The sequence below is a fragment of the Lathyrus oleraceus genome, chromosome 2 (assembly GCF_024323335.1).
Source record: "Lathyrus oleraceus cultivar Zhongwan6 chromosome 2, CAAS_Psat_ZW6_1.0, whole genome shotgun sequence".
Taxonomy (NCBI): domain Eukaryota; kingdom Viridiplantae; phylum Streptophyta; class Magnoliopsida; order Fabales; family Fabaceae; genus Lathyrus; species Lathyrus oleraceus.
The window spans coordinates 14,423,825-14,568,003 of record NC_066580.1 but is presented as its reverse complement, the minus strand read 5'-3'; the positions used below and the strand labels follow the sequence as shown (position 1 = coordinate 14,568,003).

At 39.3% G+C, this 144,179-nt stretch overlaps 1 non-coding gene across 1 annotated transcript; it reads right to left on the bottom strand.

The window, feature by feature from the left end:
- Window positions 1-131,965: 131,965 nt before the first annotated feature.
- On the bottom strand, window positions 131,966-132,072 carry LOC127124565 (small nucleolar RNA R71). Its single transcript, XR_007804041.1, has one exon. It is a non-coding gene; the product is annotated as a small nucleolar RNA R71 (small nucleolar RNA).
- Window positions 132,073-144,179: the final 12,107 nt, after the last annotated feature.

Sequence of the window (144,179 nt, the reverse complement as noted above, 5' to 3'; positions counted from 1 at the left end):
TTTAATCCAAAAAATATGAGACTTTCACCAAAAATCTTTAAATATTTTTCCCTTCCATATTTTGAATTAAAATTATTTTTTGGATTAATTTTGATATTTTCATGAATTAAATGTTTTTGTGCATATTTTTAATTGTTTAAAAATAATTATGACTTTCCAAAAATCATGAAATTTTTTGTCTAAGGTCCTTTGACCTTGTTTAACCTAGGATAAATCCCTTGGCCATTTATTTGGTGTTTTGAAGGGATTTGAGGTTTTGACCAAAGAAATATGCATTTTAAATCATTTTTAAATTGGTTTTTAATTGAATAAATGCTTGAAAATTATGTTGAGGCGTTTTTATGGTCTTGTGATGCTTGACTTTCTGTTTGGCCTTGATCGTGGTTAATTTGACTTTTCTTTGACCAATACTATTGAATTTAGGGGATTGGTGAAATATACATTTCATCTCCCAAAATGAATGGATAGTATTTATCAGATTAATTGCCTCATGTGATCAATTTGAATTCTATTTCCCATTCCCTCTTCATCTTCATTCCTATTCTTCCCAAAACCATCTTTGGCCAATGAAATCTCTTCATGTCTAATGCTAGTTGATTCATCAATGACCTTGTGTCAGATGAATCAACATGAGCCAGACTGAGATAGGTCCTTCCCCCATTTCTTTTAGTGTGTCGTATGTTTTAGGAGTTTGGTTCTTTGTACCAAATATCTAACATGCATTAACACTTAAGATTTTATTCCCCGACCTCAGATAATTGTGACTTCTACACAAGTCCAATTACGATTGCTTAATATAGAGCTAAATTTGATCAAGAAGGCATAACATTCTAGTAAGTGAGATTGTAAGTCTCCCATTCTTCATGGAATTGTGTGGAGACTTGGCCTTTTTCCTTTCATGAGAGGTAGTGATATACTTGTTGAATTATCCAAGTTGGAGCCCTTCTCATGGATGATGTCTTGGTTCAAGGATTCATACTTGTGAATGAATGGTTGAGTGTTCTCCAAAGAATGACTTAACAAAATTAAAACTCTTCACTAACATTTGACTAACACTTGACTAACTCTTATTCATTATTCTTTTACTTTCAAGTCATTTACTTAATGCAATTTAAATTTCAGTACATTTACCATTCATCTACCATTTACATTTTCATGCAACTTGTTTATGTTTCAGTACTTTTCAATTTGCTCACTTGAGCCATATCCTGTGATTATATGTTTTGTTTCCTTGTTTTGTTTTTTCATATGGTCTTAGGACCTTAAAATACCTAATAACAACAAAAACCTTAAAAAATATGTTGGTGGACTGTTGGACTTGACCTGAACTTTTAGACTTAGAATAGGCAACTCCCCTATGCTATGAGGACTTGGCCAATGCCAATATTTGAGACTGAGTTATCGTTGTTTGTACCTTTCATGTGATGCAAGACCTTGGATCTCTTTGATTCATCTTCTACTTTTACTTTGTTCTTACTTGTTATACTATTATTATTATTAATGTCTGGTGATTGTCCTGAGTTTGCCACAAGGAATATTTCATCTAATACATTTGAAGACACTGAAGACTGCTTTCTTTTGGAGTGTTTGCTTGGATTCTGGCTATCTTTTTTTGATGCCTTTGGTCCTCATATTAATTTCTTGGATGCTTATGCTTTTTGCTTGCTCAATAGTCCAAAGGAAATGGATTTCTATCTGACATTCTTGTCTTGTGGATTGCATCCCATTGGTCAGATCTTTTCAACTCTAAACTTTTAAATTTTTGTCGAGGATATTCCCTTCATCTCCTCCCATTTATTAAATTTTAAAATATCTCCCTCTTTTATAAAACTTTCTTTGCTTGTGATTTCAAACTTAGACATGTTTTAATGATTAGAAACTTTGGCCTTATGCCATTGAATTTTAAGTTTTTCTTAATCAAACTTGTGAATGAATTTAACAATATTGACTTCAATTTCAAAATGACAAAAAGAACTAACAACCCCATTCAAAACTTTGGCCTTTTGTGCCCTCTTCTTAAATTTTTGTTAAAATCAACTCACTAACTTATTTGAAATTTTTACCACGAACTACGGGGTTTTGATCCCTCATTTTTATGTTGGTATGTAGGCATAAGACCGAAGGTCTTGTCAAACACAAAAATATAATCAATGAATTCTTTTCTCATCCCCACACTATATATTTTATCAAACATCATTTATACCCAAAAAACATATGTACACAAAAAGGGCTCCCTAGGAGTACCTAGGACACTTTAGGTGCTAACATATTCCCTCTATGTAACCAACCCCCTTACCTGTAATCTTTGACATTTTATTAATTTTGATTTGAAAACTTCTTATCTTTGGGTTTTGTTCATACTTTTCCCTTTTCCTTTGGAAACAATAAAAATGCGTTGGCGACTCTGGTTTTACTGACGTCAAGTTTATCCATAGCTTGATGGTCATAAATTTACCGTTATAGTCACAACTATCTAAGGCAGGTCAATAGTAATTTTTGTGTTAGTACATGCTAGATAAATGATATGTAAATCATTCTCCTAAAGTTATGTCACACAAAAAAGAAAAGAGGGAATGATCAAGCACAGAGGCTAGGAGGATGGTCAATTACTTCAATCCACACTTCATGACACTTGGGACAAACTTCTACATCAATCCAAAGTATGTTAAATGATCCATGATCACTTATAAGGTAGATTTGAACAAGATGGACACAAGTCATCCAATTGATCAAAGGGAAAAGAAAGAGATGAAGAAGAAGGAGACAAGAGAAGTCACACCCAAATTGGACCAAAAGTTTGATCAAGTCATCATTAAAATCAATCATCCATTTTTGTGAATTAGGGTTTTCACCCCATCAACACAAAAGATCCATTGAGTTTGATGAGACTCATGATCCAAACCTTCATAATCCAAGGCCAACAGAAGTTCACAAAGGTCACACAAATATAAAATGCAATTAAATAAAATACAAATGCACCAAAAGTATTTTTAAATGAATTTTAAAATAGAAATAAAATGAGAAATCCAGAAAGTCCTTCAAATCACCAAATAAATGGCCAAGAAAATTATGGGGGGTTGGAAATAAAATAAGAAGTATATGATAATTTTCTCATGATTTTAAAATGCAGAAAGGTATTTTTAAACCAATTAAAACAAAAGAGAAAAGAGAAAATTCATGAAAAATAGAAAATTAGTGAAATAAAATGTGAAAAAATAAAAATCAGATGAAGAAAAATAAAAGAGAATTTTAAAATTTATTTTGGGATTTTTTGGATAAAAAAAGAAATTACTATGAATTTTAAAAGAAAAAGAATTAAAATCAGAAAAAACATGGAATGTTGGATCACGCCTCATTATTTGACGTGGCAGATCCAACACTCCACGTGTTAGAGAGCATGATGGAACGCCCTGCAAGTAACACACAAAATCCAATTCAAATCTAACCAACTAGAACATTTCGTTCCTCCAACGTGTCTGGCCAAACTAAACAAACTAGAAAAACTCTGATCGTCTTCTCTAGTGAGCTCTCGTCGGAGCTTCATCGTTTGGTAAATTTAGAACACGAGACCACCACCATTGTGATCCTCTTCTCATCCTGAACTCAACCTCATGCTCCAAGTTCATTTATATAAACTAAGCAAAAGAAATTTCAGAGAAGTTTTTGAAACAAGCAAGCCACGAAAAATTAAATTAAATGATGAACACGATCAATCAACACAAGATAAGTTAGGGGAAAACATCAGAGAGTGAAAGACTACATTGTGGTAACTTGTTTGAGTTCAAATAGTGCATAGAGTTATCTTGTCTAGACGGTGATCAGAAGTTGATGAAGCTCAATCTGGTTAGAGCATTTCAGAAAGTCTTAGAGCTTGGTAATTGTTGCAAAAGTTTCAGAGGATGTATAAGATGATAATGTAATTAAGAAATTGGATTGAAACAAGCTGAAACTCAAAACACGATAGTTGAATTTTCAGGAAAAATTTTAAGTTGCAATAGGGATTTCTCGGCTCTCAAAAGCTTGGAAATGAATGCAATAGCTTCCTCTATTTATAGGAAATGTTTTTGGATCCAAATACATGTGAAATGATGCAGAATTTGTGCAAAACGAATTTGATCCGAGTGCGAGAAAGGTGTGACTTGAAACTCATAAAAACTTAGCCAAATGATGCGTTTTAAGGGTCAATTAACTTCTGGAGACTCGTTTAAACATGTTTAGGTCCAAAACCCATGCTAATTTAGCTTGGAACTGAGATTAGTGAAGCTTAAAATTCGGGTAATAGTAATTTCTTCAGTTACAAGTCACCATGTTCAAACCAATGGGGCATCCTACTCAAGATGCTTTTTGATCCCATTCTTTTTGCAATGTGTTAACATCATGCCCAAGATTACAATGTTCCAATAAAGGTTTTATTTGGATGATTGAGCATAAACTTATGTCATTTTGAAGTTGGCATGAAAAACTTATCATATAACTTAGTAAAATTTGAGTGCTTCATGGCTAAAAATGACCTATAATGTTTCAATGAATTCCATGGTCTTCCAAGCATAATCTAACCTTGATCCTTGAAGCAAACTTGTAGAGGGCATCATAAATGACATTGTGCAAAATGAATTAGCCTCATATGTTGAAACTTGAAGAAGTTATGATCTTTGAAAGTTGGGGAAAAGTCACTTGAAAATAGGTCAAATTTCACTAAATCCACAAATAACCTATAATGTTTCCAAACTTTTGATGAACCTCCAAGGATAATTGGCTCTTGTGATGTAAAGAGAAGTTGTAGAGGCTGTTGAGAAGAGTCATATTCAAAACGAATCATTCAAAAATGTTGATAATTGAAGGAGTTGTGATTCTTGGAACCTTGACTTTAAAATGTTGACTTTTTGTCAAACCCCTTGGAACAAGCTTGTGTACTTGGATTTTCCTTGCATTTCAAAGCACATGGGTGATCATATGAACTCAAAATAAGGTGTCTTTGGTTGCCTCTTGATTAAATTTCTCAAAGGTTGAAGTTGCTTGTTGAAGAAGTCATGGAAATAAACACATGAACCTTTGACTTTCTTTGAGAAGTAAGCCATAAAACTTTGAGATGCTCTTGATTGAAAAGCCCTATATTTTTTTTCTATTTTGATTAGTGGTTATATAAGAAATTAATCATATAAACACAAAGGTAAAATAAGCCAACAAAGAGGTGTTTGGTGATCCTTACAAGAAGCAAACCCAAAGATGGATATGGGGAAGGACCAAGATGTGACCTTGTTTATGTGAAAAGATGCTAATGGTAAGTGGGATATTAGGGTTAAAAATTCGGGTATGACAGATGCCATTATTTAAGTTTCTTCAATTTGGAGATATGAAGGTTGAAATCTTTGTCTCGACAAGATTGAAGAGACTTAAATATCAAAGACCCAATTTTTGGTCCTAAGATACCGTAAAATGCTTATGATATGAATGCAAACAAGGATCTCTATGGGGAATAACAGTTTCCAAAGGGGGACCCAGTTGAGGACAAATAAAGTTCCATAGGGGAAAAGAAAAGACTCGAGAATAACCGTCATTTGGGGAGAAACCAATGTACAATTAGAGAATGACCATAACAAAGATCTAACGGGGAATACCTAAAAAGGAAAGGCTCCATCGTGGAAAGAAGAAATCATCAAAAAGGGGAAAATCCCAACCTCAATAACTGCGGACTATTACCTAACTATCAGCCAAGTGATAGCCTAACAAAGGTAATAAGCTCAAACATAATGATTACCAACTACCAGCCAAGTGGTAACTTAACAAGGGTAACCAATCAAAGGCAAAAGGAAAGATTCCCCACTATCAACCAAGTGAGAGTTTAACAAAGGTCATAAGCTCAAACAGAATAATTACCAACTACTAGCCAAGTTGTAGCTTAACAAAGGTAACCAATCAGAGGTAAAAGGAACTATTACCTACTATCCACCAAGTGATAGCTTAATAAAGGTAATAAGCTCAAACATAATGATTACCAACTACCAACCAAGTGGTAACTTAACAAAGGTAACCAATCAAAGGTAAAAGGACTATTACCTACTATTAGCTGAATGATAGCTTAAAAAAGGTAATAAGCTCAATCAGAATGATTACTAACTACCAGCCAAGTGGTAACTTAACAAACGTAACCAATCAGAGGTAAAAGGAACTATTACCTACTATCAGCTAAGTGATAACTTAACAAAGATAATAATCTCAAACATAATGATTACCAACTACCAGCCAAGTGGTAACTTAACAAAGGTAACCAATCAGAGGTAAAAGGAACTATTAACTACTATCATCCAAGTGATAGCTTAACAAACGTAATAAGATCAAACAGAATGATTACCAACTACCAGCTAACTGGTAACTTAACAAAGGTAACCAATTAGAGGGGACAAAAGTTCAACCCAGGAATGAATTGGAGAGAAGTGGTAAAAGAGGACTTCACCCAATGAGGAAATAAACTCAATTAGGGATTAACTCCGTCCAGATAAAGAGCTAGAAAGGGAAAGTGAAGCAAAATATTCCACATGGATCGGAATCAGTGAGGAATTAGAAAGGATAAACTCTTTTTGCTTAAGGTTGACACTTTATTGGAGAGAGGACACACACACTCTACAGGGAAAAAAGTTCCAGAGAGCCGGGGGGCACCGAGAAATGAAAAGTGCACAAATAAACCTCATGATGTTATCCGCATGCGTATGATTTTGCTGACAAAACAAGCACAAAGGGTGTGAGACTGATAACACAGTACAACCAGATACTCGGCTAATCTCGACAAGGTGGAGATACTGGTAGATATTCATTAGGGATTATACCATTCTTGGAATCTGATTCTAGAGAGACTGGTATAAATGCAATAAAAGAAAATTTGGCCTGGGGAAGTCACTAAATTCCATTCTTCAGGATCTTACCATCCTTGAGATTGCTATTAACATTCCTAGGAAAATACATATCTTTTTTTGTAAATTTTCAAAATTATGATTGTTTAGATATTTTTTTGTTTAAAAAATTATCATATAAAAATAAATGAAATTTCGTAAGGTGAAACAAAATAAGAATAACAAACAAATGGGCAAAAGGCTCAAATTTTATTGATAGAATGATAATATGCAAATGGTATGACTCCATGGATAGTACAAAGTTATAAAATGGTAAATACATGGAAATGACTACATCGAAATACAATGACCACTATTCTCCTTGACAACTTTGAATTCCACTACGCTCTGGACTTCGGTCGAGGATGACTAAATAGGAATCTGTGATAGGCAATGTTGCTTCAAACGATCAAGTCTGGCCTGATGCAGTTACTTGTCATGATCTCTAACTTTTGCCTAGATTTCTCTTTTGGGTTCAATCTACCGGGATGATTACTTTCTGTTTATGTCTCTAACTTTTTCCTAGACCGTCCTTTCGGGTTTTCAATCCACATAAACGCTCATTTTTTCCTAAGCCGCCCTTTCGGGTTTTCAACTTAGCAAGTTGTTCTTTTATTTTTTTCTAGGCGAAGTATTTCTTGAATACATCGGAATTCACAGGATGAGGTAGATCCTCACCATCCATAGTTGTAAGAATTAATTCACCTCCGGAGAAATCTCTCTTAACAATATACGGGCCTTCATAATTAGGAGTCCACTTGCCCCTAGAATCAGTGTTGAAAGACAAGAACTACTTGAGCACAAGGTCACATTCTTTGAATACGCGAGGTCAAACCTTCATGTCAAATGCTTTCTTCATTCTCTTTTGAACTAATTGTAAGAATAAATCTAGTTTCTACAATGTATCTCTAAGATTTTGATGATAACAAAGGATGAAACAAAAATGGTACCCTAAAAAAATTTATCTAAGTGTGCAGGACTCTAATCAAAATAGTCAGATAGGCATTCATCAGATACAGATACAAGTTATGAGATACCACTGAGAAGATACGCAAGCAGAAGCTCTGACTCTGATTAAAGGAAGCATAAACTCAACAAGAGACATCATACACTATGAAGCACGCACTCTAGGATCTGAAGCCTTGCGCTCTGATGAAATCAATCAGAAGAAACTCTGATGACAGTCATCGACAAGCATCTATCTGAAGATACACTTGCTGAATAGAGACTCTGATGTTCAAACCTTACGATTCTGAATACTTAGCTATGAAGAATTTCACTTATGGAAAGAATCTATTTCAGGAAGAAATTTATGGCGCCCCAAAACTACTTTGGAAAGAACACAAAGATTAATGACATTAATCATCCATCATTGCCAAAGACTCTGACATTCAAACACTCAACGGTCTTCTCATCACTCCTATATAAAGGATGGAACGACTTACTGAGAAGATAACTGAAACACATGAGAATTCAACACTACCTTCATATCTATTATTCATTCTCCTTCTCACACGAGTTGCTGCTCTAAAAGTGTGAACAATTCTTTTCCTTTTACCTTGTGTAATTTCTGCTTACCTAGAAGCACTAAGCATTACTATAATTCTATTTATTTGTTGATTACTCCTCAAGTGACTTGTGAAGTCTGTAAACTTGAGAGGGCTAAGAGATCTTTTTTCTCTTAGACGATCTGTTTGTAATCTTTCAAGATTAGTGGATTAAGTCCTTTTTGAAGGCGAAATCACCTTGGCCAGGTTGACTGGAGTAGCGTTGAATTTCAAGCGAACCAGTATAAAATTCAGTGTTGATATTATTTGTTTCTGCGTGTGTCTCATTTCTGAAAAGTTTTTATTATAGTTAAAACAATTCAAACCCCTCTTTCATGTTTTTCTCTACCTTCAATTGGTATCAGAGCTTCGGATCTAGTATTTGATTTTCTAATCAAACACTTAATAGTGTAGAGAGATCCAATGTGAGAAAAACACTATGGCCAACACCAATGAAAGAGACAGTTACAATGATAAACCTCCAATCTTTGATGGAGAAAAATTTGATTACTAGAAAGATAAAACCAAAAGTTTCTTTCTGGGTTATGACGCTGATCTATGGGACATACTTACCATTGGCTACATTCCTCCTGTATCTGATGCTGGTATTGCTATTGCCAGAAACAAGATGACAGATGATCAGAAGCGCGACTTCAAGAAGCATCACAAAGCTAGAACAATACTACTGAATGTTATTTCCTACAATGAACATGAAAAGATCACCAACAGGGAAACTGCCAAAGATATACTTGACTCCCTGAGGATGACTCACGAAGGAAATTCACAATTCAAAGAGACAAAGGCTTTGGCTCTAATTTAGAAGTACGAAGCTTTCAAGGTGGAGGACAATGAAGCTATAAAGGTAATGTTTTCTAGATTTCAAACTTTAATTGCAGGAATCAAGGTTCTGGACAAAGGCTACACAACTGCAGATCATGTCAAAAATATTTTCAAAAGCTTACCAAAGAAATGGAGACCCATGGCCACCACATTAAAATTATCAAAGGATCTTAACAAAATAAGCCTTGAAGAACTCATTAGCTCCCTCAGAAATCACGAGATGGAACTTAAGGAAGATAAGCCTCAAAAGAAGAACAAATATGTAGCCCTGAAATCCAGATCTGAGAGACGTAAACCATAAAGGAACAAAACCCTCCAAGATGAAGAATAAGACAATGAAGACTCTAAAAAGGAAGACTCTGACGATGAAGAAGAGTTATCCCTTTTGACCAGAAGAGTAAAACAACTCTGGAGAAAAAGGAATAACAACTTCAGAAGACCAAGACACAAGGGAGATCGCTCAGGATCAACTTCAAGAAGCAAATCAAACAAAGAGGTAACATGCTATGAATGTAAGGAAATAGGTCATTACATAAATGAATGCCCAAAGCTTAAGAAAGAAAGCTTCATAAGAGAAAGTTTCAAGAAAAACTCCTTTAAAACCAAGAAGGTACTCATGGCCACCTGGGACGACACTGAATATGATTCCTCTGAATGAGACTCTAAAGAATAGGCAAATGTTGCATTCATGGCTACCACTTCTAGAAACTCATTAGATGGAGAGTCAGATCCTGAAGAGGTATTTTCTGATCTTTCTCGCTCTGACCTTGAATCATGCCTTTCTGAATCTTTAAACTCATATCAGAAACTTAAACAAAAATTTAAAGCACTAAAAAAGGTCATTGAAGGAACCATTGAAGAATGTGATAAGCTTGAGATTACAGTTTCGGAATTAAAGGATGACATTCTGACTCTGACAAAAGAAAGAGACTCCACAAATAAACAATGTTTAAAATTTGAAGAAGCTTTATCTCAAGCCCCACAAACTTCCAATACAATGATATATAAATATAAAAAATCTTTTCAAAAGTTTCTGAAAAATGGGATAGAAAGAAGCAGAATGGCTTCCATGATTTATGGAGTCAGTCAAAATAAAAAAAGAGGAATAGGATATGATCCTAGTGAAGATAAATCTTCTACAGATGACAAACCTAAATCCCCATTTTCTTATCATTACACACATGCATAAGCACAACGTTTTACTAATGCTAGAAAACCCAAAGTACTAAGAAACTCTGGGAAAACTAATCATAAAGGACCCAAAAGATTATGGGTACCAAAGGATAAGATTGTTTATGTTGAAGATATCCTATGCAACAGAGTTAAGACACCAATCATGGTACCTGGACTCTGGATGCTCGCGACACATGACGAGAAGAAAGCATATGTTCCAAAGCCTGGAACTTAAAAATGTCGGCTTCGTAGGTTTCAGAGGAATCAGAGGCTCCAGAACTATTGGTAATGGATCTCTTCCCTCTATATCTGATGTTCTTTATGTTGAAGGGTTAATGCATAACTTGTTATCAATAAGCCAATTAAGTGATAACGGTTATGATATAATCTCAATCAAAAAACATGTAAAGCAATTAATTAGAATAATGGAAGAATTCTTATCATTGGCAAGAGGAAAAACAACATTTATAAAATAAATCTTTCAGATCTAAAAGATCAAAATGTAAAATGTTTAATGTTTGTAAATGAAGAGCAATGGGTATGGCATAGACGCTTGGGCCACATTAGCATGAGAAGAATCTCTCGGCTAAATAAACTCGAGTTAGCCAGAGGTCTTCCTAAGCTGATGTTTTCTTCAGATGCTCTATGTGAGTCATGTCAGAAAGGATAATTTTCAAAAACTTCTTTTAAAAATAAAAATGTTGTTTCCACCTCTAAGCCTCTGGAACTTCTTCACATTGACCTTTTTGGACCTGTTAAGACAGCGTCAATCAATGGAAAGAAGTATGGACTAGTCATTATTGATGATTTTATTCGCTGGACATGGGTACAATTTCTAAAGCACAAGAGTAAGTCTCACTCTGTATTCACTAGCTTATGTTCTAAAGTGAAAAACGAAATTGACTCTAAAATCATCAGAGTCAGAAGTGATCATGGTGGCGAATTTGAAAATAAGTTCTTTGAAGAACTGTTTGATTCAAATGGAATATCCCATGATTTCTCCTGCCCTATAACTCCACATCAAAATAGAGTTGTAGAGAGGAAGAATAGGACACTCCAAGAAATGGCCAGAACCATGATCAATGAAACAAATGTGGCTAAGCACTTTCGGGCTGAAGTAGTAAATATAGTGTATTATATTCGGAATAGAATCTCTGTAAGACAGACTCCCTATGAATTGTGCAAGGGAAGACAACCCAACATTTCTGACTTCCATCCTTTTGGATGCTCATGTTTTATTCTTAATACTAAAGAACTTCTGAACATGTTTGATTCAAAAGCACAAAAAAGGTATTATGTTAGGATACTCAGAATGCTCTAAAGGCTATAGAGTATACAACACAAAAACCAAAATCGTGGAAGAATCAATACATGTTAGATTTGATGATAAGCTTGACCCTGAAAAGTCAAAGCTAGTTGGGAAACTTGCAGATTTTCAGATAACTCTTGCATGTTCTGACGAAAAGGCTAAAGCGTCAAAAGAAGTTGAGAGACAAAGTTGTAGCGGGGTATTCGTTACCATTAGAGATATTGACTAAATCCAAGGTAAATCATACAAGTCGAGTCGCCACCGCACTTCTATTTATCCAAAGGAATGGTTAGAAAGCGAACAAAAACCTAAAAGTTTTAACAAAAACTAGTAAAAGAGAAACAGAGATCTGGGTAAGGGGGTTGGTTATGTAATGGGAAGGTGTTAGGCACCCAAAACATTCTAGGTGCTCCTAGGAAGCCCTTTTCACACTTGTTGTAAAGGTTGTTGTCTTGTGAAAAATATGTTTGTGCAAACATGATTGAAGGGATGAGAAGAGAATATACAAGTTATTTACATTTTGTGTTTGGATGGATAAACCCATTGCCTACGTACCATCTTAAAAAAGATTAGGATCAAAACCTCGTAGTTCGGGGTAAAAATCTCAAAATGAGTTGGTGAATTGATTGGTCCAAAAGCCTTAAGGTCTTTTGTTATCCAAGGGAGAAAACTCAACCTAAAACCACAAATCAACCATGTGAGGATAACTTCAACATGCTAGTGAGGGGGTAACCCTATAATGAGCATGGAAGACTCATTGTCCATCACTAAGGATATATGTGAGTATTACATCTACCACCAAGATAACTCAAACCTAATAGCTAAAGGTTATGAAAAGTTTGATTAAGAAAGTGGCCATTGGAACCACAAAAAGACATTTGAATGGGTTATGTTTACCAATTAGAAGTATATACAAAATGGTCAAAGTTGACTTAATGATTCAATTCAAAATAAGTGTTATGAAAAGAAAGTTTGAAAATCAAAAGCATAAGGCTTAGGTTTCTAATGTTTGAAAACAATGGTTAAATGTTTGCACAAAGTTTTGGCTTGGGTTAGAGTGGAGGGAAGAAGAAGAATGGCTAAGTCCTAAGTAAAGCAAAAGGTGAGGGATAAAGAAATAAAACCACAATGGAGTTCCTCTCTCGAGATCATATTGATGATCCAAGTAGCTCTCATCCTTTGGAATAAGCAATCATACCAAGCATAAGCTCAAGCAATCAACAATCAAGGTGAACTATGGAAAAACCTTCTCAATGCATCTTGGATCTCTCTCTCTTGGGAGCTCATGGTAATGGTTCTTCAATTAAGCTCAAGTGGGAACCCCTAGCACAAGAACACACACATCAAAGAGTTTTATGAAACAAATCAAGAATGGGCAAGAGTGAGTTTAGAGGCTTGGCCCATATTCATCATTAAGATCCTTTTGCTCCAATTTTGCATAGGGAATGTCCTAGAAACTAAGTCCATTTCTCCATTTTTTGCATAGGGAAAACTCCTAAGATCTAAGTCCACTTCTTTGCATTTGGTCCACAACAATCAAAACAAAAACACAAGCACAATAGTATATACACAATTATATGCTCAAGTGAGCAAAATGCAAATGGCATTAACATAAACATGTGCTCAAGTGAGCAAAGAGAAAAGCAAATGGATAATCACTACGCCAAATAAGGGAAAAGAGGGCGCTTATTTTGGCCTATAACAGTGCTTTTAAGCGCCCTCTAAAGTGGCGCTGGCATAGGTAAAGACAGCGCTTTGTTTTCCTGGAGAAAGCGCTGTCTAAAGTGGCCCTTTAAGGGCCACATTATAGTGCGCTTTAAGAAAAAAGCGCCCTCTGGAGTGGTCCATAAAGAGACACCTTAGAGGGCGCTTTCAGGAAAAAGCGCCCTCTAAAGTTGTCAATGTAAAGTGTTTAGAGGGCGCTTTCAGGAAAAAGCGCCCTCTAAAGTTGTCAATGTAAAGTGTTTAGAGGGCGCTTTCAGGAAAAAGCGCCCTCTAAAGTTGTCAATGTAAAGTGTTTAGAGGGCGCTTTCAGGAAAAAGCGCCCTCTAAAGTTGACAATGTAAAGTGTTTAGAGGGCGCTTTCAGGAAAAAGCGCCCTCTAAAGTTGACAATGTAAAGTGTTTAGAGGGCGCTTTCAGGACAAAGCGCCCTCTAAAGTGTTAGTTATTTTAAAAAAAAATTGTTTGAAAAACAGTGGATATTTAATTGGTAACCTGTTCGCATGCTGCAAAAGTGTAAAATTCATATTGATTTCATCCTTTAATCCAATGTTATACACCATTAATCCATTGATATATACAACATGAATCCATTTATATACAACATTAATCCCCCATATATACAACATTAATATATGATTCTTTGATCAAAAATATACAACAACATATTCATGATTTAGTAAAATTACAACAATAATATACAACATATATACAACAACAGCATACAACAACAACATTCCATACATATATGTACAACAATATACAACCTAGCTATATGATTCTTTGATCAACAATGAATTGACACAATTCATCCTTGATTTCATCCAAATGAGCTCTTGAGTAAGATTTGTATTCCTCAAAGTACTACAATTAAGAGAATAAAACATATTCATGATTTAGTAACAAATTAGATGAAATATCCGATAATATTAAAATAAACCCTAAGTTATTATTCCATACCATTTTTGGGATGTCTATACGATTCAACGCAATGATGTCTCTCATAAATCTCATTACAAAAAATCCGCAATCGACCGAATTATTTTGCTGAGGACACTACACAGAAAAACAAACAATATATATATAGTTAATTTCTTACAAACACTATTATAAGCAAAAAAACAAACACTATTATAAGCAAAAATAAGATACTTAATATATACCTGAACTCTGATCCAGGTAATGTCCTTCCTATTGCGGTATTTCTTTTTCAATCTAAATTTTATTATTGCCCTAACAAAATAAAAACGTATATTGAGATCAATCTGACAGACATAATTAAATATACAAATACACACGAATATTTAGGGGAATTTCACTTACGCGTCAACCGTCTTCTTCATACTCGGATATTTACTCCAATCACCCGATAACGAATCCAGATAATACACTATGAGTCTCGAAAGATCCATAGCAACCAACACCCAGTGACCACTGTAAAATAAAACAAAATTTAGATGAATGAAAATTTTCGTCGTAAAAGATATACATAGATTAGAATGAAATTATTAGAAAGAAAATCTAACCCGTTGCCAGAATTAAACGGTAAAAAATACAAACTGGGTGTAGTATTATCGCCGGCCGCCATGAATCTATCGACTAGATCATTCTTTACGGATGTTGGATTATTCGTTATTAACGTTGCATTGATACGGGAAGCAGCAATAAAATTGAAACGGTTACACAATTCAGTTCCCCGCATCAATGTTACATACATATACCTTAAATAGAAACATAATAAACATTAGACTACTCATTGAAATGTGTAAATAAATTGTTCAACTAAGTAAATTATAGATTGATCGGAGTACCATATGTATGTATGAATGACAGCGATGCCCAATTCGGTGTGTTCAAAAAGTTGTTGGAAGTCCTCCTTTCCAATTATTTCGAAATGAGCAGCTCCGAAAACACCTTCATCAAAATTTATAGTACGAATGGCCCCCCCATGCATAATATCGGACTCCTCCACCATTTTCTCAAGACGCATCAAAATTTGAGATTTTGTCCCGGACGTCGTTGGAATATCCTTAGCAGCGCTTTTCAACTCTCGACCGGGAACCTAAAAATTCATACAAAATAAATCATGACTTTTTGTGATGCAACAGAATCGTTGCGTATATAATTCAATGGGTATATATATTTGTACCTCTTTTTGAGATGCAACCGACTCGATGCGTCTTGAAATCCCTTTACCAACTTTATGTGTGGGTCTTGTAGGAGTCTAACATTACCATATAATTGATTAAATATCATAATTGTAGCTGAATTGAAATGTGAATACTAAATATTCATAATCATTTAGAACATATATACCTCGGCATCAGGGAAAATTAGCTCTGAAGGCCAACCAACAAAGGATCCGACTGCATCTCGCATCAACGTTGTCTCTGAAACAACGTCAGGTAATGGTAGACGGGCGTCCGTATCGAATACGAGGTCAACCGAAACTTTCATAAATCCCACCGGGAGGGGATTATGGTGAAGTAATTCACCCGAAGTATTGTGCACTTTTCCCTTGCCAACCATGCGATAAGTTGGTGACGATAGATACAGCTGACAAGGTGAAATGCCCTAAACCAATAATAAATGTTATTGTTAACTTGTATATGTGTCAAGTAAAAAAGTGCTATTTTAATTTCATAATAACATATATAATTACCTCGGGAAATTTCGGTTGATGATTGATACTAGCTCGGTCACTAGTATCTTTTGCCTCGGAAGCGCACCTTTCCTCTCTATACCTTGCATTCTCGTTTTGCAGTTGGAGTACTTGTGCCCTTAACTCCGCCAAGGTCTCCATCACCTCTTTGTTGGTAGGATTTTTTGTTTTTGTTTTTTTATAAAATGACGACGGAGTCACACCAAAACCCTTACCCCTCACACGACCGGAATACTCAGGAACATTTAGTACTCGACTAAGTACGCTCCTGCAATCCTGGACCTCGGTTGAAGGTACGGTTTGGGATAAAGTCTCCTGAAATATTATTAGAGGAGATTAAAAATGAATTATATGTCTAACAAAATTTTCGATATAATTAAAGAAATAATGTTACATATACTTACACATTCGTCATAAACATTTTGGACCGCTTCAACGACAGCCCCATCCTTCCCAACCCGAGCAGCCTTCCATAAAACGTGATCCGGAAGAGATGTTGCATCACTTTTCTCCTCGGCTAGCTACACATTGAATTAGATTATAAGATCATCAATTATAACATATTGTGACAATGTATAAGCTCATAGTATTTGAATATACTCACAATTCTTTGTTGTAACCGTGCATAACCCATACGCCCTTTTTTGTACGGATACGCGGGTTTTGATGCCCTTTTCCTATTTATGTCGCTTACTTCCTGGATAAAAAAGTTTAAGGCATATTAGAACTTAGTAACTTAACAATTGTATAATAGCATAATTAATAGACATTACATGGAATTTTTCGTTTCTTCGTTTGGCGACAAAGTTATTCCATTCATCGGCTGAAATAATCTCGGCATACTTCATTGGCCGTTCTCCTTCAACAAATTTTCCTTCCTCATCCTTGAGAAATTTGTTGCACAAAAAGGATCGAAATCCTCGGAGTCTTTTTCCGGCCAATTGAATACAATATTTTTGCCGGCTTTCATCGATGTGAAAGGATCTCTAAAAAACATACAAATGGAGTGTGTTATTATAAAGTAATATTATAACAATATATGGTTAACAAATAGTCAACAAAAAAACATATAACAATATATGGTAAGTACCTTTATCTCCGACCATATTTTTTCCTTGCCAACCTTCAAGTCCGGACTTCTCCAATTATCACATGTAATCGGAATATGTTGGCGAACAAGGAAACCAATGTAACTTGCCAACATTGAACCGTTAGGCTCAATTAGTTGGTCTTCAGCACTCCAATGTACTTCAAATTTTACACCCTTGTCTCTTGCACGAATGATTGATTTCATAACAGTCAATCCTCGTTTGATTTCTTTTTCAACATTATTACGTGATTCATTCGCGGCATTGGTATCGTCTTGGTTAGCCATTTTATCTGTAATATAGAAATGATTCAATAAGACCCAAGTAAGACAATGATTCAATACGTGAACACATTCATATACCTTCCATTTCTCTCATGTTACAACAATCTAAACTCTTTTTTTTTTATCATTATTGAATACAAACTCACACACACCTACTGCATGCAAAAGACCAATGCAAACTTATGGTATTTGGAACATGAACAAACTTGTATCCATAATCATCAAACTTCCAAAAACAAGCTCAAACACACTTCAAATATATCAGTTTTCAATCAGAAATAAAAAACTCAGTTTGCCCTAAACAACATTAATCAACATAATGCACAAAATGAAAAACTAAGTTTAGAAAATGCCATAATCAAACACATGAAGAAAGTGAACGGTAACGATGGAGAAGAGAAATACCTTAAAGGTGACGGTAACGATGGAGAAGAAAGTGAACAGTGACGGTGGAAGAGGATAACGCAGTGAACGTGAACGGTGAGGGAGGGAGAACGAACGGCGACGATGACGGTGAGGGAGGGAGAACGAACGATGAACGGTGAGGGAGTAATCGCAGTAGAGAGTAATCGCAGTTGAGAGAAAACGAAATAGCTTATAGAGAGGGAAAATAAAGAGACATGCAGTATACGTTATATTTTTAATGTTTACTAAAGGGGACCTTAGAGGGCGCTTTTTTAAAAAAAGCGCCCTCTAAAGGGGGCCTAAGAGGGCGCTTCTGAAAGCGCTCTCTAAGGCTTTCCAAAAGCGCCTTCTAAACTGGAAATGTACATGGACTTAGAGGGCGCTTTTTCAAAAGCGCCCTCTAAGGGTAACCTTAGAGGGCGCTTTCACAAAAGCGCCCTCTATTGTTGTCCCTCCATTTTTTTTTGGCTTCACTTTAGAGGGCGCTTTGTTACAAAAGCGCCCTCTAAAGGGGGTCTAAGAGGGCGCTTCTAAAAGCGCTCTCTAAGGCTTTCCAAAAGCGCCTTATAAACTGGAAATGTACATGGACATAGAGAGCGCTTTTTTAGAAGCGCCCTCTAAGGTTACCCTTAGAGGGCGCTTTCAATAAAGCGTCCTCTATTGGTGTCCCTTCATTTCCTCATTATTTTTTCGCTTCACTTTAGAGGGCGCTTTGTTACAAAAGCGCCCTCTAAAGTGCGCTGTCTATTCAAGTTGTTCGCTCCTTATTTTTTCTCTTCACTTTAGAGTGCGCTTTTGTAATAAAGCGCCCTCTAAGGTGCGCTGTCTATTCCAGTTTTTGGCGTAGTGAATATGTGCAAGAATAGTAAATTGCATAAGAGTAAAGAGCAAAAAGTAAATGTTAATGGTTAATGGTTAGTGTTAGTAGTTAGTGTGCCATAAGGCAAATTTAGCGCTATGTTAAGCAATCGTAATTGGACTTATATAGAAGTCATAACTATCTGAGGCCAGTCAATAATAATGTAGGCAACAACACAAGTTAGAAGTCTTGATTAGTGAACCAAGTTCCAACAACTTGCCATGCCAAAAAGGAAAAAGAGAATTGATCTTGTATTGGTTTAAGCCTTTTGCATGATTTAGAAAACAACCTATCCTTAATGCAAAGCCATTCACTTGATCAATTGATCAAGATGAATTAGGTTTGAATCAAGGAAGATTAAGTCTCCCTAATCAATGCTAACTTATCAACCTTCAACTCATTGATCAAAAAGAAAGAAGAAGAAGAAGAAGAAGAAGAAGGAGATGAGGAAATGGAAAGATCAAAATGCATAAGATCAAATAAAAATGTACCAATCCATGTGTATTGACCAAATGACATTGAAAGTCAAAGTCAAACAATGAGAAATCAGAAGTGAGATGAAGATTGGAGATCAAACAATAAGCATAATATTTTTGGTATTTTCAATATTAAAATAAACTTGAATTAAAAATAAAAGAAAGGTCAAACTTCAAAATCACTTCAAATCAACCTTGAAAGGTCCAAGTGATTTATCCCAAGTTCAACAAGGTCAAACAAAGTTTGACAAAAAATTTCAGCATTTTTAAAAGTCAGAAACTATTTTTAATCAATAAAAAATAATAAAAATAACCTAATTGAATTAAAATCTCAAATAAATCTCAAATCAATTATAAAATTGATGAGAATATTTTTCATAGATCCATCATCATCCAAATAGGTTAGGAAAATATTTTTGTATTTTTTGAATATCAAAAACTATTTAAAATGAATTAAAAATAACCAGAAAAGAGACAATTCACAAAAAATATCAAATGCTTAAATAAAAAATATTAAAAATCAAAATTAGAAACTAGAAATTATTTGGAGAAGAATGCAATTGGTCCCATAATTTTTGGACCAATAATGAAGAAGATATTGATTTTTGAAAATAATGGAAATAAAAAAAATTAAATCAGAAAATAAGAAATTCAAAAAAACCAGGAGCGTTAGATCTGAGCTCATTAATTGAGTTGGCAGATCACACGCTCCAGAAGCGCGCTTCCACCATAGACCAAAGTCAATGCGCTACACAATGAATTAAAATGAGTCATAACAAGCGAAGGCCAGGATTAGATCTGGGAAATTCAATCCAACGATCCACATTCAAACTGGCAATGGGACGGCCACCGGAGCCACCTTCTTCTCCGGTGACATCATCCCTGTGCCACTTAATTCCACTCTAGATCTCTATATTGAGAGAAATCAGAGATGGAAGTTTTGTGGTGTTCATCATGAACTTAATGGATTTCAAAAATTAAATGCACAGTCATGATGCCTCCATTGAGAGGACTTCAGCCTACACAAGATCCAAGCAAATAGGTCAATATATGATGAGTTTCGAAGAAAATACAAGTTGAAGAACAAACTTGAATTCTGTAGATTTGAGCTTGATTCCTTGCTTTCTTTGCCAAAACAGAAGATCAATGAGCTGAAGGATGAAGGTTTAGAAGCTTTAGATCCAAGGATTCAACCAGATGTAGTTGAATTTTGGATCTGAAAAATTTGAAGAAAAGTGAAATAGCTTCTTTGGTAATGGTTATGAATTCAGTTGTGCAGCATCTCAGGCGCCATTAGGTTGGTTTCTGATGGAGGTATGCACCTCTATTTATAGCAAAACCTGATGCAAGCAAGGTGAATTTCGTGTGCATGAAAGTTGAAGGCCTCCATGCATGGGCCTGTACAGGCGCATGGAGGGCCCAAAAGCCAATGCAAATGGATGCTGAAATGATTTAGAGAAGGTTTGGACGTGTGGTTTGCACTCCAATTGCTTGCATATGAAGTTTCACCATGTTATGCATAATTGAACCAAAAACTTCCCCTCTTCGAAAATACTAATTTCCAAATCCAAACATGATCATGTGAGTAATGGTTGGAAAGGTTTTGATGTAAGGAACAATTGTTATGTTGAGCAAAAATCCATTTGAGGTGTGGAAATTGGTGAAATTGGAGTTTAAAGTGCAAGGTGCAAAACATGTAAAGGCAAAGTTTCTAAATTTGGCCAATGTTCAAGCCCTTATGTTTTGATGATGCAAGCCATAAATGAAAAAACCTTCAACATAGAAGTTGTATATCGTTTCAAGACAAACAAAATGGACTTAAAATTTGCATAATTTGGATTTATTATGAAAGAGTTATGGGCACTTGAAGTTGGACTTTTTTGCCTTTCAATGCATTTGGCCCAAAATGACCTATAATGTCTTGCATTATCACATGTATTTTCTTTGGGATTTTGAAATTTTGTTAAACATAACATTTGAAGTATACATTTTAAGCTTTCCAATGCATTTGATCCCATCTTAAAATCATAAAAAATGAATTAGTTATGTCCTTGGGAAGTTGACCCAAAATTAGGGTTTCAGTCAAAATGACCTATAATGTATTGGAATGGGAGATGGCCTTCCAAGCTTTAAATAAATTTTTTATGAACATGACAATTGTTCATATTGTCCTTAAGAACATTTTTTATTTTGGAACCATCTCCATTTGACCAACACATAAAAAGTTAGGTCTCAGTGCATTTCAGAATAGTCAGATGAATTGACTGATCAACTTCTCAAGTCCATGACTCATGTCTTATTGAATTGATGATTGAGGACACTCAAATAAGTTTCAAATATGCATGAAATTATGAATTAAAGAACTTCCCTTGATTGTATTTGATCATGGACTGAGGTTGCTTCATGAGCAAGGCATTATGGTGCACAGATGAATTAGGGTTTCTTTGGGGGACAAGCCTCAAACCCTTTGACTAGCTTTTGATAAAAATGATGAATTGAGATGCTAGGGAGGCATATTTGATGGATAAGATCTTTGGTAACCATTACCATGCTTGCTTTCATCTCCTCTTGGTCATATCTTTGTACCAATGATCTCCTTGAAACTTTTGACCTTGTGATTGCTCAAGCTACAAACACAAGATGTTAGTGACATATTTTTGTGCTTTTGGTTACTAAACAAAATAAGAAAAGCAATGATATATAATTCAAGCATGCTTGGTGATCTCAAACCACTCTCAAGAAGTCCCACCCAAAGGCAAAGGGAACCAAGATGCTAATGATCCTTGAGGCAATGCAAGTGCAATGTTATGATGCCATGAGGGATCTTAGTGACAAAATTGGGGTCTTACAGATGCCCCTATTTAAGGTCATTCTAGCCGGAGAAGTGAAGGTTAAAATCTTCGTCTCGACGGGGTATAACGGGCTTAAATAATAACAAAGAGACGAATTTTGGTCCCTGAGAGACCTCATGATGCGAATGCATGTATGCAAAGGGTAATACTCTGTGGGGATATGTGTCCACAAAGGAAAAGATCAGGAGGAATCTGACAATCTCTGTGAGTAAACCACTCCATGGGGCAGAGACTCTACCGGGGAGTAAAAGGATAGAAATGCGTGAGCAGGTCACGACTTAAAACTTGCTGAGAGACACGGAGAGAATCCATGAAATGAATCAATGGAAGGACTCGAACTGACTCGAAGATGCATGTATTGGGGAATATGCCAATACAACCAAAATTATCCGCAACGGATACTCCAGATAAAATCCGGACTTAGGTGGGGATGTCCACTAAGGACTCAATTGAGGGAGATCCCAACAGAACTCTCCTGGGGAAGGAACAAGATGAGGTATTACCGGTTACTAGGTAATAAGCTCAAAGAGACGTGTGATCTGAACACCGGTATAAGGGTAAGATAACAACATGCTCGGGAAGAATGAATATCTAAGACCGGTATAAGGGTGAGAGATATCAATCAACCAAATCATCTAAGGAAGACCTAGAAAGGTATATCTCAACTCAGGAAAATCTAACTCCACAAGGGACAAAAAGTCATAATAGGGAGCAGAAGGAAGGAACACCAGGGATGCCGGTTACTGGGCATATAATAGGTGATCGACCAAAGCGTGAATTTGGGAATATTCCCAAAACACTCATCATCCGAAAAGAGGGAAAAAAGCAAACTCGATTATGGGATGGACATTCGATTCCAAAACAGGGATACGAATCTTACTCAACTGGGGAAGAACAAAAGGCTTCGACCAAAGAGTGCATGAGATATATTATCTATTACCGTCAGAACGTAGATAATATACTCACATGGAAGATTATCCACAACCGGTTACTGGGTTAATAAAGGATAAATTGACCGACAAAGAAAAGCATCGGGATATCGAAACTAGGTATATAATGATGACCATTCAAGGGGAGCAACAAACATTACCGGCAAACGGTATATGAAAGATGACTTGTTGGGGATAAACTGCCTAATCAAAGCAATTATCCAAGAGAATGAGGGAATATCAACACCGAATATTGGATAATGATAACTGTTAAGGAGGGGATTACATCTACCGGATACTGGGTAAAAAACCACGGAAGAGTAACCGTCATCGATTAGGATGAACAAAAAGGTTAACTCTGCAAGGGGAAAATAGGGTTTATAACTACCGGTATAAGGGTAGAAAACCACGGACTCCGTCGAGGATAAGATGAATGATTACTAATTACTGAGCAATTATTCATTTATGCCACAGGGCAACACAGGAGACAATCACAAGAGGCCAATTTAGGATCAAACTAAAAAGGCAAACTGAATCAAGACTCGTCCTAGTGAGGATATAACTCAACAAGGAAACTCATCCCAATATATGCGTTGGGAAGAAACAGAAATAACCATCATCCACGAGGATATAACTCGGTGGGGAATATGGAAGGAAAGATACACTTTCTGCTCAAGGGGCTGACTCTATATGGGGAGATCAGACACCGACATCTGCTTGGGAAGTGTACTACCAACTAGCAGGGAATAACAAACAAAGCTATATGGCAAAGAATGCAATATGAATATCTGCATGTTTGAAGATTATATGCACACATGCGTGGTTTATGTATGATGAATGCTGACAAACAGACATTTCTAACACAAACAGCTCCAAGGAATAAGTACACAAACATCCGGTACTACATCTCAAGAGAGAAAGCCAGGTTCACCAGAGAGTATCCAATATGATGAGGTCAAGAGAAACCAGGAAGCAAAGATCCCTGCAGGGGATGAACATCAGTCATTCCAGCTGGGGACAGGAGTTATTGCACAGATAAAAATCTGCCGCATAAACAACTCTACTGGGGAAACTATCCAAGGGATAAAGGGATTATGGGGATCAACCACCAAATACCGTACTCACCAAAGAGATCACATCTGCTGAGGAGGAAAGGTCACTATACTACTGAAGGGAAAAGTGGTAAATATCTCACCAAGCACTCCACCCAGTAGGATAAACCACAGAAAGGCTCCGGAGGAAGAGGATACAGTCATGCCAGGAATATGAACAAATGTCTTACCCTGTTAGGGATCATACCATCCTTGGGAGAGCACTGAGGATCTCCTAAGTATCCTTTCGTCACTATGAATGTTCACTTTGTTAAAAAACAACTAATGAAAAGTTCGATTATTCATAACAATGATATTTCCTCAATTAAAGCATGCAAAACGTTTGTTGAATAGAACAAATAAGAGTGCAAATAATTGGATAAAAGGCTCAAATTTATTTGATGGAATGGTAGTCTGCAAATGGCAAGACTCCATAGATCTTTACAAGTTTGAAATTGGTGATATATATTGGAAACGGGCTACATTGAACATAATGACCATTTCTCCACCAATTCTGAATCCGATGTATTTGAAGCTTCAGTTGATGACGAATGAGCAAGAATCTCTGACGGATGACAGTTGTAGAACAAAATCTTGTCAAGATACAGTTACTTGCCAAATCCCTAATTTTTGCCTAGATTGCCCCAGGATGAGGTACTCAATCTAGCGGGATACATATATTCAATTTTTATGTCTCTAACTTTTGCCTGGACCGCCCTTTCGGGTTTTCAATCCACCGAGACGCTCATTTTTGCCTAAGCCACCCTTTCGGGTTTTCAACTTAGTGAGTTATTCTGTTTTTATTTTTAGGCGAAGTATTTCTTGACTGCATCTGAATTCACAGGATGAGTGAAATCCTCCCCATCCATAGTTGTAAGTATCAAAGCACCGCCTGAAAAGGCTCTCTTAACAACATATGGACCTTCATAATTTGGAGTCCACTTGCCCCTGGAATCAGGCACGAAAGACAAGACTTTCTTGAGCACAAGGTCACCTTCTTGGAAAACACGAAGCTTAACCTTCTTATCAAAAGCTTTCTTCATTCTTTGCTGATACAATTGACCATGGCACATGGCAGTCAATCTCTTCTTTTCTATCAAGTTCAATTGGTCGTAACGACTCTGAACCCATTTTGCGTCAGCCAACTTGGCTTCCATCAAGACTCTCATTGATGGGATCTCCACCTCTACTGGGAGTACAGCCTGCATGCCATAAACAAGAGAGAAAGGGGTTGCCCATGTTGAAGTGAGGACAAACGTACGATATCCGTGTAAAGCAAATGGCAGCATCTCATGCCAATCCTTATACGTGACAACCATATTTTGGATAATCTTCTTGATATTCTTATTAGCAACTTCAACAGCCCCATTCATCTTGGGTCTATAGGGAGAAGAGTTATGATGTGCTATCTTGAACTCACTACACAGTTCTTTCATCATTTTGTTGTTCAGGTTAGATCCATTATCAGTAATGATCTTATCTGGCACACCATATCGGCATATGAGTTGATTCTCTATAAACTTCACGACTACCTGCCTGGTCACATTTGCATACGATGCCACTTCAATCCACTTGGTAAAGTAATCAATTGCTACGAGAATAAATCTGTGTCCGTTAGACGCTTTTGGCTCTATCATGCCAATCATGTCAATTCCCCACATGGAGAAAGGCCATGGTGATGAAATCACATTCAGAAGTGTCGGGGGAATATGAATTTTATCTGCATAGATCTGACACTTATGGCATTTCTTCACATATTTGCAGCAGTCAGACTCCATTGTCAGCCAATAGTAGCCTGCTCTCAACATCTTTCTAGCCATGGCATGTCCATTGGAATGAGTACCAAATGAACCTTCATGGACATCAATCATCAACAGGCCTGCTTCGTGTCTATCCACGCATCTGAGCAACACCATGTCAAAATTTCTCTTATAAAGCACATCACCACTGAGGTAGAAACTTCCTGATAATCTCCTCAGAGTCTTCCTATCTTTCACAGATGCCCCAGGCGGGTAAACCTGGCTCTGAAGGAAACACTTGATGTCATAATACCACGACTTATCATCTTTCACCTCTTCTATTGCAAATACATGGGCTGGTCTGTCCAAGCGCCTCATAGTGATATTGGGAACTTCATTCCAAAATCTAACCACAATCATCGAAGCAAGTGTAGCAAGAGCATCTGCCATCCGATTCTCATCTCGAGGAATATAATGGAAGTCAACCTCAGTAAAGAATGTTGAAATCCTCCTCGCATAATCCCTATATGGAATGAGACCGGGCTGATTCGTTTCCCATTCACCCTTAATCTGATTAACAACGAGGGCTGAATCACCATAAACATCAAGATGCTTGACCCTTAGATTAATGCATTCCTCCAATCCCATAATACAGGCCTCATACTCAGCCATATTATTCGTGCATTTGAAAGTTAGCCTTGCTGTAAAAGGAATATGTGTTCCCTGAGGAGTAATAATCACTGCCCCAATACCATTTCCATACTGATTTACAGCGCCATCAAACACCATACTCCATCTGTAACCAGGCTCTGGCCCTTCATCGAGTGTAGGCTCATCGCAATCTTTCATTTTCAAATATAGAATCTCCTCATCTGGGAAGTCATACTGAACTGATTGATAATCCTCAATCGGATGATGTGCCAAGTGGTCAGCCAAAATACTACCTTTAATAGCCTTCTGAGCTCGATACTCAATATCATACTCAGATAACAACATCTGCCAATGGGCAATCCTCCCTGTTAAAGCAGGTTTCTCGAAGATATACTTGATTGGATCCATTCTGGATATTGTAACACCTCAAAATTTGCCCTCCTCTCTTGGGACTAGCTTAGTGTATTGCATCTCATTTTTTGTAGGACTTTAGGCCTTACATCTTTGCATATCATGTGAAATAAGCAAGTCACTCTCCTAGGTCTTTCTCAGAAGATGGAGGGGTTAAAAGATTCAAGCTGGAGGGTCTCATGAATTGATCACTAATCATCTGAGGTTTGTGCTTCAATTAGGGTTTCTTGGTTCCTCAAGGAGGTTGGGTTATTATCTTGGTTGAAATAGTACATCATCATCATCATGGTTCATTATTTCTGATCAAGCTCCTTGGGATTAGGGTTTTGACCTCTGGTCAACCCTAATCAGTTGAATTATGCCAATCAGGGATTTTCAGGGAGATGAGGTCTTTATTGAGGTGGATATCATCATATGATTTTATTGGGCTTGTATAAGCTAAGGTTTCATGTTGGAATCATTTCATCAGGTGGTTGAGGCTCAAAATCATCTGTGCAAGACCAAGTCATCTGTCAACCACAAAAGTCAACTGCAAGGTCAACTGTTGGATTTGGAGGTGGGAAGTGATTAGAGACATCTCATTCATGTTCAAACAAGTCACATTTGACATTTCAAACATCAACGTTGAAGAATTTAAAGTCAGGACAAAACTTTCCAAAAATAGAAAGTGACCTGTAATTTGAACTTGCCAAAAATGGAAAGGTTTTAGTCCAACTTCAACTTCATATTACATCATCAAGAAAGATTCAAATGAAATTTTGTTGAACATGAAAGTTGTAGATCTTTCTCTCCCATTTTCAAAAAGTCTAAGATCATGGATTTCTCATGTGTGGTTAAGGAGATATGATCAAAACTTGACAAAGTGTGCATTGAACTTCAAATGAGCATAACTTTCAAACCAAAACTCCAATTTGAGTGGCTCTTTTTGCACTTTGATCCTTGTAACATGTATTTTCCAAGCATGGCATCATTTGGCATGAAATCTCATTTGCTTGGCATTGGCTCATTCATGATGATTTTGGGAAGAAAATGCATAACTTCATTTTGGTTAAACATATGCATGACAAATCAATTCCAACATGTGCATGAAACCATTTTAAGGCATTTTTAACATTGAACATGCACTGTTCATGTGCATGATGGTGCATGGAGAGAAAATGTCATTTTTGCACTTACACCACAAAGCTCCTTAATTTCATTTGCATTTGCCCTAAACATTACTTAAACATGATTAGCATTGAGTATAAAGCCTTAATCATAACTGTTTTCATCACAATTACCAATTCTAGATCTAGAATCACAAAAATCTCAAAAACTCTCTCTCATTTTTTTTGCAAAATCCTTCAAACACAAGCACTTTTTCTTGATTCATTCATCATCATGGAGCATATTTGAGAGCGTTTGCATGTGGAAACAGAGGAAATCACTGCATTCGAGTTCATGTTCATAGTTTGAAGCTTTCATGGCAGTTGGAGATTCAGTTTGTTTCATGCATTGTTAAGCTTCCATTTCATCATCATCCATCTCAATAAGCATACTGGAAGAGGATTGAGGCGTGGAAAAGCTTGGAAACACGTGATTTCAAGTGTTGCTCATCAAGAGGTTACATTTTCGACCTCTTTAATTCTCAAAATCATTATGTCTATCTTGTAGATCTTAGAATGGTGATGAATCTGCACTTTGAATCAAGAAAAATGATGCTATATCCATGAAGATCCGTGCATTTAAAGTTTTGAGGATGAACTTTGATTCCTTCGATCCATGCGTGTTTATGTGTTTTCCCATGAAATGTTCATAGATTCTTGTTGTATGATGAATGATGAGTGGATTGATGTGCATGTTTTTGATTTCTGGAACGTTTGAGCAAATTCTGGAAAATAGGATGAAGATATTCATCGTGTTCTTCATGATTCATAGCCTGTCCAGTTTTCCTGCGTTTTTTCCTGCGGAACGCATAGCTTACATGTGGATTTTGCTGCGAGTTCATCGTGATTTCCTGCGGATTTTTTTGAATGTATTACGCGCGCGCTTAGGGTTTGGCCTGGTAAAACGCAGTCGTTTTGCTTGGCGCGCTATGTAGTTTAAATGTGTGCATGGTTCGAACTTGGCTGGAAGCATTTCACATTTGCCTTGTTTTCCTTATTCCTTCACATTTCATGCTTTGTTCCATTCATTTTTTTTTATTTTTTCTTGAAATTCACAAATTCATATTAAATTGAAAACTCATCCAAAAATTATGGGATTTTTTGCATTGTGTTGCATTTTCTGTCTATTATGTTTTGATCATTTTTCCATAAATTGTGCACGGATGGATAATTTTTGGTGCTAGGATGTTTGGACATGTGTGCATTCTTGACCTTGCCTTGCCATATCATTTGTGAAATGCTTGATTCTTATCCAATGATTCTAAAATTTTGCATGCTATAACTAGACTCATTGCTTGACATTTTGGTGTTGATTTGGTATTTTTATCAATTACAATTGCTGTTTTATGAATGTGCTAAGTTAGGTGTGACAATTTGTGTCACACCTTGTGATGTTCAACTTGATTGATGAGTTTGCCATGTCAAATGATATCCAATTGCCTTGATTTTTTGTATGATGCATGCTATAGATGTTGTGAATGAGCATGATTTTTGTTGGAATTTTTTGATTCATTTCTGATTTAATTGAGATTTTTCATTCTGGTTAGTCACATTTGAGCTTCAAAATTGCCTTGAATTTCATTTGATCATGAAATGCTTGTTCCTTATCCAATGAATGTGAAATTTTGCACACTATTTATAGACATGTTGAGTGTTGTTTTGGCTTTGGTTTGAGGTCTTTATCATGATCCATCTCTGTTTTATGCCTATGCTAACTTGGTGTGACAATTTGTGTCACACATGTGCTTGTTGTGATTGTCTTGACTCATGCTATGTGATTGCCATGCCTAATGATGTCCAATGCCTCTAATTTTTTGTGTGATGTCCTTCAAACACAAGAACTTTTTCTTGATTCATTCATCATCATGGAGCATATTTGAGAGCCTTTGCACGTGGAAACAGAGGAAATCACTGCATTCGAGTTCATGTTCATAGTTTGAAGCTTTCATGGCAGTTGGAGATTCAGTTCGTTTCATGCATTGTTAAGCTTCCATTTCATCATCATCCATCTCAATAAGCATACTGGAAGAGGATTGAGGCGTGGAAAAGCTTGGAAACACGTGATTTCAAGTGCTGCTCATCAAGAGGTTACATTTTCGACCTCTTTAATTCTCAAAATCATTATGTCTATCTTGTAGATCTTAGAATGGTGAAGAATCTGCACTTTGAATCAAGAAAAATGATGCTATATCCATGAAGATCCGTGCATTTAAAGTTTTGATGATGAACTTTGATTCCTTCGATCCATGCGTGTTTATGTGTTTTCCCATGAAATGTTCATAGATTCTTGTTGTATGATGAATGATGAGTGGATTGATGTGCATGTTTTTGATTTCTGGAACGTTTGAGCAAATTCTGGAAAATAGGATGAAGATATTCATCGTGTTCTTCATGATTCATAGCCTGTCCAGTTTTCCTGCGTTTTTTCCTGCGGAACGCATAGCTTACATGTGGATTTTGCTGCGAGTTCATCGTGATTTCCTGCGGATTTTTTTGAATGTATTACGCGCGCGCTTAGGGTTTGGCCTGGTAAAACGCAGTCGTTTTGCTTGGCGCGCTATGTAGTTTAAATGTGTGCATGGTTCGAACTTGGCTGGAAGCATTTCACATTTGCCTTGTTTTCCTTATTCCTTCACATTTCATGCTTTGTTCCATTCATTTTTTTTATTTTTTCTTGAAATTCACAAATTCATATTAAATTGAAAACTCATCCAAAAATTATGGGATTTTTTGCATTGTGTTGCATTTTCTGTCTATTATGTTTTGATCATTTTTCCATAAATTGTGCACGGATGGATAATTTTTGGTGCTAGGATGTTTGGACATGTGTGCATTCTTGACCTTGCCTTGCCATATCATTTGTGAAATGCTTGATTCTTATCCAATGATTCTAAAATTTTGCATGCTATAACTAGACTCATTGCTTGACATTTTGGTGTTGATTTGGTATTTTTATCAATTACAATTGCTGTTTTATGAATGTGCTAAGTTAGGTGTGACAATTTGTGTCACACCTTGTGATGTTCAACTTGATTGATGAGTTTGCCATGTCAAATGATATCCAATTGCCTTGATTTTTTGTATGATGCATGCTATAGATGTTGTGAATGAGCATGATTTTTGTTGGAATTTTTTGATTCATTTCTGATTTAATTGAGATTTTTCATTCTGGTTAGTCACATTTGAGCTTCAAAATTGCCTTGAATTTCATTTGATCATGAAATGCTTGTTCCTTATCCAATGAATGTGAAATTTTGCACACTATTTATAGACATGTTGAGTGTTGTTTTGGCTTTGGTTTGAGGTCTTTATCATGATCCATCTCTGTTTTATGCCTATGCTAACTTGGTGTGACAATTTGTGTCACACATGTGCTTGTTGTGATTGTCTTGACTCATGCTATGTGATTGCCATGCCTAATGATGTCCAATGCCTCTAATTTTTTGTGTGATGTCCTTCAAACACAAGAACTTTTTCTTGATTCATTCATCATCATGGAGCATATTTGAGAGCCTTTGCACGTGGAAACAGAGGAAATCACTGCATTCGAGTTCATGTTCATAGTTTGAAGCTTTCATGGCAGTTGGAGATTCAGTTCGTTTCATGCATTGTTAAGCTTCCATTTCATCATCATCCATCTCAATAAGCATACTGGAAGAGGATTGAGGCGTGGAAAAGCTTGGAAACACGTGATTTCAAGTGCTGCTCATCAAGAGGTTACATTTTCGACCTCTTTAATTCTCAAAATCATTATGTCTATCTTGTAGATCTTAGAATGGTGAAGAATCTGCACTTTGAATCAAGAAAAATGATGCTATATCCATGAAGATCCGTGCATTTAAAGTTTTGATGATGAACTTTGATTCCTTCGATCCATGCGTGTTTATGTGTTTTCTCATGAAATGTTCATAGATTCTTGTTGTATGATGAATGATGAGTGGATTGATGTGCATGTTTTTGATTTCTGGAACGTTTGAGCAAATTCTGGAAAATAGGATGAAGATATTCATCGTGTTCTTCATGATTCATTGCCTGTCCAGTTTTCCTGCGTTTTTTCCTGCGGAACGCATAGCTTACATGTGGATTTTGCTGCGAGTTCATCGTGATTTCCTGCGGATTTTTTTGAATGTATTACGCGCGCGCTTAGGGTTTGGCCTGGTGAAACGCAGTCGTTTTGCTTGGCGCGCTATGTAGTTTAAATGTGTGCATGGTTCGAACCTGGCTGGAAGCATTTCACATTTGCCTTGTTTTCCTTATTCCTTCACATTTCATGCTTTGTTCCATTCATTTTTTTTTCTTCAACTTCACAAATTCATATTAAATTGAAAACTCATCCAAAAATTATGGGATTTTTTGCATTGTGTTGCATTTTATGTCTATTATGTTTTGATGATTTTTCCATAAATTGTGCATGGTTGGATAATTTTTAGTGCTAGGATGTTTGGACATGTGTGCATTCTTGACCTTGCCTTGCCATATCATTTGTGAAATGCTTGATTCTTATCCAATGATTCTAAAATTTTGCATGCTATAACTAGACTCATTGCTTGACATTTTGGTGTTGATTTGGTATTTTTATCAATTACCATTTTTGTTTTATGAATGTGCTAAGTTAGGTGTGACAATTTGTGTCACACCTTGTGATGTTCAACTTGATTGATGAGTTTTCCAGGTCAAATGATATCCAATTGCCTTGATTTTTTGTATGATGCATGCTATAGATGTTGTGAATGCGCATGATTTTTGTTGGACTTTTTGGATTCATTTCTGATTTAATTGAGATTTTTCATTCTGGTTAGTCACATTTGAGCTTCAAAATTGCCTTGAATTTCATTCGATCATGAAATGCTTGTTCCTTATCCAATGAATGTGAAATTTTTCACACTATTTATAGACATGTTGAGTGTTGTTTTGGCTTTGGTTTGAGGTCTTTATCATGATCCATCTCTGTTTTATGCCTATGCTAACTTGGTGTGACAATTTGTGTCACACGTGTGCTTGTTGTGATTGTCTTGACTCATGCTATGTGATTGCCATGCCTAATGATGTCCAATGCCCCTAATTTTTTTTGTGATGTCCTTCAAACACAAGAACCTTTTCTTGATTCATTCATCATCATGGAGCATATTTGAGAGCCTTTGCACGTGGAAACAGAGGAAATCACTGCATTCGAGTTCATGTTCATAGTTTGAAGCTTTCATGGCAGTTGGAGATTCAGTTCGTTTCATGCATTGTTAAGCTTCCATTTCATCATCATCCATCTCAATAAGCATACTGGAAGAGGATTGAGGCGTGGAAAAGCTTGGAAACACGTGATTTCAAGTGCTGCTCATCAAGAGGTTACATTTTCGACCTCTTTAATTCTCAAAATCATTATGTCTATCTTGTAGATCTTAGAATGGTGAAGAATCTGCACTTTGAATCAAGAAAAATGATGCTATATCCATGAAGATCCGTGCATTTAAAGTTTTGATGATGAACTTTGATTCCTTCGATCCATGCGTGTTTATGTGTTTTCTCATGAAATGTTCATAGATTCTTGTTGTATGATGAATGATGAGTGGATTGATGTGCATGTTTTTGATTTCTGGAACGTTTGAGCAAATTCGGGAAAATAGGATGAAGATATTCATCGTGTTCTTCATGATTCATTGTCTGTCCAGTTTTCCTGCGTTTTTTCCTGCGGAACGCATAGCTTACATGTGGATTTTGCTGCGAGTTCATCGTGATTTCTTGCGGATTTTTTTGAATGTATTACGCGCGCGCTTAGGGTTTGGCCTGGTGAAACGCAGTCGTTTTGCTTGGCACGCTGTGTAGTTTAAATGTGTGCATGGTTCGAACCTGGCTGGAAGCATTTCACATTTGCCTTGTTTTCCTTATTCCTTCACATTTCATGCTTTGTTCCATTCATTTTTTTTTCTTCAACTTCACAAATTCATATTAAATTGAAAACTCATCCAAAAATTATGGGATTTTTTGCATTGTGTTGCATTTTCTGTCTATTATGTTTTGATCATTTTTCCATAAATTGTGCATGGCTGGATAATTTTTGGTGCTAGGATGTTTGGACATGTGTGCATTCTTGACCTTGCCTTGCCATATCATTTGTGAAATGCTTGATTCTTATCCAATGATTCTAAAATTTTGCATGCTATAACTAGACTCATTGCTTGACATTTTGGTGTTGATTTGGTATTTTTATCAATTACCATTTTTGTTTTATGAATGTGCTAAGTTAGGTGTGACAATTTGTGTCACACCTTGTGATGTTCAACTTGATTGATGAGTTTTCCATGTCAAATGATATCCAATTGCCTTGATTTTTTGTATGATGCATGCTATAGATGTTGTGAATGCGCATGATTTTTGTTGGAATTTTTTGATTCATTTCTGATTTAATTGAGATTTTTCATTCTGGTTAGTCACATTTGAGCTTCAAAATTGCCTTGAATTTCATTTGATCATGAAATGCTTGTTCCTTATCCAATGAATGTGAAATTTTGCACACTATTTATAGACATGTTGAGTGTTGTTTTGGCTTTGGTTTGAGGTCTTTATCATGAACCATCTTTGTTTTATGCCTATGCTAACTTGGTGTGACAATTTGTGTCACACATGTGCTTGTTGTGATTGTCTTGACTCATGCTATGTGATTGCCATGCCTAATGATGTCCAATGCCTCTAATTTTTTGTGTGATGTCCTTCAAACACAAGAACTTTTTCTTGATTCATTCATCATCATGGAGCATATTTGAGAGCCTTTGCACGTGGAAACAGAGGAAATCACTGCATTCGAGTTCATGTTCATAGTTTGAAGCTTTCATGGCAGTTGGAGATTCAGTTCGTTTCATGCATTGTTAAGCTTCCATTTCATCATCATCCATCTCAATAAGCATACTGGAAGAGGATTGAGGCGTGGAAAAGCTTGGAAACACGTGATTTCAAGTGTTGCTCATCAAGAGGTTACATTTTCGACCTCTTTAATTCTCAAAATCATTATGTCTATCTTGTAGATCTTAGAATGGTGATGAATCTGCACTTTGAATCAAGAAAAATGATGTTATATCCATGAAGATCCGTGCATTTAAAGTTTTGATGATGAACTTTGATTCCTTCGATCCATGCGTGTTTATGTGTTTTCTCATGAAATGTTCATAGATTCTTGTTGTATGATGAATGATGAGTGGATTGATGTGCATGTTATTGATTTCTGGAACGTTTGAGCAAATTCTGGAAAATAGGATGAAGATATTCATCGTGTTCTTCATGATTCATAGCCTGTCCAGTTTTCCTGCGTTTTTTCTTGCGGAACTCATAGCTTACATGTGGATTTTGCTGCGAGTTCATCGTGATTTCCTACGGATTTTTTTGAATGTATTACGCGCGCGCTTAGGGTTTGGCCTGGTGAAACGCAGTCGTTTTGCTTGGCGCGCTGTGTAGTTTAAATGTGTGCATGGTTCGAACCTGGCTGGAAGCATTTCACATTTGCCTTGTTTTCCTTATTCCTTCACATTTCATGCTTTGTTCCATTAATTTTTTTTCTTCAACTTCACAAATTCATATTAAATTGAAAACTCATCCAAAAATTATGGGATTTTTTGCATTGTGTTGCATTTTCTGTCTATTATGTCTTGATCATTTTTCCATAAATTGTGCGCGGCTGGATAATTTTTGGTACTAGGATGTTTGGACATGTGTGCATTCTTGACCTTGCCTTGCCATATCATTTGTGAAATGCTTGATTCTTATCCAATGATTCTAAAATTTTGCATGCTATAACTAGACTCATTGCTTGACATTTTGGTGTTGATTTGGTATTTTTATCAATTACCATTGCTGTTTTATGAATGTGCTAAGTTAGGTGTGACAATTTGTGTCACACCTTGTGATGTTCAATTTGATTGATGAGTTTGCCATGTCAAATGATATCCAATTGCATTGATTTTTTGTATGATGCATGCTATAGATGTTGTGAATGAGCATGATTTTTGTTGGAATTTTTTGATTCATTTCTGATTTAATTGAGATTTTTCATTCTGGTTAGTCACATTTGAGCTTCAAAATTGCCTTGAATTTCATTTGATCATGAAATGCTTGATCCTTATCCAATGAATGTGAAATTTTGCACACTATTTATAAACATGTTGAGTGTTGTTTTGGCTTTGGTTTGAGGTCTTTATCATGATCCATCTCTGTTTTATGCCTATCCTAACTTGGTGTGACAATTTGTGTCACACATGTGCTTGTTGTGATTGTCTTGACTCATGCTATGTGATTGCCATGCCTAATGATGTCCAATGCCTCTAATTTTTTGTGTGATGTCCTTCAAACACAAGAACTTTTTCTTGATTCATTCATCATCATGGAGCATATTTGAGAGCCTTTGCACGTGGAAACAGAGGAAATCACTGCATTCGAGTTCATGTTCATAGTTTGAAGCTTTCATGGCAGTTGGAGATTCAGTTCGTTTCATGCATTGTTAAGCTTCCATTTCATCATCATCCATCTCAATAAGCATACTGGAAGAGGATTGAGGCGTGGAAAAGCTTGGAAACACGTGATTTCAAGTGTTGCTCATCAAGAGGTTACATTTTCGACCTCTTTAATTCTCAAAATCATTATGTCTATCTTGTAGATCTTAGAATGGTGATGAATCTGCACTTTGAATCAAGAAAAATGATGCTATATCCATGAAGATCCGTGCATTTAAAGTTTTGATGATGAACTTTGATTCCTTCGATCCATGGTGTTTAGGTGTTTTCTCATGAAATGTTCATAGATCTTGTTGTATGATGAATGATGAGTGGATTGATGTGCATGTTTTTGATTTCTGGAACGTTTGAGCAAATTCTGGAAAATAGGATGAAGATATTCATCGTGTTCTTCATGATTCATAGCCTGTCCAGTTTTCCTGCGTTTTTTCCTGCGGAACGCATAGCTTACATGTGGATTTTGCTGCGAGTTCATCGTGATTTCCTGCGGATTTTTTTGAATGTATTACGCGCGCGCTTAGGGTTTGGCCTGGTGAAACACAGTCGTTTTGCTTGGCGCGCTATGTATTTTAAATGTGTGCATGGTTCGAACCTGGCTGGAAGCATTTCACATTTGCCTTGTTTTCCTTATTCCTTCACATTTCATGCTTTGTTCCATTCATTTTTTTTTATTTTTTCTTCAACTTCACAAATTCATATTAAATTGAAAACTCATCCAAAAATTATGGGATTTTTTGCATTGTGTTGCATTTTCTGTCTATTATGTTTTGATCATTTTTCCATAAATTGTGCGCGGCTGGATAATTTTTGGTGCTAGGATGTTTGGACATGTGTGCATTCTTGACCTTGCCTTGCCATATCATTTGTGAAATGCTTGATTCTTATCCAATGATTCTAAAATTTTGCATGCTATAACTAGACTCATTGCTTGACATTTTGGTGTTGATTTGGTATTTTTATCAATTACCATTGCTGTTTTATGAATGTGCTAAGTTAGGTGTGACAATTTGTGTCACACCTTGTGATGTTCAACTTGATTGATGAGTTTTCCATGTCAAATGATATCCAATTGCCTTGATTTTTTGTATGATGCATTCTATAGATGTTGTGAATGCGCATGATTTTTGTTGGAATTTTTTGATTCATTTCTGATTTAATTGAGATTTTTCATTCTGGTTAGTCACATTTGAGCTTCAAAATTGTCTTGAATTTCATTTGATCATGAAATGCTTGTTCCTTATCCAATGAATGTGAAATTTTGCACACTATTTATAGACATGTTGAGTGTTGTTTTGGCTTTGGTTTGAGGTCTTTATCATGATCCATCTCTGTTTTATGCCTATGCTAACTTGGTGTGACAATTTGTGTCACACATGTGCTTGTTGTGATTGTCTGACTTCATGTAGTCTGGAAGACCTGTCCTGTTATGTGGGCAGGCACCTGTCTGAAGCCCTCCTTAAGAGGCAATGCTTGTGTTTGTTTATTTTTGTGCCAAGCAGGAAAAGTTCTCTTATGAGGCAATTGGCAGATAAGAGAGATGTGCAATCCATCTCTTGCAATTAAGTGCGTCATCCACTTTGCTCACACCTTGTGTTGATGCATTGTGGATATTAACCCAAGATCTTTGTTGTGTCAGTCATATGTGGAGAAGAGTTCCAACTTTCTGAACTCCCACACTTTCATTTGTCTGAAGCTCTCCCAGGCCAGGGATAAGAGATGTGAGGTCTTACCCTCACTTCCCATTTCATCTGCTTCACCCTAACTCTCAATGTTAGGGTTAAGAGCTAACTACACCCAATTCCAGTTGGCTTGTGTTTCACAGCCTAACCTTGTATGAGCCCATTTGTTTGCATATAGTGTGTGTGCTTGCTTTTTGTGCTTGTATGTGTTTCCTTGTGCTGTTTAGGATAGCTTGCTGCCTGTGCTTGTTAGATAGAAACCTTAACCTAGGACCATGGTGAATTTACATGATAACTATTAGGCTCGAGTCAGTCTCCCTTTTAGTTTGTCATTTCCCAGTCTTTGGTTAGGAGAAAGTTTCTCCCCTGTTAAGGGGAACTACGTTGCCCTGATCCTCATACCAGATGAGGTACGTAGGCAGGAGATCGTGCGAGATCTCTCCGGGCACCCTTTTTCTTTTTTAGTGTGTTTGCTTGACAGTTATTAGGCTCGAGTGCCAGACTCCCTATTAACTTGTTTGGTTGTTAACCTTCTTGTGTGTGTTAGGAGATGGATGTAAGACCAGCGATTGGCATTCCGTATCCTATTGGTGTTTGTTTGTGTGGAGTCTGACGTAAGTCCAGCGATTGGCAGTTGGTTTCCAATGTGTGTTTGTTGGTTCGGAGTCTGATGTAAGTCCAGCGATTGGCAATCGGTTTCCATGTTTTCCTGTTTGTGTGGAGTCTGACGTAAGCCCAGCGATTGGCAGTCGGTTTCTTGTGTGTGTATTTTGTTTCGGCGTGCGTGAGCCGAACTACGGTAGCTCTGATTCTCATTCCAAATGAGATACGTAGGCATAGGATGCGATATCCTAGCGAGCCCGTTCCCCTCTTCTTCCATCTGTGTCTTGTTCTAGTGTGTGTGTGCATTCTTTTGAGCAGTGTTTAGCAACCTTTCTTCTATTCTTTTGAGCGTGGATCCTGTCGAGTACGACGGACGTGAGAGGGTGCTAATACCTTTCCCTTGCGTAACCGACTCCCGATCCTTGCAATCTCCGGTCGTAAGACCATTTCCTTTCCAGGTTTACTTCGAGCGTTTCCTTTCCCTCTTTTGGGATAAATAACGCACGGTGGCGGCTCTGTTTGTTTTGCTTTTTCCCGCCGGTTGTTTTTCGCGGATGCGACAGCTAGCGACTCTGCTGGGGAAATAGGAGAAGTTGACCTCTGGCTGGTCCATCTTCCCTAAGCGAGTCTCTCCTAGCGTTCTCTAGGATAATTTAGGTTGCTTGTGTTGCTCTATTTATGGCATTTTTGATTATTATGTTGTGTATATATTTGCATAAATGTTTGCATGCATCATACTATCATTGTGCTGTCTTCTGTACAGGTTGGTTCCTCCGATTTGGGGTGGGTGTTCTGAGTGGGGCTAAAACCCAGGCCCGAGTATACACCTAGGATTAACGTGGTCTCATGTTGCCTCTCATGTTAGGTCAACATGTTTTTGGCGACGTGACATACCACAAGCCGGACGAGGTTCTTTTGAGAGAACTCTTCCTTTGTGGAGTATCCATTTTGGTTGAGTTACCTCATCTGAGCTGGTGACTTCGGTGACCGTTCTTTCCCGGATCTTTGGTTTAGACGATTTTAAAAGAGCTACAACGGCACACCCGAAAGGGCAAACCCGTTGAGTATCTTTGCCCGATTGTCGAGATCATTATCCGCCTTAGGATGACCTGATTAGAATTCACCTGTGAGGGGAGGGTTGATTCTTACAGATGCATGTTCTGATGGTGACTTTGATGGTGACTAGAGGTTCAGTTTTTGATCAGAGTCTTATTTATAAGTCGGATTTATGGACATTTATTTCTGAGACGCCGGAGTTCTGTCCATGGTATTTATCTGTGGGGATCCGTTTATTTCAGGATTCCCTGGGTTGGTTCAGAGGATCTCTGGTGATGATGGTGATGTATACTTCAGTTTCGTTTATTTCGGAACCCCAAGTCGGATTTGTGGGTTGCTCAGTACTTCAGATGGTTGTGATCAGTTTAGAGGTCGTAACTCAGTGATGTGGATGTTCAGATGACTTGGAGGATGGCACAATGCATTGCATTCATACATCAGCATCATTCACATTTTGCATTTATCTGCATCTAACTCATGTTTATCCATATGCAGGGGACATTCTTGATTGAGATCTTGGTTGAGAGACTTCTTTGATCTAGACATGAGGACCGGCTTGAAGGATGACGTCGTCTACAGTTTCTTCGATCCAGAGGTTGGTGTGCTGAGAGATATGATAGCATTGATTACCCCTGACCATGTGGGGATGTTCCGTGAGGCATACGGTGGTATTCTGAAGTTGGTTTTCAGGCTCACGGACAGTGATAGGAGCGCCATTCATACTCTTCTCCAGTTCTATGACCCGGGCTTGAGATGCTTCGTGTGCCCGGATTACTTGTTGGGACCCTTGATGGAGGACTATGCCAGCATCCTGGGTATTCCGATCAGAGATCAGATTCCTTTCTATGCCACTAAGGGGGAGCCTGATGTTGCTGAGATCTCTCGTGCTCTTTATTTGAGCCCGGAGGTGACAAAGGGGGGTTTGAAGGAGAAGGGAAAGTTGCCTGGTTTTCATCTGAGTTTCTTGGAGGCTAAAGCCAAGGAGCATGATGTTGTGGGTAATTGGAGGACCGTCTGTGCCTTGATTGCTGTGAGCATCTATGGGACCATCCTGTTTCCTAATCAGAAGAACTTTGTGGACATTAATGCTATCAGATTGTTTATGCAGAGGAATCCTATTCCTACCCTGGTTGGGGATGTTTATTACTCGGTCCATAATCGGAACGAGAAACGGCGTGGTGGATTGATCCGATGTTGTGCTCAGCTGTTGTACAAGTGGTTCATGGGGTATTTGCCTTCTAGGGGTGCCTTTGATTTTCTTGACCCTACTGTCAAGTGGTCAGTCAGGTTGATGGGTTTGCGGGCCAAGGACATAGCTTGGACTCATAATGGTATGGCTGGACGAGATTTTATTTACAGTTGTGGGAGTCTTCCCAATGTACCTCTTATAGGAGTTCAAGGTTGCATTAATTACAACCCGGTGCTTCTTAGGAGACAGATGGGATTTGCTGTGGAGGGTCCCCCTCTCGGGTGAGAGATTCAGGAGTCTTTCTACTTCCCAATTGAGGGCAATCTGCCAAGGCTGAGGCAAGTGTCTGATGAGTGGCGTGACATTCAGAGGAAGGGAAAGGTTCCTTTTGGCAAGGTTAATAATAGGTCTTTTCCTCCATTTGATGATTGGCTTAGGAAGAGGATTGAGCTCACGCATCTACCATTTCCTGGAGGTGATCCTTGGTGTCCTTTGATTGAGGGGCCACGTTCTTCTGTATGCCTGGAAGAGTTCCTTGAGATGAAGAAAGCCAGAGATCAGCTGCAAGCAGAGAAGACTGAGATGGAAATGAGTGTTGCTAGAATTCAGATGGCTAATCAGGAAATCAAAGGGAGAATAGAAGATCAGGATAAGAGACATGCCATTGAGGTGAAGCGCTTTGAGATAGACACTGCCTATTATCGCAAGGTCAGCCAAGCCTTGGAGTCGTCTACAAGGGAGCACGACATCACTAAGGAGAAGTTTGCTAGAGCCTCGAAGGTCATTGAAGATGAGAAGAGGAGATAAATCCTTGTGAGGGATTAGAGAGATGCCAGAGCCAAAGTCCTTGCTATAGAGTGGGAAGCGGAGAAAGCGAAGATCATTGCCGAGAGAGATCACTATCTTGCTGAGAGGGATCATTACTTCAGACAGATGAAGATTCACCAGAAGGAGATAGGGAGATTGCAGCAGGAGAACACTGAGCTTAGGTTCGCGGTGAAGTTTACCAAGATGGTTGATGATGTAGGGCCTTCTGTGGGACCTCCTTCAGTGTAGACCTTTCTTATTTGTGTTGGATTACCGTCAGGCCTGTTGACGGAATTCACTTGTTTGTATTTTCTTTCTGATTCTGGAGAATTATATTTGATTTATATCAGACTTGATGTATGACTCTCGCACATATGGTGCCCTTTTGATATGCAATGGTTGTTTTCATTCAGTGATCCATCTTCAAGCTTTATTTGCTTTCCTGCTTCGCTCACATGGCACACACATGGTTGGGTGATATCTTTGCTAAATCATATATCTCTGCCCTGTATGATGAAATCAAATGATGAATGTCAGAATATTGCTGCCGGATTATTATCTCTCTAGATGAAGCCAGGATCGAAAGACAGAGTGTTCCTCATATGGATAGACATTGCATTCATGCATAATCATAATAACTTGTCTTCTATTTTGCAGGTGTCAGTTTCTAACGTGCTTGATTGTTTCAGGAATCATTGCTCGTGCGCGTAGAATCATTCCCTTGCATACAACACGTCCACACAGATATTTTACCAGACGCAACACACCTAGGCTGATGGATCTACCCAATACAGGTATTCTCGAGCCGAAGGAAAAGATGAATGAACTGATCAACGTCATGCAAGGGTTTGCCGTCGGGCAGAAAGCACTTGCTGATAAAGTGGAGAAGCTCGAGCGGGCTTCGGCTGCTAACAGTGGTGTCAATTTAGAAGGTGTCTCTAACCATGGCCTTGGTGGTTCCAGGGATGGAGGAGATCTCGGGAAGAAGCCAACTGCTAGCGTAGTGATCAACAATGGGGGTGGTTTTGGTGCTGCCACAAGCGGTAGACCAGGTCTGGTGGGCAATAATTTGAAGGACAATCTGTTTCCTCCTTTCTTTGGGGCTGAAGAGGATAGAGAGGAGGACAGAGAAGCAGATCAGTTCTCCATGTTGAATGAGTAATTTGGCCAATATGGTGTTCAACCGCCAAATAAAGAGATTCAGGTGCTGGCGGAGAAGATAAGGGCCTTGGAAAGCCATGCTACTCTGGGGTTTGTTAATATGTCAAATATGGGGTTGGTCGAGGGGATTGTGATCCCACAAAAGTTCAAAGCGCCTGCATTTGACAAGTACAATGGGAGTTCTTTCCCGAAAACTCACCTCCAGGCTTTCGTCCGCAAGATCTCTGCTTATACAATGGATCAGAAGCTGTGGATGTACTTCTTCCAGGACAGTCTGTCTGGAGGGTCCTTGGAATGGTACACTAAGTTGAAGTCTTCTGACATTAAGAGTTGGCAAGATCTTGGAGATGCATTCTTTAAACAATACCAACTCAACGCTGATATGGCTCCTAGCCGTACCCAACTGCAGGGTATGTCTCAGAAGCCTAATGAGGGGTTTAAAGAATATGCCCAGAGGTGGAGGGAGCTGGCTGCCCGGGTCCAACCTCCGTTGGTAGACCGAGAGATGTTAGATCTGTTTATGGGTACCCTTCAGGGGACATTTGCAGAAAGGATGGTTGGTTGCCCGGTTACTAACTTTGCTGATATAGTGGTGGCTGGAGAAAGAATTGAAAGTTGGTTGAAGATGGGGAAAATCCAGGGTAGTGCTTCGTCATCGGGATCGAAGAAGCCCTTTGGGAATGGTCAGAGGAAGAAGGAGGGTGATACCAGTGCCGTGTATGCTCAAAGAGGACAGAGTAGGGATCGTTACTACCAGCAAACTGCTGCGGTAACCATTCCTGCTGATAATCAGCCTGCACAACAACAACATCAACAACCGCAACAGCAACGACAACCGTTTCAACAGAGACCGCAGAGGGTCGGGTATCAGGTGCGAGGACGAATGAATGATCGTCAATTCGATAGACCACCTGTGACCTATTCATTCTTGTTGAAGAAGCTGAAAGACTTGGGGTTGGTCCAGTTGAGGACGTTGGCACCGTTGAGACCTGATCAGAGGCCGGCCAGTTTTGATGAGAACGCCAAATGTGAATTTCACTCAGGTGCTCCTGGACACAATGTGGAAAATTGCAAAGCTTTTAAGCATGTGGTTCAGGACTTGGTGGATTCTAAGGCAATCAACTTTGCTCCATCTCCAAATGTGAATGCTAATCCCATGCCTGCACATGGTCAAATGGGGGTGAATGCAATTTCTGAGGATGGAAGAACAGTGGGGCTGATGAGTTTAGATCAGTTGAGGACTCCGTTGGCTGAGGTCAAGCGCCAGTTGTTGAAGAATGGGGTCTTCCCGGGCTGTGATAACTGTTGTGCTGCGTGCACTATTGCTATCAATGGGTGTGTTTCCTTGAGGAAGGCTGTCCAGAGGCTGATGGATGAGGGAAGCCTCAGATTTGAGAAGGTTGATTCGGGGAAGGAAGATGTCTCCACCATAACCATCTACTTCGATCCGGTTGATTTGTCAACGCTGGTAGATGTGGCTCCAGTTACTATCACGGTACCTGGGCCAATTCCTTATGACAAAGATGACGTCGTGCCGTGGCATTATGGTGGAGAAGTATACTTTAATGGGGAGAAGTTGGAGGATCAAACTGCAAGTGAAGCCACCATTTCAAAGGTGGATAATGCCGGACCCAGTGGTTTCACTCGCAGTGGAAGGTTGTTCGCACCAGACGCTTTGAGGAGTGGGGATAGGGAGAGAGAAAAGAAAGAAAAGGCCGAGGCTTTAGCCAGGGCAAGAGGAAAACAAGTGATAAATGAAGGTACTCCTGTGGTGACACCGACGCCTGGTGGGTCGGAGAAAGAACTTGATGATGAAGCTAAAGAATTTCTGAGAATCATCAAGAAGTCAGAGTACAAGCTTGTTGACCATCTGCAGCAGACCCCATCCAAGATCTCAATCTTGTCATTGTTGTTGAGCTCCGAGGGGAATAGAGAGGCTTTACTGAAAATTCTGAAGAGAGCCTATGTTCCCCAGGAGATAACAATTAATCAGTTGGAGACGGTGGTGTCAAATGTCAATGTCAGCCATGGGCTAGGTTTCACTGATCTTGATCTGACTGTGGATGGGCGTAACCATAACAGGGCATTACACATTGCTATGGAATGTAAAGGAGCCGTGCTCTCGCACGTGTTGGTTGATACCGGCTCGTCTTTAAATGTGTTGCCAAAGAAAGCCCTGGCGAAGCTGGACTGCGAAGGTTTGATTTTGACGCCCACTGACCTGATAGTGAGAGCTTTCGACGGTTCGAAGCGGGCTGTGTTTGGGGAAGTGGAGCTCCCGGTGAAGATCGGGCCCGAGGTGTTCAAGTCGGTATTTTATGTCATGGATATTCAGCCGGCATACAATTGCCTGTTGGGTCGCCCATGGATCCATGCTGCTGGGGCAGTGACTTCGACTTTGCATCAAAAGCTGAAGTACATCTGGGACGGGCAGGTCGTCATAGTCTATGGGGAGGAGGATATCTTCGTCAGCCACTTGTCATCGTTCAAATACGTGGAAATGGACGGTGAGATATGGGAAACGCCAAGTCAAGCATTCGAAACCGTCAAGGTAGAGAATGCTCTTTTTGCCAAAGAAGAGGAGAAACCGTCCATTTCTTCGTATAAGCAGGCTGCTTAGGTGGTGAAGAGTGGGGAAGCTCCAGGTTGGGGGAAGATGATGGGCATTGCCGCCAAAAAGGATAGATTTGGAGTGGGTTATCAGCCGGGCCGAGGCTCGTCTGGACAAGGTAGAGGACATCGTCCGTCATTCACATTCACCAGTGCTGGCATGCTGGATCCGGATCACATCTGTATGGTGAGTGAAGAAGTTGACAGTGACTGCGAGATGGATCAATGGATAAAGCCGTGCGTACCAGGAATGGAAGTCCAGAACTGGAAGGCCGAACAGATCATCACTGTCACTCTACTTGAAGAGTAATATTTTCTGTTTTCAATTTTATCTGCATGAAAGCCATACGTTTTTCCCGAAACGTAATGGTTCATTGTAAGGGCCACCTCATGTTTCATTTTGCAGTATTTGCATCATAAATAAAAGGATGTTTTTCATTAAAAGCGGTGTTCCCTGTTTTTCATTTATTTTTGCGGTTTAAAACAAAAATAAAAATGGCAATGTTTTCATTTTCTTTTTCTTTTTTCTTTTTTTTTCAATTTGTCTCGCTCCGGTTCTAAAGCAATGCATGAATCAACATTCATGCAGATGCGATTATTCTCCGGATCTCATTGATAACAATCCTGTTACACCCTCATATGACTTCGACAATCCGATTTATCATGCCGAAGAAGAAGGTGAAGAAGATTGTGAGCTGCCGGAGGAATTAGCCAGGTTGTTGAAATAAGAGGAGAAGGTAATTCAGCCGCACGAAGAGCAAGTTGAGGTTGTGAATTTGGGTACTGACGAGGTCAGAAAAGAAGTGAAAATTGGGGCTGCTTTGGAGGCGAGTGTTAAGAGCAGAATGGTAGCATTGTTGAAAGAGTATGTCGACATCTTTGCATGGTCGTATCAAGATATGCCAGGGTTGGATACCGATATCGTTGTGCATAAGCTACCGTTGAGAGCAGATTGTCCTCCAGTGAAGCAGAAGTTGCGCAGAACTCGACCCGAGATGGCCATGAAAATTAAAGAGGAAGTGCAGAAGCAGTGGGATGCAGGTTTCCTCGCCGTCACTAACTATCCGCCTTGGGTCGCGAATATTGTGTCGGTGCCGAAGAAAGACGGGAAGGTGAGAATGTGTGTGGATTACCGGGATTTGAACAGAGCTAGCCCGAAAGATGATTTCCCATTACCTCACATTGATGTGTTGGTAGATAATACAGCTCAATTCTCGGTGTTTTCCTTCATGGATGGCTTTTTTGGCTATAATCAAATCAAAATGTCGCCAGATGATATGGAGAAAACAACGTTCATCACACCGTGGGGCACTTTCTGTTATAAGGTGATGCCATTTGGTCTCAAGAACGCCGGTGCTACTTATCAGAGAGCCATGGTGACTTTGTTTCATGATATGATTCATCATGAAATCGAATGTTATGTTGATGACATGATAGCAAAGTCCCAAACAGAAGAGGGGCATTTGGTAGACTTGGCCAAGTTATTTGACCGGCTGAGACAGTTCAGGCTGAGGTTGAATCCGAATAAGTGCACTTTCGGAGTGCGGTCCGGTAAATTGCTGGGGTTCATTGTAAGTGAAAAAGGAATCGAGGTTGATCCTGCTAAAGTAAAAGCAATAAGAGAGATGCCTGAACCGAGGACGGAGAAGGAGGTTCGTGGTTTCTTAGGTAGATTGAACTACATTTCACGGTTCATATCTCATCTAACAGCCACGTGTGAACCGATATTTAAGTTACTGAGAAAAGATCAAACGATCAGGTGGAATAATGATTGCCAAGCGGCATTTGAAAAGATAAAGGAATATTTGCAGGAGCCTCCGATTCTGATGCCTCCTGTGGAGGGACGCCCGTTAATTCTGTACTTGACGGTCCTCGAGGGGTCTATGGGGTGTGTACCGGGGCAGCATGACGAGTCTGGTCGAAAAGAGCATTCCATATACTACCTTAGCAAAAAGTTTACCGACTGTGAAACAAGATATTCACTGCTCGAGAAAACTTGCTGTGCTTTGGCCTGGGCTGCTCGCGGACTGAGGCAGTATATGTTGGTTCATACCACTTTATTGATTTCCAAGATGGATCCAATCAAGTACATTTTTGAAAAGCCAACATTGACCGGACGGGTTGCGAGGTGGCAAATGATTTTGACTGAATATGATATACAGTATACCTCTCAGAAAGCAATAAAGGGGAGTGTATTGTCTGATTATCTCGCCCAGCAACCTATTGAGGATTATCAACCGATGAAGTTTGAGTTCCCTGATGAGGACATCATGTTTCTCAAATCGAAAGATTGTGAGGAACCGATCCCGGAGGAGGGGCCTGACCCTGAATCCGAATGGATTTTGATGTTTGATGGGGCCGTTAACGTGAATGGTAGTGGTGTTGGTGTTGTTTTGGTTACGCTGAAGGGATTCCACATTCCTTTTGCTGCCCGGCTAACATTTGAGTGCACCAACAATGTGGCTGAATACGAAGCTTGTATCCTAGGGATTGAAGAGGCGATTGATTTGCGGATCAAGAACCTTGTAATATATGGAGATTCGGCTTTGGTTGTAAATCAGGTTAACGGAAAATGGTATATGCATCAATCTCATTTAATTCCATACCGGGATTATACGAGGAGATTGTTGACGTTTTTCACCAAGGTGGTATTGCATCATATGCCTAGAGAAGAGAATCTGTTGGCGGATGCTTTGGCTGCTCCGGCTGCCTTGATTAAGGTGCAGTGGTGGAATCAGTTCCCCAGTGTTGAGGTGGGACGTTTGGATAGACCAGTTTATATGTTTGTTGTTGACACCACGCCTGATGATGAGAAGCCGTGGTATTATGATATCAAGCGCTATCTGGAGACCCAAGAGCATCCCGGCGAACCGAAAAAAAATGAATGAAAAGGTTCGGGCAAAAATTAGGGATAAAAAAGAAAAATTGTACACCCGGCAAGTCGAAAACCTGAAAAGGCGGCTTGGGCAAAAAGGGGTATCCCGGTGGATTGAAAACCCGAAAGGGCGGTCCAGGCAAAAGAGGGATTGAAACGAACAACTGCGTCTGGCATGATCGTTTGCGCTTTGGTTAAGGCACTAGGATAATCCCCGACAGGGATCGGTCGTAAGCGTCTTGTTCAGAAGGCAGAAGATACGGGAAGTCTGAGGACATATGGAGTGTAACCGAGTTGGAACTCGATGAGATCACGGTTTCACATTGCCATTAGGATAGATTTTGCTTTTGTGCGCAATTACCTCTTTTCAGGAATTGCTTCCTTTGTATTGCTCAGTTATGAGCCACACTTTTTCAATCAATAAAATGCATATTCAGTCAAATAATTTTGTTTTTGTTTTCATTTTCGCTTTGATTGCAAAAACATCCGTTTATTGTGATAAAGAATCTTGTGTTTTAAGACATACAGGTCCCTTCCAATGCATGCTTATGAGTTTGAAAACTTGAAATCTTATTTGGAAGGTGGAGTGACCCAAGTGTTGAAATTTTGGCACGCCTAGGGCATGTTTTTATCTAACGATCTCTGTTGCAGGTGCTGTTAGATATTTTCACTCACTTGCAGGTTGTGATGTGGAGCTTTTGACAAAAGATCTCCGTGGAGTCCAATCAGGGATAAGAGATTGAAGAATGGTAGAAAGACGGCGGAAAACGTATGACGATCCTTGAGAATTAATCAAGAAGACTCTTCAAAGTCTGAGATTGGAAAGTCTGTATGAATCTGTGGAGTACAGAGAAGTCGGGAATACAAGGTGATGAATCAGAAAAGTCCAGACGAGTCTGGGAGCTCTCAAAAGTGGAAAGCTGACACTGGATTTGGATGTTGAAAACCAGGGCTCGACGAGTCGACGAGTGTTCTGTGCCAGAATTTCCTTGTTTCCCCAAGCAGAGTGGGGACTGTTATCTCCCCAGCAGATTCAAGGTCCGAGTCTTCCCTAGCAGGGTCAGGATGGTTATCACCCCCCAACAGATTTGAGATCGGTATTTCCTCAGCAGCCAGGCCTAAAGGTTGCTATTTCCCTAGCGGAGGTGTTCGTTGCTGGCTTTTCCCCCCAGCAAGTCAAAGACCGTTGTTTCCCCACAGAGTGCGTTGGTGATTTATTCCCCAGCGAAGTCCCCAAGCGGATCGGGTTCAGGGGAGGTCATCCCTGGTAAGGGTGATCCTTTCCCTAGCAGCAGTGCTATTCCCCAGCAGGGTGGAGGTTGGAGTGTTGTCGAGTTCCTCAGTGGAGTGCCTTGAGCTCCCCAGAAGAGTCCCTTGAGGGGGATACTTTTTATGCATTCATCATGTAGATAAGTATAGCATATTGCATAATTAATTCTGTAGCATTTTCATGATTATGGAGCATTACGCTAAAAATTATCATGCATCAGCATTGCAAGCATAAGCTAGTCTCAAGCCGTGGTTACTGTTCGAGGATTGGTTTTGCAAGATGGTGAAGATGTTACTCTGAGGAGTTTGGCATCGTGATTGTGAATCAACAAGTATTCCCCAGTAGCGCGATATTGGAGGAAGGGTTTCTGTCGTGCGGAGATGGAAGTGCTAATCCGAGAAGTTTCGGGGTCCAAAGAGAAAAGGTAAAGAGAAAAAGTAAATCCCCAGCTAAGCGCAAAGTGTTCGTTGGCTAGGGTTGAATAGAGAATAGCCGGTTCATGGCTTGTTATCCCCAGCATGGGTCATTGGCGCGTGCCGCCTCATTTATCACTATCCCTTATCTCTGCCGATGCTGGCAGACACGACAAGTTTTTCGGGTATTCAGACCGTTGTGGCACTCAGGCCAATTTCCGATTTTCAGATCGAAGAAGTTTCCGACGCTCAGGTCGATGTAACTTGTGGCATTCAGGCCAGTTTTTCGGTATTCAGACCAAGGTGGGTGTTCAGACCAGAGTTTCCGATTTTCAGATCGAAGAAGTTTCCGACGGTCAGGTTGAAGTACTAGTGGCGTTCAGGCCAGTTTTTCCGACGATCAGGTCGAAGGATTTATGGCACTCAGGCCAGTTTCCGATTTTCAGATCGAAGAAGCTTCCGAAGTTCAGATCGATGCAGCTTGCGGCACTCAGGCCAGCTTTCCGGTATTCAGACCGAAGTGGCATTCAGGCCAGTTGTTGGGTATTCAGGCCGATCTCTCGGTGATCAGACCGACATCAATACTCTCATGTTCCGATGTTCAGTATTCAGACTGATGAGCGGCGTTCAGGCCATGGTGGTTCCGGTGTTACCATTTATTTTGGTATCCAGGTCAAATTTCTGTTTGGTATTCAGGCCGACTTTTTCCGTGCCAGGCGGATTTTTATTTTGAGATCACTTCTTTTCCGATTCTGACAGGCATTGTTAATTATTTCCCATCAGAGTGCAAATTGTTCTTCTGTTCTTGGTATTCAATCACTCTTCACCCTGATCATCTGAAAGCCGAGGCTATTCATATCGATAGGTTCATAATGGATTGAATAGGGGCAGCTGTAACACCTCAAAATTTGCCCTCCTATCTTGGGACTAGCTTAGCGTATTGCATCTCATTTTTTGTAGGACTTTAGGCCTTACATCTTTGCATATCATGTGAAATAAGCAAGTCACTCTCCTAGGTCTTTCTCAGAAGATGGATGGGTTAAAAGATTCAAGCTTGAGGGTCTCATGAATTGATCACTAATCATCTGAGGTTTGTGCTTCAATTAGGGTTTCTTGGTTCCTCAAGGAGGTTGGGTTATTATCTTGGTTGAAATAGTACATCATCATCATCATGGTTCATTATTTCTGATCAAGCTCCTTGGGATTAGGGTTTTGACCTCTGGTCAACCCTAATCAATTGAATTATGCCAATCAGGGATTTTCAGGGAGATGAGGTCTTTATTGAGGTGGAGATCATCATATGATTTTATTGGGCTTGTATAAGCTAAGGTTTCATGTTCGAATCATTTCATCAGGTGGTTGAGGCTCAAAATCATCTGTGCATGACCAAGTCATCTCTCAACCACAAAAGTCAACTGCAAGGTCAACTGTTGGATTTAGAGGTGGGAAGTGATTAGAGACATCTCATTCATGTTCAAACAAGTCTCACTTGACATTTCAAACATCAACATTGAAGAATTTAAAGTCAGGACAAAACTTTCCAAAAATAGAAAGTGACCTGTAATTTGAACTTGCCAAAAATGGAAAAGTTTTAGTCCAACTTCAACTTCATATTAAATCATCAAGAAAGCTTCAAATGAAATTTTGTCGAACATGAAAGTTGTAGATCTTTCTCTCCCATTTCCAAAAAGTCCAAGATCATGGATTTCTCATGTGTGGTTAAGGAGATATGATCAAAACTTGACAAAGTGTGCATTAAACTTCAAATGAGCATAACTTTCAAACCAAAACTCCAATTTGAGTGGCTCTTTTTGCACTTTGATCCTTGTAACATGTATTTTCCAAGCATGGCATCATTTGGCATGAAATCTCATTTGCTTGGCATTGGCTCATTCATGAATATTTTGGGAAGAAAATGCATAACTTCATTTTGGTTAAACATATGCATGACAAATCAATTCCAACATGTGCATGAAACCATTTTAAGGAATTTTTAACATTGAACATGCACTGTTCACGTGCATGAGGGTGCATGGAGAGAAAATGTCATTTTTGCACTTACACCACAAAGCTCCTTAATTTCATTTGCATTTGCCCTAAACATTGCTTAAACATGATTAGCATTGAGTATAAAGCCTTAATCATAACTATTTTCATCACAATTACCAATTCTAGATCTAGAATCACAAAAATCTCAAAAATTCTCTCATTTTTTTTGCAAAATCCTTCAAACACAAGCACTTTTTCTTGATTCATTCATCATCATGGAGCATATTTGAGAGCCTTTGCACGTGGAAACAGAGGAAATCACTGCATTCGAGTTCATGTTCATAGTTTGAAGCTTTCATGGCAGTTGGAGATTCAGTTCGTTTCATGCATTGTTAAGCTTCCATTTCATCATCATCCATCTCAATAAGCATACTGGAAGAGGATTGAGGCGTGGAAAAGCTTGGAAACACGTGATTTCAAGTGTTGCTCATCAAGAGGTTACATTTTCGACCTCTTTAATTCTCAAAATCATTATGTCTATCTTGTAGATCTTAGAATGGTGATGAATCTGCACTTTGAATCAAGAAAAATGATGCTATATCCATGAAGATCCGTGCATTTAAAGTTTTGATGATGAACTTTGATTCCTTCGATCCATGCGTGTTTATGTGTTTTCTCATGAAATGTTCATAGATTCTTGTTGTATGATGAATGATGAGAGGATTGATGTGCATGTTTTTGATTTCTGGAACGTTTGAGCAAATTCTGGAAAATAGGATGAAGATATTCATCGTGTTCTTCATGATTCATAGCCTGTCCAGTTTTCCTGCGTTTTTTCCTGTGGAACGCATAGCTTACATGTGGATTTTGCTGCGAGTTCATCGTGATTTCCTGCGGATTTTTTTGAATGTATTACGCGCGCGCTTAGGGTTTGGCCTGGTGAAACGCAGTCGTTTTGCTTGGCGCGCTATGTAGTTTAAATGTGTGCATGGTTCGAACCTGGCTGGAAGCATTTCACATTTGCCTTGTTTTCCTTATTCCTTCACATTTCATGCTTTGTTTCATTCATTTTTTTTCTTCAACTTCACAAATTCATATTAAATTGAAAACTTATCCAAAAATTATGGGATTTTTCGCATTGTGTTGTATTTTCTGTCTATTATTTTTTGATCATTTTTCCATAAATTGTGCACGGCTGGATAATTTTTGGTGCTAGGATGTTTGGACATGTGTGCATTCTTGACCTTGCCTTGCCATATCATTTGTGAAATGCTTGATTCTTATCCAATGATTCTAAACTTTTGCATGATATAACTAGACTCATTGCGTGACATTTTGGTGTTGATTTGGTATTTTTATCAATTACCATTGTTGTTTTATGAATGTGCTAAGTTAGGTGTGACAATTTGTGTCACACCTTGTGATGTTCAACTTGATTGATGAGTTTTCCATGTCAAATGATATCTAATTGCCTTGATTTTTTGTATGATGCATGCTATAGATGTTGTGAATGAGCATGATTTTTGTTGGAATTGTTTGATTCATTTCTGATTTATTTGAGATTTTTCATTCTGGTTAGTCACATTTGAGCTTCAAAATTGCCTTGAATTTCATTTGATCATGAAATGCTTGTTCCTTATCCAATGAATGTGAAATTTTGCACACTATTTATAGACATGTTGAGTGTTGTTTTGGCTTTGGTTTGAGGTCTTTATCATGATCCATCTCTGTTTTATGCCTATGCTAACTTGGTGTGACAATTTGTGTTACACATGTGCTTGTTGTGATTGTCTTGACTTATGCTATGTGATTTCCATGCCTAATGATGTCCAATGCCTCTAATTTTTTGTGTGATGATCATGTTGTATGTCCTGTTTACTCATGAATTTTGTCAAGATTATTTGAATCATTTTTGATTTAAGGTGCATTTGTTTCTTCTGATGTCACAATGTGGTCACAATTTGCATACCTTGCCATGTTTCGTTCATGAAATGCTTTTGGTTAATGATTTGGATATGGGACCTTTTGGATTGTGTTCTTGATTGAATGAAGTTGATCCATGTTAAATTTCATGTTCTGTTTTGAATGTTTGACCCTCTTTTGACCCTAGGCTTTGACCTAGTGGTTTGGACTTACTGTTTGGGTTGTGGATTTCAGGTTAAGAAGCATTACCATGGTGAAAGTGGTTAACTCATTTGGATTGATTAGTTGATGGATGTTGGCTAACCTTATGTTGTTTTATAGGTTGATGCCAAGTTATTTGTGTTGTGCCTATTGGCTTATGGCTTGCACATTGTTGCCTAATGCCTTATCTGTCTGATTGTGTGATTGACTGTTGTTTGGTTGTCTGAACTTTGTACTGATGTGTTTGATGTTTCCACAGGTACATTAGTTGCTTTAAGTTCACTTTGAACTTTGCTTTGCTTGGTTGCTTAACCATTGAGGTATAACTCTCTGACTTCATGTAGTCTGGAAGACCTATCCTGTTATGTGGGCAGGCACCTGTCTGAAGCCCTCCTTAAGAGGCAATGCTTGTGTTTGTTTATTTTTGTGCCAAGCAGGAAAAGTCCTCTTATGAGTCAATTGGCAGATAAGAGAGATGTGCAATCCATCTCTTGCTATTCAGTGCGTCATCCACTTTGCTCACACCTTGTGTTGATGCATTGTGGATATTAACCCAAGATCTTTGTTGTGTCAGTCATATGTGGAGAAGAGTTCCAACTTTCTGAACTCCCACACTTTCATTTGTCTGAAGCTCTCCCAGGCCAGGGATAAGAGCTGTGAGGTCTTACCCTCACTTCCCATTTCATCTGCTTCACCCTAACTCTCAATGTTAGGGTTAAGAGCTAACTACACCCAATTCCAGTTGGCTTATGTTTCACAGCCTAACCTTGTATGAGCCCATTTGTTTGCATATAGTGTGTGTGCTTGCTTTTTGTGCTTGTATGTGTTTGCTTGTGCTGTTTAGGATAGCTTGCTGCCTGTGCAAGTTAGATAGAAACCTTAACCTAGGACCATGGTGAATTTACATGATAACTATTAGGCTCGAGTCAGTCTCCCTTTTAGTTTGTCATTTCCCAGTCTCTGGTTAGGAGAAAGTTTCTCCCCTCTTAAGGGGAACTACGTTGCCCTGATCCTCATACCAGATGAGGTACGTAGGCAGGAGATCGTGCGAGATCTCTCCGGGCACCCTTTTTCTTTTTGAGTGTGTTTGCTTGAAAGTTATTAGGCTCGAGCGCCAGACTCCCTATTAACTTGTTTGGTTGTTAACCTTCTTGTGTGTGTTAGGAGATGGATGTAAGACCAGCGATTGGCATTCCGTATCCTATTGGTGTTTGTTTGTGTGGAGTCTGACGTAAGTCCAGCGATTGGCAGTTGGTTTCCAGTGTGTGTTTGTTGGTTCGGAGTCTGATGTAAGTCCATCGATTGGCATTCGGTTTCCATGTTTGCCTGTTTGTGTGGAGTCTGACGTAAGCCCAGCGATTGGCAGTCGGTTTCTTGTGTGTGTGTTTTGTTTCGGCGTGCGTGAGCCGAACTACGGTAGCTCTGATTCTCATTCCAGATGAGATACGTAGGCATAGGATGCGATATCCTAGCGAGCCCGTTCCCCTCTTCTTCCATCTGTGTCTTGTTCTAGTGTGTGTGTGCATTCTTTTGAGCAGTGTTTAGCAACCTTTCTTCTATTCTTTTGAGCGTGGATCCCGTCGAGTACGACGGACGTGAGGGGGTGCTAATACCTTCCCCTTGCGTAACCGACTCCCGATCCTTGCAATCTCCGGTCGTAAGACCATTTCCTTTCCAGGTTTACTTCGAGCGTTTCCTTTCCCTCTTTTGGGATAAATAACGCACGGTGGCGGCTCTGTTTGTTTTGCTTTTTCCCGCCGGTTGTTTTTCGCGGATGCGCCAGATATCAACCAAGTCGTATGATTTAACATATACTGGCGTAAGCGCTTAGCAGCCCAAGCCAAAGCATAACATGTCTTTTCAAGCATTGAATATCGAGACTCACAATCGGTGAACTTCTTGCTTAAGTAGTAAATGACATACTCTTTCTTACCTGATTCGTCTTGCAGACCAAGGACACAACCCATTGAGTCTTCAAGAACAGTCAGATACATAATCAATGGTCTTCCTTCCACGAGCGGAGACAGGATCGGAGGTTTAGACAGATACTCTTTGATACTGTCAAAGGCTTTCTGGCAATCCTCGGTCCAATCATGGGACTGATTTTTCCGGAGGAGCTTGAATATCGGCGCACATGTGGCAGTCATGTGGGATATGAATCTGGAAATATAATTCAAGCGGCCGAGAAAACCTCGGATTTGCATCTCAGTTCTGGGCGCTGGCATCTCTTGTATTGCTTTGACCTTTGCAGGATCAACCTCAATACCTCTCTCGCTAACAATAAAGCCCAACAACTTGCCGGAAGGGACTCCAAATGTACACTTGTTGGGATTCAGACGGAGCTCGTACTTCCTCAAACGTTGGAAAAGCTTCAACAAGTGCTCTACATGTTCAACTTCTGTTCTTGACTTGGCGATCATATCATCAACATATACCTCGATCTCCTTGTGCATCATATCATGAAACAAGGTGGTCATAGCTCGTTGATACGTGGCTCCGGTGTTCTTCAAACCGAAAGGCATCACTCGATAACAGAATATTCCCCAAGGTGTGATGAATGTTGTCTTCTCCATATCCTTGGGTGCCATCTTGATCTGATTATATTCGGAAAATCCATCCATAAATGAGAAGACATTGAATTTAGCTGTGTTATCTACCAACATATCAATATGTGGTAGAGGAAAATCATCTTTTGGACTAGCTTTATTCAAGTCCCTATAGTCCACACACATTCGGACTTTTCCATCTTTCTTAGGCACAGGCATAATATTGGCCACCCATTGAGGATATGTAGAAGTCACCAGAAACCCTGCATCAATTTGCTTCTGAACCTCCTCTTTGATCTTCACCGTCATATCAGGATGAGTTCTTATGAGCTTCTGCTTCACAGGCACGCACTCCGGCTTCAAAGGTAGGAAATGTTGCACAATATTTGTATCTAGACCAGGCATGTCTTCATATGACCAGGCGAAAACATCGACATATTCTCGTAGCAATTCAATCAACCCCTTCTTAACAGACTCTTCCAGGAGTGCCCCAATCTTCACTTCTCGCACACAATCCTCAGACCCCAAGTTGACTGTTTGCAGATTCTCGAGATGTGGCTGAATGATCTTTTCTTCATGCTTAAGTAGACGGGTAATCTCGTCAGGAATCTCTTCAACATCATCTTCTTCCGCCTCAAATACAGGGAATTCAAAGTTGGGAGATGGTGTTGGGTCATTATGTTCAATGGGTTTGATCAACCTACATAATGATTTTGGATATGAAAAGCTTTAGAATTCAAACAAGGAAAATTATTATGCAGATGAAAAGATTGATTTTATTCTTATTTTTTAGGTTTTATGTGATCACCATTTTCATGCAAAAGCAAAAAGGGAAAATAATTGGAAAAACAAACATTTAACATGAATCTACTGAATGAAAATATCATTGTATTTATGCGCCAACAATGTCATCACTCCTCCTTTTGGCATGGGAGGAGGGTTTTTTAAGCACAATGAACATTACTTCGACTTATGGATAACTGTTGGAATATCCACAGCGACCCAATTATTGCAGATTCCCCCAGGGGTGACGAAGTCGCCAGAATCCTCTTCGTTTTCTTCCAAGATGGCAGCAGCCTCCTCGTCTTGACTGGTGTGGATGAAACCTCCACTCTTGAACAGCCCTTGGGTGTTGAAAACCCCAGATGAATTACCTATGCCAGCCCGGGATTTGTTGTCTTCTAGCTCAATCATTTTCCCTAAACCAGTAGTTGCACCACACTTAATGGCCAACTTTGCATCTTTGTAGGAAGCAAATGAAGGAGTTCTCTTCTCAATAGGTTCAGCAATAGATAAAGCTTGGAATGGAGTTCCAACTTCATCCTTAGCATCTATGTATGAGAAGGAAGACAAATGGCTAACCAGGAGAGCCTTTTCTTCCCATACCACCACCAGCTTCTTGTTCTTCACAAATTAAAGTTTCTGGTGTAGGGTGGATGTCACGGCGCCCGCCTCGTGAATCCATGGTCTGCCTAAGAGACAGCTATACGATGGGTGAATATCCATAACCTGGAAGGTAATCTGGAAATCACTTGGTCCGATTTTGATTGGGAGACCAACCTCGCCAATCACAGTTTTGCGAGACCCATCGAAAGCCTTCACAACTACTCCACTCTGCCTCATGGGAGGCCCTTGATATGACAGTTTCAAGAGAGTGGATTTTGGCAATACATTCAATGATGACCCAGTGTCCACCAGCACATTGGACATGGCGTCGTCTTTGCAACCCATAGATATATGTAATGCCAAGTTGTGGTCTCTTCCCTCCTCGGGGAGATCAGAGTCACAAAAACTCAAGTTGTTACAAGCAGTAATGTTTGCAACAATGCTATCAAATTGTTCTATCGTGACATCGTGATCCATATATGCCACATCCAAAACCTTCTGCAGAGCCTCCCGGTGTGGTTCTGAATTCAACAGCAATGATAGCACATATATTTTGGATGGCGTTTGTAGAAGCTGGTCTACAACATTGTACTCGCTTCTCTTGATGAACTTCAGCATTTCATCACAGTCTTCTTTCATATTGCCGCTTGGGCCAACAGAAGCAGGAGTTCTCAATGTAGAGGAGGGCTTAACAACAAGTGCCGGATTCGGAGTGTTCATAGCATTCCCAATCGGGAGTTCAATAGAATCAACGTTAGCTTGAGGCTTTGAGGGTGCTGAAAATACGCGACCGTTACGGGTCAGACCGCTAACATCAGCAATGTTAACAACAGATGGAGAAGGGAAGGACACCTCTTTCCCATTTTCTACGGCGACAGCATTGTAGCGATAGGGAATTGCTTTTTCTGAAGAGTATGGTACTGGTCCGGCTGGCTTGATGGTTAATGCGGGAGAAACCTTTTGCTTGCTACCATCATACTTGATGATAACAGGCTCGGGGATCCGAAACACCGGAGAAATTACGTTGACCTCGTCAGCATCTTCGTCAACATTTCTGTTTTGAAGGATCTCAATAACTCCTTCATCCAGCATTTCTTGAACATCTTTGTGCACCTAGCGATAACCTCTTTGATTGACCGAACAGACTCGGCACCTATCGTGGTCATGCTCATAATGACTATAATCTCATAGCAAACGATGCATCTCGACCAAAGATTGTCGAATATGACTGACATATTTGACTTTGTACTTGCCAGGGCAGCCCTGGACCATGTTGACAGATTTCCCATGCTCGGGCAATGGGTTCTTCTTCACGTTGGGACCTACGTCCTCGAAACACAGAATGCCACACCTCACAAGGTCTTGAACCTTGGTCTTCAAAGGGTAACAATTCTCCACGTCATGGTCGGGAGCACCAGAATGATAAACACAGTGTAATTCAAGCTTATACCACCACTGGGGGTTAGCAGGTATAGCCGGTGGGTCTCGTGGAGTAATCAACTTCCTCTCTATCAAAGAGGGATATAACTCTGCATACGTCATCGAAATAGGATCGAAGGTGACCCTTTTCCTCTCGTAACTAGTGCTGGTTTGATTACTATTTCGAGGCTGGTAGGCCTGCTGTTGCGGACGGTGTTGTTGATGTTGATATTGCGGATGTGGTTGTCGATTGTTGTTACGTTGCTGATACTGTTGATTATCTCTGAAGACAGGTGCTATATGAGCCACCTGGTGCTGGTTACCGGCAGGACGCACGGTCTTCCTCCTCACAGAGGGTGTTCTTGGTTTCACATGGGAGGTCACAGCATGTGCCTCTCCATCTTTCTTCTTCGCAAACGCCCCATAGCGTTTGGCAGAAGAGCCTTCTTCTCTGATCAGACATCCTTCTCTAACCCCTTCTTCTAGACGCATCCCCATATTCACCATCTCGGTGAAGTCAGAAGGAGCGCTAGCAATCATCCGCTCATAATAAAAAGAACTTAAGGTCTTCAAAAAGATCTTAGTCATCTCTTTCTCTTCTAGCGGAGGCACGATCTGGGCTGCTAACTCTCGCCATCTTTGGGCGTACTCTTTGAATGTTTCCTTGTCCTTCTGGGACATGGCCCTCAATTGATCCCTATCGGGAGCCATATCCATATTGTACTTGTACTGCTTGACGAAGGCCTCGCCAAGATCATTGAAGGATCGGATGTTCGCACTGTCTAAACCCATGTACCAACACAGAGTAGCACCGGACAGACTGTCCTAAAAGTAGTGGATGAGCAATTGGTCATTATCGGTCTGAGTTGACATTTTCCTGGCATACATGACCAGGTGACTGAGAGGGCAGGTATTTCCCTTGTATTTTTCAAAGTCAGTGACCTTGAATTTCACAGGGATCTTCACGTTAGGAACCAAGCAGAGTTCGGCAGAAGACTTGTCGAAAAGATCCTTTCCTCTGAGAGTTTTCAATTCCTTGCGAAGCTCAAGAAATTGATCGTTCATAGAGTCCATCTTTTCATAGACATCTGGGCCTTCAGACGGCTCAGAATAATAGATGGTGTCATCTGCTCTGGCCAGAGTATGCACGACAGGAGGAGGAACAGCAAGGACCGGGCTAGATGCCGGCATAGAAGCAAAGGTGGGAGCAGGACCCTCAGGCATGAAATTGGGAGGCATCCCAAATGGGAATCCGGCTGGCATGGCCGTTGGAGCAAAGTGTGTGCCGGCTGCAGGCACAGTCGAGGAGACAATCTCAGAGATGACTATCCTCTGGGGAGGAGTTGAAGGTGTCGGAGAAGACTGGGTCTGGGCAGCCATGAATGATTCCATCAAGGCGCTTAATCTGGCCACTTCCTCTTTTAGCTCGCGGTTCTCTTGTTCCAGATGATCCATCAGTCTTGAAATGTTGGCTCTAGTGTAGTACCGGTGAGTCAGCTTGTCTTCAAAATAAATGAAGAACACATAGTTAAACCACAGGACAAGAAGTCGGGAACAAAACCTGCTTATGCACATGATGCATGCAATGCTTGTGCATATGATATTTTCTTTTATTTCAAAGTAACTTTAGGGTTTTATTTGCAAAATTTGGAAGTATTAAACATTTATCACATATGGAAATATCTCATCAAATAATATCTGGAAACATTTTTTTTACACTAAAGAAGTACAGTTTTGGTAACCAAATATAAGAGAGAAGGGAAATAAACATCTGATGGATCCCTAGAAGCAATCATCCAAAGCTCTGGACACATGAAGATAGGATGCACGAAGTCTCTTCACCTCCCTCTCGTAGGCTGCCTCCATATCCGCCTGCTCCTTGGCGAGTCGGTCGTACTTCCTCTTCCAAAACCTGGAAGACTGAGGAAGTAGAGAAGTCCATGCATCATCAGGATCATCAATAACCTGATGTTTGAGGAACTCTATCAAAGCATCCTTCTCCTTGATCTGCTGAAGCAACTCCTCTCTTTCACGGATCCAAGCACGTGATCGGTCTTCGTCCCTCAACTCCTCAACTCCTTGGTCAGGGAGGGTTGAAGGCCCAACCATAACCAAAGGTGTAGGTCTTGGATACTCGTAAGGCATGAGATAATCATACGCTCTCTTCCTAACCTAAGCAGTGTAAGGCTCCATAGCAACACAATTCTTAGGACCTAACTCTTTCCTTCCTTTCCTATGAATCTTGCGCCAAGCGCGAACCATTCTGCCCTTCAAGCCTTGGGGATCTTTACCCTCCTTAAAGAACACACCCTCTAATAGAATGTTATTGGGTTTATCCTTTAGGGGGAACCCAAGCTGACGACGTGCCAAAATAGGGTTGTAGTTAATCCCACCACATGTACCAAGAAGAGGTACATTGGAGAATTCACCACAAGAGTCGATAATCTGCACACCATCATACACACGGTTGTACCAAGAGATATCATCATTAGTGAGAGACATGAGTCTCGTGGACCACCGTAGACATCCCTTGTTCTTCTTGAAGGCGACCGTCTGCGGTAAGTAAGAAATAAACCACTTATACAACAGAGGCAAACAACACACAATGGCACCACCACCCTTTGCATTCCTCATATGCAAAGAAAAATAGGTGTCACCCAACAGAGTCGGAACGGGACTAAGAGTAGAGAAAATCCTAATAGCGTTCACATCCACAAACTTGTCGATGTTGGGGAACAACACTATCCCATATATGAGAAGTACAAATATGGCTTCAAAGGCATCCTCACTCATGGCCTTCCCATACATAGTAGCTTGAGCAATGAGGAACTCGGAAGGGAGACCTTGAATTCCACCTTTAGTAGTCATATGAGCACTAACCAGAGATTCATCTATGTGCAACATGTCAGCTATCTCTTGAGAAGTAGGAATATTCTTCAAGCCACTGAACGACAACTGGTCTAGAATAGGTATACCCACAAGGTAGGCATACTCTTCAAGTGTAGGCAAAAGCTGGAAGTCCGGAAACGTGAAACAACGGTACAAGGGATCATAAAACTGCACCAATACACTCATCAACCCTTCATCCACCTGAGTAGTCAGAAGAGGAAGAAGCTTCCCAAAATGAGCCTTGAAACCCAAGGGATCTAGTACATAAGATGTCAGAGTCCTTAACTCTTTCAAATCTGGTTGTCTGAAACTGTACTTCTTTGTATTCCTTCTTTGTCTTTCCATGTCTGAAAATTTTGCAAATAAACCCCTTAAGTTCCTTGAAAATTTTCTTCATTATTGATGATGTGGATGCAAATGGGTGCATGAACGCATGAATGCAACAATCACACTCAAGGATCAAGCAAAGCACACCAAACAAAGGTCATGGGATGGATCATGTCATCCTTAATATCAATCATCCATTTTGGTGGATTATGGTTTACACCTTATCAACACCCAAATTCCATTGATATTAAGGATACATGAACGGATCAACCATGAATCAAGGGTTTGTTGCGAGTCACGAGCATGGAGTCTCGGTTAAGGACCACCCAAAGGGAGTGTACTAGGGTTTAAACCTGCCAATCATGTTCTACAAGAGGTTCCCATAGTCATCATCCCATCTTTCGGATATTATCGGATAAACGACTACTCGTATTCCAAAAATATTCTCAAGAGAGACTCTTATGAGTGTAGTATCGCGTAACAATCGTATCAAATCTTACATTTGAACGACTTTCGCAATACATCCTAAGAATAGGCCAAGATGGGCTTGGTAAACTAAGGTCCTTGGCTTCTAAGGTCTATATTGGAAAGAGTAATGTCTAACCACAACTTACTTGTGTGACATTATTGATCCCAACATGACCTCCACCAAGTGAATGGACTTGCAAGTCAACTTGCTAAGGAATAACTCCACACAAGTCAACTAGACTATGCCATTCTCCTATTCTAAGTGCACTCAAGTTCGGGTATAGAACTCATCTCACAAAGATCACCAAGCATACAAGGAATTAATATTCAAGCAATTCAATCATTACATACAATACAGTAATCCCAAATTGCACAAAAATATGTCACAAAACAATACAACAAGCATGAAAAGTTGGCAAAACCCACTAGGCAAATGTCCCCAGCAGAGTCGCCACTTTTCTGTAGCGGGGTATTCGTTACCATTAGAGATATTTACTAAACCCAAGGTAAATCATACAAGTCGAGTCGCCACCGCACTTCTATTTATCCAAAGGAATGGTTAGAAAACAAACAAAAACCTAAAAGTTTTAACAAAAACTAGTAAAAGAGAAACAGAGATCTGGGTAAGGGGGTTGGTTATGTAATCAGAAGGTGTTAGGCACCCAAAACATCCTAGGTACTCATAGGGAGCCCTTTTCACACTTGTTGTAAAGGTTGTTGTCTTGTGAAAAATTTGTTTGTGCAAACATGATTGAAGGGATGAGAAGAGAATATACAAGTTATTTACATTTTGTGTTTGGATGGATAAACCCATTGCCTACGTACCATCTTAAAAAAGATTAGGATCAAAACCTCGTAGTTCAGGGTAAAAATCTCAAAATGAGTTGGTGAATTGATTGGTCCAAAAGCCTTAAGGTCTTTTGTTATCCAAGGGAGAAAACTCAACCTAAAACCACAAATCCACCATGTGAGGATAGCTTCAACATGCTAGTGAGGGGGTAACCCTATAATAAGCATGGAAGACTCATTGTCCATCACTAAGGATATAGGTGAGTATTACATCTACCACCAAGATAACTCAAACCTAATAGCTAAAGGTTATGAAAAGTTTAATTAAGGAAGTGGCCATTGGAACCACAAAAAGACATTTGAATGGGTTATGTTTACCAATTAGAAGTATATACAAAATGGTCAAAGTTGACTTAAAGATTTAATTCAAAATAAGTGTTATGAAAAGAAAGTTTGAAAACCAAAAGCATAAGGCTTAGGTTTCTAATGTTTGAAAACAATGGTCAAATGTTTGCACAAAGTTTTGGCTTGGGTTAGAGTGGAGGGAAGAAGAAGAATGGCTAAGTCCTAAGTAAAGCAAAAGGTGAGGGATAAAGAAATAAAACCACAATGGAGTTCCTCTCTCGAGATCATATTGATGATCCAAGTAGCTCTCATCCTTTGGAATAAGCAATCATACCAAGCATAAGCTCAAGCAATCAACAATCAAGGTGAACTATGGAAAAAACTTCTCAATGCATCTTGGATCTCTCTCTCTTGGGAGCTCATGGTAATGGTTCTTCAATTAAGCTTAAGTGGGAACCCCTAGCACAAGAACACATACATCAAAGATTTTATGAAACAAATCAAGAATGGGCAAGAGTGAGTTTAGAGGCTTGGCCCATATTCATCATTAAGATCCTTTTGCTCCAATTTTGCATAGGGAATGTCCTAGAAACTAAGTCCATTTCTCCATTTTTTGCATAGGGAAAACTCCTAAGATCTAAGTCCACTTCTTTGCATTTGGTCCACAACAATCAAAACAAAAACACAAGAACAATAGTATATACACAATTATGTGCTCAAGTGAGCAAAAGGCAAATGGCATTAACATAAACATGTGCTCAAGTGAGCAAAGAGAAAAGCAAATGGATAATATGTGCAAGAATAGTAAATTGCATAAGAGTAAAGAGCAAAAAGTAAATGTTAATGGTTAATGGTTAGTGTTAGTAGTTACTGTGCCATAAGGCAAATTTAGCGCTATGTTAAGCAATCGTAATTGGACTTATATAGAAGTCACAACTATCTGAGGCCAGTCAATAATAATGTAGGCAACAACACAAGTTAGAAGTCTTGATTAGTGAACCAAGTTCCAACAACTTGCCATGCCAAAAAGGAAAAAGAGAATTGATCTTGTATTGGTTTAAGCCTTTTGCATGATTTAGAAAACAACTTATCCTTAATGCAAAGCCATTCACTTGATCAATTGATCAAGATGAATTAGGTTTGAATCAAGGAAGATTAAGTCTCCCTAATCAATGCTAACTTATCAACCTTCAACTCATTGATCAAAAAGAAAGAAGAAGAAGAAGAAAAAGGAGATGAAGAATGTATAAGGAAATGGAAAGATCAAAATGCATAATATCAAATAAAAATGTACCAATCCATGTGTATTGACCAAATGACATTGAAAGTCAAAGTCAAACAATGAGAAATCAGAAGTGAGATGAAGATTGGAGATCAAACAATAAGCACAATATTTTTGGTATTTTCAATATTAAAATAAACTTGAATTAAAAATAAAAGAAAGGTCAAACTTCAAAATCACTTCAAATCAACCTTGAAAGGTCCAAGTGATTTATCCCAAGTTCAACAAGGTCAAACAAAGTTTGACAAAAAATTTCAGCATTTTTAAAAGTCAGAAACTATTTTTAATCAATAAAAAATGAATAAAAATAACCTAATTGAATTAAAATATCAAATAAATCTCAAATCAATTATAAAATTGATGAGAATATTTTTCATAGATCCATCATCATCCAAATAGGTTAGGAAAATATTTTTGTATTTTTTGAATATCAAAAACTATTTAAAATGAATTAAAAATAACCAGAAAAGAGAAAATTCACAAGTTTTAAATCAATTTTTTTTTAACATGAAAGTTGTTCATATTCTTAAGAACAGTTTTGATTTTGGAACCATCTCCATTTGACCAACACATAAAAAGTTAGGTCTCAGTGCATTTCAGAATAGTTAGATGAATTGACTGATCAACTTCTCAAGTCCATGACTCCTGTATTGATGAATTGATGATTGAGGAAACTCAAATAAGTTTCAAATATGCATGAAATGATGAATTAAAGAACTTCCCTTGATTTTATTTGACCATGGGCTGAGGTTGCTTCATGAGCAAGGCATTGTGGTGCACAGATGAATTAGGGTTTCTTTAGGGGACAAACCTCAAACTCTTTGACTAGATTTTGATCAAAATGATGAATTGAGATGCTAGGGAGGCATATTTGATGGATGAGAGCTTTGGGAACTATTACCATGCTTGCTTTCATCTCCTCTTGGTCATATCTTTGTACCAATGATCTCCTTGAAACTTTTGACCTTGTGATTGCTCAAGCTACAAACACAAGATGAGTGACATATTTTTGTGCTTTTGGTTAGTAAACAAAATAAGAAAAGCAATGATATATAATTCAAGCATGCTTGGTGATCTCAAACCACTCTCAAGAAGTCCCACCCAAAGGCAAAGGGAACCAAGATGCTAATGATCCTTGAGGCAATGCAAGTGCAACGTTATGATGCCATGAGGGATCTTAAGGACAAAATTGGGGTCTTACAAAAGTCCAGAAGCAACTGAAATCTCAACTATCCAGAAAAGATCAAGAAATCTCCTAAACATCTCAGAAGATTTGATTCTGGGAAACAAGGATGAACCTGTCAGAATAAGGTCAACATTCAAAGTATCTGAAGAAACTCCTCTAGGATTAGTATCTCTGATTTAGCCTACTTCCTGTGATGAGGCACTTCAAGATAATGACCGGGTTCTGGAAATGAAAGAAGAACTGGATCAATTCTCAAAGAATGGCGTCTGGGATCTTCTCCCAAAGCCTAAAGGAACTTATATTATTGGAACAAGATGGCTATTTAGAAACAAATTAAACGAAAAAGGAGAAGTAGTCAGAAACAAAGCATGACTGGTGGCACAGGGTTACAGTCAACAAGAAGGATTTGACTACAATGAAACCTTTGCTCCATTCGCCAGAATTCTCTGAGCTAATGCATGCAGAACTTGAAATGAGTCTGATGCAAGAACTAAATTTCTTTCTGGGAATACAAATCAATCAAGCTTCAGAAGCTACGTATGTATATCAAACTGAATACCTAAAAGACATTATGAAGAAATTCGAAATGGCAGAATGCAAACCTGCAAAGACACCCATGCATCCAACCTGCATTCTGGAGAAAGAAGAATTAGTCAAAAGGTTTGTCAAAAGCTCTATCGTGGTATGATAGGCTCTCTCCTCTATCTGACAACTACCCGTCCTGACATTATTTTTAGTGTATGTCTTTGTGCCAGATTCCAATCAGATCCTAGGGAATCGCATTTAACAGCAGTTAAAAGAATCCTAAGATATTTGAAAGGAACCCCTAACCTTGGCTTGATGTATGAGAAAACATCAGAGTATATGCTTTCTGGATATTGTGATGCAGATTATGCAGGGGACATAATGGAACATAAAAGCACATCTGGGAATTGTCAGTTCTTGGGAGGCAATCTCATATCTTGGGCTAGAAAAAGACAGTCAACCATCACTTTGTCTACTGCAGAAGCAAAATATATATCAACTTCGCTATGCACTACTCAGATGCTCTGGATGAAAAGTAAACTAGAAGACCTTCAGATATTTGAGAGTAACGTTCCTATCTTATGTGATAATACTGCTGCCATATGTTTAAGTAAGAACCCTATCTTGCACTCCAGAGCTAAGCAAATAGAAATAAAACATCACTTTATCAGAGACTATGTTCAGAAAGGGGTAATATCTTTAAAATTCGTAGATACAGACCATCAATGGGCTAATATATTTACAAAACCCCTCGCTGAAGATAGATTCTCATTCATTCTGAAACACTTAAAAATTGTCTAGAATAAAACTACTGTGCTTCTCTGAAATAGCAAAATAAGGCTCTGAAATAACATTTGGTATCTGGATCTGACTCTGATACTTCTACCAGTTAGGGATCATCTGAATCATAAATCCTCAGGAACCAATCCCTTGGTATTCCTAAAGACCAGATAGATCAATATGTGGGGTACCTTGCGTCTGACCTTGGATCTTCTAGACAGCTGTTTAGCAGAAATCAAGAGACATACTTTTGATATCTCCTCGAGCAGTGTGCTGATTTGGGGATTAGACTTCTATCATGGTCTGTAATCATGTCTCTCCTAAGCATGTCAACTTGGTTAATGTGTCATTATTAGTTCTAACTTCTCAACTGCTTCCAACGTTGTCGTTTTGCATGCCCTCTATGTGTATTTATATTCTTCATAATTCACACGTTTACACTCACTGCCTACACAAACCCCTCTCCTCTTTCAAGTTCATCATCTTCATCAGGTTCATCATCTTCTTCATCAAGTTCATCATGGATCCTCAATAACAATCCGTCTATAATTACTCTAAGCAAATGGAAGCAACAGAACAAACTCCAATATCTTCTCAACAAACAACTGCTACAACTGGTGTTGTGTCTACCCCAATCTACAAAGAACCACATATTCTGGACCGTGAACCTCATATTCACCTTGCCACTCCATTTGACAAGCTTGAAGTCCTATGTCAATCGCTGGTAGACTTTGACAATATGAAGCGCAATGGAATAGACCTCACCGAGGAACTGAGAATGCAAGGGTGGTAAACCTATTTCCAAAGACTATATGGTCCCGTCTACACCTATCTTGTCAAGGAGTTCTGGCGCTTCGCAGAAGCTAATGACCACTACATAGTCTCACATGTTCTGGGGGTCAAGATGGTCATCACTGAGAAGTCCATCGCCTCCCTTCTGAACATGGAGAAGACAGGGGGAAGAAGGATCTACAATATCAACCCTAGGGCAAAGTACATGTCCCAGGAAATTGCCTCAACCATTTACCAACAGTGAAGGCAACTCCTCCAAAAACAAGGAACTTCACCAGAACCTCTGAGTCTGGCTGAAGATCCTTCTGGGTACCATCCATCAACGCCCAGCCTTAAACTCTTTTGACTACATCAACACGGATCAGAAGTGCATACTCTACTCCCTTCACAAAGGGCTAAAATTGAACTTGTCAGCGCTGCTCTTCAAATACCTCAGAGACTCTGTCAAGGATACCGGAAATAACATGAAGCCCAAAACCTACATCCCTCTGGGAAGACTTATCTCCAACGTTCTAATCGAGAGTGGGTTGGTGGATTACCTGATTCATCACAATCTGATGGAGGATGCCACAGTTGACATTGGAAGACCTCTGAACGCTCGCAATCTGAAGAGCATGAGGGCGATTGAGCAAATCATGGTGAAACCCTCATTAGGTACCTCCTGGGAAGCACTCAAGGATCAGAGGAAGATTTCCAACGGCCTCTACCTCTTCTCCAAGATTGATCCTCCAAAAGTTGTGGCACATTATCTGCAAGATCTCGCAAGCCAAGGAGTTGACATCTCCGAGTTCTCCGTGGACTGGCTACCTGAGCGTCCACCCAACTTCATGAAGAGACAACGAGAGCCATCTGGGAAGTCCAAGAAGGCATCGAAGGCAAAACTAAGAGAAACTTTTGCGTCAAGACCTCCATTCGCTCTGATTGATTCACCAAGTAAGTCTCTACCTCCTTCTCGCTCTGTCAATTTAAAGCAAATTGCTTCTTCTCTTCCCCAAACCACACCTATCTACACCCACTATGAAACCCCACCCTCTACCACTAAACCCTCTGATACTCCAACCTCTAATCCACCATCTCCCCCACTTCAAAAATTCAACCTCTCCACCACAACCTTACCAGTATCTGAGGCAGAAATGCTTAACGAATCTAACTCACCAACATCTTCTACACCTTCATCTCCACCCTACTACGTCTTATCATCAGACTCAGAACCTTCTAACCCTCAATCCCTCATACTAGCTCAGCTTCAGGCACATGCTCTTGCCTCTCAACCATAACCTGAACCTGAAGCTAACACTCCACCACCTAAATAACCAATTCCACCACCACCTGAACAACCAATTCCACCACCATCTGAACAACCACAAACACCACCATCTGAACAACCACAAAATCCACCACCTGAATAACCAACACCATCACTCTCTAATACTCCCACCATACCACCCTATGAAGATATCATCATCCCTACCCATCACAATCCCGCTGACAGAACCCAAACACCATCATCATCCCCATCCCCCAACCCTGAACCAGAACACACCTTCCCCACCTTAGAAGAAACAATCACTTTATTTGCTGAGTCTTCAGTGGAGAAGATCAAGTCTCTATCTGTAAACTCCAGTATCAATGATCATCCCTCTGCAATGAGGATTCACTGGAACAGAGTGATCAGATGGATGACCTCTGAAGCCTTCAAACTGAAAGGCCTCTCTGAACAAGTCCACAATGACTTTATCAGGGGGAGCAATCAAACTCTGGCTCCACCCCTCTGGTCCTGAAAACTCTGGAGGAACTGCAGAAGGAGCAATAGATTATGCGAGCAAGATTGGATCACCAAGACTCCGTCAACAACAATATTCAGAACCTGCTGACTCAACTGCTCCAAAGGATGCCTCCGCCTCCAAACCCTTACGCACTTAGGCTTCTTTTGTTGTTTTCTTCTTATGTTTTCCTTATGTTTTTGTGCTCTCCTTCTGAATTGCTGCTTACCTGTACCTGTTTTTCCTATATATATATATATATATATATATATATATATATATATATATATATATGAACCTGTTTCTTGCTATTATTTATGTCTTTTTTAGTCTGACAAAAAGGGGGAGAACTAATACAGCTCTGATGGAAATATATCTAAGCCTCTTGTTACACTGCGCATATTAATATCTTAATGACTTATGAGAACTAAAAGTTATGCAGGATAACAACTAAGGTACACACTAGCTGTCACACAAGGAAATTCTGGTAATAACTTATGAGAAATCTGATGATCCATCTCAGGGGGAGTCATCTCTCATCTGACTCTGAGTTATTATTTTGATTATACCACTATTTCATTATCACTCTGAATTTTTTTGTTATCATAAAAAAGGGGGAGATTGTAAGAACAAATCTAGTTTCTACAATGTATCTCTAAGATTTTGATGATAAAAAAGGATGAAACAAAATAGGCACCCTAACAAAATTTATCTAAGTGTGCAGGACTCTAATCAAAATAGTCAGATAGACATTCATTAGATACATATACAAGTTCTAAGATACCATTTAGAAGATACGCAAGCAGAAGCTCTGACTCTAATTAAAGAGAGAGTAAACTCAATAAGAGACATCAGACACTTTGAAGCACGCACTCTAGGATCTTAAGCCTTGCACTCTGATGAAATCAATCAGAAGAAACTCTGATGACAGTCAGCGATAAGCATCTATCTGAAGATACACTTGCTGAATAGAGACTCTGATGTTCGAACCTTCTGATTCATAATACTTAGCTATGAAGAATTTCACTTACGGAAAGAATCTATTTCAGGAAGAAATTTATGGCGCCCCAAAACTGCTTTGGAAAGAACATAGAGACTAATGACATTAATCATCCATCATTTCCAAAGATTTTGACATTCAAACACTCAACGGTCTTCTCATCACTCCTGTATAAAGGATGGAACGCCTTACTAAGAAGATAACTGAAACACACGAGAATTTAACACTACCTTCATATCTATTATTCATGCTCCTTATCACACGAGTTGCTGCTCTAAAAGTGTGAACAATTCTTTTTCCCTTACCTTGTGTAATTTCTGCTTACCTAGAAGCACTAAGCATTACTGTAATTCTATTTATTTGTTGATTACTCCTCAAGTGACTTGTGAAGTCTGTAAACTTGAGAGGGCTAAGAGATCTTTATTCTCTTAGATGATCTGTTTGTAATCTTTCAAGATTAGTGAATTAAGTCCTTTTTGAAGGTGAAATCACCTTGGTCGGGTGGACTGGAGTAGTGTTGAATTTTAAGCGAACCAGTATAAAATTCAGTGTTGATATTATTTGTTTCTGCGTGTGTCTCATTTCCGAAAAGTTTTTATTATCGTTAAAACAATTCAAACCCCCATTTCTTGTTTTTCTCTACCTTCACTAATTGGCCATGACACAAAGTCGTTACTCTTTTCTCTTCAAATCAAATTCAATTGATCGTATATGCTTTAATACCATTCAGCCTCAGACAAATTAGCTTCTATCAAGACCCGCATTGATGGGATCTCCACCTCTACATGGAGCACTGCTTCCATGCCATATAAAAGAGAGAAAGGGGTTGCCCCTGTTGATGTGCGGGCAGATGTACGATATCCATGCAAAGAAAACGAGAGCATCCCATGTCAAGCCTTATACGTCATGACCATCTTTTGGATAATCTTCTTAACGTTCTTATTCGCAGCTTCAATAGCCCCATTCATCTTGGGCCTGTAAGGAGAAGAGTTATGACGTTCGATCTTGAAGTCATTACAAAGCTATTTCATCATCTTATTATTCAAGTTCGATCCATTATCAGTGATGATCTTACTTGGAACACCATATCGGCAAATAATTTGGTTCTTGATAAATTAGACCATAACCTTCTTGGTCACATTAACATAAGATGCCGCTTCAACCCATTTGGTGAAGTAATCAATGGCCACTAGGATGAACCGATGTCCATTCGAAGCTTTGGGTTCAATCATACCAACCATATCAATTCCCCACATAGAAAAAGGCCATGGAGATGAGATAACCTTGAGAAGTGTCAGAGGCACATGAATCTTATCAAATAAAATATGATATTTATGGCACTTCTTCACATATTTACAGCAATCAGATTCCATTATCAACCAATAGTAACCCGCCCTTAACATCTTTTTAGCCATTGTGTGTCCATTAGCATGAGTACCAAAGGATCCTTCATGAACTTATTGCATTAACATGACCGCTTCGTGGCTATCCACGTATTTGAGAAGGATCATGTCAAAGTTTCTCTTGTACAACACATATTCATTCAGAAAGAAATTGCTAGCCATTCTTCTCAAAGTTTTCTTATTTTTGCAGGATGCCTCAAACAGGTATCCCTAACTTTGGAGGAAACACTTAATATCATAATACCAAGGCTTATGATCTGTAACTTCTTTTTCCGCAAACACGTGAGTAGGTCTATCAAGGTGCATAATCGTGATATTGGGTGTGTCATCCCAATGATTTACTTTGTACATAGAATACAAAGTAGCCAGAGCATCCTCCATCTGATTCTCTTCGCGAGGTATATGATGCAACTCTATTTTATTGAACAATGTCGACAACCTCCTTGCATAATATTTTTTAAGGAATTAAACCAAGGTGAAGAGTCTCCCATTCTCCTTAAACTGATTAACCACCGGGGTTGAATCTCCATACACATCAAGGATTTTAATTCTCAAATCAATGGCCTCTTCAAGACCCATGATACAAGCTTCATATTTTGCCATATTATTCGTACAATCAAACATCAATCTAGCAGTGAAAAGGATACGATAACCCTTAGGAGTAATAATGATTTCCCCAACTCCATTACCATAAGCATTAACAACTTCATCAAACACTAAACCCCAACGAGATCTAGACTCTGACCCTTCTTCAGGAAATGGTTCATCAAAATCTTTAACTTTTAAGTTTATAACGTCTTCATCAGGGAAGTAAAAATTGATAGATTGATAATCATTGATCGAATGGTGAGCCAAATGGTCTACAAGAATACTTCCTTTAATTGCTTTATGAGTATGGTACTCAATATCATACTCAGACAATAGCATATGCCAACAAGCTATCCTTCCAGTCAAAGCAGGATTTTAGAAAATATACTTGATTGGATCCATTTTGTATATAAACCAAGTGGTATGATTGATCATATACTAGCGTAAACGTTTGGCAGCCCAAGTCAAAGCACAACAAGTCTTTTCAAGCATGGAATACTGAGACTCGCAGTCTATAAACTTCTTACTCAGATAGTAGATGTCATGCTTCTTTCTACGAGTTTCATCTTGTTGTCCAAGCACACAACCCATGGACTCTTCTAGTACAATCAAATACATAATCAAATGTCTTCCTTCCACTGGAGGAGAGAAGATAAGAGGTTTAAGCACATAATCCTTGATGTTGTCAAAAGCTTTCTGGCAGTCCTTTGTCCATACACAACCTTGATCTTTATAAAGAAGCTTGAAGATTGGCCCACACGTGGCAATCATGTGAGATGTAAATCTGGATATGTAGTTTAGATGCCCGAGGAACCCTCTGACTTGCTTTTGTGTCTCTGGTGCAGGCATCTCTTGAATAGCCCTAACTTTATCAGGATCTACTTTGATACCTTTTTGGCAGACAATGAAACCCAATAACTTTCTTGAACGGACACCAAAAGTACATTTATTAGGATTCAACCGGAGTTTAAACTTTCTCAACCGCTGAAACAGCTTCAACATATACTCGACATGATCTTCTTCAGTCTTCGACTTAGCAATCATATCATCAACATAGACTTCTATCTATTTATGCATCATGTCATGGAAAAGAGTAGTCATAACTCTTTGGTACGTTGCACCAACATTCTTTATACCGAAAGGCATCACTCTATAGAAGAATGTTCCCCAGGGGTGTAATAAATGTTGTCTTTTCCATGTCCTCGGGTGCCATCTGTCACAATGACGAATCGGAGACCAAGCTATTGATTATACTTGACTCATGAATCAACATATGACCACCGAACTTTAATTTATCCAAGGGAAGGGGAAAAGATTCAAAAATAACCAAATATATATATGCATAGCTAGAAGATTAAACTTAAGCTAAGAAAAAAAGAGGGATCCAAACCCTAGACCTTTTGGTTACAAGTGACTTAGGGCGCGCGCTTCTACCACTGGGGTGGCTATACATCCGTTCGTTATAACACAAGGAATTGTATATATTATAAAAACGCGTTTGGTTTGACTTTTCCATGCCATGCCAGCATCTTCTTCAACCTCTCTCTTTTATTTTCATTTTTTCTTTCATTTATTTTTCAAATCTTCCATCAATCATATCTCTCCCATATCTCAACCATTTTTCATGAAATAAAGATCAAAATTGTTTAGAAAAATGTAAAGAACACAATGATACGATAGGTTTTACCTAATACCTAGAGATGAAGATGCACGAAGGCCAAAACCAAAACTGAAACTTTAGGTTTCATGCAACTTAAATTCACAAAAACATCAAGATAAATGGCATGTTAGTTAATGATCAACCTTAACACAATAAATGCTACATATTTGCTTCAGAAATCACATGGAAATGATGCATGTATAATGAGTTTTAAAGTGCAAGAATATACCTATTGGAGCAAGGTACAATTCCTCTTCAATACTACTTCCAGCTACTGTTTGATGCTTCTCCTAATGCTTATGTACTCCCATAAGGTGATTGGAACCCTTGGTTGGCACAATGCACGGGCAAGATGAGAGAAATGGAGGTTATGGTCAAAAGCTTGCAAAAATGAAGTTTTGCTTGGTGAGCTTGGTGTGTGGATAAATGAGGCTTTTTCCTCTATTTAAAGTGATCCTTTAGGGTTCAAAAAGCTTTAGATATCATAAAATAATTATGGTTTGTACTGGTTTGCTTGCTTGGTTGGTTCTTGCACATAACACCAAGTAGGAAGCATGGAAAAAGCATGGGGTGCATGGAGTGTTTTGTTAGGCTTTGTCTGAAGTGTAGGAGTTGACTTGAGGTTTAGAGTTGGTAGGTATTAGAACTAAAGCTATTTGGGAACTCAATGGTACTTAATGTTGGGTTAAAGCCACTTTACACAAGTGGAAGTGTAACCTTTATGCAAAAAATGGAATGATTCATTGTGTAATGGCTTAGTTGCTTGAATAATGGCTCAAAAATGTGTGTAATATTCTAATTATAGTGAGATTTAGAAGCAAAATATCCTGCAAAGTAAGATTATGTAGCTTTGCCTCAAGGTTGCATGATGAACTTGCCATGAAAATGACCCAAAATTCAGATTTGGAGAGCCAACTTCATCTCTTCGAAACTCCTAGCTCAAATATGCTAATTTCATGCTCTTGGACTTTTTGGAAAGCTAAGACCATCCTATATTACTTTTATGTTGGGAGCTTTCCTTGAATCAATGTTAATCATGGTGAAAAATGATGATCAAGTAGGTCACTTTTTGAAGGCAGATTTGGTTGAAATTTTTTCTAAGTGTTTCAATTTTATGGCACCAACTTCATGGATTCCTAACTTGAAATCCTTAAATTTTTTAGGAATCAATCATCAAGGAAAAAGCTTAATTATGAAGTAAGACCTTTAATCTGATCATTGGAGCAAAGAAAATGGTGGCTTGAATCACAAGTTATGGCCTTGGAAAGTTGGGTACTTGAACATGTATTTTTTTCATAGCTTAGAAAAAATTTACAAAACCAAATCTTGCCCTTTTTGCAAGTAACCTCCAATTTCTTGTTTTCTCTTGATCAAATTCATCCATCAACCATATTTTCATGATAATTGAGTTGAGAAGTCCATGGTTGACCAAAAATGTCAAAAGTCAAACTTTGACTTTGCCTTAGTTGACTTTGTATAAGATGAATCCAATTCTTGCAATCTCTAATGAATGGGATATCTTAGGCACATTGGATGATGTGAATGGATCAATTATGATGTATTTGAAGTCTTTGAATCATACTTCAAGCTTTGGGATCATGCCTTGGCTAAAAAGTCAGCCAATTGACTTTGGGTCAAAACCCTAGTTGAGGGTTTCAGATGAACTTTGGCCTTGATGAATTTGAGATGGAATGATCTTGAACTTGATTCTTGTTGATGGAAGTCACTTTATCACTTGGGAAGGATGAGGAGTTTGAAACCTTGAAACTAATGTTAAGTCTTGATTGATCAATCTTTGAAAGCTCTTGGTGCAAAACCCTAGCTTAAGACAAATAAAGTAGAAAATCTTTTTGTATTTTCAATAGGTTAGTAATGCAAAGATGCTAGATGTCATGAAAATGATACAAATGATGGTGGCATCATAGGGTTGAAAATTAGGGTATGACAGATGCCCCTATTTAAGTTTCTTCAATATGGATATATGAAGATTGGAATTTTCATCTCGACGTGATTGAAGAGACTTAAATACAAACATGCACAACTTTTGGCCCTAAGAGGCCACCAAATGCTTATGATATGATATGCATGTAGGACTCAGGAATTCTATGAGGAACAATATCACAGGGGAGCAATATTAGTTGAGAAAACACATAGGGATAAAGGAACACCGCTATGGGCACAGAAAGAAAATCCCACTGAGGAAAAGATTACAACTTCAGTTGAGGAAGAAGATTTGCAAATTCCAATGGACCAGGGCTTCCTGGAGAATAGATCATTCCAAAGGATCGTGACTTCAACTAAGGAAGGGGTGATAGCTCAAAGGGGATGAGATTACCAACCCTACTGGAGAATGAGACTACCGACTACCAATCACGGGGCAACTTAAACAATAGGGTAGCTCAAGGAGGGAGGTATATTACCTACTACCAAACATATGGTAGCCTAAGAAAAGGTAATCATCTTGTTAGAAATATATTAGATTGCAATAGGTTTCTCAAAGGTAGAGATGACCGCCTGTTTAAATAACGAGTCAAAATAAAAGTATGCTTCATTGAGGAAATATCTTTGCAACAGGTTTCTCAAAGGTAGACATGACCGCCTATTCAAATAACAAGTTATGGCTTTTGTAACATGTTTCTCAAAGGTAGAGATGACCTCCTGTTCAAATAACGAGTCCAAATAAGCTTACATGATCAAAACATGATTCAACTTCTTCTTCAGTTAAGTATTCCACTTAAAAAAGGCAAAATAAACCTATCCATGATTTGGGTCATAAGCCAGCAGACGAGTCTTGGTTTCTTCTTTAACCAAGTCTTTCTCTCAGAAAGGATCAATGAACAAGCTCATAAAAAGGTGACCACTTGTTGGGGAAAGAGAAGTAACCTCACCAGGGATCTTCGAAGGATGTGGGTAAATTTATCTTATAAAAAATTGAAATTCTCAAATAAAGAGAAAATCACAGTAAGGATCTTCAATGGACTTCCACCGTGATTTACTAGGGAAAGTACCATTGGTTGTGATTAACACCTCACTGGTGATATAAGTTCTTGTAACGGAACACCTCATCGGGGATATAAAGTCATGTGATAAAAGAAAGGTGCTTGTAGTAGTCTTCAATAAACTTCTCTGACAAAATTTTCTTGGGAGATGGCCATTTGTTGGAAAGAACGTTTGATATGTTGATATTTTCATTGGGGATTGTCGCATTACGCGAAAAACCGGCGGGAAACGAAGACAACAGAGCCGCCACCGTGCGTTATTTATCCCAAAAGAGGGAAAGGGAACGCTCAGAGTAAACCTGGAAAAAGCATGGTCTCGCGACCAAAGAGAAAGGGTACGGGAGTCGGTTATGCGAAGGGAAGGTATTAGCACCCCTACGCATCCGTCGTACTCGACGGGATCCACGCACAATAGGAAGGAAAATGGTTGCTAAAGCACTGCTCACAAACACACACACACTGGCTGAAAGAGACACAAGAAAACGAGAGGCTGACTCGGCAGGACATCGCGTCCTGGGCCTACTTAGTCTATCAGGCATAGACATCAGAGTCAAAGTAGTTCGGACCGGGGAAACGACACATGCTCGCTAGGATATCGCATCCCATGCATACGTATCTCCTTTGGACGAAGGAGAATCAGAGCATTCGTAGCTCGGCTAACACGCACACAAACAAACACAGGCCAAGGCAAACGTGGAGCTTGAATGCCAATCACTGGACTTACATCAGCATCCGAACCAAAAACACACACAAGGAGGCAAACGTGGAGCCTGAATGCCAATCACTGGACTTACATCAGCATCCGGACCAAACAAACTCACACTGGAACCCGAACGCCACTCGATGGACTTACATCAGCTTCCAAGCACACAACAACACAAAACAAAGACACAGGCGCCCGGAGAGATCTGCTCATCTCCTGCCTACGTACCTCATCTGGTATGAGGATCAGGGCGACGTAGTTCCCCTACGAAGGGACACAAGGCTAGCCTAACCAGATAACAGAGGGAGACACAACACTAGGGAGACTAACTCGAGCCTAGATGTTATCATGCAAAATCATCCCTGAGTTAAGGTTTCTAGCTAACTTGCACAGGAAGCAAGCCTATCCTATTCAACACAAGTAAACAGCAAATCAAGCATTCACAAGTAGCACACACTATATGCACACAAATGGGGCTCAATCAAAGGGTAAGACTGCAAGAGCAAGTCATCTGTACAGAGGTAGTGTAAGCTCTTAACCTTGCCATTGAGGGGCTAAGGTGAAGCTGATGAAAGGAGAGTGAAGATAAGACTTCACAGCTCTTATCCCTGGTCAGGGAGAGCTTCAGACAAAGGAGTGTGGGTTCAGAAAGGAGGAACCCTTCTACACTCGAGACTCTGACACAACTGTACATTATACAAGATCTTGGGTTTGTGTCCCAATGCATCAACACAGTGGTGTGAGCAGAGGGACGACTCAACAGAATAGTGGGAGATAGATTGCGTATCTCTTTGATCCACCAATTGCCTTAATCAAGGTCTTTACCTGCTTGGGACAAAAGTAAACAATCACAAACATCGCCTCTTAAGGAGGACTTCAGACAGGTGCCTGGCCAAGTAACAGGCCAGGTCTTCCAGACTACATGGAGACAAGAGAGTCTACCTCAATGCAAATTGCTTAGCAAGCAAAGCAAAGCAAGTTCTTAAGAGAACTGAGCAACTAAGGGTACCTGAAATCAATCAAATATAATCAGCATCCCAACATAAACAAAACAGACAAGGTAATAAACCAATAGTCAATCACAATCAAACATGTGCAAAGCACAAGGCTCAAAGCTCAAATGAGCTAAGCATCCTACAAAACAAACAATTAGTCAAATGAATTCAACTCAAATATGCATCAACCTCCTTAAGGCATTAGCTTTTTAACCTGAAAAGTCAAAGTCAAGCTCAAACATAAGTAACAAGACCACTAGGACAAGCCTAGGGTCCAAAGGAGGGAAAAAACTTAAAACAGCAAGTAAAACATGATCAAAGTCAAGACAATTCAAATAAGAAGAGATCCCAATCAGTCTCACATCAAAACTATGCACTAATTTCATTTTATGCACAATCTAAGTCAAAGTAGTCAAGTATGAACCACATATGAGTCAACAGCATGATCACAACCAAACAAATATCAAAACAGCTCAATAAATTCCACAAAAATTCTACTCTAAACAGGACATATTCAATGAGCTACCTATCAATTTTCATGCAATTTGGACTAGTGGAGCTATGGGAATTAAATCCAACATGTCATGGCATGCAAAAATCAACCTAAACTAGGTCACAAACCAAGTGTCAATTTCAATCAATTGTAAAACAGTGAGATCAAATGGGAAATGAATGGGACCAAAGCAAAAATGAAGTTTAACACGTTAGGAAGCCCTCCACCAAATTTCACATTCATATGGTAAGGGATGAGTATTTAACAAGTCATGTAAGTTTGTCACTCAAGAAACAATCCAAAAATGCTAAACAGCAATCAAAAATCCAAATCAATTAGAAAATGGATCAATTAAATCCACAAAAAATCAGGGTGAAACCTAACATATAAAAGTCATCTCATGCAAAAAATCAGAGCCATAGGCAAAGCATAAGCATGGAAAAATAAATCATGAACTCAGCATAGCATAGTGTGACACATATTGTCACACTCAAAAAGAATTAATCATATCTATCAAACCAGAGATCCAAAAATCACAAATCATACATCAAAATCTCCAGGAGTGAGTCAAGAATCATCATGTGAAATTTCATTCAATTTGGAGCTAGCATGATTATTTGGTGAATTAAATGGCAAAACATACAAAACATATACACATGTCAAAGATTAATAGGCAAGTCCAAAAATTCACCAAGCACAACTTGGACTACCATGCCTATAAAATTCTAGACAAAATTATGAATCTAACAAAAAAACTCCCACTAAATTTGGATTAGAAATGGATTTGTTTTGATTTTTTGAAGTTAATTGAATAATGAAATTTTTATTTAAGTTTTTTAATGAATTACATTAAGGCGAATGGCATAACTGTAAATATCACTCTGCCTGGCCAAAACGCACAGCTCTATTAAATTGCGTGGCACTGTGTGAATGGACGGTTTTGGTGGGAAACAGGAAATTTGAACATGAAGCGCTCAGTAGTAGATCAAACGCGGATTTTTCCAGAAAATGACCGTGTTCTTCGTTGTTCTTCGTTCTTCCATTTCCTGATGCGGTTATGAGCTTTTCTCAACGAAAATGGACGAACCTTATACCGTTCTCTCCGTCTCTCAGCGTAGGTCCCGAATATGGCCATGGAAATGCTCAAAGGTTAACACACACAAAGATACGATCAAGCATTGTTTTGCACCTAAATGTTCAGATCCAGATTTCTCCTTCGATACTTAATGAAAATCTACGATCTAAGTTGCAGCGTAACCTACGTTGTGAGATCTACAAAAACCACCTATCAATTTCCAAAATCGAAGAAGTCGAAATCTGACCTTATGAGTGTGTGATTCTTGATGCAGCTAGTTTCGAGCATCCAATTGCAAAAACAGAAGTAGCACACGACTTAGGGAGATGATTGGAACAAGTTTGGCAGCTCAACAATGCTTGGATCATGAAGATTCACCAACTGCAAATGATGATTAACAAGAGAAAACACCAAAAGATGGAGAGAATCTTGATGAATTTTGAAAAATGTGAAAGTTCAAAGTGGAAAAAAGTGAGAGAATTGTGAATTTTTTTTTGTTTGGATCTGAAGAAATGATTAGTGATTACTGAAAACAGTTACAATTAGTAATATATACCAATGCCTTAATCAAATATTAATCCAAATTAGCAAAATGGAAGGATTAGTGTTAAGTGCAATTTTCAAGCTTTGGCCAAAATGCCCTTTCTTAAACCAGTCCACATATCAGTCTAAACTCAATTCACACAAGTCAAAAATGCCATTTGGAAGGTGTTGCCAAAAGTCCCATGTCAAAATTCCATGTATTTTGAGTTTTGGACCATTTTGCCCTTGGTTTTTAATTGTTGCACTTGAAAATTGACCTTTTTGTATGAAGACTTTTGGCAAAATGTGATGATGGATTATGAAAGTACATATCAAATGTGATTTGCTCAAAGAAAAACCATCCAAATTGGCCACTCCATGTGAAAGTTATGGCACTTTGATTTTGGGCATTTTTGGAAAATGACTGAACCATATCTTGCCAACCACAAATGGGAATTTCAAGTTCTTGGACTTTTTGGAATGGTGAGATCAAGATCTTCAACTTTCATGTTGGACAAAAATTCATTTGAAGCTTGTATGATGAAGTAATTTTGAGGAGAAAAACTTTCCATTTTGGGCAGTTGAAATTACAGGTCACCTGCCATTTTAGGAAACTTCTTGTCTGACCTCCAATTCTTCAACCTTGGTCTTTGATATGTCAAATGATACTTATATGGACATGAATGAGGCATTTCAAACCATCTCACACCTTCCAATCCATAAAATCAGGCACAGTTGACCACAGTTGACCACAGTTGACTTTCTATGGTTCCAGCTGAAATTCAGCTTGACTGATGACTTCTGAGCATCCAATCTTTGTCCAAATCACTTCACAATGATCCTTAGACCATATGAACTTGATAAATCAACCCCAGGGCTTTGTCTCAATGAAAATAGCACATGCTTGCTTGTTGGACTGATTCTCCTGACCAGTTTGACCTAATTTGTCAGTGGGCTTGCACTTGGGCAAATGGACAATGCAATGTTATGCAGTGGACCATGTTATGTTAATGACCTAATATGAAATGAATGTACAAAAGGTAGGGTGCAAATTTGAGGTGCTACAGCTGCCCCTATTCAATCAACTGGGAACCCGAAGGGATGAGAGCAACGGCTGTCAGACTTTCAGGGTAAACAGGGATTGAATACCAAGAACCGTAGAAATTTGCACACTGCTGGAATTTGTCTCTTTTCTGTTTTTGTCTTCGTTAGAGGTACAACCACATCCAGACATCTCAACACGATGAATGGGAACAGAAATCTCAACTAGATGCCAGCGGACAACTAGGAAAAACTCAACGTTTACCAAGACCAACGGAGAGGTAAATCAACTCTACTGGGGATAACCAGGAAAGGACACAACCATACGTCAGCGGACGTAATGGGAAAAACTCGACGTTTACCGAAACCAACGGAGAGGTGAATCAGCTGGGACGACCAGGAAAAACTCGACGTTTACCAAAACCAACGGAGAGGTAGCCAGACATCATCGGATGAATGGGAAGACTCGACCAGACGTCATCGGACGAAAGGGAGACGCTCGACGTTTATCGACACCAACGGAGAAGGAGACCAGACATCAACGGACGACGGATGAACTGGGAAGACTCGACCAGACGTCATCGGACGAAAGGGAGAAGCTCGACGTTTATCGACACCAACGGAGAAGGAGAAAGCCACTTCACGAGGGAAAGGCACCACAATCAGAAACCTAATAGGACGTCTACTGGGGATTCTGGCTGGGAATCAACCAGACATTAATGAATGACTGGGAATGGGGTACACAATCAGACGTCATCGGACGAATGAGAAAAACTCAACGTTTATCGAAACCAACGGAGAGGTAAATCCGCATGGGGAAGGGTACAGCTAGACATCATAGGATGAATAGGAAAAACTCGACGTTTATCGACACCAACGGAGAGGAGGAAACTTCTGAGGGGAATCAACAGTCATTAATGAATGATCTGTGAGGGAATAAGCAACTAGACGTCATCAGACGCATAGGAAAAACTCGACGTTTATCGACACCAACGGAGAGGAGGAATATTCTGGGGACGACCCTGTGGGGAAAGATAACAACTATACGCCAACGGACACATAGGAAAAACTCGACGTTTATCGACACCAACGGAGAGGAGGAAACCTCACTAGGGAAACATCTGGCATTACCAAATGATCTGTAGGGAATAAGCAACTAGACGTCATCGGACGCATAGGAAAAACTCGACGTTTATCGACACCAACGGAGAGGAGGAATCTTCACTAAGGGAAGAAGGACGACGTTACGAACATCGAAAGATGATGTTTACCGATACCAAAGAATACCAGACACTACGCATGACTGGGAAAGCACCGAAAGATGGCGTTTACCGACACCAAAGAAGACCAGACACTACGCATGACTGGAAAATCACCGAAAGATGGTGTTTACCGACACCAAAGAAGACCAGACACTACGCATGACTGGAAAATCACCGAAAGATGGTGTTTACCTACACCAAAGAAACAACACACGCGGGTGCTGACAGGATACTGACATCTACATGCCTGGGCAAGGCTACACACTTGCAGGGGATCTCACTGGGGAACAAGGTCACGACAGTGAGCAAACAGGAAGGAACACCACGGATACCGGGTTGTAGGTATGAAACGGATGACCGACCAAACGTGAATTGGTTTGTGTTCCAAAACACTCAACATCCTGAAGAGGGCTAGAAAAGCGATCTTGTTAAAGGATGGACACTCGATTCCACAGGGAATACGAATCTTACTCTGCTGGAGAAAGCAATCAAAAGACTGACCAGAGAGTACATGAGATATATTATCTATAGCCGTCGAAACGTAGACAACATACTCGCATGGAAGATTATCCATAACCGGATTGGAGGTTGTTAGATGGATAGATCAACCGACATCATCCTGAAGAGAGCAAAGGCAAACTTGTTAAAGGATGGACATTCGATTCCGAACAAAGGAATACGAATCTTACTCAACTGGGGAGGACGACTTCGACCCAAGAGCGCATGAGATATATTATCTATAGCCGTCAAAACGTAGACAATACACTCGCATGGAAGATTATCCATAACCGGGTTGCAGGTTGTTAGATGGATAAACGACCGACATCATCCTGAAGAGAGCAAAGGCAAACTTGTTAAAGGATGGACATTCGATTCCGAACAAAGGAATACGAATCTTACTCTGATGGTGAAAACAATCAAAAGATTGACCAAAGAGTGCATGAGATATATTATCTATAGCCGTCAAAACGTTGATAATACACTCGCAAGGAAGATTATCCATAACCGGGTGGAGGTTGTTAAACGGATAAATCAACCGACATCATCCTGAAGAGAGCGAAAGCAAACTTGTTAAAGGATGGACATTCGATTCCGAACAAAGGAATACGAATCTTACTCTGATGGTGAAAACAATCAAAAGATTGACCAAAGAGTGCATGAGATATATTATCTATAGCCGTCAAAACGTAGATAACATACTCGCATGGAAGATTATCCATAACCGGGTTGGAGGTTGTTAAATGGATAAACGACCGACATCATCCTGAAGAGAGCGAAAGCAAACTTGTTAAAGGATGGACATTCGATTCCGAACAAAGGAATACGAATCTTACTCTGATGGTGAAAACAATCAAAAGATTGACCAAAGAGTGCATGAGATATATTATCTATAGCCGTCAAAACGTAGATAACACACTCGCAAGGAAGATTATCCATAACCGGGTGGAGGTTGTTAAACGGATAAATCAACCGACATCATCCTGAAGAGAGCGAAAGCAAACTTGTTAAAGGATGGACATTCGATTTCGAACAAAGGAATCCGAATCTTACTCTGATGGTGAAAACAATCAAAAGATTGACCAAAGAGTGCATGAGATATATTATCTATAGCCGTCAAAACGTAGATAACACACTCGCAAGGAAGATTATCCATAACCGGGTGGAGGTTGTTAAACGGATAAATCAACCGACATCATCCTGAAGAGACCGAAAGCAAACTTGTTAAAGGATGGACATTCGATTCCGAACAAAGGAATATGAATCTTACTCAACTGGGGAGGACGACTTCGACCCAAGAGCGCATGAGACACATTATCTATAGCCGTCAAAACGTAGATAATATACTCGCATGGCAGATTATCCATAATCGGGTTGTAGGTTGTTAAATGGATAAGCGACCGAAAAGAAAGGCCTCCGGGTACCAGGACTAGGTATGCAAAAGATGACCAATCAAAAAGGGATAAAGTTGCTAACTCGGAGCAAATACCCAAAGGGAAGACCCACTGGGGACAATACTGCTTGATCAAGGCCAGTATCCAGAGGGGAAAAGAATATCAATACCGCAAACGGGATACTGATAACTGCAAAGAGGGGATTACATCTACCGATTTGTAGGTAGAAAACCACGGAAAAGGTAACCAGTCATCAACTAGGATGAGCACAAAGGGTTAACTCCACCAAGGGGAGAACGTGGGATTTTACAACTACCAGCTTGTAGGTAGAAAACCACAAAGATAGGACTTACAACTACCGGTTTGCAGGTAGAGGCCCACAAACAGAATGAACCACACAGGTTACCTCTGCTAGGGGATGAAAGTGGGATTTTACAACTACCAGTTTGTAGGTAGAAAACCACAAAGATAGGACTTACAACTACCGGTTTGTAGGTAGATGCCAACAAATTCCGCTGAGGATAAGATGAATGAGTGCCGGTTAGTGAGCAACTATTCATTTATGCCCCAGGGAAGCACAAGAGACAGTCAATGGAAAGCCAATTTAGGATCGATCCGAAAAGGCATACTGAATCAAGACTCATCCTAATGAGGAAAGAACTCAATAGGGAAAACCCATCCCAAAGGGAGGGAACGGAAACAACCGTCATCCACGAGGATATATCTCAGTGGGGAGCGCAGAAGGAAACGACAGACACTTTCTGCCTAAGGGGTAGACTCTACATGGAGAGATCGGACACACCCACATCTGCTAGAAGGCTACTGGGGGGAAGAAACAGGTTTTCCTTTGACCTTGTTTGACCTATGATAAATCTCATGGCTATTTCTTTGGTGTTTTGATGAGGTTTCAGGAATTAGACAAACCATATTTAATTTAAATGCCTTATTTTAGTATTTTTAATTGAAATAAATGCCAAATAATTTTGTTGACCATTTGTGATGACTTGTTTGAGTTTGATTATTGTTGTTGGGTCTTGGTCAAGGTTGATTTGACTTTGTCAACTTAATAGCATTGGATTTAGGGGATTGATGGAATGTACATTCCATCTCCCAAAATGAATGAATGATATTAATTTGGTAAAAGTCCTCATTTGATCAATTTGTATTTTGATCCATCCCCATGACACTTCATCATATTCCCCTTCTTCATTCATTCATTCCATTTGGCCTATGACATCTCAAAATCCTAAGGCTAGTTGATTGAAAAATTATCATGAGTATGGACGAGATTAGGCCACACCTTTTGCATATTCTTTTTTGTGTGCGGTATGTTTCATGAGCATAGTTCATAATACTATGTCTCTAACATGCATTGACCCCAAAATTCTATTGCCCAACCTCAAATAGTTCAGGCTTCTACATAAGTCCAATTACGATTGCTTAACATAGCGCTAAATTTGTGACTCAAAAGGCATAAGCATTCTGGTTAGTAAGATTGTAAGTCTCCCCTCTTTCATGGTATTGTGTGGAAACTTGGCCTTCTTTCCTTTCTTTGGAAGATGTTTTGGCTCAAGGATTCATGCTTGTGATAAGTGGGTTGAGTGTTCTCCAAAGAATGACTTCAAATTAAAAAGCAAAAGCAAAACAATACTAACTTCTAACCTATTAACTACTAACTTTTAATTTCAAGCCATTTACCTTAATGTCATTTATATCTAGCTTTATTTCAGTTGTCATTGTTCATATCATTCTAATTGTTTATGTTAATGCAATTTTTACTTTGTCCATTTGGACCATATTGTGTGATATATATTTTGTTTGTGTATACTTTGCTTGTTTGTGTGGTCTTTGACCATTAATGTACATAATAACAACAAAAACCCTAAAAAACGTTTGTGTGGACTGTTGGCTTGATCTTGGACAAATGGAATTAGAACTTAGGCAACATTCCTATGCTAAAGGACTTGGCCAATTCCAACTTGTTGAAGAACCAAGTACTTGCAATTTGAAACTTCATGTGATACATCATTTAAGATCTCTCTAAGTTCATCTGCAACATGATCATTGTGAAGCTGTTATTTTGAACCTGTGACTTGTGGAATTCATCTGTTACATGGGCTACCTTAAAGAAGATCATGGAATGGATAAGCTTGGATGGGGCTATCTTTATTTGATGCCTTGCTCTTCAAGATAATATAATTGTGCATTTGTGTGTTGCTTGATTCTAAAAGTCCAAGGGAATTCTGGGTTTCTATTGACATTCTTGTCTATTGGATTCCTACCCATTTGGTCAGATCTTTTCAACTCCAAACTTTTAATTTTGTACATAGGATAGTCTCTTCATCTTCTCCCCATTTATTTAATTTCAAAATCTCTCCTCCCTTTTTCAAAACCTTCTTTGATTGAACTTATTTTGTTCTAAACTTTGACCTTTTTTGCAAAAAGATAGAAACTTTGGCCTTAAGCCATTGCATTTTCAAATTTATTTTGTTAAATAAAACTTGTAAATAAACTTAACTATACTTGACTTAAACTTTCAAAAAAGCCAAAAAGAACAAACTCATTCAAACCATTTTTAGGCCTTTGTGCCTTTCAAACTTAATTTTTGTTAAAAGCAATGCATCCACTTTGAAATTTGTATCACGAAGTATGAGGTTTTGATCCCTCATCTATATGTTGGTACGTAGGCATAAGTCCGAAGGTCTTGTCAAACACAAAAATATAATTAATGAATTATTTTCTCATCCCCCCATTCTATTTGTTTGTAAACATCATTTTGTACAAAATACATATGCACACAAAAAGGGCTCCCTAGGAGTACCTAGGACACTTTGGGTGCTAACACCTTCCCTCTGTGTAACCAATCCCCTTACTTGTAATCTCTAACATTTTATTAGTTTTGATTTGAGAACTTCTTACTTGTGGGTTTTGTTCGTACTTTTTCCCTTTCCCATTGGAAATAATAAAAGCGCGGTGGCGACTCTTGTTATTTGATCTCTAGCTTATCCATAGCTTGATGATCATGAATTACTGCTACAAACCACAACAAAGAACAAACACCTACAACAACAACAATACCAACAAAAATCATCATCAACAAAACTTTGAGAGTAAGAAGGTCTTTTTCGACCCAATTCCTATGTCATATGCAGAGTTGTATCCCTCGTTAGTTCTCAAGAACCTAATTCAACCAAGGAACCCATCGTAGATCCCAGAACCACTTCCTTGGTGGTATAAACCTGAACTCCGTTGTGCTTTTCACCAAGGAGCACCCGGACATGATATTGAAAATTGTTATCCATTGAAGTATGAGGTTCAGAAGCTTATGAAGAGTGGTATGGTGTCCTTTGAGGACCGTGCACCAAATGTGAAAGCAAACCCTTTGCCCGCTCATGGGAACTCTTCTGTGAATATTATGGACGATTGTCCTGGAGAGTACAAAGTTTTTTATGTGCATTTTATCCGAGGATCCTTGGTGCAGATACACAAGGACATTTGTATGGTAAGTGAATGTGAGCACAACCATGATGGTTGTGCTGTTTGTAGTGTTAACCCGAGGGGTTGTGAAGTTATGAAAAGGGACATCCAACGTCTGATGGATGAAGGCATGATCCAGATTGTTCAATCCTGTCATGTAGATGACGACGTAAATGTCATAGTGCCCGTTTTCAAGCAACAAGAGTGGTTGGTAATCCAGTATGACTCCAGTAATAGCAATAGTCAAAGATCAGTATCTCTGTTGGTAATACGGTTAGTGGGCCCAATCCCGTATTCATCTGATAAAGCTGTGTCGTATCAGTATAATGCTACAATGATGAAGGATGGTCAAGAGGTCCCGTTACCTACGACTAGTTCAGTGGTGAGCGTTGCTGATGTTACAAAGGTGACCCGCAGTGGTCGAGTGTTTGGGCCGGTGTTCCCAAAGGATAAAGAGGAAACAATTATTGGTAAGAAGGTGGAGATGCCTAATATAGATCTGATTGGTGTTTCAAAAGATAAGTCTGGTGAATCCAGCAACTTGAAAACCAATTATGATGATGAGGTACTCCGACTAATCAAAAGGATCGAGTTTAATGTGGTAGAGCAGCTTCTCCAAACCCCTCAAAAATTTCAGTGTTGTCTCTGCTGATGAATTCCGAAGCGCACAGAGAAGCACTACAGAGAGTTCTTGAGGAAGCGTTCGTAGAACATGATGTTACTGTGGATCAGTTTGATCACATTGTGGCTAACATCACTTCTTGCAACAATCTCAGCTTATGCGGCGAAGAACTCCCTGAGGAAGGCAGAAACCATAATTTGGCTTTGCACATCTCGATGAATTGCAAAGAAGATGCTTTGTCAAATGTGCTTGTTGACACCGGTTCGTCATTAAATGTGCTTCCGAAGTCAACTTTGTCAAAGTTATCTTATCAAGGAGCACCCATGAGGTATAATGGGGTAATTGTCAAGGCTTTTGATGGTTCGTACAAGACGGTAATTGGTGAAGTGGACCTTCCAGTCAAGACAGGTCCGAGTGATTTTCATATTACTTTTCAAGTAATGGATATCCACCCGACCTACAGTTTCTTATTGGGAAGGCCATGGATTCATGAGGCGGGAGCTGTTACTTCTACTTTGCACCAGAAGCTTAAATTTGTCAAGAATGGAAAGCTAGTGATTGTTGGAGGAGAGAAGGCGTTGTTGGTTAGCCATTTGTCATCTTTCTCTTATGTTGAAGCTGAGGATGAGGTTGGAACTCCGTTCCAAGCCTTATCTATTGCTGCTAAGAAGAGAGTTCGGGCACCCATGTCCTCATTAAAAGATGCTCAGAAGATTGTGAAAAAAGGTATAGTGATCAGTTGGGGCGCATGGTAGAGGTCTCCGACAACAAAGGCATAATCGGTTTGGGGTTCCAGAAAGGATCATCAATTGCAAGATCTGAATATATGCAACTTAGCTTCCGTAGCGGAGGGTTCATTCATGGCAATGAACAACACTTAGTTGCTGTGCTAGAGGATGACGAAGAGGAAAACTGCACCAATTTTGTGACAAATGGAAAGACTTGCAACAATTGGACTGTTGTTGATATTCCTGTTATTTTGCATCAATCTAAGTAATTGTTTTTACATGTTTTAAAATCCTTCTCCTATGCCTAAGGGAGAAGTGAACATTGTTTAGGCATTTTCAAAATTGATCATCAATAAAATTAATTCTATTCATCCATATCTATGATGTTTGTTTTTATCTTTTGCTTTATTCTAAAAATGGTAATCACATAAAACATAAATAAACAATACCATCTGCATAATATTTGGTCAGAAATTCACTTATCTAAAATCAAAATATCAAATCATTATGCAGGTTGGTTCCTAACCCCATTGAATACAATGATCCTTCTCCTTCTCCAAATTTTGAATTCCCTGTGTTTGAGGCCGAGAAGGAAAGTGATGTAGAAGTAAGTAATGAATTATCTCTTCTTCTTGAGCAAGATGAAAAGACCATTCAGCCGTTCGAAGAGCAGATTGAGCTAGTCAACTTGGGTTCCGAGGATGATGTGAAGGAAGTCAAGATTGGGTCTCGATTGTGTCCAGATGTTAAGAAGGGGTTGATTGATCTTCTTCGAGAGTATTCAGATGTGTTTGCTTGGTCCTATCAAGACATGCCTGGGTTGGATTCTGAGATTGTGGAGCATAGATTGCCGTTGAAGCCAGAATGCCCGCCAGTCAAGCCGATGTTGAGAAGAACGCATCCTGATATGGATGTGAAGATCAAAGAGGAAGTGAAGAAGCAGATTGATGTCGATTTCCTTGTGACCACTGGGTATCCGCAATGGGTGGCCAATATTGTGCCTATGCCAAAGAAAGATGGAAAAGTCCGCATGTGTGTCGATTATCGAGATTTGAATAAACCCAGTCCAAAAGATGATTTCCCTCTGCCACACATTGATATGTTGGTAGAGAATACAGCTAAATTCAAAGTCTTTTCAATTATGGATGGATTTTCCGGATATAATCAAATTAAAATGGCACCCGAAGATATGGAGAAAACCAAATTCATTACACCTTGGGGAACATTCTGTTATAGAGTGATGCCTTTTGGTCTAAAGAATGCTGGTGCAACTTACCAAAGAGATTGAAGTTTATGTCGATGACTTTTGGTGTTCGTTCTGGTAAGTTGATGGGCTTTATTGTCAGCGAGAATGGTATTGAAGTTGATCCTGCCAAGGTCAAAGCAATACAAGAGATGCCTGCGCCCAAAACTGAGAAGCAAGTCAGAGGTTTTCTCGACCGCTTGAATTATATTTCCAGATTTATTTCACACATGACTGCCACATGTGCGCCTATATTCAAGCTTCTTCGGAAAGATCAGTCTTGTGATTGGATCGAAGACTGTCAGAAAGCTTTTGACAGTATCAAAGAATATTTGCTTGAACCTCCAATTTTGTCTCCACCTGTTGAAGGAAGACCGTTGATCATGTATTTGACTGTGCTAGAAGATAGTATGGGTTGTGTTCTAGGTCAGCAAGACGAGACTGGGAAGAAAGAATTTGCAATTTACTACCTCAGTAAGAAGTTCACCGACTGTGAGACTCGATATTCTATGCTTGAGAAGACTTATTGCGCATTGGCTTGGGCTGCTAAGCGTCTGTGCTAATATATGTTGAATCATACCACTTGGTTGATATCCAAAATGGATCCAATCAAGTATATTTTTGAGAAGCTTGCTTTAACTGGGAGAATTGTCCGTTGGCAGATGTTGTTATCAGAGTATGATATCGAATACCGATCTCAAAAAGCGATCAAAGGTAGTATCTTGGCTGACCATTTGGCTCACCAACCAATTGAAGATTATGAGTCAGTGCAATACGACTTCCTTGATGAAGAGATTTTGTACTTGAAAATGAAAGATTGTGATGAACCATTGCTTGAAGAAGGGTCAGAACCTGGTTCCCATTGGGGCATGGTATTTGATGGAGCTGTTAATCAATATGGAAATGGCATTGGGGCAGTGATCATTACTCCTCAAGGCACGCATCTACCATTTACAGCTAGATTGACTTTCAAGTGTACAAACAACATGGCAGAATATGAAGCTTGCATTATGGGGCTTGAAGAGGCCATGAATCTCAGAATCAAGTATTTGGATGTTTTCGGTGATTCAGCTTTGGTTGTGAATCAAATCAAAGGAGAATGGGAGACAAATCAACCCGGTTTAATACCATATAGAGATTATGCGAGGAGGATTTCAACTTTCTTTACAAAGGTTGAGTTTCATCATATCCCTCGAGATGAGAACCGAATGGCAGATACTCTTGCAACGTTGGCATCAATGATTGTGGTAAAGTATTGGAATGAAGTTCCCAATTTGTCTGTGATGCGTCTTGATAGGCCAGCTCATGTGTTTGCTGTTGAAGAGATCAAAGACTAGAAGTCGTGGTATTATGACATCAAATGTTTCCTCCAAAGTCAGATTTACCCTCCTGGGGCATCTTTGAAAGATAAGAAGACTTTGAAAAGATTAGCCGGTAATTTCTACTTGAATGGTGATATACTATACAAGAGAAACTTCGACATGATTTTGCTCAGATGCGTGGATAGACACGAAGCAGACTTGTTGATGACCGAAGTGCATGAAGGTTCCTTTGGTACTCATTCCAATGGATATGCAATGGCGAAGAAGATGTTGCGAGCAGGTTACTATTGGCTAACAATGAAATCTGACTATTGCAAATTTGTGAAGAAGTGCCACAAGTGTCAAATTTATGCTGATAAGATTCATGTTCCTCTGACACTTTTGAATGTTATCTCTTCCCCATGGCCTTTCTCCATGCGGGGAATTGATATGATTGGGATGATTGAGCCCAAAGCTTTAAATGGACATTGTTTCATTTTGGTGGCAATTGACTACTTCACAAAATGGGTTGAAGCGGCATCGTATGCAAATGTAACCAAGCAAGTTGTTGTAAGGTTTATCAAGAATAAGATCATATGACGTTATGGTGTGCCAAGAAAGATCGTTACTGACAATGGATCGAACTTGAACAATAATATGGTGGAAGCTCTTTGCAAAGACTTCAAGATCGCACATCATAATTCTTCTCCCTACAGACCCAAGATGAATGGGGCTGTTGAAGCTGCGAATAAGAACATCAAGAAGATTATTCAGAAGATGGTTGTCACATACAAGGATTGGCATGAGATGCTCCCATTTGCTTTGCATGGGTATCGTACATCCATCCGCACTTCAACAGGGGAAACCCCTTTCTCTCTTGTTTATGGTATGGAAGCACTACTCCCCATAGTGGTTGAGATTCCCTCATTGCATGTGCTCATGGAAGCCCAGTTGGCTGAGGCTGAATGGTGTTAAACCAGGTTTGATCATCTGAATTTGATAGAAGAGAGGAGATTAACTACCATGTGTCATGGTCAGTTATATCAGTAGAGGATGAAGAAAGCTTTTGATAAGAAGGTCAAACCTCGTGTATTTAGAGAAGGTGACCTCGTGCTCAAGAAGATTTTATCGTTCAAGCCAGATTCTAGAGGAAAATGGACTCCCAATTATGAAGGCCCATATGTTGTTAAGAGAGCCTTTTCAGGCGGAGCATTGATTCTTACAACTATGGATGGTGAAGAGTTCACTCGTCCTGTGAACGCAAATGCAGTCAAGAAATACTTCGCCTAAAAAGAAAAGAACAACTCGCTAAGTTGAAAACCCGAAAGGGCGGTTTAGGCAAAAATGAGCGTCTCGGTGGATTGAAAACCCGAAAGGGAGATCCAGGCAAAAATTAGAGACATTAAAACAGAAAAAATTCCCGATAAGTTGAGTACCCCACCTTGGGGCAACTTATGCAAAAATTAGGGATTATGGCAAGTATTTGCATTCTGTTGATCTTCAGTGTTTTGAAGATTTGGTTGAGCATAAGGGTTGACATTGATTCATCACCCCAGTAGCGGTCAAGGGCACAATGGATATCAAGAGTTGGTAGAAGGATTAAGGATCATTTGTATTCAATATAACCCTTTTCCATTGTAAATTACCATTTTCAACTTTGTAAAATTCTATGGAGTCTTGTCATTTACAGACTACCATCCTATCAAATAAAGTTGAGCTTTTATCTAATTGTTTCTACTCTTATTTACTTCAGCCAATAGTTTTAAATTTTATTATGATCATCTTGAAAATTAAATTTTTAATCAAAATCAGTTTTTCGTAAATATATAAAAGCAAGAATTTTTCAAAGCAATTAAAAGGAATATCAACAACATTTTAATGGATAGCAAGTCCTTAAGTGCAAAACATTAGAGGTTCCCCAAGCAGTTAACCCTTTGGGTATCCCTTGACGTTTCTATTGATTTAGTTCCTCGGCGGAGTGTTTGATCTCCCCAGTGGAGCTTTGTTCCTTGTCCTCAGCTGAGTTGGTTGATTCAGATGCCCTGCGGTGTGTTTGTTTTTTCCCCAACAGAGTTTCTGCCTTCCCTAGTGGAGTTTGGTTTCCTTCAGCAGAAGTAGTTGATCTCCCCATCTGATCGCATTGGTTTCCCCGCCAATCGCCGATCGACCTGCTCCCCATTCAGGGTTTCCTCCTGGTTCATGAGCAGTTTGTTTTCCCTGTAGGGTTGTCTCCCATTTTTATGGTGTTGACCAAAAACTCCCCACAGGTTCGGTGATATTTTTCTCTCCTCAGAAGATCTCCTCCTTCCCCAGTTAGGTTCGAGCCTTCTTGGATTGTTGATCTCTCTATTCTCCAACAATTGTCTCCATATTTTGTGGATTGACCGAGGATTGTACCGATGATTAAATTTCTTTATGACACCTTTGTATCCTTTGTGATCGTCTTTGTCAGCATAATCATCATATATACATATTCATACAATTTCATATTTGCATATTCGCATATCTGATTAAATTGTTGGTTTGAGATTCTCATTCCCTGTGTGGCGGTACTTTATCCCCATACAAATTTCATTTTCTATCCTCCCTCAATTGTAGAGTGTCAGCCCCTTAAGCAGAAAGACTTTAACCTTTCTCCTCTTCCCCACTGAGTTTGTTTCCTCATGGATGATTATTATTTCAGTTTCCTCCCCAGTTGATTATCTGAATGGAATCACTCCCCTTGGGTTATGTCCTCAATGGGTTGAGTCTTGATTGACCGTTCTTTCTAGTTCTGACCTAGATACCCGGTAAAACTGTCCCAGCAGTAGAGTCCCCAGTGGATCTGATTCCCCAGGAAGTATATCCTTGATATGTTCACCCTAACCGGTGACGGATATCTTTCTCTCCCCTTCTTGAGTTTATCCTTGATATTTTCATCCTAACCGGTGACAGATATTCTTTTTATGGTATTCTACTCAGTAAAAAGGTAGTAGTAATCCCTATTCTTGTTTCCCAGAGAGTTAATCCTTGATATGTTCATCCTAACTGATGACAGGTTTCCTTCTCTTTGCGGTCTTCTACCCAGTAACCGGTAGTTGTAAATCCTGCTTTTTGTCCCCTTCACAGAGTTAATCCTTGATATGTTCACTTTAACCAGTGACAGATTCTCTCACTTGGTATTCTATCCAGTAACTGATAGATGTAATTCCTATTTTATCTCCTCACAGAGTCTATTCTTGATATGTTCATCTTAACCGGTGACGGATTTTCTCTTTTATGGTCTTCTATCCAGCATTCAATAGATGTAATTCCTACTTTTTGTTCAGTTGGTTTATCCTTGATATGTTCATCTTAACCGATGACGGGTATCCTCCTTGACAATCCCAGGAAAGTCTATCCTTGATATGTTCATCCTAACCGATGACAAATTTTCTTCCCTGTTGAGTTTATCCTTGATATGTTCATCCTAACCGATGATGGATACTCTCACCCTTGGTATTTTGCCCAGTAGCTGGTAGTTGTAAATCCTATTTTTCCGCAAGTTTCCCCAGCAAGGCTATTCTTACCCAGTAACCGGTAATGAATATTCCCTTCTGTTGTTTCCTAGCGAGTCATCCTTGATATGTTCACTTTAACCAGTGACGGATGTCCTCTCTGTCAGATTTTTATTATCTCCTTACCCAGTAACACGTAGTAGATAATAGATTCCTGCTCCTCCTGTGTTGAAGTTTATTTCTCCCCAGTTGAGTTGAGTGCGCATTTCCTTAGTGAAATCGCTTTCCTGCATGATTCAAGTACTTCAGTTTTATCCTGACTTACTCGTATCCCCTGCAGATGTTGTTAGTTCCCCGACTGAGTTTTTTCCATGTTTGTATGGAATCCCTCGAGTCACCCAGTAATTTTAAGTCATAGCCTGGCCTACGCATAACCCCTTTATCCCCTAGAGTCTCTGTCTCCCCAGTGAGTTTTCCTTATGGAATGCATTATACTCCTGCGGACCTTCGGTCTCTCTGATTTCTTTTCCTTTGTGGCAATATTTCCCCACAAAGAATTTACTTTTGCATTCATATCATATGTGTCATAAGGTCTCTTAGGGACCAAAATTTGTTTTTATATGTTATTATTTAAGCCCATTCTACTGAGTCGACATGAAGATTTTAACCTTCGCCTCCTCAGTTAGAATGTCCTTAAATAGGGGCAGCTGTAAGACCCCAATTTTTACCCTAAGATCCCTCCTGCAAATTCATCATAAGCATTAGCATTGGGATAATACCTTGGCATCCTCCTTACCCCTCTTTCATTGGGTTTGTTTTGGGAGAGATCACCAAGCACTTTGTGATTGTATCATACTTGTATTTTATCATTTTACAAACCAAAATACCAAAAATATGTCTTTGCATTTGCCTAACTCTTTGGTAGGTATGGCATGATTCCATTGATCTATCAAGTTCATATCTAGGGTTTGAGACCCTCATGACAAAGAGCACAACCATGAATTGATACAAGAATGGTTATGAGCATTATATATGAGTCCCAATGATTACTACATGTTATATTGATCAAGTTTTCTTCAAGAGTTTGAGGGTGAGTTGCCTTGGAAACCCTAGTTTGACTGGGTATCATGAGTAACTTCTCCAACAAGCTATCTCACCAATTGATCAAATTTCTCAAGGGACACTTCAAGTTTCATCATCTTATGCATATATGATCTACCATGAGCCTATAAAGTCAAGAGAATTGAAGATTAGCAAGTTGGTTGATGGTGGTTGGCCAAATGAATTCATTTGATCAAACCTGGGTCTCCCTAGACCCTATGTCCTACAATTTTCACCATATGAAAATGATTCCAATAGAAACCTTACTCTAAATGACATTCCAAACAACTTTCATGTTGAGACCTAGAGCTAGTTTTTCTTGGAAAGTCATTTTCTATGTTGAAACATTATAGGTCATTTTGTCTAAACCCTAATTTGAAAGTCAACTTCCCAGGCCATAACTTCCTCAATTTGTATGAGATGAAAGATTTACAAGTTGCACAATCAAATTCAATGTGTCTACTTCAACTTTGATGTTTGGAGTGAGAGCTAATTCAACTTTTACGAGCATGTGATATGAGGTTACATTATAGGTCACTTTTGACCTATACCATTGAACAAGTGATTTTTCCAAACTTCAAAAGTGCATAACTCTATCATTTAAAATCCGAATGACATGAACTTGGTAACCATGTTGAAGTTCTTTGAAAGAGCTACAACTTTGATGAAGACACGTTTCTCATTTGAAGCTCACATAAAAAGTTAAGCAAGGTGGAATATTGAGACATATGGCTTGACACTTAGAAACATTTTGATATGTCAAAAATTTCCAAACTTCCACCTCAAATTCCTTCATGATACAAACTCCAAATTAAAAAGTGTTGAACATGAAATTTGTTCCTCTTGATCTCACCTTTCCAAAGTGTCCAAATTCATTCATTTTGGACAAGGAATGAATAGGCTGCGCATGGCATGAACATGGTATCATCACTTGGCAAAGATCAAACTTCAAATATTCACACACACTTGCCTTGCATTCCAAGTTGTTTTCAGACCTTCTTGCACTCATTTATGGACTTAGGGCAATGATTTTATAGGCCTATGCCCGCCCATGCACCCATGCATCATCAATACCAAATTTGGAAAGTGGATTTCAAGTGTGCAAAAAGCAATGGTTTCAGCTATAAATAGAGCCTCATATGGTCAGCATTTCAAACTCATTCGCGCCAGCTTTGATCCCCTACCTCTAACCCTCACATTGCAAAGGATAATCCTGATAAATTCACTTGAATTTGAGTTTGAATTTCCACTGTTTTGAAATTCAAAACTCCAAGGATCCACAACCTTTTGAGCATTCAATCCTTCTTTTGCAAGCATTTGGAGTGAGATCAAGCACGAGCAAGAGCAAGATCAGTTGAATCCAGACCACCATTGAAGGTATTTTCCAGAAATTTTGATCTCTTCGATTCTCTCTAATTCTTGCTCAGTTCCATTGATTCTTTGGTTGTCTGAAGTCCTACCAATGTAGGCAAGAAGATTGAGTTGCTTTGAGGCCAAATCGAAGCAACTCAGTTCGTGCACCTCAAACTTCAACTCCATGTATCTCTCAATATACTTGGAGTTAGAGTGAATTGAGGCTAGAATCGAACTCAATGCCATTTTTACTTTACAATCATGTCCTTGTTTTTTATTTTGGTGATGGTTATGACTGAACCAGTCCGGCGAGGCTCGCCGGAGAAGACAACTGGTATTTGGACGCCGGTGGTGTGCTGGATGGTTCTGAGCCATAGGATCCTTTTAAAATGATCTAATCCCGTGCCTTGATTTGCATTACCATGCCTATTGCGCGTTGACTAAGGCGTATCGTGGCTAGCGAGTTTCTGGCCACTTGATTTGCCATCTCAATTAATGAGGGAGATCAAGTGGTCCACGTTTTTCTGATTATTTTAATTTTCATTTTAATTGCATTATTTTCATTAATTCATATTAAATATAATATTGAACCAAAAAATATGAGTTTCACCAAAAAAATTCAAATATTTTCCTCTTTCATATTCTGAAATAAAATTATTTTTTGGATCATTATTAATATTTTTCATGATTTAATTGATTTTTCATTTGTTTTAATTGTTTAAAAATATTTTTAAGTCTTTAAAAAATCTGAAATTTTTTCTCCAAGGTCCTTTGACCTTGTTTGACCTATGATAAATCTCATGGCCATTTCTTTGGTGTTTTGATGAGGTTTTAGGAATTGGACAAACCATATTAAATTTAAATGCATTATTTTAGTATTTTTAATTTGATAAATGCCAAATAATTTTGTTGACCAATTATGATGACTTGTTTATGTTTGACTCTTGTTGTTGGGCCTTGGTCAAGGTTGATTTGACTTTGTCAACTTAATATCATTGGATTTAGGGGATTGATGGAATGTACATTCCATCTCCCAAAATGAATGAATGATATTAATTTGGTAAAAGTCCTCCTTTGATCAGTTTGTGTTTTCATCCATTCCCCTCCCATTTCATCTTATTCCCCTTCTCCATTCATTCCTTTTTTGGCCTATAATATCTCAAAATCCTAAGGCTAGTTGATTAAAAAATTAACATGAGTATGGATGAGATTAGGCCACACCTTTTGCATATTCTTTTTATGTGTGGTATGTTTCATGAGCATAGTTCATAATACTATGTCTCTAACATGCATTAACACCAAGATTCTATTGCCCGACCTCAAATAGTTATGACTTCTACATAAGTCCAATTACGATTGCTTAACATAGCGCTAAATTTGTGACATAAAAGGCATAAGCATTCTAGTCAGTGAGATTGTAAGTCTCCCCTCTTTCATGGTATTGTGTGGAAACTTGGCCTTCTTTCCTTCCTTTGGAAGATGTTTTGGCTCAAGGGTTCATGCTTGTGATAAGTGGGTTGAGTGTTCTCCAAAGAATGTCTAAGAAAGCAAAAGCAAAACAATACTAACTTCTAACCTATTAACTACTAACTTTTAATTTCAAGCCCTTTACTTTAATATCATTTAATTCTAGCTTTATTTCATTTGTCATTGTTCATATCATTCTATTTGTTTATGTTAATGCAATTATCACTTTGTCCACTTGGACCATATTGTGTGATATATTTTGTTTGTGTATACTTTGCTTGTTTGTGTGGTCTTTGACCATTAATGTACATAATAACAAAAAAAAACCCTAAAAAAACTCTTGTGTGAAATGTTGGCTTGATCTTGGACAAATGGACTTAGAACTTAGGCAACATTCCTATGCTAAAGGACTTGGCCTATGCCAACTTATTTAGAAACCAAGTGCTTGCAATTTGAAACTTCATATGATACATCATTTAAGATCTCTCTAAGTTCATCTGCAACATGATCATTGTGAAGCTATTATTTTGAACCTGTGACTTGTGGAATTCATCTGTTACATGGGCTACTTTGAAGAAGATCATGTAATGGATAAGCTTGGATGGGGCTATCTTTATTTGATGCCTTGCTCTTCAAGATAATATAATTGTGCATTTGTGTGTTGCTTGATTCTAAGAGTCCAAGGGAATTCTGGGTTTCTATTGTCATTCTTGTCTATTGGATTGCTACCCACTTGGTCAGATCTTTTCAACTCTAAACTTTTAAATTTTGTACATAGGATAGTCTCTTATTCTTCTCCCCATTTCTTTAATTTCAAAATCTCTCCCTCCTTTTTCAAAATCTTCTTTGTGTGAACTATTTTTGTTCTAAACTTTGACCACTTTTTTGCAAAAAGATAGAAACTTTGGCCTTATGCCATTGCATTTTCAAATTTCTTTTCTTAAATCAAACTTCAAATAAATTTAACTATACTTGACTTAAACTTTCAAAAAAGCCAAAAAGAACTAACTCATTCAAACCATTTTAGGCCTTTGTTCCTTTCAAACTTAATTTTTTTGTTAAAAGCAATACATCGACTTTGAAATTTGTAACACGAACTACGAGTTTTCGATCCCTCATTTGTATGTTGGTACGTAGGCCCAAGACCGAAGGTCTTGTCAAACCCAAAAATATAATTAATGAATTCTTTTCTCATCCCCCCCCATTCTATTTTATTTGTAAACATCATTTTGTACCTAATACATATGCACACAAAAAGAGCTGCCTAGGAGTACCTAGGACACTTTGGGTGCTAACACCTTCCTAAGTGCCAACCCCCTTACCTGTAATCTCTGACATTTTATTAGTTTTGATTTGAAAAATTCTTACTTTTGGGTTTTGTTCGTACTTTTTCCCTTTTCCCTTGGAAACAATAAAAGCGCGGTGGCGACTCTTGTTATTTGATCTCTAGTTTATCCATAGCTTGATGATCATGAGTTTACCACTACAATAGGAAGGTCGACTTCTCCAATGACTGTTTTTATGGAACCATCAAAATCTTTGACAATGATCCTGCTATTCTTCATAGGAGCACCTTAAAAAGAAAGTTTGGAAAGTGTCGACTTCGGCATGACATTGAGAGACGAGCCTGTAACCACTAATACACTTGACAAACAGTCATTTATACAGTTGATTGAGATATTTAGTTCCATGTTATGATTTCTTCCTTCTTCGGGGAGCTCTTCATTACTAAAACTCAAGTTGTTGCAGGTCGTGATGTTAGCGACGATACCATCAAACTGTCTGACCTTCACATTGTGGTCTACATAGGCTTGTTCTAAGACTTTCTGCAAAGCTTCGCGGTGAGCCTCGAAGTTTGTCAACAAAGATAACATAGATATCTTGGAAGGTGTATGCAGTAATTGTTCCACCATATTGTATTCACTTTTCCTGATGATCTTCAACACCTCATCATCATCACTTTTCAGATTCATGCTATCGGATTGGCCAACCGGTTCAAAAGGGATCTCAACATGAGCCTACTTTCCTACTGCAACATCTTCAGTCCTTTTTGCAAATATACGCCCACTCCTTTTGACCCTTCTTACATCAGCGACGTTAACAATGGAGGGTAGAGGAACATCGTTTCCATTCTCAGTCATTGTAGCATTGTACTTATAAGGCACGACTTTATCAAATTGGTAGGGAACTAGGCCCGATAAGTTAATCACTAGAGGAGTCACAAAAGTCTTCTGACTTTCATAAGTAATCTGTATAGGCTCAGAGTCATTGAACTGAGGAACTATGACATTCACTTCGTTGTCACTATTAACCATATTGACCTGATTATAATCTCTGGCTTGGTAGGCTACAATATAACCTTGATCCATTTGATCTTGGAGATCCGTTACAACAGTTAGGCATCCTTGAGAGTTCCTAGAACAAACCCTGCAAGAGGCGTAGTTATGTGGAGGCATAAAACCATTCTTGCTATATCTGGCGTGTTTCTTTACTAAGTTATCACCCAACAACCGTACATCATAGACCCGAAAACTGCCCGGGAAACCATATACCATGTTAACTGAGGCTGAACCATGTTGCGGTAGAGGATTAACTTGAACATTGGGGTTTTTGTCCTTAAATGAAAGGATACCACTCTTGATGAGCCTCTGAACATCCGACTTTAGACCAAAATAGTTTTTAGCTAGCAGTGCAGGAAACAATTCTGCATAAGACATTAGAATATGACCAAACTGTGGCCTTTTTTGAATACGATTTTGATTGTTGAATTGAGAGCGAGCCTAGTGTGGAGTCTGTTGATGTTGTTGATTTGATGGTTGTTGTTGAACATGTTATTTTGCTGATGCTGTTGAGTATACTGTTGTTAATGTTGATACGAGAACTGTGGCTAATAAATTGGCACTACCGTTGATGGACTAATGATTGGTGAAACGACTGCAACATGTGTAACACCCCAAAATTTGCCCTCCTCATGCATGCATTCATTTTTAGGTCATTTAACATTCCATATTGCATTTCATCATGTCAATCAGAATCAGATCCTAGAAGCTTGAACATCATCCGAGACACTTTGTGGGTTCTATCCGGGTGATCAGTTAACACAAGGGAAAGACTTGAGTTACTCCCAACAGGTTCAAATGGGGCCTATTCATCATTCAGAACGCTAATCTTGAAGGAGCACAAATCTGTCTCTGAGCTGTCATGCTCGCTAGGCGAGCAGACTGCTTCGCCTAGCAAAGCTGAACTGTCACGCTAGCTAAGCGAGCAGATCCTTCGCTAGGCGAAGCGCGCGCATTTCTGAAAATATAACAGAAAGTCATGGGCTTAAGCTACCCTCATTTGAGCCCACCAAGCCACCCATATCAGGCTATAAATACTAGAGTTTCAGTAGAACAAAACCCTGGAGAAAAAGAGAGAGAAGAAAGGCTATTCCTATTCCTTGGACAGAAAAGAGAAGGGAAACCTACGAACTAATCCGCAGCAACCTCCAGGCAGCTCTGAAAAGTTCATTCTGACTCACACACTTTTTCACCTCCATCTCGCGCAAACCCTAACATTGCCTCGCAAACCTAGCCGTGCCCTTCGAGTTTAATCGATCTCTCCAATCAGGTTTGCCCTTATTCCCATTACTCTATGCTTTTAGTTTGAATACTCTGAATGTATGAGGTATCAGTAGGTTTTGCCCACGGGTTTAGATATGCATGAATGTATGAAACAATACCTTGAATGTTTAATCACTTGATTTCTGAAAGGGAGACCATAGGGTTTGGAGTCCCTAAAATCGTACTATTATCAATGGGAAATCCAGAACCCGCAGGCGTTCGCTAGCACCATCGCTAGGCGAGCCTGCAGCATAGCTTCGCTAAGCCTTCGCTAGGCGAAGCAGTAGCGAGCGTGACAGCAGTTGCCCTTTTTTCTGTTTGCTCTAACCTGTTTTGTGTTTGTTATGGCATTGTTTTCTCCTGATTCCATCCTGTTACTCTAACCTGTTCGTTGAGTTTTTGTAAGGGCTCACATACTCTTGTAGGGATAGCTTGCTTGGTATTCCACTTTATTTGTGGGATACCACCTGGAGGTCTATTCCGATTACCTGTACTGACTCCCTTTCTTTGATGGTGTTTAGCTTGGAAGAGTCTTTGGGTTTCTTATTTCGTTAGTTTCTATTACTTCGGATCTTTATCCGTACGGTAGATCTCTCGATCCCTTTTATTTTTCCCGTATTTTACCGCTTTATTAGCTGGAAGACCTCGATAGGAGGCAATGTTTTTGTGTGTTTATTTTTTGTGCCTAAAGACCTCCAAGAAGAGGCACCAGTGCTAAAGACCTCCACGAAGAGGCAATTGACGGATAAAAGGGATTAGTAGTCAATCCCCCGTTATTCAGTGCGCCGTTCTTTAAGATCACACTACGTGTCGATGCTTCAGAACAAAAGCCCAAGATCTTTTGTCCGGTCAGTCAGTGGAGAGGGTTCCACCTTTCTGAACCCCTACGCCTTGTCATGAGCTCGCCCTGTCCAGGGTTAAGAGCTATGAGGTCTTATCCTCATTACCCTTTTGACTGCTCACCCTGACGGTCGATGTCAGTGATTAAGAGCCCGTTTGATTACCTTTCCATGGCTTGTTTGTCGAGGTTGATATGACCCCTCTTGACTAAAGCCCTACCCATGTATGTCTGAGCCCCCTTGTTGGCGTGTTTACTTTATGCATGTTTGTTTTGTATGGTTTGATCGTCTCCCCGTAGGATTGCTAGGCTTCGTACAGCCTCCCGTTTGCATGTCTATTAAGGTAGCGCGGTTCCTTCGTCTAGGACTTCCTTTTTGCATAAGCATCCCCAAACACCAACAACTCATTGATTTTCCTTCTCCTAAGAACACGTTTACTCCTTCTACTACAGGCGAGTAAGTCTCCAAAGGTCGAGCATCCGGTAGATTGCATAGTAACGTCTTTCACCCCAAAACACAACCCTTACCCCGTAGTTAGCCGAACTACGGCTTGCTCTGATTCTCATTCTAGATGAGATACGTAGGCATAAGACGCGATGTCTTAGCGAGCACACTCCTCTTTAACCCCTAGGTAGCCGAGCTACGAAGACTCTGATTCTCATATTCATATGAGATACGTATGCAGTGGATGCGACATCCATGCGAGTCATTTTCTTTTGACCCCCCTTTTAGTAAATAGTACTTTAGATAAACCTACACCCTTTAGACAAGAACAACAAAGTGGATCCCATAGAGTACTACGGATGCGTAGGGGTGCTAATACCTTCCCTTCGCATAATCGACTCCCGAACCCAAGATTTAGTTGCGAGACCTTGTCTTTTCCTTTCCTTTTTTCCAGGTTTACTTCGAGCGTTTCCTTTCCCTCCTTTGTGATAAATAACGCACGGTGGCAACTCTTTTGTCATTTCTTTTTTCGTTGGTTGTTTTTTTCGCATTCTTTTTTTAGGTTGCGACAGCTGGCGACTCTACTGTGGACCTGTTTCCCTAAGAGAGTCCCTCCTAGCTTTTGTAGGTTTCTTGTTTGTTGGGTGTTTATTCTTTTGTACAGTTATTTATCTTTCAGCATTTACCTGCTTTATTGCATTGTGTACATATGATTGCCGTATCTGCTGGTTCTGTTTGTTGGGATGGGATGTTCTATGAGAGGTAAAAGGCCCAATACACAGGCTATGAGTGAACTTTAGGACACCTAGGAATAGAGTGATTCATGGGAAGCGGGTGGTATGGCGCCACTTAGCGGAACATGGTATCACGAGCAGTTCAGATTCTGATGGGGTATTATCGTTGCATACACCTGGTGTGCATATGATGATACTCTTGAAAGGATTGTTTATCCTGAGTTTCTCTTGACTTTACCCTGGCCTAGATTAGACCCGTGAGTGGGGCGGGATTGAATCATTTACAGGTACTGATGGTGACTTGTTCTGTTGGTGACTATTGTTCGTTCTTGTTGGTGACCGTTGGTTCTGAAGTATGGGTTCTGAGTTGATGGTTGTGTTCTATGGTTCCCGGTTCTGAATTCATGCCGAAGTGTTGATCCGGTATTATATTCCTCAGTGTTGTTCTCGCCAGGCAGTGCAACCTGACATATGTTCAAGCGGATCCAGCAATCCTGATTGACATGCCTTTGCATTGCATAACATCATCTGCATATTTGCATCCAACATCTCATGCTTATTCATTTGCAGGGTATTCCCTTTTTAAGGGGGGTGCCTTGAAATTGAATAAGCAGTGAATCGCATACCATGCATACTAACCCTTGTTTGTTTTGCAGGTGTCACCGCAGTGTCTAATGTTTGTTCCTTGTCTCAGGCATTATTGGTCCCAAGCGAGTCCACAGGTACCCGACAAAGGCAAATCGTCCGCGACTAGCAATGGACCAAGTACAGAAAGAGCTAGCTGATATGCGTGAAAGGATGGATCAATTCATGACATTGATGACTAGTATGGCAGAAGGCCAGGAAAAGCTGAGGGAATTGGTTGAGCAACCGAGGCCCGACCCAGAGGTAGAGATACCAAATGCTGAGGGAAACCCTGGTAACCCTGGGAATGCTGATAACCCTATGAACACTGGTAACGCGGGTAACACAAATGCTGATGGAAACTCGGGTAATGTTGGCAACCCGGGGAATGTTGGAAATGGTATTGGCGGAAGGTACAATGTGAATCAAGGAATTCATATTAACGGGCGCCCCGTTACTGAAGACTATCAGTATGATCAATTCTCTTTGCACTATGAAGCTCACGAGACCACTCGCCGTATGGATGAGCTTGCTGAGAAGCTCAAATCTTTGGAGTCTCAAAATTCAACGGGGCTTCCTCACAAGTTCAGGGAGTGAGGATTCCTCACAAGTTCAAACCCCCTACTTTTGAGAAATACAATGGGGATTCTTGCCCACACACTCATCTCCAATCTTATCTGGGAAGGTTGGGAGCTCACACGGAAGATGAAAAGTTGTGGATGTACTATTTTGAAGATAGTCTAACTGGAGCTTCTCGTGAATGGTATTCTCATTTGTCTCGCACTACCATCAAGAGCTGGTAAGACTTGGCGGAGGCTTTTGTCAAGCAATATCAATACAACTTGGACATGGCTCCAAATCGGACCTTGTTGCAAGGAATGTCTCAGACTGCCAAGGAGACCTTTAGAGAATATGCTCAGCGTTGGAGACAAATTGTTGCGTCCGTCCAACCCCCGATGTCTGAAAGGGAGATGGCGGACATGTTCATGAACACTCTTCAAGGCAATTATATTGAGAGGTTGGCTGCTTGCCCGTCAATCAGCTTTGCAGAGATAGTAATTGCTGGAGAAAGAATCGAGAGTCTGTTGAAGATGGGCCGAATTCAAGACAACAGTGCTTCCAGCTCATTAGGTCCCAAGAAATCGTTTGCTGGTAACGGTCAGCGAAGAAGAGAAGGTGAGACAAGCGCTGTGTATGCCGGCAGAGGCAGGGGCAGAGGATGCCCTAATTATTATCAAGATCAAGTGGCCGCAGTCACTATTCCAACACCTGCTCCTCAACAGCAACAACAACCGCAGTATTATCCGCAACAGCAACCCAGGTACAACAATCAACAACAAGGAGGTAATCCGGGTCAACAGAGACACTATCAACAACGTCCAAGGCAGACAGACCGGGTCATTGAGCCAATCCCAATGCCTTATTCTGTATTACTTCCCAGGCTGATTGACCTGAATCTGGTTACGTTGAGAACTCTGGCCCCACCAATCGATCCCAATAATTTTCCCAGAGGTTATGATGTCAACGCCAGATGTGCTTTTCACTCCAACGCACCTGGCCATACTACAGATAATTGCAAGGCTCTCCAGCTAAAGGTACAAGATTTGAGAGATGCCCATGCTATCAATTTTTCTCCAGTGCCTAATGTTATCCAAAACCCGATGCTAACCCACGGCGGGCAGGGGATTAATGCTGTTGAAGTGGTTAAAGCTGGTAATGCCAAAGGCTGGGGAAAATTTATGGAGCCAATCATCAAAGAAGACAAGTTTGGATTGGGGTTTACTCCGGGGTCTCAGGAGAATGAAGCCAGTACTTTCTCCAACAGAGGTTTGGTTTCTACCCACATCGTCAATGCTGCAGATGAAGACAAGGCTGACAACGACTGTGACTTAGATAGCTGGATTCGCCCGTGTGTCCCGGGACAAAAGCTCAACAATTGGTCGTCTGAAAAAGTCGTTCGGGTTACTCTACTGAAAGAATAATTTTTATTGTTTTCCTTTTATTACATGCATAATAAAGTCTTACACTTTGCCCAAGGTGTAATGACTCATCTGTAGGGCCATCCATTTAGTCGCATTTCGTAATTATTTTCATCATCAATAAAAAACAGCTTTTGCAAACAATTTTGTGTTCTCTTTCTTTCAAATTTTTTACTTTTACAATAGAAATGGCAATGTTTCTTTTTCATTTTTCTTTCCAAAAAAAAATCCCTCGTTCTAAGGTAAAGCATGATCCTCCATCATGCAAAGATGATCACCCGGATCTCACTGCTAATGACACTGCTATGGCCAAGTATGACTTCGACAATCCTAAGAAGGGGTTGAAGAAGATCGTGAATTGCCTGAAGAGTTAGCCAGGTTGTTGAAACAGAAGAACCGAGCTATTACACCTTATCAGGAGGTGATTGAGACCGTTAACATTGGTACCAAAGACGACAAGAAAGAGAGGTTTGTGGCTTCCTGGGCAGATTGAACTACATTTCAAGGTTCATATCTAATCTTACAGCCACATGCGAGCCATTGTTCAGAGTGCTGAGAAAAGAGCAAGAGGTCAGGTGGAATGATGATTGTCAGAAAGCCTTTGAAAGAATAAAAGAGTATTTGCAGGAGCCTTCGATTCTAATGCCTCCAGTAGAGGGAGGACCGTTAATCATGTACTTGAATGTGTTAGAAAGGTCAATGGGTTGTGTGCTCGGTCCGCATGACGAGTCAGGTCGAAAAGAGCATGCAATATACTACCTTAGCAAAAAGTTTACCGACTGTGAACAAAGATACTCACCGCTCGAGAAAACTTGCTACGCTTTGGCATGAGCTGCTCGCCGACTAAGACAGTATATGTTGACTCACACGAATCTATTGATATCAAAGATGGATCCAGTCAAGTATATTTTTGAAAAGCCAGCGCTTACCGGAAGGGTTGCTAGGTGGCAAATGATACTGACAGAGTATGACATCCAATACACTTCACAAAAAGCCATCAAAGGAAGTGTCTTGTCAGACTATCTTGCAGAGCAACCGATTCATGATTACCAACCTATGAGGTTCGACTTTCCTAATGAGGACATCATGTTTCTCAAATCGAAAGATTGCGAGGAACCACTCCCGGAGGAGGGGCCTGACCCTGAATCCAAATGGATTATGATGTTTGATGGGGCGGTCAACATCAATGGTCGCGGAGTTGGTGCAATGTTGATCACGCCAGAGGGGGTTCATATGCCATTTTGTGCTAGAACAACTTTCCCCTGCACCAACAATGAAGCCGAATACGAAGCTTGTATCCTAGGACTTGAGGAAGCCATCAACCTACGGATTAAAACTCTGGATGTTAAGCTGGACGAAGCAGAATGGATCCGTTTTCGATACAATCAGCTGAGCCTAGTTGAGGAAAAGAGACTAGCAGCTATATGCCATGGCCAACTATATCAGAGCCGAATGAAGAGAGCATTTGATCCGAAAGTGTGCCCTCGGGAGTATCAAGTCGGTGAATTGGTACTCAAAAGAATTCTTCCTCCCAACACAGATCACAGGGGCAAATGGACACCGAACTATGAGGGTCCCTACGTGGTTAAAAGAGTTTTCTCTGGCGGAGCTCTGATGCTAACAACCATGGATGGCGAAGACTTCCCATCCCCTGTCAACTCAGATGCAGTTAAAAAATACTTCGCATAAATTGACCCGCTGGACAGAAAAAGAGAGTCCAGGCAAAAAAGGGCATCCCGACGAACCAAAAAAAAAGAGAGGTTCGGGCAAAAATTAGGGATATAAAAAAAAAACGTACACCCGGTGAGTCGAAAACCCGAAAGGGCGGCTCAGGCAAAAAAAGGGTATCCCGGTGGATTGAAAACCCAAAAGGGAGATCCACGCAAAAGAGGGAATAAGCGAATGACTGCGATCTAAGTTCATCCGTGTTATATCACCATTTCATTCAATCCGGCAATCTTCGAAGGTTAAAGATCGACTAATCATCCACTTCAGAAAGCAAGATGAGCAGAGCGTCTTGAGGTCATACGAGCCATAACAAGGTCGAAACTCAGTGGGACCCCGTATCCACATTGCCATTAGGATAGTTTCTTTTGTTCAATTTATAGCGATCGCCTCTTTTCAGGGATCAGCTTCCTGATATACTCGCCTATTCCTGGCACAAATTTTTCAACCAATAGAAGTCGAATAATCCAGTTAAAGAGCCTCTTTATTTTTCATTTATCAGTTTGTTTGCAAGAGATGTATGAATTCTTGATGAAACATATTGCATCTGAACATAATGGTGGCTTTTGTAGATGATTTTCATAGGAAAATATTTAAAATTGCTTTGAATGTGCTTAATCCCGGACGGTGAATTCGAACCGAGTAATTCCCCCAGGACATACGTGTGTGATTGCAGGTCACAGGAGCCGGATGCCAAGTCATGAATCCTCATCCCCAAGCGGTTGACAAAGTCTCTCCTAAGCAGGGCATGCCCCCCAGTAGAGTTGCACCTGGTGTCCCCCCCAGCAACAGCGGAGTAGTTGCATACCCAACAGACAAGAGGGTGTTCCCAGTGTTCATCTTATTCCCCAGCAGATTATTTTTAACAAATTTGTTTTAATCCCCAGCTTGAGTATGATTAGCAAGTTCATATCCCCAGCAAGGTCAACTTTTCAAAAAGCCAATTTATTTTTGGTGGCTCATCGGTCCCGACAGACAAATCATTCCCCACAGAGTATTCAAGGATTGATACAGCGATCCGCTCCCTACCGGAGTTTGCTTCCCCAAGCAGATTTCTTTTTACACCATGCATAACATTTGCATTTGCATGCATATCATATCAAGCATACGCATAAGCTAATAAACAGTTTCTTCAAAGCAGACTGAAGAACTACTTTACAACCAAAGTCATGAGATTCAGCCAGAGGATCGAGTGTGTGTGATCCAACATGAGGATCATTTCGAAGATTCAGCCTGAGAATCGTTTTCCAGTGAGCCAGCCTGAGGTTCAACTTGAAGACTCAGCCAGGGAGTCGCCTACGAGCCCCATTTCACCATCAAGCCAGCTAGAGGAGTAGATTGACAGCTCAACAGAAAATCAACCTACAAGAGGATCCAACCCGCGGATCGCATTTAAAAACAAAAGTCTAATTGAAGGGTCGTTACAACATGTTCTAGCCTGAAGAACATGTACGAAGCCCAAAAAGTGGAATATTCTCGAAGTGGCATATCTAACATGAAGATTGGGTGTAGATTTTGAAAGAGGGTCAACCAACGCATGCCTCAGATGCGAGATCCTGATGATGGGAATTTATCATCAAAACAAAGCAGATCTAGCCAGAAGATCGAAGTCAGGTCTAGCCCGATGACCGAAGATAGATTCAGCCAGAGAATCAAAGAAGATAGATTCAGCCAGAGAATCAAAGAAGATAGATTCAGCCAGAGAATCAAAGATCAAAGGTTCAGCCAGAGAACCGAATCGAAGTAGATCTAGCCAGAAGATCGAAGCAGATCTAGCCAGAAGATCGAAGTCAGGTCTAACCCAAAGACAGAGAATAGATTCAGCTAGAGAATCGAAGCAAAGAAGATCTAGCCAGAAGATCGAAGAAGATCTAGCCAGAAGATCAAAATCGTATCCAGCCCGAGGATCAGAATTAATATCCAACGAGAGGACTAAATTGAGTACAAATTCAGCCAGAGGAACGAAACTCTAGATTAAGTCAGAAGACTGATTCAGATTCAGCCAGAGGATCGGAAGAAAAATAACAGCGCGGTGTATTTCAGCAATTTTGTGTTGTACTCAGAGTGCAGATTTTCAGTCTGTCTTTGGTATTCAATCACAGCTCACCCTGTTTGTCTGATAAGTTGTTCGCTTTCATCCTGCTTGGGTTGGCTGATGATTGAATAGGGGCAGCTGTAACACCCCAAAATTTGCCCTCCTCATGCATGCATTCATTTTAGGTCATTTAACATTCCATATTGCATTTCATCATGTCAATCAGAATCAGATCCTAGAAGCTTGAACATCATCTGAGACACTTTGTGGGTTCTATCCAGGTGATCAGTCAACACAAGAGAAAGACTTGAGTTACTCCCAACAGGATCAAATAGGGGCCTATTCATCATTCAGAACACTATTCTTGAAGGAGCAAAAATTTGTCTCTGAGCTGTCATGCTCGCTAGGCGAGCAGACTGGTTCGCCTAGCGAAGTTGAACTGTCATGCTCGCTAAGCGAGCAGATCCTTCGCTAGGCGAAGCGCGCGCATTTCTGAAAATATAACAGAAAGTCATGGGCTTAAGCTACCCTCATTTGAGCCCACCAAGCCACCCATATCAGGCTATAAATACTAGAGTTTCAGTAGAACAAAACCCTGGAGAAAAAGAGAGAGAAGAAAGGTTATTCCTATTCCCTGGACAGAAAAGAGAAGGGAAACCTACGAACTAATCTGCAGCAACCTCCAGGCAGCTCTGAAAAGTTCATTCTGACTCACACACTTTTTCACCTCCATCTCGCGCAAACCCTAACATTGCCTCGCAAACCCAGCCGTGCCCTTCGAGTTTAATCGATCTCTCCAATCAGGTTTGCCCTTATTCCCATTACTCTATGCTTTTAATTTGAATATTTTGAATGTATGAGGTATCAGTAGGTTTTGCCCGCGGGTTTAGATATGCATGAATGTATGAAACAATACCTTGAATGTTTGATCACTTGATTTCTGAAAGGGAGACCATAGGGTTTGGAGTCCCTAAAATCGTACTGTTATCAATGGGAAATCCAGAACCCGCAGGCGTTCGCTAGCACCATCGCTAGGCGAGCCTGCAGCGAAGCTTCGCTAAGCCTTCGCTAGGCGAAGCAGTAGCGAGCGTGACAGCAGTTGCTCTTTTTTTTGTTTTCTCTAACCTGTTTTGTGTTTGTTATGGCATTGTTTTCTCCTGATTCCATCCTGTTACTCTAACCTGTTCGTTGAGTTTTTGTGAGGGCTCACATACTCTTGCAGGGATAGCTTGCTTGGTATTCCATTTTATTTGTGGGATACCACCTGGAGGTCTATTCCGATTACCTGTACTGACTCGCTTTCTTTGATGTTGTTTAGCTTGGAAGAGTCTTTGGGTTTCTTATTTCGTTAGTTGCTATTACTTCGGATCTTTATCCGTACGGTAGATCTCTCGATCCCTTTTATTTTTCCCACAGTTTACCGCTTTCTTAGCTGGAAGACCTCGATAGGAGGCAATGTTTTTGTGTGTTTATTTTTTGTGCCTAAAGACCTCCAAGAAGAGGCACCAGTGCTAAAGACCTCCACGAAGAGGCAATTGACGGATAAAAGGGATTAGTAGTCAATCCCCCGTTATTCAGTGCGTCGTTCTTTAAGATCACACTCTGTGTCGATGCTTTAGAACAAAAGCCCAAGATCTTTCGTCGGGTCAGTCAGTGGAGAGGGTTCCACCTTTCTGAACCCCTACGCCTTGTCATGAGCTCGCCCTGTCCAGGGTTAAGAGCTATGAGGTCTTATCCTCATGACCCTTTTGATCTGCTCACCCTGACGGTCGATGTCAGTTGTTAAGAGCCCGTTTGATTACCTTTCCATGGCTTGTTTGTCGAGGTTGATATGACCCCTCTTGACTAAAGCCCTACCCATGTATGTCTGAGCCCCCTTGTTGGCGTGTTTGCTTTATGCATGTTAATTTTGTATGGTTTGATCGTCTCCCCGTAGGATTGCTAGGCTTCGTACAGCCTCCCGTTTGCATGTCTATTAAGGTAGCGCGGTTCCTTCGTCTAGGACTGCCTTTTTGCATAAGCATCCCCAAACACCAACAACTCATTGATTTTCCTTCTCCTAAGAACACGTTTACTCCTTCTACTACAGGCGAGTAAGTCTCCAAAGGTCGAGCATCCGGTAGATTGCGTAGTAACGTCGTTCACCCCAAAACACAACCCTTACCCCGTAGTTAGCCGAACTACGGCTTGCTCTGATTCTCATTCCAGATGAGATACGTAGGCATAAGACACGATGTCTTAGCGAGCACACTCCTCTTTAACCCCTAGGTAGCCGAGCTACGAAGACTCTGATTTATATATTCAGATGAGATACGTATGCAGTGGATGCGACATCCGTGCGAGTCATTTTCTTTTGACCCCCCTTTTAGTAAATAGTACATTAGATAAACCTACACCCTTTAGACAAGAACAACAAAGTGGATCCCATAGAGTACTACGGATGCATATGGGGGCTAATACCTTCCCTTCGCATAATCGACTCCCGAACCCAAGATTTGGTTGCGAGACCTTGTCTTTTCCTTTCCTTTTTTCCAGGTTTACTTCGAGCGTTTCCTTTCCCTCCTTTGGGATAATTAGCGCACGGTGGCGACTCTTCTGTCATTTCTTTTTTCGCCGGTTGTTTTTTTCGCATTCTTTTTTCAGGTTGCGACAACATGTTGATACTTTCTTCTTTGTCTGCCATATGGAACGACACTAACATCCGATTATTTCTTCTTGGAGAAATTATTGGCGAATTTCTTAACATGACTAGAAGCGTCAACTTCCTTAGTCAAACGTCCCTCTCGGACTGTTCCTCAAACGTCCCTCTAAGAAACTCAATAATCGGTAATGGATATTCCCTTCTGTTGTTTCCCAGTGAAGCATCCTTGATATGTTCACTTTAACCAGTGACAGATGTCCTCTCTGTCAGATTTTTATTATCTCCTTACCCAGTAACACGTAGTAGATAATAGATTCCTGCTCCTCATGTGTTGAAGTTTATTTCTCCCCAGTTGAGTTGAGTGCGCATTTCCTTAGTGAAATCGCTTTCCAGCATGATTCAAGTACTTCAGTTTTATCCTGACTTACTCGTATCCCCTGCAAATGTTGTTAGTTCCCCGACTGAGTTTTTTCCATGTTTGTATGGAATCCCTCGAGCCCCCCAGTAATTTTAAGTAGTAGTTTGGCCTACGCATAACCCCTTTATCCCCTAGAGTCTCTGTCTCCCTAGTGAGTTTTCTTTATGGAATGCATTATACTCATGCGGACCTTCGGTCTCTCTGATTTCTTTTCCTTTGTGGCAATATTTCCCCACAAAAGATTTACTTTTGCATTCATATCATATGTATCATAAGGTCTCTTAGGGACCAAAATTTGTTTCTATATGTTATTATTTAAGCCCATTCTACTGAGTCGACATGAAGATTTTAAACTTCGCCTCCTCAGTTAGAATGTCCTTAAATAGGGGCAGCTGTAAGACCCCAATTTTTACCCTAAGATCCCTCATGCAAATTCATCATAAGAATTAGCATTGGGATCATACCTTGGCATCCTCCTTACCCCTCTTTCATTGGGTTTGTTTTGGGAGAGATCACCAAGCACTTTGTGATTGTATCATACTTGTATTTTATCATTTTACAAACCAAAATACCAAAAATATGTCTTTGCATTTGCCTAACTCTTTGGTAGGTATGACATGATTCCATTGATCTATCAAGTTCATATCTAGGGTTTGAGACCCTCATGACAAAGAGCACAACCATGAATTGATACAAGAATGGTTATGAGCATTATATATGAGTCCAAATGATTACTACATGTTAAATTGATCAAGTTTTCTTCAAGAGTTTGAGGGTGATTTGTAACGCCCCAATTTTTATTAAGCCCCGATTTTTATTAAGTGTTATTACTATTATTTTTATAATGTTTGATTTATAATTATTTCGGTAAAATATTTTATTGTGTGTTAATATATTATTAGAGTTTAATTATAAGAATTGTGGTATAATAGCTATTGGGCCTAGTGGTGTATATAGTAATTAAGGGAGGTGTAACAATTAAGCCCATTAGTTAGTTTTTATTTAATTAAAACAAAGAATAGAAATAGAAAGAAGAGAAATAGAAAGAAGGGAAATAGAAAGAAGTAGAGAGAAGGAGGAGAAAAGAGAAGAAAAGAGAGAAACGTTAGGGTTTGGAGGAGGAAGAGGAAATTGGAGAAGAAGAGCATCATCTTGATCAACCCAAGCTTGCTAGAACACTATAGAGTAACTCAATCATCATCTCTAAGGTAAGGGTGTGAGTTATCATTTCCTATAATTATAAAAATGATGGGTTTTATGTGGGTAATGGTTGTTAGAGGATATTGTTGGGTTTTGATGTTGTGATTGGATTCCTTGCTTTGAAAATGTTGTTTGTGTTCTTGATGTAGTGTTGAATGTTTGTGATTATTGAACATGTATCAATTCTTTGCAAAATGTTAGGGTTAGGTTTAGAAGAATGATAAATAATATTGTGTGTTGTATTGTTGTTGATGGTTTGGGGTTGATGTATGTTGTGAAAAATATGCTATTGTGTTGATGAATTAAAGTATGAGTAATTTCACAAATTGTGAATTTAGGAAGTGTTGGAAATTAATTGAATGATGTTTAGAATGATGAAATAAAAGTTAAATTGTGGATTAGAATGGCTTTGTAATACTGAAAATATTGTAGTTCGTTGAAATCTGAGAATGATACTTTTTACGGAATCGAAATCGGAGGTCCGAAAGGTATTTAACGGTCAAAAACGTAGTTTCTATGTTTCCTACTAAATTCGCGGTGCCAGCTGAGTGGAAAACATTTTTTTTTGAAAACTTCAAACAGTCATAACTTTTGAACCGTAACTCCGTTTTGGTCCCCGTTCCAAGCGTTGCGAAGCTTATGAAATTTTCTACATGTTGTTGATGTTTATAGGCCATTATAAGGGCTTATTTTAATAAGTGATTATTTTGGAAAAGTGATTAATAATTGATATAGTAGGAAGCCTATTTGATTAATGAGGAATACCACTTAACTATAGTGTGTAGGTGTGCGATGTAAATAAACATAGCATGAGGTTGAATTACCTAAGAGATTGTATGATGAAACAATTGATTGTGATGAATATTCTCATTTGTTTTATATATAAACATATGTATGAATGTTGGTGAATATGATGTTGTGTGAATGCTTTTATGCATGTGAATGGCGACGTGGCCTAAATGGCAATAGCGACGTGGGCTTCAGCCATTGTGATGAGTTATGTTGATGCGATGATGATTTTGGTGTATGTGTATCATTTATCATGGAGTCACATACATTTGCATAAGCGACATGGCCTTTTGGCAATAGCGACGTGGCCTTTTGGCAAAAACGAAGTGGGCATAAAGTCTTGGCCTTGATGGCAAAGCGACGAGTCGGTACCGCATAGCATTTGCATAGTTGAGTCACATATGTTGGTTATGTTTATTTACGCATTTTGTGATAATTGTTGTTATGGGACGGTTTATGAAGTGCGGTGATATTTTGCGATGATGCGATGAATCGTAATGTTTTATGATGGATTGATGAAATATTAAAGTGATGAGATGCTATGATGTAACATTGATGTTGTGGATGATTATTGACTTTGTTTATGATTAAATACATAAGCATTCAAGTGAAGGATTGTGCGATGTGGTAACAATATTTCTAACTTTCCGAATTTACTTATATATTGCTTATCATTATCTTGATTATATGATTTAAGTATCTCACCCTTTTGTTGTTGGCCGTTACCTTTATATTGGTAACGTGCAGGTGCTCCGCATTGAGAGGAGGATAGTGGTAGCACACTTTTGGCGTCATTGCTCTGATTAGGATTGTAACACTCCGGGGTTAATGAACGCTTTTCATGATTTTAATAGTAACAATGCTCTTTAGTATATCATTGTATATGATGGTTGTGATGTGCATTTGTTTGCTTGTTTTCTTTGAATGTGTAAATGTACGACTCGACTTAATTATCTAAATGATTTCCGTTGCGATTTTTTTGTGTATTGCTGCTATATGGACTAGGTGAATCCATATACGGTGTTGTTTATTATTTAACAAGGACTAAGTGGATCCTTGCGCAATTTCCGTGTTGTGTAATTTGTTTAAGTGTTGATGAAATGATATATGTGATGCCTCAATTTTGTGTGAAAATTGTTTACTCTGATTTTTAACTAAATTTACGACGGGTAGAATTGGGGTGTTACATGATTTGCCTTGGAAACCCTAGTTTGACTGGGTATCTTGAGTAACTTCTCCAACAAGCTATCTCACCAATTGATCAAATTTCTCAAGAGACACTTCAAATTTCATCATCTTATGCATATATGATCTACCACGAGCCTATAAAGTCAAGAGAATTGAAGATTAGCAAGTTGGTTGATGGTGGTTGGCCATATGAATTCATCTGATCAAACCTGGGTCTCCCTAGACCCTATATCCTACAATTTTCACCATATGAAAATGATTCTAATAGAAACCTTACTCTAAATGACATTCCAAACAACTTTCATGTTGAGACCTAGAGCTAGTTTTTCTTGGAAAGTCATTTTCTATGTTGAAACATTATAGGTCATTTTGTCTAAACCCTAATTTGAAAGTCAACTTCCCAAGGCCATAACTTGCTCAATTTGTATGAGATGAAAGATTTATAAGTTGCACAATCAAATTCAATGTGTCTACTTCAACTTTTATGTTTGGAGTGAGAGCTAATTCAACTTTTATGAGCATGTGATATGAGGTTACATTATAGGTCACTTTTGACCTATACCATTGAACAAGTGATTTTTCCAAACTTCAAAAGTGCATAACTCTATCATTTAAAATCCGAATGACATGAACTTGGTGACCATGTGGAAGTTCTTTGAAAGAGCTACAACTTTGATGAAGACACGTTTCTCATTTGAAACTCACATAAAAAGTTAAGCAAGGTGGAATATTGAGACATATGGCTTGACACTTAGAAACATTTTGATATGTCAAAAATTTCCAAACTTCCACCTCAAATTCCTTCATGATACAAACTCCAAATTAAAAAGTGTTGAACATGAAATTTTTTCCTCTTGATCTCACCTTTCCAAAATGCCCAAATTCATTCATTTTGGACAAGGAATGAATAGGCTACGCATGGCATGAACATGGTATCATCACTTGGCAAAGATCGAACTTCAAATATTCACACACACTTGCCTTGCATTCCAAGTTGTTTTCAGACCTTCTCGCACTCATTTATGGACTTAGGGCAATGATTTTATGGGCCTATGCCCGCCCGTGCACCCATGCATCATCAATACCAAATTTGGAAAGTGGATTTCAAGTGTGCAAAAAGCAATGGTTTCAGCTATAAATAGAGCCTCATATGGTCAGCATTTCAAACTCATTCGCGCCAGCTTTGATCCCCTACCTATAACCCTCATATTGCAAAGGATAATCCTGATAAATTCACTTGAATTTGAGTTTGAATTTCCACTGTTTTGAAATTCAAAACTCAAAGGATCCACAACCTTTTGAGCATTCAATCCTTCTTTTGCAAGCATTTGGAGTGAGATCAAGCACGAGCAAGAGCAAGATCAGTTGAATCCAGACCACCATTGAAGGTATTTTCCAGAAATTTTGATCTCTTCGATTCTCTCTAATTCTTGCTCAGTTCCATTGATTCTTTGGTTGTCTGAAGTCCTACCAATGTAGGCAAGAAGATTGGGTTGCTTTGAGGCCAAATCGAAGCAACTCAGTTCATGTACCTCAAACTTCAATTCCATGTATCTCTCAATATACTTGGAGTTAGAGTGAATTGAGGCTAGAATCGAACTCAATGCCATTTTTACTTTACAATCATGTCCTTGTTTTTTATTTTGGTGATGGTTATGACTGAACCAGTCCGGCGAGGTTCGCCGGAGAAGACAACTGGTCTTTGGACGCCGGTGGTGTGCTGGATGGTTCTGAGCCATAGGATCCTTTTAAAATGATCTAATCCCGTGCCTTGATTTGCATTACCATGCCTATTACACGTTGACTAGGGCGTATCGTGGCTAGCGAGTTTCTGGCCACTTGATTTGCCATCTCAATTAATGAGGAAGATCAAGTGGTCCACGTTTTTCTGACTATTTTAATTTTCATTTTAATTGCATTATTTTCATTAATTCATATTAAATATAATATTGATCCAAAAAATATGAGTTTCACCAAAAAAATTCAAATATTTTCCTCTTTCATATTCTGAATTAAAATTATTTTTTGGATCATTATTAATATTTTTCATGATTTAATTGATTTTTCATTTATTTTAATTGTTTAAAAATATTTTTAAGTCTTTAAAAAATCTGAAATTTTTTCTCCAAGGTCCTTTGACCTTGTTTGACCTATGATAAATCTCATGGCCATTTCTTTGGTGTTTTGATGAGGTTTTAGGAATTGGACAAACCATATTAAATTTAAATGCATTATTTTAGTATTTTTAATTTGATAAATGCCAAATAATTTTGTTGACCAATTGTGATGACTTGTTTATGTTTGACTCTTGTTGTTGGGCCTTGGTCAAGGTTGATTTGACTTTGTCAACTTAATATCATTGGATTTAGGGGATTGATGGAATGTACATTCCATCTCCCAAAATGAATGAATGATATTAATTTGGTAAAAGTCCTCCTTTGATGAATTTGTGTTTTCATCCATTCCCCTCCCATTTCATCTTATTCCCCTTCTCCATTCATTCCTTTTTTGGCCTATGATATCTCAAAATCCTAAGGATAGTTGATTAAAAAATTAACATGAGTATGGATGAAATTAGGCCACACCTTTTGCATATTCTTTTTATGTGTGGTATGTTTCATGAGCATAGTTCATAATACTATGTCTCTAACATGCATTAACACCAAGATTCTATTGCCCGACCTCAAATAGTTGTGACTTCTACATAAGTCCAATTACGATAGCTTAACATAGCGCTAAATTTATGACATAAAAGGCATAAGCATTCTAGTCAGTGAGATTGTAAGTCTCCCCTCTTTCATGGTATTGTGTGGAAACTTGGCCTTCTTTCCTTCCTTTGGAAGATGTTTTGGCTCAAGGGTTCATGCTTGTGATAAGTGGGTTGAGTGTTCTCCAAAGAATGTCAAAGAAAGCAAAAGCAAAACAATACTAACTTCTAATTTCAAGCCCTTTACTTTAATATCATTTAATTCTAGCTTTATTTCATTTGCCATTGTTCATATCATTCTATTTGTTTATGTTAATGCAATTATCACTTTGTCCACTTGGACCATATTGTGTGATATATTTTGTTTGTGTATACTTTGCTTGTTTGTGTGGTCTTTGACCATTAATGTACATAATAACAACAAAAAACCCTAAAAAAACTCTTGTGTGGAATGTTGGCTTGATCTTGGACAAATGGACTTAGAACTTAGGCAACATTCCTATGCTAAAGGACTTGGCCAATGCCAACTTATTTAGAAACCAAGTGCTTGCAATTTGAAACTTCATCTGATACATCATTTAAGATTTCTCTAAGTTCATCTGCAACATGATCATTGTGAAGCTATTATTTTGAACCTGTGACTTGTGGAATTCATCTGTTACATGGGCTACTTTGAAGAAGATCATGGAATGGATAAGCTTGGATGGGGCTATCTTTATTTGATGCCTTGCTCTTCAAGATAATATAATTGTGCATTTGTGTGTTGCTTGATTCTAAAAGTCCAAGGGAATTCTGGGTTTCTATTGTCATTCTTGTCTATTGGATTGCTACCCACTTGGTCAGACCTTTAGAACTCTAAACGTTTAAATTTTGTACATAGGATAGTCTCTTCTTCTTCTCCCCATTTCTTTAATTTCAAAATCTCTCCCTCCTTTTCCAAAATCTTCTTTGTGTGAACTATTTTTGTTCTAAACTTTGACCACTTTTTTGCAAAAAGATAGAAACTTCGGCCTTATGCCATTGCATTTTCAAATTTCTTTTCTTAAATCAGACTTGTAAATAAATTTAACTATACTTGACTTAAACTTTCAAAAAAGCCAAAAAGAACTAACTCATTCAAACCATTTTTAGGCCTTTGTGCCTTTCAAACTTAATTTTTTTTGTTAAAAGCAATGCATCCACTTTGAAATTTGTATCACGAACTACGAGGTTTCGATCCCTCATTTGTATGTTGGTACGTAGGCCCAAGACCGAAGGTCTTGTCAAACCCAAAAATATAATTAATGAATTCTTTTCTCATCCCCCCATTCTATTTTATTTGTAAACATCATTTTGTACCAAATACATATGCACACAAAAAGAGCTCCCTAGGAGTATCTAGGACACTTTGGATGCTAACACCTTCCTATGTGCCAACACCCTTACCTGTAATCTCTGACATTTTATTAGTTTTGATTTGAAAAATTCTTACTTTTGGGTTTTGTTCGTACTTTTTCCCTTTTCCCTTGGAAACAATAAAAGCGCGGCGGCGACTCTTGTTATTTGATCTCTAGTTTATCCATAGCTTGATGATCATGAGTTTACCACTACAATAGGAAGGTCGACTTCTCCAATGACTGTTTTTATGGAACCATCAAAATCTTTGACAATAATCCTGCTACTCTTCATAGGAGCACCTTAAAAAGAAAGTTTGGAAAGTGTCGACTTCGGCATGACATTGAGAGACGAGCCGGTATCCACTAATACACTTGACAAAGAGTCATTCATACAGTTGATTGAGATATTTAGTTCCATGTTATGATTTCTTCCTTCTTCGGGGAGCTCTTCATTACTAAAACTCAAGTTGTTGCAGGTCGTGATGTTAGCGACGATACCATCAAACTGTCTGACCTTCACATTATGGTCTACATAGGCTTGTTCTAAGACTTTTCTGCAAAGCTTCGCGGTGAGCCTCGGAGTTTGTCAACAAAGATAACATAGATATCTTGGAAGGTGTATGCAGTAATTGTTCCACCATATTGTATTCACTTTTCCTGATGATCTTCAACACCTCATCATCATCACTTTTCGGATTCATGCTATCGGATTGGCCAACCGGTTCAAAAGGGATCTCAACATGAGCCTACTTTCCTACTGCAACATCTTCAGTCCTTTTTGCAAATATACGCCCACTCCTTTTGACCCTTCTTACATCAGCGACGTTAACAATAGAGGGTAGAGGAACATCCTTTCCATTCTCAGTCATTGTAGCATTGTACTTATAAGGCACGACTTTATCAAATTGGTAGGGAACTAGGCCCGATAAGTTAATCACTAGAGGAGTCACGAAAGTCTTCTGACTGTCATAAGTAATCTGTATAGGCTCAGAGTCATTGAACTGAGGAACTATGACATTCACTTCGTTGTCACTATTAACCATATTGACCTGATTATAATCTCTGGCTTGGTAGGCTACAATATAACCTTGATCCATTTGATCTTCGAGATCCGTTACAACAGTTAGGCATCCTTGAGAGTTCCTGGAACAAACCTTGCAAGAGGCGTAGTTATGTGGAGGCATAAAACCATTCTTGATATATCTGGCGTGTTTCTTTACTAAGTTATCACCCAACAACCGTACATCATAGACCCGAAAACTGCCCGGGAAACCATATACCATGTTAACTGAGGCTGAACCATGTTGCGGTAGAGGATTAACTTGAACATTGGGGTTTTTGTCCTTAAATGAAAGGATACCACTCTTGATGAGCCTCTGAACATCAGACTTTAGACCAAAATAGTTTTTAGCTAGCAGTGCAGGAAACAATTCTGCATAAGACATTGGAATATGATCAAACTGTGGCCTTTTTTGAATACGATTTTGATTGTTGAATTGAGAGCGAGCCTTTTGTGGAGTCTGTTGATGTTGTTGATTTGATGGTTGTTGTTGAACATGTTATTTTGCTGATGCTGTTGAGTATACTGTTGTTAATGTTGATACGAGAACTGTGGCTAATAAATTGGCACTACCGTTGATGGACTAATGATTGGTGAAACGACTGCAACATGTTGATACTTTCTTCTTTGTCTGCCATATGGAACGACACTAACATCCGATTATTTATTCTTGGAGAAATTATTGGCGAATTTCTTAACATGACTAGAAACGTCAACTTTCTTAGTCAAACGTCCCTCTCGGACTGTTCCTCAAACGTCCCTATAAGAAACTCAATAATTTATTGCAAATATTATAGAGACAAAATTTTGTATAAGCTGAACAAAAACCTCTTTTTATTAAACAATTGAGGGATTACAAATGATGAAATACAATTTCAACGAACCTAAAGAATACAAGAGGAAAATAGCTAAGTCTATGAGTCTTAAGGAATCCCATATGTAGAAGGTCCTGCTGCTGGCTGATGCTTCTTCTTCTGTCTCCTTAGCTGGGCGTTCTTGATCATAAGCTTGTCAATGATTCCCTTCCAAGAATCTGAGGTGGGAGGTATGATGGAGTACTCATGAAATGGATGGACTTTAGAGATAATTAAACCTTATCGTTCCTCCTATTTCTTCACAACTTGTTGTTCCTAATCTCAATCAAATCATCCTTCTCCTTTAGCTGCTGCTCCATCTCCATCTTCTAATAATTCAAGACATGGTACTTGCCTTCCCAAGTGTCTCTTTCCAATTTCAACCTAGCAAAAATTTCTTGAAACTCTTCCCTATTCTCAATAGGAATGGTGGATGATGATGTTATTGTAAGAACCCAATTTTGACCCTAAGATCCCTTATGATATCTCATCAGTTGCATTGGCTTTGAGATCACACCTTGGCATCCTCCTTACCCCTCATTCATTGGGTTTGCATTGAGAGAGATCACCAAGAACATTTGATTATATCATACTTTATTCTTCTTTGTCTACTAACCAAAATACAAAATATGTCTATGTATAGCTTTGTTTCGTTTATAGGTAGTGTTATTGTTCGTGTTGATTCACAAGTGCATGAATTACGTCAAAGTAATATAAAATAATATCGATCCCACAGAGACCAATCGTCAATCTATCGATTACTATCGTTACAATGTTTATCTAAGACGGTATAAAAGAGATATTGGGTTTGCAAAATAACGGTAAATAATAAATGTAGGTAAGACAGGTTGAATGTAATTCACGTCAGTTAAGTGATGTTTCAATTGTCTAAATAGAACTACTTATGAGGCAATGTTTTCTACTCTTGAAAAGAATCCATTTAACAGGAACTGTCACTTTCGCGTATTCAGAACCGAGTTTACCCTTAAATTAAGGCCTTTTATTGTCACTTATAAAAGGTGCGCAAAACGCTAAAGTAGTAAACCTATTTTTAAGAAATGAGACTCGTAAACTTAGTTGAAAAGTGATTTTGATTTGGAAAGTTTACCCAAGGAGTTTCCTGATTTTAAACCTATCAACGCGCCCGAAAACAGTTTCAAAAATAGTTTTTCCTTAAAGTGATAAAAATTCCTAGAAACTAAGCTAGGGTGCTTTCGCACTCCTCGAATAATTAAAACTAACCAAGTTTGTTTTAGAAAACTCAAGTTAAAAATCAAAACAGCCTTTAAAGTATTTCTACATATTCAATATGTGAAACATCTCTTTAACCGTGATCCTTACATTCTAACCTTTAAAAGATTTAGCCATACATGGTAACACAAACAAACACACCGGTATTAATCATGATGAAAAGTTTGTTTTAGAATGTGAGGCGTGGAGAGCGAGTAAAATGCTTAAAGTAAATAAAGTAAAGCGAGTGCGGAAAATAAATAAAGTAAAGCGAGTGCGGAAAATAAATAAATTAAAGCGAGTGCGGAAAATAAATAAAGTAAAGCGAGTGCGGAAAATAAATAAAGTAAAGCGAGTGCAGAAAATAAATAAAATAAAAGTGATGCGGGAAATAAATAAAATAAAAGCGATGTGGGAAATAAATAAATAAAGCGATAAATAAGAACCTGCTCCAAATGGAGGGCTTTAAATCTGGTACAAAAATAAACCTCCGACTCCTGAAGCTAAAGATGACAGAAACTCGAAGTGACCCAACTCAATCCTACTAAGGTGCGATAACCCCTCAATGTGACGGATTCTCGCTATTAAAAATGATAAATATATGCTTAGTGTTGTAAAACTAAGTTGGATGATTAGAAAACGAAATGGAACGAGCTATTTATAGAGGTTTTCAGCAGCTTGCAAAGACCATGGTGCCCTTCAACTTCCCCTTAGTGGGAACGTGACTTCCAAAGATGGCGCCCGCCATGTGTGTAAATGGGGTGGATCATGGGAATGTGGCGGTTACCTCCTAGTTGAGGGCTGGTGACTCATGGCTTCTCCTGTGGCGGCCGCCATGTGCAACGCCATGTGTGTAACTTCGCCAAAAAACCCTAATTTTAGGTCTTTTTTGCTTCGTTTCTTCCAAAAGAGTCCGAAAGTGCTAAATATCTGAAAATAAGAGAAAAGAGAGCATAATACAAACAAAATGATAATAAAGTCCTAATAAACATGTGAAATCCGAGTAAAAAATACGGTGTAATTCAATGTGATCAAATTCTGCCACACTTAAACCTTTGCTTGTCCTCAAGCAAAACTCTTTATAGTTTATGCAAGAAAAACAGTATCAACTAGAGTTAATTCAAGGCAAAAAGACTTATGAGTTCATTCAAGGAATGTATCGATATGTACTAACGAATCGAACTAAGGATATTGTAGTGACACTTCCCGCGAATGCGATCGTAGGCTTCGTTCCTATACAAATCGATCCATATCACCCCATCATACCTAAGCCTTCTTTTCATTTTCTTAAAGTCCTTTTCATTCAGGTGCAATCACATTAAGCCCGTTATCCGTACATACTCATAGTAAAGTGACCAGTTAGTGATTATGATATTAAGCATGGGGCTCCGGTACATAAGTTGGTATAACCCTTTTATTCAACCCAATTTGTAGTTGTGGGGGATTGGATCGTAATCCACCCTACCAAGTTCAGCACCAGATACCTCTGAACCAACAGACAAACATGCTTATTATTTTTTTATTTTTCTAAGCATGGGGCTCCGGTACATAAGTTGGTGTACCCCTTTATTTAACCCAATTTGTAGTTGTGGGGGATTGGATCATAATCCACCCTACCAAGTTCAGCACCAGATACCTCTGAACCAACAAACAAATAGGCTTATTATTATTTTTCTTATTTTTCTTATTTTTCTTCTGCATGTTCCGCATATGCCTTTATTTTGCTGGGTTAAATGACCGTGTGAAAGTCACCTAACCCGGATTTTCATGCGATTTGAGAACAAAGCAGAATTTTTTTCGATCATTCACTTATTTTCATCGGTCCCCTACGTAGAGCATGCTTAAGCCGGAGTTGACTGCTAGGATAAACTACTTAAGGACTTATTTGGAACAAAAATTGGGGCTACAACATATGGGGTATCGGGATCGACTCTTATAATCATGAGGTCTAAGGTGTTAAGACAATACCGATTTTTAGAAAATGTTTTCCCAAGTCTTTTACATCCTATTATAAACCTGTCTTATAGCCTGAATGTTTCAAGATATATTGTTTTCTTGGCTAAATTTTTTTGGTAAGATTAAAGAAATTGGGGGAATAAGGATACACTTACACATATGACTCGTCAGACACATGTTATTTTATTGAAAGGTAAAAACAAGCAACTAGAACATAAAACATACTAAAATTAAAGGAAAACGGTAAAAAGCGATAAAAGTAAAGGAAAGCGATAAAAAGCAATAAAAATAAAGGAAAGATGAAGAGCGATAAATAAAATCTCCTCCCACACTTAAACCGAACATTGTCCTTAATGTTTCGATATAAGATAGGGTAGGAGTAACCTGGGAGAGGGAGAGACAGAGAGCTAGGGGTGAGCACTGGTACCGTCACTGCCCTGGTCAGGGTGCCTGGGTCGACGACGTCTGGTTCGAGTACTAAGTCCTTCCTGGAGATGCTGAGAGTGACCTAGGAGAGATCCTTGGGTGGCCTCGATGAGAGCGAAGTGACGCTCATTAGCTTGTCGCTGGCGTTGCTGCTCATTAGTGGGGGGTGCATATAGGTATCCACGAATGCTGTTTTTTTTTTTTGATTTTAAGCTTGATAAAATAAAATAAAACAAAATAAAGTAAAACAAAACAAAACAAAACAAAATAGAATAGAACAAAATAAAATAGTAAAGTAAAATAAAACGAAATAAAACAAAATGGACATAAAAACATAATAATTATAATAATGAATTATTATAATTATTATGTTAGGAAAAATAACGCAAGCATAATGTCATAGGAAACAATAAAAATAAGCATGAATAATAAATAACGGGAAAAATAGGAAATTCAAACGGTATTTCTAGGTTTGTGATGGCATCAATGCTCGGGGTATGGTGGAGTCTCTTCGTCTTCGTATCCTCGAAGCTCTGCGATCTGGCGTCGGAGGTCGGCGATCTCATCATGCAGCATATCAGTCTCGGTGTCATGTGAAGCAACTGATACTTCAACCTGCAAAGCAACATCAACAAGCTCCTGGCGAAGCTGAGCTTTCTCCATGCGAAGCTTAACTAATTCGGACTGCATGCTCGGAGTCCGGAGATTCAGATTGTTGGTACGGACTTTGATTCTGATTGGTGCAATCTTTGGCGCATCTACCGTCTCTCCCTGCCCTTCTATGGCGTAAGCCCAGTTGGCCTGCTCAATCACACAAGTCACCTGAGGATCAGGTAAAGTGAAGTAGTGAATGGTCTCACCCTCGATTAATAGCCTGCATTGATTCGGATGGAAAGAAGATCTCCTCATGAGGCCACGGTCCAGACAAAAATTGATAACACTGAAATTTACCGTATTTTCGACTCCGATTTCACATGCATTTTAGTTGTTTTATTGTTATTTTGTTGTGTTATTACTATTTTTTCTTTGTTTTCAGGTTTTTACTTTAATCGGAGCCCCGATCGAGAAAAGGAGTGAAAAAGAGCTAAAAACCCTAAAATTCAGCATTTTGTACTTGTGGCTTCCACCACGACTGGCGCCATAGACCCTGCCATGACGTGTCCCAGCTCAACTTCCCTCAACTGCCATGTTCCCCACTACTTCCACTAAGGCGCCTCAGATTGGCCTTGTGGCGGGCGCCACAAGAGGAAAAGTTTTCCCTCCCATTTTCAAGTTGAAGGGCATCCTTGTCATTTCCATCATTTTACTCTCCTATAAATAGAGACTCGAAATCACTTTTTCAATCATCCGAACTTAGAACAGAGGCAAACTCAGAGCAACTTTGTTTCACTTAGGCATATATTCAGTATTTTAAAGTGGTAATCGCTTCGCAATGGAGTGTTACCACAATCGTGTAATCAAGTCTGTGATCGAGTCTGTGATCGAGTTTGGAGCACTTTCGAAGGAAGTTAATCCTGCCGCCATTTTCATTTCCGCTTTGCAATTTATTCAACCCTCCGATTGGAGCAGGTTTTTATTACTTGCCTTTATCTTATTTATTTTCCCGCACTCGCTTTATTTTTATTTATTTCCCGCACTCGCTTTACTTTATTTATTTTCTGCACTCGCACTACTTTTATTTATTTCTCGCACTCGCTTTACTTTTATTTATTTTCCGCACTCGCACTACTTTTATTTACTTTCCTCACTCGGACTACTTTTATTTATTTTAATGCACTTTTACTTTACCATGTCTAACTAAATCTATAAGGTTAGAATGTAAGGATCGTAATTGAACCGATAATCCGTACAATTGTTCGTAGAAATACTTAAGGGCTATTTTAACTTTCAACTTAAGTTTTCCCGCACTTCAATTTCCGTTGGGTAAGATCGAAAGCCGTCCAACGTCTATCTAAACTTAATTGTTTTTAACTATTTCAAAAACAGCGAAAACGCTTTGTTTAGTTCATTTGGAGTTTTTAACTTAAGAAGAAAAGAGATTTTAAAACTATTTTCGGACGCGTTTATAAGTTTAGAGTCTGGTTCGTAAGAACCTCTTTCGGTTAAGAAATCCAGGTTAAAATAATTTTCAACTTAGTCAAGATACTATATTTCTTAAAAATAGGTTTACTACTCTAACGCAATGCACGCCTTTTTATAAGTGCCAATAAGAGGGTTTGATTAGGGAGTACAACTCGATTCTGAATAAACGAAAGCGACAGTTCCTGTTAAATTAGTTCCTTTCAAAGTAGGAAACATTGCCCATAAGTAGTTCTATTAGCAAGTACTTGAATTATTAATTGATTATGTGAATTACATTCGACCCTGTCTTTATTAATTGAACTTTATTCAATACTTTACTTTTCATTGCACACTCTAAAAACACCTATTCTGATTGTCTTTGATAAACACCATAACAATAGATAACGATAGATTGACACTTGGTCTCTGTGGATTCGACAATCTTTTATATTACTCTGACGCGTTCGTATACTTGCGAAAAGTACCGCATCAGAAATCAATATCCATCCAACGAAGAACCTAGTTCTAGTATAGTAAACCCAACCATCCCAGCTAATAATTTTGAACTTAAACCTTCCCTGTTGCAACTAGTGCAACAGAGGCAATTCGCAGGTCTCGCTACTGAGAACCCAAACCATCATTTAAAAATATTTCTTCAATTAGCAGACATGTTTAAAACCAATGGAGCTTCTCCTGAGGCAATACGTTTAAGATTATTCCCTTTTTCCTTCAGAGATAAAGCCCTATCATGGTTAGATTCCCTTCCACCCAATTCCATTACGACTTGGGATAACCTTAGAAGAGTTTTTCTTGCTAGATATTTTCCCCCGAGTAAGACCGCCGTTCTTCGAAACCATATAACTAGATTTACCCAAAACCAAGGAGAATCGGTGTTCAAAGCTTGGGAAAGATATAAAGAGTTGTTACGAGCATGCCCACATCATGGTTTAGCAAATTGGTTAATCATTCAAACCTTCTATAATGGACTTCATTATAACAACAAGATGAACATCGACGCTGCCGCAGGCGGTGCTCTGATGAAGAAACCTTATCCTAAAGCTAGTGTCCTCATCGAAGATATGGCTCAAAACCATCAATCATGGGTAGTCGAACGAGCGACAGTTGAGAAGAAGGAAGCCCAAGGAGAAGTGCATGAACTAAGCTCTATAGACATGATGCAAGCTAAAATGGACGCATTAGCCCTTAAGGTCGAGCATATTTGCTTAAACCCGAATACTGTAGCTGCAGTTTCGTCGGATTGTGAGATATGTGGAACCAAAGGACACCAATATGCAGAATGCAGTCTATTAAACGAAACTCACTCTGAGGAAGTGAACTACACCCAAGGGAACCCATACTCAAATACCTATAACCCTGGATGGAGGAATCACCTTAACTTCTCCTATAAAAATAATCACCCTATCCAAAATAATGCACCTCCGAGACCTAGTTATCAAGCCCCAAGATCAAATCAACCTATGCAACCTGTGCCACCAAAGCCGAGCCTTGAGAAAATTATGGAAATTTTTATCACCACTCAAACCCAACAAAATAAGGAGTTCATGAACCAAAACATTCATGTTAACGAATTGATTACTCAGTTAGGAACCAAGGTTGACCAAATAGTTACTCATACCAAGATGCTTGAAACCCATATCTCTCAGGTAGCTTTAAACTAAGCCCCTCAGACTACACCTGGAGGACAGTTCCCTGGACAACCTCAACAGAATCCGAGAGGACAAGCCAATGCCATTACCCTACAAAGTGGGAAAGCTTATGATGAGCCACCAAACCCAAGATTGAGTGAACCCGAAGCTTCTAAGGAATATACCAAACCCCCAGATGAAGTAAAGGAACCAGAGGAATCTGAAAACCAGGAAGGTCAAGAAAAAGGAGAAGAACCTAAAGATAAAACTTACGTACTACCCCCGCCATATAAACCACCTATACCATATCCGCAAAGACTCAAACAAACCCAGATCAATAAACAGTATCATAAATTTATTAAAGTTATAGAAAAACTTCATATAGAAATCCCTTTCATAGAAGCCATCACCCAAATACCTTCTTATGCAAAGTTTCTCAAAGACATCCTTACCAACAAACATAGACTTGACGATCCGAAGCTTTGGAATGTAATGTTATTTCCGAGGACAAATTAGCAAAGAAAGATAACGATCCTGGAAATTTCTCCATTCCTTGTCTTTTGGGAAGTCATGTCATCGAAAAAGCTTTTCTGGACTTAGGAGCTAGTGTGAGCCTAATGCCTTTAGCAGTTTGTGAGAGGTTAAACTTAGGAGAATTACAGCCCACTAAGATGTCACTTCAGTTAGCTGATAGATCTGTCAAGTATCCGATAGGCATTTTAAAGATGTTCCTGTTAGGATAGGTCAGTTATTTATCCCTACTGATTTTGTTGTCATGGACATCAAAGAGGACAATGATATACCAATCCTTCTAGGTAGACCATTCTTATCGACTGCAGGAGCCATAATAGATGTCAAGAAAGGAAAGTTGACATTTGAGGTAGGTGACGAGAAAATAGAATTTATACTTTCGAAATTTCTTATGGAACCTGTGATGGGAGATGCATGTTATGCCTTAGATATCATTGATGAATGTGTTATAGAATTAGAACAAGAAGAAATTATAAAAATAATTAAATTACCATCAACCCCCATAATGGAAGATGATGACTTTAAGAAACCCTACATCGATGATAACCTTTACGAATGGTTATCCCTTACTCCAGATCCTATGCCATGCCCTAAGAAACCAACCTTAGAACTTAAGGAACTGCCTAAGAACCTGAGATATGAGTTCCTCGATGAAAAGATGAATCGTCCAGTTATAGTCAGTGCTACCTTGAGCCAAGAGGAAACAAACCAACTTTTAGACGTCTTACGAAGATATCCCTCAGCCTTAGGATATAATATCTCTGGCCTAAAAGGTATAAGCCCATCCGTATGCATGCATCGAATTTCGCTAGAAGAAGATTCAAAACCCTCCAGAGAACATCAGAGAAGAATAAACCCTATAATGAGTGATGTTGTTAAAAAGGAAGTTCTTAAGTTACTTGAGGCAGGTATAATCTATCAGATCTCGGATAGTAAGTGGGTGAGCCATGTGCATGTAGTACCTAAAAAGGGAGGCATCACAGTCGTGCAAAACGATAAAGGCGAACATGTAGCAAAACGTTTAGAAGGAGGATGGCGGATGCGTATAGATTATAGAAAATTAAATAAAGCAACCAGGAAGGATCATTTCCCTTTACCATTTATAGACCAGATGTTGGAGCGTCTAGCCAGACACTCTTACTTCTGCTATCTAGATGGATACTCTGGATTCTTCCAAATACCTATCCACCCCGAAGATCAAGAAAAAACTACCTTTACATGCCCTTATGGAACTTTTGCCTACAGACGAATGTCATTCGGCCTTTGTAATGCCCCAGCTACTTTCCAACGTTGCATGATGTCCAACTTTGCAGATTACCTAGATGGTATCATGGAAGTGTTTATGGATGATTTCTCGGTTTGCGGATTTGATTTCCACAATTGCCTTGCTAACCTTGAGAAAATCCTGGAGAGATGCGTGGAGGTGAACCTCGTGCTAAACTGGGAAAAGTGTCATTTCATGGTGATCGAAGGAATTGTTTTAGGACATATAGTTTCCGGAAAAGGTATAGAGGTAGATAGAGCTAAACTAGAAGTTATATAAAACCTAAAACCACCAAAAACCATCAGAGAAGTCCGAAGCTTTCTTGGACACGCTGGATTCTACCGGCGTTTTATTAAGGACTTCTCCAAAATAAGCAAACCTTTGACTGGACTTTTAATGAAAGATGCTGAATTCATTTTTGATGAAAAATGTAATGACACATTTAATCTTTTAAAGCAAGCATTAATCTCTGCACCTATTATGAAACCGCCTGATTGGTCGGAACCTTTCGAGATAATGTGCGATGCTAGTGATTATGCAGTTGGAGCCGTTCTAGGACAAAGGAAAGATAAAAAATTACATGCCATTTATTATGCCAGTAGAACCCTAGATGCTGCCCAACTTAACTACGTAACAATTGAAAAAGAATTACTCGCTGTAGTTTTCGCTATAGACAAATTTAGATCTTATCTAGTAGGAGCAAAAATTATAGTTTACACTGATCACGCTGTCATTCGTTACCTATTAAGTAAAAAAGATGCCAAGCCCAGGTTACTCCGATGGATTCTATTACTACAAGAGTTTGATTTAGATATAAGAGATCAAAAAGGCACTGAAAATGTAGTAGCCGATCACCTTCCTAGGCTAGAACATCTAAAACCAGAACTAGTGCCCATAAATGATGATTTTTCCTATGATAGACTGATAGCTAGACTAGAAACCATTGAAGATAATAACCTAGGCCCTCATGAGCAATTCCAAAATTCCTTAACAATAAGTAAGGTTCCCTGGTATGCAGACTTTGTTAATTATCTAGCTGTTGATATAGTACCCCATGATCTTGACTACCATCGCAAGAAGACATTCTTCCACGATGTGAGAAACTTCTATAGGGATGAACCGCTCCTTTTCAAAAGGGGTAAAGATGGCATTTTTCGCCGTTGCGTTCCGTGAGAAGAGGTAAATAATATTATCAAGCATTGTCATTCTGCACCCTATGGTGGAGATGCGAGCACCTCTAAGACATACACTAAAATTCTTCAAGCTGGCCTATTTTGGCCTACCATGTGGCGTGATGTCTATGCTTGCATTGTCAAATGTGATAGATGCCAACGCACTGGAAACATTTCACGGCATGATGAAATGCCTCTAAGAAACATTCAGGAAGTAGAACTCTTTGACGTATGGGGTATAGATTTCATGGGACCTTTCCCACCATTCTTAGGAAACAGGTAAATCTTAGTAGCTGTGGACTATGTGTCTAAGTGGATTGAAGCGATAGCTGCACCCACAAACGACACTAGGGTAGTAATCGAACTATTTAAAAACTATATATTCCCTAGATTTGGAACACCACGTTTAGTCATAAGTGATGGAGGATCACACTTTATATCGAGAATATTTGACAAACTTTTAAGAAAATATGGAGTTAGGCATAGAGTAGCAACACCATACCATCCACAAACTAATGGCCAAGTAGAAGTATCCAATAGGGAGATAAAACAAATCCTAGAGAAAACTATTTCTATTTCTAGGAGAGACTGGTCTCAGAAGCTTCAAGAAGCATTATGGACCTATAGAACCGCTTTCAAAACCCCTATAGGAACTACTCCTTACCAACTAGTATATGGAAAATCCTGTCACTTACCGTTCGAATTAGAGCATAAGGCCTATTGGGCCATTAAAACTTTGAATTTAGACTACCTAGCCGCTGGAGAAAAGCGTACCCTAGACATTCATAAACTAGAAGAACTTAGGCAATCAGCCTACGAGAATGCAAAAATATATAAAGAGAGAACAAAAGCCTATCACGACAAAAGAATAGTAAAGAAAAACTTCAATGTAGGCGATCCTGTGCTCCTTTTCAACTCTAGGTTACGACTCTTCCCTGGAAAGCTACGTTCAAGATGGACTGGTCCTTTCGAAGTATCCAAGATTCTGAGATCCGGAGCTGTAGAAATCAAGAACGAAACCTGTAGTCCATTCATTGTGAATGGACAAAGACTGAAGCTCTACGAAGGAGGAGACATTCCAACATACTACTCAAGCCACACTTTGATTGATCCACCAATTCCTACTACTACAAGTGTATAAATTCTAATCGTTAAGCTAATGACGTTAAACAAGTGCTGCGTGGGAGGCAACCCATGGTTTTTCATTTTACTTTTTCGCATTTATTTAATTTAATTTTATTTTATTTTATCATATTTTTTATCGAGACTAAAAATTTGAATGGTTTGCATTTTCAGGATCACTTTCCTAACTTTTACAGGATGCAGGATTTCGATGATATGCACGTGGCCTATAGAGATAATGCTCAGAGAGAGCGCTACATCACTCTGTATCAGCGCCCTATGGCACCCACATGTTATCTTGATCAGCACTGTATGGAGGCACTGGGTATTGAGCCGAGTATCCGATTCCTTAGCCACCAGCTTCACTGGGACGAGTTTGCCGACGACTTGAGTAACACCTACAGGAACCTGACATTGGAGTTCCTGAGTTCATTCCACTATGACCCATACTCTGGACCAGATGGGTATGCTGCTTTCAGGCTCTTTGGAGTTGAGTACTCTTTCATCCAGAAAGAGTTCGGCGACCTATTGGGTTTCCAGACCACTCCTGATGCTATCCCAGAGACACCTATGGGATATTTCTTGGGTAAGGAGGTGGAGAAGTTTTGGAGTGATATATCAGGTGGCGGAAGCCAGGATCCGTCTACGCAGTTGTCTCATGTTATACATAACCCTGCCTTTAGATACTTCCAGATGATATTGGCACATTCCTTCCTAGGAAGACCGGATGCAGAGACATTACTGAGTGAATAGGAGATCTTCCTACTATTTTGTGCATCCCAGTCTCGCCCAGTAGCATGTGGGAACTTTATGTTATGTGGCCTCAGCGGTGTCTCCAGATCTACCGAAGGAGTCATCCATGTGGCGGGATCATCACGCAGATCGCTGTCGCTTTAGGTGTGTCTCGCAAGCTATTACATCTCTGGATCTACTGTGGGTACACCACCATGGACATCGACTTTTGTTTGACTAGAGGGTTGATGAGGAGAGCCTCTTTCCACCCATGTCAGTTCCGATTGCTAGTCGACAGCGAGGCTATTCATTATTTCACACTACCAGATCCTATGATGACCAGTGTGCATGATCCAGCGAATTGGAGTTATGCTCTAGAGGGCCAGGGAGAGACCGTCGAGGAGCCGAGATCACCACCCATTGCTGAGTACACGCCTACACCACCCTCTCCCAGGATCACTGTTTTCTCTAATAATCTTTCATTGCAGACCCCCGACATCCGCACCCAGATTGCAGAATGTCTAGAGAGATCGCAGAGCTTAGACAGGAGGTGGCTGACCTCACTTTATAGATGGGAGTGTCTGATCTCACCCATGCTACCAAAGCCGACTGTTTATACCAGGAGATCGCAGAACTCAGGCAGGAGGTAGCCATGCTCCGTGGACCCACTCAGGAAGAAGACATCCCTACCATATGTTCTCACTATTTCATCTTATTTTATCTCTTTTTTATATTTCTCGTATTTACATAACTCATTTTATATTATCGCATTTGAAATATTATATAAATTATGTCTATACATTGATATTTCTACTTTTATCTATATATGTCTTATGTTTGTTTTATTTGCATGTTTTATTTTTTATTTTAGTTGTTTATTTATTTATTAGTCTAATATTTAAATTTTGTTTTATTTTTTTTATTTTTTTTTATTTTTACTTCTATACAATTATGCAAGCAAACGATACTAGGAAAATCACAAGACAAATTCTATCCGGACCCCTCAAAGCCAAAAGACAATAAGAAGCCCAAGCCAAAGGACCAAAATCCGGCCCAGCCGGATTTTGCCTTGTGGCGCCCGCCATAGACCCTGTGGTGCCCGCCACAGCGTCTGTAAAAGGTTGGGGTAAACCCCCTTTCTTCAACATTTTCACACCTTACAACCTTCCAAACCCATTTTTCCACCTTGCAAAAACGTCCTTGAACCCACAAAAAGCTCACACCTTTCTAATCACCACACCGTACAAATCATTTTTCCGATTTCCATTTTCATTTTCATCCGTCGGATTTCGTAAAAATCCAACCCTTTCACATTCCACTTCATCTTCTTCGTCACTTTTCAAGAGCTACACAATGGAGTTTAACAGATTCATTCTTCGAGGAGGGAAACCGGGGGATAGACAAAGAAAAATCATCGAACGATTGCAAAATTGTGAGATCCTTTCGACAAGGTATGTTGACGAAAACTGTCTCTACACTTTAGGTATCTATCATAGCATATTTCATTTATTAGATAACTTAGGTTTGCATAATTTCTTTTCCAATAAAGAACCTACCTATGAGCGACTGACAATCGAATTTTTGAGTTCTTTAATCTATATTGTCAATCCTAACACTGCTAGCACAGTTGGTACTGTCAGATTTAGAATGTTTGCTGTTGAATATGAATTCAGTACCGACGAACTAGCAGGCTTGTTAGGAATCCCTCATGGGGACGGTGCTATTTGTGAGGCCCCTTTGGATTTGGATTGGTCAGTCGAGGTGTTCTCCTTCTAGCAGAGACTGTCAAACACTTCCATAAATTCTTTTGAGGGAGTTCTTGCCTCGACTATCCATAACCTGGCCATTAGAGTTTCTAGATATCTGTTGGCATGTACTATTTTTGGCCGGGAAAATCCAAATAAGGTTAATGCTAGAGAGCTTCTATTTTTGCAAGGAAGCCTCACAAATAGACGAATTAATTCGGTCCCGTTCATGCTTTCTCATATGACTTTAACTTTAAATAAAGCGGGACCGATTTCTTTTGGTGGATTGATTACGTCTATTGCTCGGGCGCTTAACCTGAACAATGAGATGGCTACCCTAGACCCCTTACCTCCTCGCACAATTAATCTAAAATTTCTGAGAGACATGAAATTGTGCCGTTTGAGGAGAGAAGGAGGCTATATGCTTATGGTTCATGGTGTAGCCATCCCATCTGTTGTTTTACCATGCACTAGGCATACAGATGTACGAGATGAAAGGAATTGGACCTACGCTTTAGATGCTCCACCTGTTTTGGGTCCTCTTCCTCCTAACATTCCTGATGAGGTGGGACATGACACTGATGATGAATATGATCGGAGAGAGAGATCACCCGTACCCCATGTGTCCTCCCATCATCCTTCACCACCACACACTGCACCATCTTCTTCTTCTGCATGTACCACTCATGGCTTTTATATTACAGAGGAGATGTGGCGTGACCACATGGCTAGAGAGTAAAGGCGTGACGACCTACTCTCTACCATCCAACAACAACTGGCGAATAACATGAGCTTCATGCAAGAATCGCAGCGGAGGATAGACAGGTCTTATGACACTGTTCTATAGTCCCTGCAAACGATCACAGATACACAAGCCCGTCAGCAACACCACCACCGTCAGCATATTGCACTCATAGAAAACACTCAAGGTTCCATTTTGGGTAACCTTCGAGAGGTGAGGACCGCTCAGGATGCCTTGCAGGCGAGGATGGATCAGAGAGATCATTGTCGTACCCGATCCCGTCATCCACCTCAGGATGGCGAGGGCACCAGTGGTCAGCAATAGTTTGTCAGGTAACTCTTCCCTTATCTTATTTTGAAACATTGGGGACAATGTTCGATTTAAGTGTGGGAGGAGACTCTATCGTCTTTTCTTTATTGCTTTTCTCGTCTTTTCTTTATCGCTTTTCTTTGATGTTTTTAGATAGTTTGTTTATTTTTTCCTTTTAGTTGTTTATTTTGCTTTTTAGTATAATGCATGAGTTTGACGAGTCACCAAATATAGTGTATCTTTAGTACAATCTAATCTCACCATACCTTTAGCCCCACCGAAATTTTTTGCAAAAGAAAACAGTGTTATTTCGAAAGTTTTCAGGTTTTAAAAGACATGTTTTGAGTAAGGATGCGTGACTTGGGAGAACCTTGCGAAACATCAGTATTATCTCAGCACCATAGACTTCATAAATATAGGAATCATTCCCGAAACCCCATATACCATGGCCTTAATCATCATTTCCGTATAAGTCCTCAGTAGTTTATCTCAGCAGTCAGCTCCGACCTACGCATCCTCTACGTAGGGGACCGATGCAAATAAGTGAATGATCCAGCAAAAAAATAAAAAAAAATAAAAGAAAGCAAAAAGGCAACTCCGGTATAGGTGACCCTCACAAAGTCATTTAAACCAAAGAATTGTAAAAATTTGCTACAAAACGAAAAAGAAAAACTTACCCACTGTTAGTTGGTTCAGAGGTATCTGGCACTGAACTCGGTAAGGCGGATTACGATCCGATCCTCCACAACTACAGTTGGGTCAAATAAAAGGATTTACACATATTTATGTGCCAGAAATCCCATGCTTAGGTCATAATCACTAACAGGTCACTCTACTATGAAGCATGTACGGATAACGGGCTTAATGTGATTGCGCCTGAATGAAAAGGACACAAAAAGAGATGAAGAGGCAGGCCTAGGTATTGTGGGATAATATGGGTTGATTAATATAGGAATGGAGTCTATATCCGTATTTGCAGATTAGTGTCGTCATGATACCCTTAGTTCACTCAGTTAGTACCTATCACTGCATCCCGACTTGAACTTAGAGTTTTTTAACTGAAGCACTCGTTTACACCAGTTTTTCTTTTATGAGCTTTTTAATGTTTTGCTTGAGGACAAGCAAAGGTTTAAGTGTGGGAGAGTTTGATAACACTGAAATTTACCGTATTTTCGACTCCGATTTCACATGCATTTTAGTTGTTTTATTGTTATTTTGTTGTGTTATTACTATGTTTTTCTTTTTTTTTTCAGGTTTTTACTTTAATGGGAGCCCCGATCGAGAAAAGGAGTGAAAAATAGCTAAAAACCCTAAAATTCAGCATTTTGTACTTGTGGCTTCCACCATGGCTGGCGCCATAGCCCCTGCGATGACGTGTCCCAGCTCAACTTCCCTCAACTGCCACGTTCCCCACTACTTCCACTAAGGCGCCTCAGATTGGCCTTGTGGCGGGCGCCACAAGAGGAAAAGTTTTCCCTCCCATTTTCAAGTTGAAAGGCATCCTTGTCATTTCCATCATTTTACTCTCCTATAAATAGAGACTCGAAATCACTTTTTCAATCATCCAAACTTAGAACAGAGGCAAACTCAGAGCAACTTTGTTTCACTTAGTCATATATTCAGTATTTTAAAGTGGTAATCGCTTCGCATTGGAGTGTTACCACAATCGTATAATCAAGTCTGTGATCGAGTCTGTAATCTAGTTTGGAGCACTTTGGAAGGAAGTTAATCCTGCCGCCATTTTCATTTCCGCTTTGCAATTTATTCAACCCTCCGATTGGAGCAAGTTTTTATTACTTGCCTTTATCTTATTTATTTTCCCGCACTCGCTTTACTTTACTTATTTCCCGCACTCGCTTTACTTTATTTATTTCCCGCACTCGCTTTACTTTATTTATTTCCCGCACTCGCTTTACTTTTATTTATTTCCCACACTCGCTTTACTTTATTTATTTTCCGCACTCGCACTACTTTTATTTATTTCTCGCACTCGCTTTACTTTTACTTATTTTCCGCACTCACACTACTTTTATTTACTTTCCGCACTCGCACTACTTTTATTTATTTTAATGCACTTTTACTTTACCATGTCTAACTAAATCTATAAGGTTAGAATGTAAGGATCGTAATTGAACCGATAATCCGTACAATTGTTCGTAGAAACACTTAAGGGTTATTTTAACTTTCAACTTATGTTTTCCCGCACTTCAATTTCCGTTGGGTAAGATCGAAAGCCGTCCAACGTCTATCTAAACTTAATTGTTTTTAACTATTTCAAAAACAGCGAAAGCGCTTTGTTTAGTTCATTAGGAGTTTTTAACTTAAGAAGAAAAGATATTTTAAAACTATTTTCGGACGCTTTTATAAGTTTAGAGTTTGGTTCGTCAGAACCTCTTTTGGTTAAGAAATCCAGGTTAAAATACTTTTCAACATAGTCAAGATACTATATTTCTTAAAAATAGGTTTACTACTCTAATACAATGCGCGCCTTTTTATAAGTGACAATAAGAGGGTTTGATTAGGGAGTACAACTCGGTTCTGAATACGCGAAAGCGACAGTTCTTGTTAAATTAGTTCTTTTCAGAGTAGGAAACATTGCCCATAAGTAGTTCTATTAGCAAGTACTTGGATTATTAATTGTTTATGTGAATTACATTCGACCCTGTCTTTATTAATTGAACTTTATTCAATAATTTACTTTTCATTGCACACTCTAAAAACCCCTATTTTGATTGCCTTTGATAAACACCATAACAATAGATAACGATAGATTGACACTTGGTCTCTGTGGATTCGACAATCTTTTATATTACTCTGACGCGTTCGTATACTTGCGAAAAGTACCGCATCAGAAATCAATATCCATCAGGGTGTAGTTGCAGTAAGATGTCAGGTGAGATAGTCTTCTATCGAGTCCAATGGCTGAGGCTATATGAGTCACCGTGCTCCCAACATGTATAGGGCTTGCAGTAGAGCAAGCATTAAGATATAGACTCTCGATCAAGAAAGCTCCACAATCTACCGGTTGTGACTGAGTGGTACAGTACATGAAGAAGATCTCTTCAACACTAACATGCATATCAGGGTCACTCTTCCTCAGGAAGGTGTGGGAAATGATCATCTGGAAGTACCTGAAAGCAGGGTTGTGAATCTTGCTGGAGACTTGGGTGGAAGGGTCAGGACTACTTCCACATGTAATATCGCTCCAAAACTTCTCGACATCTCGGCTCAGAAAATAGCTCATGGGGAGCTTAGATGAAGCATCATAGGCAGTCTGAAAACCAAGCAAGTAGCCAAAACGCTTGTGGTTGAAGGTGTATTCTGCCCCAAACAACCTGAAGTTAATGTATCCTCCATCACTGGCGTGACCAACATAAGGCTCGTAGATAAGCGAGCTCAGGAACTCCAAAGTCAGGTTCCTATAAGTCACGTGCATATCATTTGTATATTCATCCCACTCTAACTGATTGCACAAGTTCCTGACGCTAGGCTCAATGCCTAATGCCTCCATGCAACTCGAGTCGGGATATCTGGTGGGCAACATTGGGCGATGTGAAAGCATGGCGTAACGCTGTTCTTGAACTGGGTCACGAAAACTTACTAGCATGGTGTCGATATTCTCCATTCCTGAAAAGTTAGATTAGAAACAGAGGACACCTGAAATCACAAATATTATAAATGTTAGTCTCCACATAAATATACATATATATATATATATATATATATATATATATATATATATATATATATATATATATATATATATATAAAACAAATAAAAATATAAATTGAA